The sequence below is a fragment of the Pinus tabuliformis genome, chromosome 9, assembly GCF_031772625.1.
Source record: "Pinus tabuliformis cultivar Carrire ecotype Pingquan chromosome 9, CPIR1, whole genome shotgun sequence".
In the NCBI taxonomy this organism is placed as follows: domain Eukaryota; kingdom Viridiplantae; phylum Streptophyta; class Pinopsida; order Pinales; family Pinaceae; genus Pinus; species Pinus tabuliformis.
The window spans coordinates 1,627,149,160-1,627,293,338 of NC_142307.1; the positions used below are offsets into that span (position 1 = coordinate 1,627,149,160).

The 144,179-nt window shown below is 37.6% G+C and overlaps 1 protein-coding gene across 1 annotated transcript; it reads left to right on the top strand.

The window, feature by feature from the left end:
• Nucleotides 1-21,467: 21,467 nt before the first annotated feature.
• Nucleotides 21,468-103,584, top strand: LOC149155052 (structural maintenance of chromosomes protein 2-1-like). The gene is made up of 21 exons (XM_089443767.1): nucleotides 21,468-21,994; nucleotides 50,753-51,433; nucleotides 52,210-52,353; nucleotides 52,860-53,150; nucleotides 53,249-53,434; nucleotides 53,620-53,784; nucleotides 53,905-53,964; nucleotides 78,263-78,325; nucleotides 81,438-81,529; nucleotides 81,841-81,937; nucleotides 84,250-84,366; nucleotides 84,622-84,840; nucleotides 84,920-85,060; nucleotides 85,214-85,381; nucleotides 85,495-85,679; nucleotides 86,006-86,099; nucleotides 86,188-86,276; nucleotides 86,450-86,675; nucleotides 102,477-102,551; nucleotides 102,823-102,966; nucleotides 103,078-103,584. Exons 1-20 carry the CDS (start codon nucleotides 21,677-21,679, stop codon nucleotides 102,937-102,939), a joined length of 3,528 nt encoding a protein of 1,175 aa, XP_089299893.1. The 5' UTR covers nucleotides 21,468-21,676; the 3' UTR covers nucleotides 102,940-102,966; nucleotides 103,078-103,584.
• Nucleotides 103,585-144,179: the final 40,595 nt, after the last annotated feature.

Here is a 144,179-nt window from a genome sequence, read left to right on the forward strand (position 1 = left end):
TCATAACTCATAGAACAGGCTTTTGGGAGCCAAGCTTTTGGCTAGGCTTAGGCTTAGAGAAGGCTTGGGAGTATTGTGAAGAGCCTTGGCTTCTCCATAGCGTAGAGTGAGTATACTTCTTTGGAGGAGCAGGTGTTCTTGATTGTAATGTTCCACTATTGGGGCTAGTGGTCGTCAATGGTGTATGTATGGATGGAACTTTCACTTATAATAATAATATCAGAGCCAACACACTTTCATGCATATGTTGTTAATGTAGTTGGACTATTATGGTTGCTTTAGCAATGTATGTTGTTTAAATTACACATTTGCTTATGAACTACTTTGTATGCAATTGTACGAATCTTGTTGAATGTGTGTTGTTAGATTAACTCGTCACTTTAATTTGTGGACTATCCTGCATTTTAGTTTGTGATGTCATTTCGCTCGTGTTTCCTTTCAAGTTGTGTACTATTACAGGCTTCTAAGGGGCGCACTTCCTTTTCCCCTCCATGTATTAGAACCTTCATCCATCGCACTTGACTCTTCATAGGTTCACACACTTTCTGTCACTTAAAGTTATCATACTTACTTCTGTGCACTACCGCAATCAAGGCATTACACTACCACCCACTGTTGGGACTCCTACTCCAAATGGTTTGAGGTCTAGTTGGGACTTCATTATGGTGTGATCCCCTGAATGTTGGCGGGTCCAAGACCGTCAACATTTATGGTGCTAGAAGGAGGGCCAGATAACAAGTTGAGCCCTTGAAGTTTGTTTTGAGTTTCTGCACATATTTCATGACTTTTGTCGAAATCATAACCCAAACATGTTTTTCTCACGCTGTTGAATTTGACGTGATGATGGGCATTATAGGTGACTTGTCCATATATAAGTTGAATGGTGAGGATGGAACAACCTTGTTCAGGCAGACAATTGCTTTTGTTGGCTTCTGTGACAGGCATGATGTCCCGTCATATGACATTGTCTATGGGTTGTTCGCTTTCATGTTCGAAGGGAGTGCTTAATAATGGTGTTACACATTACCCGTAGCCTCTATACACTCTTTTGATAACTTGTTTAGAGAATTATGTCTTGCTTTCGTTCTTTATGATCGTGAAACCCTTAATGAAAAAAGTTTAAAATTATGAAAATCACCTAACGAATCTCTTCAAGATTTTCACGATCGTTTTCTTCACCACTGTTATGAATTTCCTGATGATGAAGTTGACTGGGAATTTTTGGAGGGATGATTTCAGTATCTTGTTCACGTTTCTAAGAATCCACATGTGTTAGAATCTTTCGAACCTCTCCCAACATACCTCGGTGTTAGAGCTTCTAAATCTAAGATGGACAAGGTTGTTGTCCCAAGTGACCCTTTGTCCCCTTCTCATCAAACAACTCTAGCTCCACAGGTCGAGGTGGGAGAAGTTGAGAATTCACCTGTTGATCTATCATCATCTCCTCCTAACCCACCTGCTCCAGATTTTTGCGCAGATTTGGACTATAACCTTGCTGGTGGTCATGTGGCCTTATCTCCTCAATCTCCGTCCTTCGATCCCTTTGATCCTCTAGATTTTGGTGTGTTATGTTCATCTGTCTCAGATCTCAAATGTGATGTTCACGAGGATCAAGTTTTGGACGGAGTTGGTGTTGACAACCAACATGCGCTATCATTTTTTATGACTATGTGTGGGAGTTTGAACTAGACTCTGCGGTGAAGGATGACCTCCTTTCATCCGCACCTCATCTGCTTTATCCTGACATCTTCCACGATTCTTCCGTTTCTGTTCCATCTTGTGAAAATTCATTTATGGATGTTTCTATTTCTGATCATTCGTAGAACACGTGGAATGCCAATTTTTCATTTCATTACGGAGAGGACAAATCTGTCTTCCAGATCTTCCAATCTCTCATCTTAACTTTCTAGAAACATAGAGGGTGAAAAATCTCATTTTTCATCATCCCCTCTTTATGATTTGTCAGACCATGAGGATGCCACAGTCCATCATCTTGAACTTTTTGATCATGGCTTTCGTGATCTTTTCATTCATTCATTTGATCACGATTATGATTTGTCTACTATTGATCTTTATAAGCCATCGACCTTTGATGATCCATATCCTAATGAATTGGAAACTCCTCAAGTTGTCGAGGCACTTCATCATGATATGATGGTTATATCAGGTTCTCGTAGCCTTGAGGTTAATTCCACTTCCAATCATAAATCTGTTGAATCTTTCGAGGCTCCTCATCACTCTGTTCTTTACATTGAAAATCAATTTGTAGAAATTCTCACTGTAGATCACCTGATAATGCAATATACTAAAGCAAATACTTGATCTACTTCTACAAACAAACTTGCGGAAGCTTAATCGATTTTGAGCAAGATCAAATAGAACACATATAACAGAGAATGAGAAATCAATCACACATGAACACAGAAGAATACTCTGGGGAAAGCCTCAGCTAAAAACCCCGCTATCTGTATTATCATACAAGTGGAAATATCTCAAGATTACACAAAGCTTTATCTCACGAGCTATCCAGCTCTCAGTACAATCCCTCACTACTTCTCATAGACATAATAGACAACAAATATGCCTTCCTTCAGTCCTCCAAGCCTCCTATTTCCTTGCGCAATTTCTCCTGGGTCCTCAAGCTGCCACCTGTGTAATTACCTCACACACTTCTCACCAAACTTTGAAATAACTGCGCAATCCTGAAGGAAAGAATTCCTTCTGCATGCAAGAGATATCCTCATGGGAATATTCCTGCAACTGATAGTACACTGTCCCATCCTTTGATCTCAACTGGGTCTCTGTCTGAACTAACATGCATGAGTTATTTATGAGAGAATATTCAATTATCTGAAGTACACTAGTTGCATGCATGCATGCATTGACTAACTGAACTCACAATCAGTTCCACAAACTGTTGGAACTAATCTAACTGGACTTAACTCAGTTAACTGAGCTAACTAATTACAACTCAAAGTACAACTCATCTTGATCTCCTTAATTAAGGGATAACTTCCTCAATCAAAGGGATAATTGTTGCATGTCTTCACATAGACTTCATGTTTGATTTTCTCTAACTAATTAACTCAAGATGAATTAATTAATTATTTTACAAACAACTGCTGAGCTCAAATTCGAATTTTAATTCACAATTTTAATTTAGGGACTAATTAAAATTGGAATGTATCCCGAAATGCTATTTATAGCAATGCTATTTTTAGCATTTCTATATTTAGCATTTCTTGTTGCTATTTTCAACACTCCCTCTCAACAAGAAAGGGATTATTTGTCACCCCGATCCTGTCTCTGTGGAACTCGAATTTGCATTTTGACAATGCCTTAGTCAAAATATCTGCATCCTGCTCCTCGGTCGAAACATACTGCAACAACATGATCCTCTTCACCACACAGTCTCAAAGATGATGATACCAGATATCAATGTGCTTGGACCTGTCATGAAATACTGGATTCTTAGAGAGTTTGATACAACTCTGATTATCGCAATATATCACAGTTGGATCCATCCTCTGATCAAACAACCAAACTAGAATTTTCCGCATCCAAATGGCCTCACATGCTACGTGGTTGGCAACCATGTATTCAGCCTCCGCTGAACTAAGTGCAACTGACCTCTGTTTCCTGTTGTACCAAGAAACTGCAGCTGAACCAAGCTTGAAAATTCCTCCTGAAGTTCTCTTCTGATCTGATGGACTCCCTGCCCAATCTGCATCTGTGAAGCCCTGAAGCTTCATTCCCTCTGTCCGACTGTACCATAATCCATATTGAGATGTGCCTTTGAGGTATCTCAACACATGCTTAGTTGCCTTCCAAAACAACTTGGTAGGCTGAACCATAGCTTGACTCAATTGGTTCACCGCAAAGCACAAATCTGGTCATGTGTTAACTAAATACATCAATGAACCCACAAGCTACCGATACACAGTAGCAGCTACTACCTCACCTAAAGTAGCATCCTCCTTCATCCAGTTACCTGCTAGAGGAGTCTTCATGGGCTTGCACTTCTCCATGTGGAATCTCCTGAGTATCTCATTAGCATACTTGCCTTGAGACACAAACACTTTCCCATCCTTATACCACACTTCCATGCCTAGAAAGTAGTGCATGAGACCCATGTCTTTCATCTCAAACTCTCTTGCAAGGTCCTCCTTGCAAGACTTGATCAACTGATCATCACCTGTTAATATTAGATCATCAACATAAATAACAGTGATCAATGGCTTACCTTCTACCATGATGTGGTATAATTTCACATCCGCTTCACTCTTTGTGAAGCCCAACCCGGTGAAATAGTTGTTGACCCTGGTGTTCCAAGCATGAGGTGCTTGCTTCAGCCTGTACAAAACTCTCTTGAGTCAGCACACATGTGACTCACGATAGAAGGTCTCAAATCCTTCTGGCTGCTCTATGTACACCTCTTCCTCAATCTTGCCATTAAGGAACGCCGTCTTCACATCCATCTGATGGATCTTTGAACCCATCTGTGCTGATACTACCAACATCGATCTGATAGATGAGTACCTTGCTATAGGAGAAAAATTCTCATCATAGTCGATCCCCTCGACCTGTGAGAAACCACGGGCAACAAACCTTGCCTTATGTTTATCCACACTACCATCAGCTGCTTGCTTTACCTTGTAAAGCCATCAGGAACTCACCACTGACTTGTTCTCCTTTCCTGGAACAACATCCCAAACACTGTTCCGAACTATGGAGTCATACTCCTCCACCATAGCATCAACTCAAACTAGTTGTTGCACTGCTTCCTCAAAGGAAGATGGTTCGGTCTCTATACATTCCCCAACCAGGGCCATGTAACCAGTGTATCGCTCAGGTGACCCCCTCTATCTGCACCGAGAAGATGGCTGTCCCACATTCTCTCTCACATCCATCAACAATCTGTCAGTGTCCCTTGAGCGTTTCCACCCATCTCTGGAAGACTCTGCATGAGTGGATGTCTCCACTCCTGGATACTCTGCATGCGGCTACTCCGCATAATCTGAGGCTCCTCCTCCTTAGGAATAAAAAATTCCTCCTCTGCATGCAACTTGAGCTCCCTCTCAAGGGAAACTCGCATGGCCTTCTGCTCGTCGAACTTTAGATCTCTGCGTACCACTGTCCTCTGACTGGTAAGCAAGAACACCCGATAGTTGTGGGGTGTATCAGTGTACCCCACAAGTATCCCCAACTCAATTGTTGGCTCTAGCTTCTTCCAAGCATCTTTGGTCACATGGCAAAATACCGATGAGCCAAAGATCTTGAAGTGACTCACATCTGGTCTCTTCCTGGAGAAAGCTTCCTCTGGTGTCTTCATCCCCAGTATGTGATGCAGGCTCCTATTCTACAAGCACACCGTTGTATTGCATGCCTCAGCCCACAAATGAAGTGGTAGGCCTTGGTCATGCAGCATCGCCCGAGCTGCTCCCACAATCGTTCTGTTCTTCCTTTCGGTCACCCCATTCTGCTGTGGGTTATGGGGTGTCGTCAACTCCCGTTTAATTCCTTCTGCTGCACAGAAGTCATTAAACTCTTGAGAGACATACTCTCCACCATTGTCACTTTGCAACGTCATTACCTTCTTTCTTGATTCTTTCTCAACGAAGGCTTTGAACTCACAAAACCTTGAGAAGGTTTAATCCTTCTTTTGCATGAAATAGATCTAGCATCTACGAGAAAAATCATCAATGAAAATAACATAGTACCTTTATTTAGCGGTGGAGGCTGTCGAGAATGGTCCACATACATCTGTATGAACTCGCTCCAAGATTTCTCCAGCTCAACATTTCAATCCTGAAATGAAGATTTTGCATACTTACCCAAGGTACAACCTTTGCGTGTATCCACTTGCTCAAGTTTACCCTTCGGAAGTCCAGTATAAATCTAGAAGTTCGGTAGAAATCTGATGCATGATCTTCAAGGCCCCATGGTGCAAGTGGTCCAATCTTCTATGCCATAGCCTGCCAATATCTTGGCTTTGCACCAACTCTGATTTGGAACTCAATGCAGCATAGTCATCTACCTCCAGCTTGTAGAGATTCTTCACTCGAATCCCAATCCTCTTGGTTTGTCTCGTGCTGATGTGTCTCAGGAATGCCTTTCCTTTACTAAAGACTACATCATAGCCTTTGTCTTCCAACATTGCGATGAATACCAGGTTCTTCTTCAATCCAGGCACATACTTTACATCAGTCAGGGTGAGAGGAGCTCCATGCTCCCTCTGAAACACAACCGTGCCTTCACCTGAAACACGATACTTTCCATCATCGCCCATCTCTATGTGCATCTGGAGGTCCTTCTCCTCCAAGGTACTAAATAAACTCTTGTCATTGGTCATGTGGAATGAGGCTCCACTATCTAGGTACCAAACACAACCCACCATCAATGAAACCATGCATGCGATGAGGGTGAAATCCAATTCGAACTGTGAGGCCAGTGCCTCACCATCTGATCCTTTCGAGGATCCCTTCTTGGATTTCTTCTGTGGACAATTTGTAGCATAATGGCCCACCTCATGACAATTAAAGCATTGAACTTTAGATTTGTCAATCTTCTTCCCACCATGGGAAGAACTTGATTTGGAATGGGAAGCCTTCCCTTTCCCTTTCCTCGCCTTACTCGCTAAGGCTAGATTTTCTTCATCATCATGCTTTGATGAAGAACCATCTCTGGTGCTTCTCCTGATCTCCTCCTGCATCAGATCCGACCACAATGGTTCCCAATCTGACAATTTCTCTCTTCCATTTACTGAGTCTTGGTAGCTATGCTAGCTCTTAGGAAGACCGAGGAGAGCAAGACTCACCATGTCATCATCGACTGTCGTGATTCCTAAACTTCCAAGCTTATCCCTACAGGTGATGAGCTTGTTCAGATATGTAGAGATCATGTCGCCCTTTTCACACTTGATTTTCCGAAGCTTTTCTTTCAGCGCCAACTTCCTCTTATCGCTGTTGTTCTGATATAGATCCTTCAATGTCTTCCACATTGAAAATGGTGTCTCCTTCCCATGGAGACTCAAGACAATGTGGTCTCGAACTCCCTCCAGAAGAATCCTCCTCGCTCTAGCCACACATTTCTTCCATTCCGCCAATTCTTGGGCATTAGCAGCTACTGGCTTGGGGACTTCTTAATCAATGAAGTCCTTCAAACCGTTGTCCTCTAATACTGCTTCCATGCGATCCTTCTAGGCTATATAATTCGAGCTGCCATCCAGGGCATACTCGAGTCTCAAACCATTGAATGCCACTAGTGAACTTTGAGATGTGATAAGAATTCGATTTCTATAATCAAGAACTTCAAACGTCGAACTTCTACCTTCTTTGTATACTGTTCTCCACTTTGATCACCTTTGCTCCAATACCATGTAGAAATTCTCACTGTAGATCACCTAATAATGCAATATACTAAAGCAAAATACTTTATCTACTTCTACAAACAAACTTGCGGAAGCTTAATCGATTTTGAGCAAGATCAAATAGAACACATATAACAAAGAATGAGAAATCAATCACACATGAACACAGAAGAATACTCCGGGGAAAACCTCAGCTAAAAACCCTGCTATCTGTATTATCATACAAGTGGAAATATCTCAGGATTACACAAAGCTTTAGCTCACAAGCTATCCAACTCTCAGTACAATCCCTCACTACTTCTCATAGACATAATAGACAACACATATGCCTTCCTTCAGTCCTCCAAGCCTCCTATTTCCTTGCACAGTTTCTCCTGGGTCCTCAAGCTACCACCTGTGTGTAATTACCTCACACACTGCTCACCAAACTCAGAAATAACTGCGCAATCCTCAAGGAAAGAATTCCTTTTGCATGCAAGAGATATCCTCATGGGAATATTCCTGCAACTGATAGTACATTGTCCCATCCTTTGATCTCAACTGGGTCTCTGTCTGAACTGACATGCATGAGTTATTTATGAGAGAATATTCAGTTATCTGAAGTACACTAGTTGCATGCATGCATGCATTGACTAACTGAACTCACAATCAGTTCCACAAACTGTTGGAACTAATCTAACTAGACTTAACTCAGTTAACTGAGCTAACTAATTACAACTCAAAGTACAACTCATCCTGATCTCCTTAATTAAGAGACAACTTCCTCATAGACTTCATGTTTGATTTTCTTTAACTAATTAATTCAAGATGAATTAATTAATTATTTTACAAATCGCTGCTGAGCTCAAATTCGAATTTTAATTCACAATTTTAATTTAGGAACTAATTAAAATTGGAATGTATCCCGAAATGTTATTTATAGTAATGCTATTTTTAGCATTTCTATATTTAGCATTTCTTGTTGCTATTTTCAACACAATTTATTTCACAGTTTTCGCATCCTCCATCGGAATCACACAATCTTGTTGCTCATGCATTGGAGGAGTCATATGTAGCAAGCACTATCGCAAAATGAAAGTTTTCTTCTTTCTTTATGTTTGCTCATTTTTCAAGTTCAAAGGTGTGTACATGCTTGTCTTCCACGCACAATGTGACAGGACACCATGATACATCCACAGAGTGCCTTTCATGTGCTTTATGTCTTTACTTTTCTGTGGATGCATTCAAGCTTCGAACATATTGGGTTGCATTGTTTTATCTTTCTTGTATGTTGGTTTACTTACATATCTTTCTTGTCGATCATGTTCTCACCTACATGGGCCAACCAATGCACAAATGGCTACATTGGAAGTATCACTTTACATGAGTTGGCCTATGCTTTGCTTAGATTAGGAGTAGGAGTAGTGTTTGTTTTTCTTGTTTATTTCTTGATTTTCTTACTTTTATTTGCTTTGTCTTGCTTCTTTAGTTTGCATGTTTTCTTTTGCATCTGTAGGTTAGTTTCCATAAGAAATCGTGTTTGGCTTCTTAGACAAGCAGGGTGAAATCCAAGAGGAACTTGTACATCTATCAACACTTGGTTATCTGTTTATTCCCTCTCTTTATGTGAATCTCGTGTTTTTTCGAATCGATGATACCTCGAGGGAAAATATGTTCCTTTCAGAGAGAGTCATGGTGGAATCACATCGCTTACACTCTTAACTAGTACTGCCTACTCTAATCAATTTTCTATTTTCGGTTAACCCTTGTCAACTCAGTCAAGTAGAGTAAGGAGAGGGGGAAAACCTTAACAAGTATGTCAGAGGTATATATAAATATCCTTCTCTGAAGGGACAACCTCTTATGCTCTCAATAAGTTGGGATCCCTCTTCCGCCTCATGAAATAAATAAGTGCCTATGCACAGTTCTTTGAAAAATGAAAAAAATAAAATAAAGAGTGAAATAAGAGAAAGGCTTCCTACACAGAGAGGTGAAGCAAGTAACTTCGTCGGGGTACTGTCCAGGCTCGCTAGCAACGGAGCAATGCTTGTGTTCCTGAAGTGACTCCGTCGGGGTGCTGTCCAGGCCTGCTTGCAGTGGAGCAACACCAGAGATGAAACTAAAAACTTTGTCAATATGTTTTACTTGTGCATCCATATACCCCTCATCCCCAATCGAAACAACTCAGTTTGACTTGGCTTGGTATGCACGTTGTCGATAAAGAGAATGGTAGGGACTACATCTTTCACTCAAGCTAAGTGAAGGAGCTATGATAATCGAAGAATTGAAAAATACTTTGGGAAGAGTTAGACTCGCTTTGCACGAGACAAGGTCCATAGAGAGAGCTAGAGTTCTACTAGTGTGTCGCCAACGTTGTAGTGGCTACAACCACCCCCCAAAATTTTGCCTACGCTTTGTTTTTGAAGCCTCCCTTCTAAATCACGGCAGCTCATCTTGCACTAATCCAGGTACTTGTGCTTCAACTAAGCTTTATTATTTCAATCTTGTCTTGTGTTTGCTCACTTACTTCTTTTTATAACCCATAAGTCAATCTCTTGACTTGGTCTTTCGATAGTTTCGGGCTTGCCTTAGAGAACTGCGCAATTCTTGAGGGCAATTGGCCTTTCTCTTGGGAATTACGCAGTCCTAACTACTAGTGAGCCTTGAGGTTAGGAAATAAGTAGTACTGGATGGAAGCCAACCTTGATCTGGGAAATTGCACAGAACATGAGAGGCAACCCAGAGCCACTTAACCCAGAAATTGCCCAATGCATAAGCTAGAGAGTTGCCTAGTTCTCCCCAAATTTGTGCAATCTTTTATGGGCAATGCATAGTAGTTTTTCCCATAAAAGCAAAAAAAGAAAAGAAGAAGAAGAAGCAAAAAGTAAAAAAAATATATCCCTAAAAAATAGGGACCTATTTTAGTAACCCGAAGGAGGCACTTGCGTTATTTTAGAAATTGCTGCCAAGTGTCTCTTTTTCCTTGGTTTTTGGCATGCGCGTCATAAACCCTAACTTGACCAAATTTATTTAATCAACGCTACTATAGCTCATTTGCAAATTCAATCTTGGAGCTCTGGCATTCCCAAGGAGATCAAGGAACATTCAGTGCGATCGTCATCGTTTTTCTGGGTGAGTTTTGCTTTTCTAGTCTTTTGCCATTTTTTTCTGTCACTTTTGTCATTTAGCTTGTGAGAGTGTTGTTTCACTCGTTTCTTTGAACAACTATTGGAATTTTACCTTGTTTTAGATTGTAGAAGTGTTGCTTCAAGTTTTAGATTGCCTTTCCCAAGTGTCGCATGTGTTACCCTGATTTTGCACTAACAGTCGTTGTTGTGACCACTCCCTTCACATGCTTCGTTTTCCTTTAGTTTGATTGATTCCTGCAATTGTTTCACTTGCATGTATCATCACTTAGTCAAATATGCACTCAGCATCGCACCATCCTTTAGATTTGCTTGTTTGCACTCTTCCCATGGGTAGATCTGGGCTTCCATTTCCCGGATCTCACACTTCACTACATGCACTGCGCAATCTAGGAGCTTAAGGCCTCTGCCTTGGCTTCTAGAATTGCATAGAGGTTGTCCTGGACTGGCTCCAATTGCACACTACACAGTTCTAGGAGCCAGCCTCCAAGCTTAGCCAATGAGACTATGCAATGCGCAGTCCTTCCTGGCCTTGGCCCAATACTGAACTACACATTACGCAATTCTAGTCACCAAGCTTCCCGACTGACTATTGGGACTACGCAATGCGCAGTTCTCATAATCAGCCAATGACCTTTATCAGCTAGAATTGTGCAATACCTCCTAGCATGAGCCTGGTTTGCTGCTTGGTCTTGTCTTTAAGTTGCTTTATTTTTAAGATGACATTTACTTGCCATAAGTGTCCTCTCTCTACCACGGGTACAACAATTATTGATCATCTCTCTAGCAGTTATAGTTAACATGGCATCTAAGAGAGCTGCATCAAAGGAAACCGCTCAGAGCAGTACTGGGGAAACAGTTGAATATATATCAGTTGATCTACTAGTTTATGCAGATACTCAGTTGTTCATTGAGAAGGGTACAACATTAACATGGAAACAAATCAAAGATACTTTTGCAGAGGACTTCAAGGAAGACTTAGAGGACTGGCAGGTTTATATTCGTGTCTAACGGTAAGGCTTATACAAGGTTGCATGTAGGTACCCCATCTTCCCACGTGTGAAAATTATCAGCTGGATTTCTTGACACGCAAATGAACAAACTATGACACTGAATAGTGCCAGCAGGATAGGGCTCGCCACCTTTAAGGCCGAGAACTTTCAGCAGATGTATCATTTACCCTAGCCGGTGAAGTGCATGGACTCATTTTTCTATGCCACCCATAACTTTGTGAACACTAAAGATATAGTCAAGTGCTAGGTGAAAGAGTTGTCAAAGTTTAGATAAATAGCTAATCATGTTTACAAGACAAAGTCCCTCAGGAAGGCTTATCAATTCTTGATCATTTTAGCTTGCAGAATATATGGTCAAGAGAACACGGAAACCTTTCCTGAAGGTTGGGTAGTTGTGCTATACCAGTTGGTGAGTGATGGGAATGCATTCAAATGGTCAGATTTGTTGGCTCATTAATTGAAAATCGATGTGACTAATGCTTGAAATCCGCCCAAGAATGAGCAAGCAAGATTTTACATGTTTTCATACTTACTTGATGCAATTTGTGCCTAGAAGCAATTCCTTGACATGAGCTAGACATGGACACCAAAAGAGACTATTGCCAACATCTATTGCAAGTTACTTTTCGATTGCAGCTATCAAGGAGTAATGGCAAAGCCAACTAACCATTTTATCATCACATTGTACAAGCTTATCTTTGACCAGGATTCACTTTGCATGTCCCAAGAAGCAATGGAGGTAATAATACACATTGTAGATTGGTATGCCTTACTAGGTGGCACCTTCATCAGAGTGTTTGGCAGAGAGAAGCCTCTGCATGTTCTACCAAGGTATGCCATTGACAAGTTGATCATGCAAGAAGTCTCATATCACCTCTCCACAGGGTTGTCAGCATGACTGCAGAGAAAGAAGAAAGCGCCATGGCCCGCTCTTTCTTTGCAGACCATATTATACGAGATTAAGAGCTTGAAGGATGCAGATGTCAAGGCCAAGGAGATAGTGAAATTCGAGTTCCGAACCAAAGAATTTAATCAGTATGATCCCCATGGTATTTTCAAGGACCACTGTGCGAGGGTGTATTTTCCATAAATCCACAGGACATTTCACTGGTTAGAGGAGGACCCTTGGAGGTACTGCTATAATGCCTCCAAGCTCCATGAGCCGGTTCGTATAGCAACAACTTGGAAAGTCTTTTTGTAGACAACAGTAACACATGAAGCAACATTAACAACAATAGATAACAATCCAGTGAAGGATAAGGGAAAGAGGAAGATTATCGAGAAGGTAGAGAAAAGTTGCAAGATGAAGGCAGATCATATCATAGCGAAGAAAACTTTGGCAACGGAAGTGAAGAGGGAGCAACGAATAAAGAGAGCAAAGCAAAGGAAGAGAGAAAAACAGAGGCCACAGGAAGCAAAACTTAAGTTGTAGGAGATGAAGAAGAAGTTGAAGGAAGAACATGAGTTGAGGAGGAGAGAAAGGGAATAGAAACAGAAACAGGAGGAAGAATAAAGGCAAGGCGTAGTGACAGAGAAAATTGTTGGGTTGTGTTATATTCTTTCCACGACTAGCCCACATAGTTAACCGGGGGGTCATAGGGGGTTTGAGGGGTGCAGGTAATCCCACTCTATGGGGTCCGGGGCAGCACCCCGGAAAATTTTGGTTTTGGACCCTATGTTAGGTTGGGCAGACCTACCTATGGTTTTGTGCATGATTTTCGCACATGGTTTTGGACATGATGGTTTTCGGTCCATGGTTTTGAACGCGATGGTTTTCGGTCCATGGTATTGGATGCTTCGACATGTATAAATATGTATTGTAACATTGAAAGGAACATAATGAAAAATCAATCTGGTAGTCCCAGTTTTGGGATCAAGGGGAAAATCTATGTGTATATGTGTTTTATGTGTTATGCTCTCGCATTGTTTATTTTCTGTCGTTAGAATTCGTATGCAGGTAAAATCTGTACGGGGTTAAAACCTACACAAACATCGCCCATACAGGTTGATGAGTCGGAGTAATGAGTAGCTGAAGAAGAGGGTGAACAAATGTAGGATCGGGAGCTTGCTTAATAGATTGAGCAACTGATTGAAGTGACAAACATGGAGTTGGAGTAGGAGCCACAAAATAAAGATACCGACCTTATGCCGAGAGCATTAGAGGTCATCTCTCAGTCCCGCCCCCTCATGTGTCAGAACTAACCCCGAGCGAACAAGGAGAAGTTGTTCTCTGTAATGATGATCCGGTCATGGATGTGTACAACCTATCATTTAACGAGTTACATAAGAGGATTATACAGGCATGGAGAAAGCACTTTCCATTTGATCATGCATCACCTGCATTCATCAAGGAAAGGGTGATAGTGGCAAACACTAGGCAACATCCAATCGCCCTTGGCGAAGCTAGCTTGGCCTATGCAAGAGTAACAAGCTCAAATGTTAAGTACTTGATGGCTGAGAATGAACAACTGCCGAAGCTAGCTTGGCCTATGCAAGAGTAACAAGCTCAAATGTTAAGTACTTGATGGCTGAGAATGAACAATTGGCAAAGAACTTGCAGGATTCCAGGCAAGAGGTTAAAGAACTCTAAGCATCATCTTAGAATGGAGTTTCCGCAATGGGGGAGATGAGGAAAGCGATACTCGCTAAAGTATCAACACTTGAGAGTACCATGTGGAAGATCTATGAAGGATTTGTCACCGTGCATAAGGAAATTGTCTGTGTGCATGGCCTACAACAACAGAGCAAATATCTTGTTCAAACTCTCAAGAACATACATGCTGCCAACGCCCATGTGCAAGAGTGGACAATATGGTACAAAGGGGCCCCACTTGACTTAACAAAGAAGATGAAGCCTCAAGCAGAGCTGAAGAAAGCAAAGGTATGAATGTTGATCTAGAACTGCGAGCATCTTGCCCCATTCATCAGCAGCATATAGGCCACATATGCATGGTTACACAACAATTTGGATAAAATGGTGAGAACGCACAAGATCCCATCAGTCGGTTCACTCACCGATGCTAAACCCAAGAACCAAGTCCGGCTAGAGATCGATGAGTACATGGAGTAGCTAAGATGAGAGGCAACTAGGGAAGACTTGGAGCTGAGCCCACTTAACATGTAGAAGTACACTGGTGACCCTGTCATGGTCAACACCATGCTGCACATGCTTCAAAATGAGTTGGATACAGGTTCCAAGACCATATACCCAGATGCCATGGAGGCAAGAGTCTGCTATCATAAAGACACCATCACACATTACCAAGCTTGACATCAATATGTGATAGAGAAGCACCAAGTGGAGGTTGACGAGTTGGTATTTCCCCAAACTTCAGAATCATAATGTTTTGTCTTGTTAGTCTGTCTCTAACCTATTTTGTCTTACATGGGTACATGTGGAAAATGCAATATTATTTGTAAATATGTTGTAAGTGAAATTCCATGTGTCATTAGTGGAATGTGAAAGGTCATCATGTTATGTAATGAGTTAGTTGTAAGGAAGTCAAAGAGTCACAAAGGGGAATGTCAAGGGTCACGCCACCCTTTGTTATAAATAGAACTTCATAACTCATAGAACACGCTTTTGTGGAGCCAAGCTTTTGGCTAGGATTAAGCTTAGAGAAGGCTTGGGAGTATTGTGAAGAGCCTTGGATTCTCCACAACGTAGAGTGAGTATACTTCTTTGGAGGAGCAGGTGTTCTTGTCTGTAATGTTCCACTATTAGGGCTAGTGGTCGTCAATGGTGTATGGATGGATGGAACTTTCACTTATAATAATAATATCAGAGCCAACACGCTTTCATGCATATGTTGTTATTGTAGTTGGACTATTCTGGTTGCTTAAACAATGTACGTTATTTAACTTACACATTTGCTTATTAACTACTTTGTATGCAATTGTACGAATCATGATGAATGTGTGTTGTTGGATTAACTCATTACTTTAATTTGCGGACTATTTTGCATTTTCGCTTGTGATGTCGTTCCACTCATGTGTTCCTTTCAAGTTGCATACTAATACAAGATTCTAAGGGGCACACTTCCTTTGCCCCTCCATGTGTTAGAACCTTCATGCATCACACTTGACTCTTCGCAAGGTCACACACTTGCTCTCACCTAAAGCTATTGTACTTACCTTTGTGTACTACCGCAGGTGAAAGAATTACACTACCACCCACTGCTGGGACTCCTACTCCAAACTATTTGAGGTCTAGTTGGGACTTCATATCAGGGAGATCCCCTGAATATTGGAGGGTCCAACATTGTCAACAAGCTATTACAAAGCTTCTAGAGCGTTTGTCCAACCATGGCTTCCAGGAACCAGTAACTCAACCCAAGCTAAAGGAAACAAGAGAACCAACTAGAAAAACAAAGAAATGAACCCACAACACCATGGTTATCTAGGAAATGGCGAGGCTAGGAAAATCCACTGTCAATCCAGGAAATCCTCCATGTCAATGACAAATCATGACCAATAAACCACATGCATATGCCATGCATGCCAAAACTAGTGAGGAAAACATACATGCAACTCGATACTTGCAAGCAAAATCTGTTGTAGTTGCTAATCCTGATGTCCTCTTGCGATTTCTTGTGCTTCCTTTGCCTTCTTGCTCCAAAATTCAAAGTATGCCATGCTCCTCCAAGAGTGCTCCAAGAAACTCCAAGTGTCTAAGAGTATGAGAGAGAGAGCTCAAAAACTGAACCGAAAAAAAGTTTGTGAACTGATCTTCATAAGCCTTTTTATTAATGAGGCCTCTATTTTCTTCATTTTCCATTATTTTCCTTCATTTTACTCCTCACATGCAACCTATGACCTTTCATCTCCCTTTTCTCCTTCCTTTGCCTTCTTGCTCCAAAATTCAAAGTATGCCACACTCCTCTAAGAGTGCTCCAAGAAACTCTAAGTGTCCAAGAGTATGAGAGAGAGAGCTCAAAAATTGAACTGAAAAAAGTTTGTGAACTGATCCTCATAAGCCTTTTTATTAATGAGGCCTCTGTTTTCTTCATTTTCCATTATTTTCCTTCATTTTACTCCTCACATGCAACCTGTGACCTTTCACCTCCCTTTTCTCCTAATTTCCATTATTCTCATAAATAAATGTGCCAAAATGCCATTTTGCCATTGCATTTGCCAATTTCCTTAGCCATTAATCAATCACCAATGATCCCCATCACTACGTTTTTTTCTCAACATTCAACTCGGGATAAGTGTCCCAATAATCGTGGTTATTATTTTGCCTTTATTAACTTTTATTACATGGAATTTTCACCACGGCTGTTACATTGACTCAATAACCAAAATGAGTTAAAAAATATTTGTGGAAACATTTTTTTAATTTGAAGATCTAATTTTATTTTTAACATTGGACTAAAATCCCAAAATAATGTATACGTTGGTCTCATTTGTCAACATCCAACATTGAAATGGGTTAGAACAATATATATATATATATATATATATTTTAACTACAACGAGAATTTTGTATTATATTCAATTATGCAGCTGGATCATAGTGCATAAATTAGCAAGTACATATTTGAGTTAACGAAATTACATATAAATCCTTGTGATCCAAGAGTACTACAACCTCTTCTAGAGGAACACTATTATGAACATCAAAAGTGTGGGGAGGGGGGCGTTTGTAGGTGTACAACTTAAAAAATTGCCCTAACAAAATACAAAATTTACAAACCATTCCACTGTTGATTGATTATATGATCCTTTACCATTATAAACTTGTTATAATCTTGAACAAGTTCATTTAAGTATGGGCAATTGACATGCTTTGGATTGCTTGAACTAGCAGTGTCATTCGGACTAAGAGTTAAACTATTGGCCTATGCTTGACATTCCTTAATCTACCTGTGCAAAGCATCGACTTCTTCTTCAACTTTAGTTGCTTTAGTTTTCACTCCTTGCAAATCCTCCACCACCTAGGAATTTGATGTAATGTGTACATTGCATTTTAATTTAAGAGTCAGGATGCCCCCCACGGTGGGTGTAAATATGCGAGGTTCTCCACCTCCATCATGACATGACTACTAGTATGATGCCACACAAGGTCAGTGCCACTTAGCATGCATGGAATTGTACAACCAATATATCTCTCAGGTCATTCTAATACTAAAGACAAAGTCATTTGCATTGGGTCATTTTGCGCATATGTCCTCCAAGCTTCAATCCTTGTGATCTCACATTGACTTCACAGCTTCATGACAATGAGTGGGTTGAGCTTGTATCAATATTATCACCACACTATGGTAAATTTACTACCGATCTTGAAATTTTTTTTCATTTCCAAATTTTCTGCCTAATTTTTGGGTTCTTTGTCTCTGTCCTTTCTACATTGCTATCTCAGTCTTGGGAATTTTCTGCAAGCCGACATTAACATCTCTCCATACAAAGATTATGTCAGGGCTTGGAAGTTTCTATCTCTCCCTCTTAGTTATCTTCTTCACCTTTAGGTTTATCTACACATTCAATGCATCTGTTGATATGCTCGAATAGGGGGAGGGTCCATCCCCTTATCTTGCTCTTAGGCTTTGGTTGGCACCCTAACTCTGGTTAGTGAATCGAGCTTTATTCACTAGGTTTCATAGTCATCCACCTCTTATTTTGCCTCTTCCTCTACATTCTCCATTTATTATTCTCATCCTCGGTCAGCTCTCTTTCCGACTCATAGCCCTTTCTTTCCTTTGCCTTTGGTCTCGTGGGACAACGAGTTGACTTCTCCGGTTGGTATTCCTTTCAGTTTCCTTGGCCTCGCCTCCGCATTCTCCTTGGGAATTGTATCTGCTCTGTATCATTGGAAATTGTCCCATGGTCACTCTGTTGTCATAAGACATGGACACTTTGCTAACATAGCCTTCTCAGATGATGAAGATGAAGAGATGTCGGCTCCACTAGACAACTTCCCTTCTAAGTAAGCTTTGTGCAGTGGGACTACATTTTTTATCTATACTTTCTGTAAGTGCATCTTTTTGTTTGTAAATCAAACTTTGTTAGCCGATAATATTCGTCGAAGTTTATATCTTCTTACTTATTTGATAGTCTAGTTAAGTGAGGTCTTTACAACATAAAGAGACTAAATTTATGCAATTGGTCTGGTTTCCCTTAAAGTAGACCAAGAACAACTTATTTTTCCATGTACTATATTTCTAAAGTAATATAAGTGCTAAGCTATAACAAAAAAAGAGTCAGGATGTCCAATTTTAGAGAATTTATCTTCTCCGCAAGCTAGGTTATCACCTTCTTATGGTTGCATCCCATGATTACATTGACATTATGTCCAACAACAATGACTTTCACCAAGTAGAAAATACAACGATTCAAATTTTTGAATAATGTTACGAAAGCAACATATAGCCCACAAAACCTAGCTCTAAATTGTATCAAAAAAGAGCCCCTGGGGCCTCTCAATGAACTCAACGACCAAACCGGTGGAAACATCCCACGTTCACCACAATCCCTCAAGCACCAAATTTATGGGCTAATTGTCGGCTTGCCCGACTAAAAATTTGCTAGGAATGTAATTTCCTACTTGAATATCCCCAAATAAACCAAGGGACATTCCAAATCCAAGAGCCCTTGAGGTCTCTCACAGAAACCAATGTGCAATCAAGTGGAAGCTCACTGAATTCTTCACAATCTCGCCACTAACCAATTACCAAGTTAGTAGTTAGCTCCTTTGACTGATAATTTTCCACAAACAAAATATACCCACAAGAATCTCCCTAATTCGACCAGGGAACACCCCCCCTTAAATACAAAGCACTGTTCCATAATTCCAAATAGGAACAAGAGACTTTTTTCACCCTATGTTTGAGGTTTTTCTCATTCCAAATTACTATCCCCATAATGTAGACACGCAATTTAACAATTAAGTGATCAATTTTATGACTAACCCATGCATTACTTGTTCCACGAAGAGGACGACTCTGTAGAGAAATAAAGCTTGTTGCCTCCTTGCCATTGCAGTGGCATGAGTCTGGGTTGATGGGAAATTGTTCCCTTGTCAACCAAAATTCAGTAATACTTAGGAAAACTTTCCAAGGTTGAAAGAATGCCCAATACTATTGGCTTAGTTGCAAATTTATTACCTCTGTTGCCTGCTATATAGTGAAGGCTGGTAGTGGGATAATCCTGAGCCAACCCTTCACATGAATTCGACATTCGGGAGATCACCAAGCAACATTACTCTTCATAATTACCCATTGTTGGAGAATGATATCAACCTACCTATGCCTTATTTGAAATGAAGGGGACTCTCTACTTTGATGCCAGAGAGGGGTTATTATCTTGTACTACACAATTTGTATAGTAAGTGGGACATAAGTGCTTGGTGTGTTTGCATGCTTACTAATCATTCGGGTTGCTGCGTTGCTCAAAACCCCCCCTATTTTTTTATGTAACAAAATGTTTTTTTGTTCGATTTTTGATTTGTGATGAGAGATTGATTTCAAGTTTAATTAGGAGATTATAAAAGGCCTGAAAAGGCCATTAGCCCTCAACTCCCCCATCCTCAGTTTCTAACCTTCATTAACATAATAATTAGCTTCTCTATTCAAGTCATGAAAAATACAAAAATATGTTATTGAAGGCATTGCTTATGCCACTTATCTTATTCTTTTCATAAAGATCTCTAATGATTTCTCCTTAGGAGTGGATCCCTTGACTAGATGTTGAAGTACGAGTAGAGAATCTCTCAACATCGTGAATGAATGGACTTGATTTTCTTTAACCAATTAAAGGCCTTGGAAGAGATGATAGGATTCCACTTGGTTGTTTGTCAAGTGTCATAAATCCCATGAATACTCCAACAATTTAGTTTCCTTGGGGTCATGAAGCACCCCATGCCCTCCTACCACCCCTAGGTTAAAACAACACATGATAAAAAAAGGTGAATTTATCATTATTATATATATATATTTTGTTTTTTTCAATTCAACATGTAGATAGCAAAGGGAAGCATATTGTTAATGGAATATGAGGTTAAGTTGTAATTAGGGATAATATTTAGTTTAATGTATGAGATTTGTGTTACATGACATTTAAAAACATATGACCATGTTGTTATAATCTCAATGATGATATTAGAAAATACGTTTTTTTTTTCAATTATTATTTATGTTTAAAGTCTTTTAACCTTGAAGTATGGTATTGCTTCTAATTGTCTAACAATTTATCTCATTTAGGCAAATAAACATGTTAACAACCCAAAACTTAGAGGTATTTTGTAAGAGTGGAATTCTACCCTCCTATGGATTGCTAGTGAATTTAGATGATTTCATTTTAATGGACAAGTCTAAATGTTCTATGTTTTTTATGATCATCAATGAAACTTGACAACACAATTATTGACCAAAGCACATTTTATATCACTTAAGTCACATATTTGAATGCATAAGTTGATTCGACATCATCAAGTTTATTCTACCATTAAAATTTACAATTCCAAGAATTCAAACAAAATTTTAAGTAACAACCATTATAAAACATTAAAACATAAAACCTTTATTTTAATGATATAATTACTATCAAAATCTAAAAAAAAAACACAAAAAAATTCATAATCTTAAATATTATGGAGTTTTTCCTATTTTTTTTGTAAGTTTGGTAGGACTACATCTTTAGCATGTCCAATATATCACTCTGAATAAAGTGGGGAAATGAACCAATGACTTCACATTAAGGAGTGTCTTAATAGAGCACCCCATCACCGTCAATCTAAAACCCCATAGACTAATTTTTCCTATATTACATGTATTATTCACTAAAATGAAAAATATTAATATAAACTTCCCCTCCTCACATACTTACTCCGACAAAACCCACACAAAAAGCAATTTATGATTGCCAAAGGCACTGCTTAAAACTCCACATTAATAAAGTGCGAAATATCCTGAAAATTAGCGTCAATTGACACAAACAAATTATCTATTCGTAACGCGACAATTTCCGTCGGGCTCAAAATTCAAAATGTCTATCTCTTCAACTTTTCCCGCCTGAACAGAGAGCAAACAGTGAAAAGCAATGAACCAGAGTTCCATTGCAAATGTAGGTTTGGTATTTACTCAGAAGGAATTCTCTTTGTTACTTCCTGCTAACAAGATACAGGTCAGTGTTTCGAATTGCCGGAGGGTTCCTGAGCTCGCATTTTTACAGCCATGTATGTCAAGGAGATTTGTCTGGAGGGTTTCAAATCCTACGCCACAAGAACGGTGGTGCCAAATTTCGATCCATTTTTCAACGCCATAACGGGGCTGAACGGCTCCGGCAAATCGAACATCTTGGACTCCATCTGCTTCGTGCTGGGAATCACCAATCTGCAGCAGGTGAGGGCGTCGAACTTGCAGGAATTGGTGTACAAGCAGGGCCAGGCCGGCGTTACTAAGGCCACCGTGTCCATTGTCTTCGACAACTCCAATCGAAGCCGCAGCCCCATCGGCTACGAGGACTGCAGCGAGATTACCGTCACTCGACAGGTAATTTATCTTCTCAAAACCTAAAAACTCTGTAATTCCAGAATCTTCGGAACTTCGAAATGGATAACATGAAACGCTTGTTTGGCGCGCAAATTATACGGGAATAATGTCAATGTTAGGATCTTTCATTGAAGTAAAAATTCGGTTTCCGTGTCCCTTCATGCGAGCTAAATGTAAAATGTAGATTTGTTCTGCCAATAAGTGAAAACAAATCAGGGACTAGCAATATCAAAAACATTACAAAATTTGATAGACAGTTAAGGTTAAGGTTAGACTTAGGTCCAAGGGAGAAAGCGAGGCGTTTATATAGTCCCATGTAGGTTCGACTCCTCACGGGAGCTGGACGACGCGCTGCCAGCAAGAGCTCTGTTGAACTGCCCAGGGTAATTAAGGCAGGCGGGGCTGTTGTTTAGTTTAAGCAGCGTGCCACCTTTTGATAGGTGGTCGATGCTCCTCATTGTTGCGTGATAAGGAAGCATTATTTAAGAAAAGAACAAAACAAAATCTATGTCTGAAGATAACATAAACAAAAGGAAACTTATGGCCTTTCCCGATAACTGTCTTAGTTCTGACTTCTGAAGCAGTCCTTACTGTCAAACTGAACGAGGGCAGAATATCCAGTTGTAAAAATTCTTGAAGTAATGCTGCCACTTCTTTATTCTCAACTTATTACCCTGTACACGTTGTCAATCCTCGTCTCCAGGGAGCCCAGTTATAGTGTAATCTCTTACTGAATTGGGGCTGACCTGTTGAACTAATCAAGCTCACAACGAGGATTCTTGCTTCTCTCTCAGTCTGCAGCTTGATCAACTTTCTCATACTTCCACATCTGACGGAACCCTGTCAAAGCTTCCTCAATTCAAAAACTCTTAGCATTATTCGTCAAGAGTTTATTGTCAAGCATCCACCACCTATCAAGAGGTGTGACAGTGTTACACTTGGATGCATGAGGTCAGGTCCAGCTCAACAGACACAATGTAACGGCTTGCTTGCAGGAGTACATCAGCTCTGGAGAGGCAAACCTGCCACTTTTTTGAGGAGTTGAATCCAGGTGTGGGCTCTAATAGTGCACCACTCTCACCAATCCAGTTCATCTATAGTGGTTGGCCTGCCTTAATTTCCCACACCATCTCTTCCAATTTAGATTTGAATATGGGTATCTTCTCCTCTTGTGGAAAATGCTTCCCAAGCCGAGCCAATGCTTCATGAATCTCTTGTTCAAAAATGGTTATTGATGTATCAACATTTTGTCATCCACAAGTTCTTTGGATACAAGCCTTCATGTGGATGATTTCCTACATTCCCTAACAAAATGTTGCTCAAGTTCAACAATGTCTTTGTGCTAGGTTTATCCCCTTTATCGATGAAGGAAAGGTTACCATCGAGACAAATCTCCTTTGACTTTGCAATAGTGGAAGATGAGGTTTTTTTCGTTTGAGGATTCCACCAAAGAATGCTTGATTTTGTGTCCATGACCATTTATGGAATTCCTTTGATTTGATGTGACTCCCTATACTAAAACAAACATAGACTTGCTCTTGCAAAAATCAAAAGTTGTGAGGAATATTTAGGAACACGACAGAGCATGAAGAAATTGATAGACTTTTCTCTCACTTGACCCAAACTTGGTAGTAGGTTGGTAGAAGACATGCAAACGAGTGGCACATTATTGATTCTAGAGGTCATAATCACTGCCACTAGATTTGATTTGCATGGGATTCTATGGTAAATCTTGATAGATATAAGAGAAAATATAGCCCTTATCTTCTGAAATAAATCCTTAAACTTCAAAGATACGAAATGCATTCACACCATAATAAACATGAGAATATAGAAAAAAACCTAACACCATTAATCATTCCTTACAGAAGGAATCATTCTACAAGCCATGCTTTTACAAGAATCAACTTCCAAGTTCCAATATCTCTCAATACAATGATACTTATGTGTATTTATACTTTCTCATGAGTATTCCTAATGCCCTAAGGCAACTATCCTTTATTATAAAAATAGTCTAACTACCTAGTGGACATGTTTTGTTAAATTACCCTTATGAACCCAACAACCTGGCTATTTAATTCCTAACATATTACAGATATATTGAATAAAAACACAACTAGGATCTTAACATAAACATTCATTAGAAGTAAAAATGACAACCAATCCACATCACACATTATACACAAATATTTTGCCCAATCAATAGTTTTTCATTAATATAATATCAGTACCTACTTGAGCTCCCTTTCGAGGAAAATGGCCCTTTGAGGAATTGACAAATATAACTTACCTTGATTTGATCTACATGGTCAAGCTGTATATATGGATCTGATCTACTTGGTTGATCTAGATCTCCTTTGCTGCACCCTTTCACCTTCCTGTGACTTGATACACTTGGATGAAACTCCTTCTCCACCCAATCACTCAAATCTTCTCTCAATTCTTGTGCTCACTTACTGTTCCATGTCTTCTCCTCTCAGGTTTGTTTTTATAATTTCTCATTAAGCTAAATCCCTAACCCTTGTCTCCAAAGTGATGGATGGCTAGGATTAAATTCGAACCCACTTGAGATGAACAGTTGAGATTAAAACACATTCACTAAAGTAAATACTTTTACTTTTCCTTAATTTCTTTAGCTCAATAGCTAACATAATTAATTATGTGCTTTTAATAAGTTTGACTTAGGTTAAATTACCAAAGCAACCTAGTCGGAGACCCAAATCCTACCGCAACAAACTAATATTACTTCTCCTACTTGTTTATTCATGCAAGTTATTTACAATGTTACACTGTATATATGACCTCGGTCTAATGGAGTAGGAATAACCTTGTATAATGGACGTTGCAAAGATTGAAGGATTGGACATTCTCGGCATATCTGTTTTAGCATACAAATCTACCTAGACATATCACAATTGCACAGCTAGTGATCTTGACATACCTGTGAGGATCTCAGTTGAATGGAGTAGCAAAGATCTAGGACAAAGGCACAATGTCAATGGATCTCGCATAGCAGTCTTGGCATCAAGGCCTCGGTGATACTCCTATAGAAGTCTAAACTCTAGACAAAGAACAGCAGTGATAGAACCTCTCTCTCGGCCTAATAAGATTGATGTTAGACGTTGTCTCAATCACATACACACACACACACACATACTACAATTGTGGCACAATAACAAAGCCGCAGAAATGATCATTCTTGGAGGATACAATCCCTGCATAACAAAGCGCCACAATAACCATTACAGTCTCGGAATAAATGAGACAGTAAGGACCTCAATATAGTGAGGAATAGTATCTCATCTCGGTGGATCTATTTCTTAACAGTCAATGTATATATATATATATATATATATATATGTAATGGAAAGATCTTCGGATCCCTCACTATCTTTACATGATCTCATTGTCTCAGTGTAAGAAAGATCACAATGATCCTGCAGTCATGGAATACACTCTCGCATGATCACAATCAACATGATGGTCTAGAGTACAGTGATGAAGGTAGGATAAAACAGCTATCATGGCTGTCATAATGAAGTTCTCAGTGGATCATTAAAAAAATCGAACCTGAAAAAATTCGTTAAAATTCGCCTTCAGGTTCGTTGAGGTTTGTTTAGGTTCGAGTTCGTTCAAGTTTGACTTGAGGTTTGAATTTCAAGTTCGGCGAACCTGAACGAATTTCATTTTTTTTTTTTTTTTTTTTCCAGGTTCGCCGAACCCTGTGACATAGACTATCACTAGCGAACTGACATTGATCTAGGCCCTGGATGGTTGGCCCCACGTTGGCTTTGCGCAACCTCTGCGTCAGTGTTTTAAGAAACGGCCGTTCCGAAACGGAAACGGCCGAGTTGGTCCGATTTGATGCCCTCAGGACTGACTCGGTGGAGGAAACGGTTCGTTTGGCCGAGTCAGCCAACTCGGCCGTTTCCTCCACCGAGTCAGTCCTGAGGGCATAGAATCATGAGTTCATGCCATTTTTTCAAAATATGAATGATATACATAAGTTGGCTGCGGATTTTCAGACCCTGTTCCAATGACAATGTATATGTCCACAAATTGATGAATTACAGATCCAACTTTAGGCTGAAAATATTAGCCTCTATGGCCTTCTCATAGACTTCAGTTTTTGTTTCTTGCTTATATATGTTCGGGTCATCAGCCAGCAGGAATGCCCATGGCATATATAAATGAAGTTTTGTTCCTATCTCAGAAATAAAATTACTGGATCTTTTCCTTGAAAAGAAAATGACTTGGGTTTCTTTTCTTTATATTAGTGCACTGCTATCTTGTATTGTAATTCTAAATTAGTACATACTTAGGAAATAGTCGGTGCCGTTAATTGTCCCTGTTATCATCTTCATTTATATTTATAACAATTAATCTTGTGTGTGCCATAGATAAAGTTATAAACCAGGTAAGTGCATCTCTACTGTAGATGATCTGATGCTTGCAACCATGCATTCTCCTAGAGATCTGTCCTCTCAATTGGATTGCATACATATTACCTAACTCAACTTAGACTGAACTCTGAAGTCAAAATTAGAAAGCTGCTAGAATAAAACTGAACTAATACATGTAAACTTCTAAGGATACCATGCAAACAGTTGAGGACAATTTGTGGAAATAGAACAGTAATCAATCCTACGTATATAATGCATTATAGTGCTCAGTCAACAAGAGAGGAAGTGCATCGTTGCAACTTGCAGTGCACAGCTCGAATTACTGTAATTGAAGTATCGACATCTGTTCATAAGTGTGTGCTGGACTGCCACATATGTGTCTGGGCTGTAGAAGACTATCTAAGGTACAATTTAACAAGTTGCAATTCCTATGCCAACTGTGTTAGGACTCAGGAGAGTATTAATGTAGAGTGAATCCCATCAATGGATATGTTGTCATAGCATGATAGTTGCAGATATCACATAGATAGGAATCAGACATCACATAGATAGGATATCACATAGATAGGAATGGTTTTCTTTAAAATTATGTTTAAAATCTTTAAAATTATGTTTTTTTATAAAAAAAATAAATATTTAATGTATTTTTTACAACGACCGAGTCATTGAAATCGAGCCGACCGAGTCATTACCGTTTCGGAGTCGGAGTCGGAGTCGATCCTCGGCCGAGTCGGAGTCGGAGTTTTAAAACATTGCTCCGCGTCAACCTCTCTGGGGTCTGCGTCACCTCTTCCACGGATCTTCTACTGTCTGGAACTTCCTTCCTCTGGCCCTTCGGTCTCACACCTCGGCTTCTGGCTCTAGAACTCGAGTTCCCAATTGAATCTCAGACTCCCTCTGAAGCTCTACACTGCCTCTTCGTGGCATTGCGTTGCCTCTTCTGGATCTCTCTTTACGTTCTCTGTAATGTACCCCTAGATGAGGAAACTCTCCAACTGAAAAACTATCCTTGCCCCTCACTGCAAGAAACCTCCTTGTTGACTTCTTTGGCAACTGTTGCATTGCTCTCTTGAGAAATCGATCTCTTGATCTCACTCGATGTATCTTTCAAATGCCCATCGAAGTCCTTCTTATAATCTTCTCGTTGAGTAATCAACGACTCAGATTAAATTCTAATAAATGGCTTAGATCATATTGACTTGATCCCCGTAAGAGTGGTATGAGACACTCTTTTATCTAGGACTGACTTCAGGTCAGTAGAAAATGGTATGATACATTCTTGATCACTTCTTATTCTTCATAGTTCAATAGAGCAGAGTAATGAATTGATGGCAGAGATAGTACAGATGGGCAGATGGATTAGCAGATGGAGTTCTCTCTACTTGAGAGAGAGTGTTAAAATTGACAACTAGGGCCAATCTCCACATGGGTCATCTTATTTATGATCGCTGATATTTTTCCTGGATTCCTCCCTCTGAGAGGTGTAGGATTGATCTGGAGATCATCTGATTCCAACATGTACAAATGAAGTTATGAATTTATTTTGATTGTGGACAAATTGTCAAGGTTGGCCAACAAACTTATATAGGCTCAAAAGCCCAACAATCACGTCTATTCATCCTCAACGTTTGCTATAAATACATGATGCCTTAGCCTCATTTGTACACACTTATCTTCACACTTATCTCTCTCTCTCTCCCCTCATTGATTGGGTGCGGATTTTTGTGCCTCTCTCTCTCCACACATTTGAAATTTCATGAGCGAAATTTTAGGGGGCTGAAATTTCAAGAGAGCGAAATTTCAAGAGGTCGAAATTTCAGGAGACTGAATTTTTGGACGGTTTGACCATGTGTTGACCAACATTGTTGACATGTTTGATTGGGTTTTTGGATGAGATATTTTTGTTTGGGCAAGCCGCATTTATGGGCATAGAAATTGAGGTCAAACGTTGAGTGCAGCTAGGGTTGACCGCAAGGTTGGTTGTTTGACCAGGTTTGACTGGACTGTTTTTGGGCTTTTTTGAGGGTTGATTCATCTTGTTGTTAGCAAGCCGGAGTTGACTGAAGTTGACCAAATTGAGGGTCAAATTTGCCCTGTTGACCAATGTTGACTTTTTTTGTTAGGGCTCTTTTACTTAAGGGAGATCAAGACTTAAGGGGAGTCTAGTTTTAGAGGGAGCAACCCTATGGAACCTAGTACGTCAGGGTCTAGGGAGATCAGACTCATTATTGCAGTCGTTGCAGCAGTAGTGCAGAAGCAACAATAGAGCAGTAGCAGTAGTAGTGTGAGAAGATCAGATTTTGCCATGCATGTAGCTATACCTTCATAAGTGAGGTGGGGTGATGTAGAGCTTTAGTCTCAGAGTTGCAAAGAATTGGGAATGGTCCATAGGAGAGCAAGAATAATTGCAGTATACTCATTTCATTGATCAACAACCTTGCTATAGGGGCCCACAATATTCAGTAGCAGAAGGATCAGTGTGAGTTGATGCAGTCAGATGTTGAGGAGCACATAGCAGTGTTGATAGCAGTGCAAGAGGTACAATGCACAATCAACAACAATGCAGTTTTCCCAATAGATAGTTGCAAAGACACAAGTGGTTCAGTATGTTTTGGATTCTTCACAGTTGCAATAGCAACAACAATAGTGAGAAGTAGTGCTACAATACATCTCACAGGAGTTGGATTAGGGTTGTGCAAAGCCCTTTTCTTGGTAAGAGGGAGTGTTAGAAATTGTAGCAAGAAAAATGCTCAATTTTGACTTGTGCCTTAGTATGAGTAAATCAAATTTCCACATCAGCAACATAACTTGGTGGCAGTCAACTTTTGTGACATGACCCGTGTCAAATAGTTAGTTCAATAAATTCGAGTTATAGGCTAGAAGTAGAGTTGTGCATGTAAAGATTACTAAGGACTTAGTAATCTAGTTGAGTTATTGTTAGATGAACTCAATTAACTGAGCTCAAGTAGCTAGTTGAGTCAATTGAAGGTTAGTTGAGTAGTAGAATTGTTTTTAAACTCAGTGATCTCTCAGTTAACTAGTCAATCAGCTAAAAAAAAAAGACACAGTTATATATGGAATTCGAATTGCATTGTTGAGGTCGAGAAAAATGCATATTTGTATACTGTTGAGTGTACAATGCTTTTGCATTGAGGAGGTGATCAATTCGTCAAGCTATTGCACAGGGAAATAGGAATTTCTCCTATTTCTAGGGGCTAATTCCTCCAGGATTGTGCAAGGAAAGAGGGGCTTAGCTGATGCTTGAATTAGCTAAGTGTTGGCCAGAGCAAGTCAAGAAGCAGGAGAAGATGATTTTGCTGTGCAAAGTGTGCTTCATATTCGAAGCAAGTTATTGTAATTGTTTCTCTTTTCATTTGAATTAATGCAAAGTAGCAGAGAGGTTTTTCCCAGTTGGTTTCCCGTAGAAATCATTGTGTACTTGTGGTTTTGCTTGTTGCATGTCATGTTGTTTTGAATTGTGATTTCCATTCCGCATATCAATAGAGTAGAATTTGTGTCTACTGATTTCAGTTAGATTTCTTGAGCAATTGCAATTTCTATCAAATTTCTACAATAGTATCCTTGGAAATGAAAGTTTTGAATTGTGATTTCCATTCCGCAAATCAATAGAGTAGAATTTGTGTCTATTGATTTCAGTTAGATTTCTTGAGCAAATGCAATTTCTATCAAATTTCTACAATAGTATCCTCGAAAGTGAAAGAAAAGATCATAAATTCTTTTTAATAATCTAGACTGATAAGAACATGAGCCTTAGCTATACCATATTAAATATCTTGAAATGCCCTTTTGCCTTCACTTTTCTAGACAAATTTAGCATCTTTCTTCAATAAACTCTATATGGGCTTGACAATTTCTTCCTAATTTGGAATAAATATTCTGAGGGAGTTAATATTCCCAAGGATATATTGAAGGGACATAATGTTATGCAACAATAGGATTCACTAAATAGGCTCAACCCTCTCAGGATATCTTGATCCCATCTTTTGAGATAATGTGACCAAGTTAATTCCCTTCTGTTACTCCAAACACTGACTTGGCAGGATTCAAGGGTATGCCAAATTCTCGACATTTGTCAAAAATTTGTCTAAGGTGATCTATATGAGTGACACCAACCTTTGAAAAAACAGTGAGATCATCTTGATAGATTTCAATAATTTTTCCGATCAATCCCTTAAAAGCATAGTCCATGGTGCTTTGAAATGTAGCGCCAACATTTGTTAACCCGAAAGGCATTATGAGATAATCAAATGTTCCCGAAGGCGTGGTGAAGGTTGTTGATTTGGGGTAGCATCAAATGTGCTCCAGCCATGAAAATTGGTGGAGAGGCTAAAGCACATGAGATCTCCAAGACCCAGAAATGGTTTGGGCAGATTCTACCCGGTTTGTGAGATATTAAAATAATTAATATTTTTAGTGGAGTTCCTAAGTTTAAACTTAGGAAAAATAAAATATTAATGGGTATTAATATAAAACTGGGTTAGAAGGTTCCAAAAGACATGGATCAAGTCAAATCTAATCTTAGCCGTTGAAGGACCAATAGGGAAAGCATAAGAGGAGGCTTGAGGGTCAGTTGGAGAATACACGAGATTGATCAGTCGTTCGATTTACTAGAGCAGGGTTGCTAAGTAAAGTCAAATCAGTGATCAATAGCGAGGAGCAGTGAGTACTGGACAGAGAGGTAGAGATAATGTCGAGAGACCAGCACAGAGGCAGAGAGGCAGAAGCAAAGCCAGAGCAGGCCACGTAGAGTCCAACAGAGACAACACAGAGGCCAGAGGGCTTGCCTTCTATGCAGATGGCAGCAGGAGTGACGCAAAGGGTCCCAGAGGTTGCGCAATGCCTCAGAGCGCTGACACAGAGGGTTCTGACGCTGACGCAGAGGCCAGGAGGGTTGACGCAATGCTTCAGTGTTGCTGGAGAGGGTTTCGTGGAACAGATTTTCTGAATACCTGCTTTCGAATAGAGGGGTATTACTGTTGGTTGTTTTTCTCTGTCCGTTGAGCCAATTTGGCACCCAGTTGTACTCAAAGATATACTGCATAATAATATACCCTCAAAATTGCTGCACTGATTTTCCTGCATTGGGTTTTTCCGGGGAAGTGTTGTCCAAAAATAATGGTGTCACTCGTGTGTTTGTTTTCTTTCAGCTGTTGATCTGTAGATGGTTGAGATTGTATTGTGTTTATTTCGTTATTTATATGTTTTAAATAACTTGTTCATAATTAACAAGTAGAAGAAATAAACCAGAAGAATACAGATTAAATTTCTAATCAATAGAATTAGAAATTTTCAACATGATCATCATAATCATAAGGGTGCCCTCTCTGCCTTTTAATGCCTAGTTGACAATCAATTTTGTTGCTTTATTGGTAGTCCACTTGATGTGGTGAACCATAAAACTCTAGTCTTAGCATGCTAGAGGTTACCTTTCTAATCCATTTGCTTTAGGATTTCAACTCCCACTTTTTAGAGGAGGTTATCCCTTGTAGTAGCTTGATAATAATTTGTGAGTTTCCTTCTATCTGTATTGTATCTAACTTTAGTTTTAGGCAAATTTTGATACCTCCTACGAACCCTCTCCTTTTAGCTTGATTATTTATATTAATCCCTATGCTTTCAATTTACGTTACCATCTTGTCCTTATTGCTATCTCTTATAACCACTTTCTTTGTGTCTTACCTTTGACAAGGTTGCTACACATTCCAAAATGGGACATGTTGAAGTTGTAACTAGAGTCGATCTTCATAATAAAAAATTATGATTGATGTATTGATTATATTGATTATATTTTTTACATTTATTATATTTTTGTCAAAGCATGTTCTTCATGCCAATGTTCCAGCAAGACGAAGGTGCGGGCAGACGCACACGGGGGGCATGTGGGAGTACCCTCAAATTTTAGGGAAAGTTTGGGGGTGTGGGGGGGGAGGGGGCGCATCGGGGTATAGAATTTTTCTTTCATATATATATATATTTGTAAGCTTGGTAGGACTACATCTTCGTCATGTCCAACTTCTCACCCTGATTGGGGGAATAGCACAAGATTTGAACCCAAGAATTCTAGTTTGGTGAGACTTCATTTCCACTGCCATTGTCAATTGACTTACCCCAAGTGGATATATATATATATATATATATATATATATATATATATATAATAATTCAAGTTCATATTCAATAATGAAAGCATAAATAGACTAATAGTAATACATTGAAATTTGATCCACACATAAAATTTAAATTCATAATTGAATTAACTAATGACATACATTGATCCATACTCATCATTCATCCATACCATGAGATTCAATAATAAAATATTCAAATACATTGATCCATATCATTCATTATTCATCATTCTACAATCTACATTGATTTAACACTTAAATTCATCAGTCATCATTCAGGAATCTAAGTTGAAAGCCAAACAAACTTGTGTATTATTATTAGCATTACTATATACTAGATACTGAAGTTTGAACACTAAAATAGTCAATTACTAAATTCAAAATTTATATAACTCAAAGTCTCAAAGTAAAAAATAGTTAAGAGCGAGGAGTCAAGAATTAGTCGGAGGTCATCAATATCTAGTGTCACAACTCAAAAGTTAAAACTAAAAAGTAAAAATGGATAATGAACTCTTAAAATAAAATCAACATTGAGGACTCAATCTCAATGGTTGGTCATCTACATCCATTAGTTACATGAAGTTAACGGGCTTATCAATGGGAATGTAGCGATCTGAGTCAGAGTCACTCGCTTAAGTAACCAACGGAACTCCAACCACACCATTCTGCAACTCATTTGGTCCATCCTCATCATCTATCTGTGAACTATCCTTTGGATCCACATCCCATCGTGTTACCGGTCCCCTCCAACACTCGGGTATCTGCCTATGTGCAAGACGTAGAGAACTGTTCACTACAACTAGCTTCTCTGCTCTCCTAGAGGAAAGTCTATTCCTCTTGATAGAGTGGGTGAAGCATTATATTGACGAATTCCTCTATGCTGTAGAGAAACTAGTAATATGAGACAATAAGCAAATAACAAGTTGTTGGATCTTTGAACATCATCCCCATGCATGGTCCACCAACCAATGGGGTCATCTTAGCCTAAGTTGTTGCGATCTTCCCTTGGATCACGCTTGTTGAAGTGCACTACAACTAGCTTCTCTACTCTCCTAGAGGAAAGTCTATTCCTCTAGATAGAGTGGGTGAAGTATTATATTGACGAATTCCTCTGTGTTGTAGAGAAAATAGCAATATGAGACAATAAGCGAATAACAAGTTGTTGGATCTTGTCTTTGAGGTTTTTGCGAGTTTCATTATTGTTCAGATTATCTTCCGGATACATCGCATAAGGATTCTTTTTCATCGACGTTTCGAACCAGCAACGGTGGTTCATCTTCAGGATGTGAGAGAATATTGAAAGACTGGTCTTATTTTTCCACTTATATATATGGAGATGCTTAGCCGACATATATAATTGACTTATTTATTCTTTTTTCCTTTAGGTTTATGGTTAATAATATTTGTTTTAATTATCTAATTATATAATTCTTTTTTAATTTAATTTTGATTAATTATTTTTTTAATTAATTTAATTTACTTTTAATTAATTATCTCTATTTTAATTAATTAATTAATCAAAATTAAATTAAATTCTTTTAATTATTAATTATTAATTTCAATTGTTGTAATTATATAATTAAAACTAATTATAATAGAGATAATTAATTAAAAGTAAATTAAATTAATTAAAAAAATAATTAATCAAAATTAAATTAAAAAAGAATTATATAATTAGATAATTAAAACAAATATTATTAACCATAAACCTAAAGGAAAAAAGAATAATTAAGTCAATTATATATGTCGGCTAAGCATCTCCATATATATAAGTGGAAAAATAAGACCAGTGTTTCAATATTCTCTCACATCCTGAAGATGAACCACCGTTGCTGGTTCGAAACGTCGATGAAAAAGAATCCTTATGCGATGTATCTGGAAGATAATCTGAACAAGTTGTTGGATCTCTGAACATCATCCCCATGCATGGTCCACCAACCAATGAGGTCATCTTAGCCTAAGTTGTTGCGATCTTCCCTTGCATCATGTTTGTTGAAGGGACCATTGAGACTTGCAAATTGCATCCATTGTCTCTTAATTATTATGAACTATACATCTTTGTAATGGCAACTCGAACGCCCTTTTTGTCCTTTGGATCTTCAGTGGGAAGAATTCTACCAATGCTTGCCACATACCATTTTGGGTTGAATGCATATGCTTTCATGTGCAAAGGTGTATTCTTTCGATCCCACCTACGCTGATTAATGGGTCGAATCTAGGTCGTATAGAACTCTAAGGAAGGATCCTTCTCACGAATGGCCACCCTTGCTTGATCCAACATATTATCAAAAGTCTCATAGATTTCTCCAAGACTAAGAGAAACTGTGTCATTGTAGCGAATGACCTCAACTATATGTTGAAATTTTGATTTTGTATGTTGTTATAATCACTTAAATTCAAAACTTCTTTACGCTACAAAATAAGTTAAGTAATTGTAGATAGAACATAAACTATATAAGCCATATGCACAATTGAAGACAACCAAGAAATCAATGAGATACAAAGAAGTTAGGTCAATGACCAGGGAAAACCCACAACGGGAAAACCCAACCAAATTCCTTTTTTATTAGAAATCAATTGTTTAGCAGGGATACAAAGTTCATTGGTAGAATGAAGAAGTTCACCCAAATCTGAAGATCTTTGATAATAGTAGCTGATGCAAACACTGAATCACTTTGGCTCTCCAAGATTTTCTTTTGCTCTTCAAGAATCCCTCTCTCTCTCAATCTTCCTCTAGACTCCCCAACTCTCTCTTTCTCATGTTCAAATTCTCCTCTCACAAGCACAAGTAAGTCTGTCAAGTGAGGATGAGAGGCACAAATATATAGGAAGAGCAAGGAGGTCGAATTCATGAGGGAGTAACTCCTATGCCTTGAGGAGGAGTTACATATGCCAAAATAGGAGTATAAATTATGTCATAAAGGCGAGGAGTGTAACTTATACATTTAGGAGAGAAGTGTAACTTATGCATTAAAGAGGTGTAAGAGGAATTTTTTTATGATGAGTCATTAAATTTTGTAAGAGAGTGTAAGAGGTGCAAAAGCGCATTAAAGAGAGAGAGGAATGAATCCATTAAGAGAGAGAGAGAGAGTAACATATGCATTAATTGAGGGGAGTTACATATGATATGATTGAGTCTCATGATTGAGAGACTTGAATTTCTTTTTAATAATAATATAATAATATCATAAAGAGGATAATAGTAATAATAATAATAGTATTGATGATTAAGTTAAAAATTAAACAATTGAGATTGATTAAGGACAAGTTAAGTGATTTTCCATCGTATATTTATGATTACGAGTTGATGGAAAGTGATTTATTATTTTTGGAAAGTCATGGTTAATAAGATAGACATGACTTTCTATTTTTAGAAACTCACTTTAGAAAGGTCGGAAATGAAATTTTATTCAAGGAAATTCATCTCATAACTGTCAATTTTCAACACTATAGGACGTAAGATTGACACCAAATAACCACAGTTTGTCCACCAATCATTATCCAATATCTGAATCTTGATTTTCTTTCCTTCCTCTGTCATCGATTTTGCCCATCTGTTTCAATTTGGAGTCACAACCATGGCCCACAACGTTGACTACACCTCCAACATCCTCTCTAATAAAAGAAAATAACTAGCATATCTAGTGTTTGTAGGCTTGAGGAATTCTTTCCTCGCATGAGACTTGTACATGACTATGGAGGTGTGGCGATTGCAAATAAGCATTTGCACATTTCTTGTAGCTGTCACCAAGTTAGATACCCACTCAGTTTTGCCAATGTCTTTCAGTGCATTATTGAGTGCATGCACACAAGGTGGGGTCCAAAAAATATGCTTGTATTTACTTTGAATCATTAATCTTGCTGATCTACACATTGCTGTTGCATTTGTCACATCTTGCACAACATTTGTAGATCCAACCTCCTATATGGAATCACGAAAAAGCTCAAATTGGAAAGATGCATCTTTGTGCTTTCTAGAACAATCAATAGCTCTAAGAAAGAAAAGCCCCTCTGCAAGTAACTATGATGTTGATAAGTGGACGTTTGGCAATATCTGCCCACCCATCCATAACAATAGAATGATCGTCCTTCACCCATGTCTAACTCAGATTTTCCTTTTGCACATTAATGTTTGCCACTTGCCTTTCTAATATCACTATCCTCAACTTATGTTCACCTAGGGGCAGATATGAGGGTTCTGATGCTGCAATTGCCTTGACCATCTCCTTGTAGTAAGTAGAATGACTAACATGGAAAGGAAAGCCGTTGGCAAAAAGAGATTCGCCAATGGCATCATCTATATCATCACTACTCAACTTACTATACATCCCTGCAAGAGTTAGTCCCACTGCATAAGAGCGAAAACTGTCAGTCCCAACATGGGATGGTGGAGGCATATTTATCATTTTTTTTAATATTCTTTTGGAGCTTGTGGCTTCCTCAATATTTTGATGAGCTTGGACCATGACATTTTTGCTTGAGAATGTTACTTTTGCATCTGCTGAAATTTGCATCCTCAAGAGCTTTGATTTTTGCAGTATGGGTAATTTTGTACATATATGAACCCCTTTGCCACTAACACCAAAACATGCATCCTGACCCAACTATAACTCCCAACCCACGAATGGCCACAAATATTGCATGTCCAATGGTGTGTCCCACCTATTTTGTTTCCTGGTTTTGTTGGGTTGAGGGGCCAACCATTTTGGTAACATATAACAAAAGAGATTTGCTCTGATTAAATATCCTCTTTGCATATTGTGCCAATGCCTTGATGGGGTTGCACTGGGAATAACACTAGCTACACTATTGCCAGGGGTTTCATTCACTGTCGAAGGGATTTCAATTCCAAGTGGACTTTCTATTTGAGGATCATATTCAATATCACTGTTAGTGGCACTGTGGCTATTGTCGGGATTAGTCATTTTGCACTTGCAACTTGTTGGGTTTTAATTTATTTTGTAGTTTTTTATTTAGTTTTTATTTTTTGTGCCCTGCAGAAAGGGTTTCAAAAATTTAAATTTTAATGGTTTTGATAATGTAAATTTGAAATGACAAATCTACATTTTGTCATTTTGAAATTACTGTGTAAATTATTTTTCAAGAACTACTAGAATTAAAAGAAATTTACATTTTAAAATTTAATTACACTCTACATAATAGTTGTAGAACTAAAATAAATAAATTACACAATTGAAATTATTGTGTAATTCACATTCGATTCTTCATTCTAGAACATAAAAAAATTAAAATTTAATTTAAAAAACTTTATGACATATGCAGAGCTTACTTGGACGCACAAAGATTGAGAGAGCGATGGTCGTCGGCTACGGTGGCTGCAAGCAAAAAAGGAATTGCATGCTGGAGGTTTGAGGCCCACAAAAATGCTAGAAGTTGGAGTCTGAATACTAATGGAGGTCGATATACCTGCAAGAAGTGGCGGTGAATTCTAGAGGTCCACGACGGCAAGACTAGTGGTGGATTCTGGAGGTTGAGGGCATAAAACAACCTCAAAAATGAATGAGCTCAAGGGCGGACGATGTTGGAAGAGCAAAGCTCGACGACAGAAGAGAAGAGCTCGGCAAGAAAGAAGAGCTCGGCAAGAAAGAAGAGCTCGATTGTGGCGAGGACAAAAGAGAACTTTGTCGATGTCGGGCAAGAAAATTTTGCAAATGAATAGGTAAGTTAACCTAGGTAACTTTTTAATGTTTAGTTTAGTTTTTATTTTTTTATTTTAAGTTTTGTTTTATTTATTTTTTTTTCAAGTTTTTTAATACATAATTTTCCTTTAAAAAATATTTTTATTAATTTTCTATTATATTTATTTATTTATTCGGGGTTATTAGACAAATTCAAGGGGAGACACATTCCCCCTCAAAAGGGGATGCCCAGAAGCACCCGTTTTGAGGGGGGATGCCCAAAAGCACCACTTTTGGGGAGTTGTGTCCCCCACACGCGGAAACACAACCCCTTGTGTCTCTCCACGACTCCCCAAAAAGGGTGCGTGGGGAATCACACCCCCAAACGTCCCCCCATCCTAGGTGCGTGGGGTGCGAGGGGTGCGTGCACCTGATCTCGGGGGACACATCCTTGTGGAACATTGCTTCATGCTTAGAGAGTAAAAAAGAGTCAATTTTTTTTTTATTATGAGTCAAACGAAAAATGTATTTGAGTCATGCCCCATTTGGACATTTGTAAGAAAAAGGAATTTGAATTTAATGTTGAGTCATTAGTCCACAAAATGACCAAGTCAACCCTCCTTGTAAAAGTTGGCGTAGCCCTCCAAGAGGCACCTATTCGACCCTCTTGGACAACTATATATAAGAAACAAGTCTAGCGCCTTTGGAGCACATTCACACATCAACACAACAAGCATTTTTGAATCAACCAAATAAGAGAAGAAGCTCAGTCAAAGAAGAGAGAAAGACAAGTCAAAACAGAGAATCTAGCATCATTGACCGAATCTTTGACTTCTACCAGCTCACACTTGTGGAGGGCAAATTTCTGTAGAAAGAGGCCAAGCTTTTCTGAGTTTATTGCAAGGCCAAAATTCGGTCCTAATTGCAAGTCCGAAATTTTGAAGTTTGACCAATTTTGAGCAGTTTGACCAAGCGTTGACTTTGATTTTGGAGGTGCCTTGGAAGAGGGTTGGACTTGGTATCTTGGTCGTAGTTTTGTCTTGGTCTTGGTCTTGGATATCTCATTTCTTATCTAATTCTGTAAGAGAAAGATTGTTGGGGGTTCCCCTTGCGGGTTTTGCCTTGGCTAGCAACCTAATTTTGGTGTCTTTTGTCTCTTTGTGATCTCTATATTTTCCTAGAAGATTTAACATTTGTATAATTGACTTGATGAAGAAGACATTAGAAGTATTAAGAAGACATCTAACATTCACAAGTAATTATCAAGTAGAGAAATTAGGTGTTAGACCTCACTACACTTGGTTTCTCAAGAGCACATTGAAATAATTATGTCGTATTTGTTTATCTCTATTGAGTAGATATGCTGAAGCAAATCTATGTAGATAAAATAAGTCAATTTGATTTTGCATTTCAGGGAATATGATGATCTAATTTACTGATTATTCATTATAGTTTTTTCCCAAATTTACTCTTTCTGTTAAGTTTAGGTATGTTCTATGCTAGAGCAATTTATTTCAATTTTAAAGTAAACTGCAGATAGAACATAAATATAAATCGCAGAAGACAAGCCAAGACAAGAGGACCCAAGATGTGGCGCTAGCTAGGGACAAACCCCAATGTGGGGAAACCCTTGATCAATTCTTCTTATATGTTCTTCAATAGTTCAGCAGAAAGAGAGATAGTACATTTACAACAGAAGTCAACACTTTGACTTATCTAGATAAGAGCATAAATCATCTCCTAGGATGATGATAGATGAGATCAGTTGAAGACATGCTACTTCAACTGATTCTCCAAGGTAACTCCCTCACCTATCACAGTGCTGCATCTTGTCATCATGCTGTACCATGTTGCACCCATCATCACAATGCTGGACCTCATGCTGTTGCTGTCCCAGTGTTTAGCACTGCTGTACATAGTGCCACTGTTGCACCATGCTTACTGTTGTCCTAATGTACTTGCTGCACTGTACTTGTTACACTAAACTTAATGCTGACCATGCTTTACCATGTTGCTGCTGTCCATGATTCTTCATGCTTGTAGCTGTTCCATATTGCAGTTGTCCCATGTACTATTCTGCTGTCCCATAATATGTCCAGCAACACTGAGTTATAGAGTCTACACCAACATGCCCAAATAGTCTACAATTAGGCCATGTTGTCACCTACAACAATGTGGTATTATGACAACAATTAAAGTGATTGCAACTAGGTCTCTTTGGGCAGTGAACAAGAGTTTTACAAGACTGATAATGGACATCACTTAACAGTGGATTGGGGTTGCCTTCAAATTGTATATAAAGCTTATATTCCATTGTTGATCAGCCCTCCCTTTGTTGCGGATTATGGTTGCACTTTACAGCCATCAAACTGACTCAAAACATAAAAGATTCATTCCAAGATGTGTGCACTAGCTCACTGTTCTAGGGTAATTAGGTTGCTGCAATTCTGGACCGGTTAGGGCAATTTTGGACTGGTTAGGGCAACCAACCACAGTGCTTAACAACACGCAAGCTAACCCAAAATTGCTTCCTCTTGCTACCACTGTCCTTAAATAGGATGCTGCCCTCCATGTTGCTCCTTGAGGGCAGTTCCAAGCCCAACGTATGGACTTGTCGCCCTAAAATAGTTGTTTCTCCCTCCAGCAAACCCTCATTGCCTCGGTCTCCAAGAACAGTCACTCTGTCCTCTAAACGGACCCTTGAAATAACCCTCAAATGACCTCGCTGTCCAGACTTCTTCTTACTGCGGCTAGGGCTTGCTTTAGCTCTAGTTAAGGGCTTTTTCCACCTTTCCTCTTGTGACAGATGTGGCCTTTCCTTGCTACGGAATTATGGCCTTGTTTTTGACAGCGAATAGGGCCTCTTGACAACGGATAGATGACCTTAGATTAGGTCTCTCTGGATTGCGTTTTAGGCTTCCTTTAGACAACGGATTAGGGCTCCTTTTGGCTCCGAATTGGAGCTCCCTTTGACTGTGGCTAGGGCATGTATACCTGTGGCTAGGGCTCTTGCAAGACTTCTCCTTAGGGCTGCGTAGAAGGCATCTTGACTAGCTGCATAGAACCCTTTCTTCACCACGTTAAAATCTCCTCCATGATAACGTTGGGATCTAGGGCATCCTCTAGGGCAGCATATCCTCTTTAGATCTCTCCTCCCACCAAAACCCAAAGACAAGTGGAGAGGAAGAGATCACCAAGAGGGTGTGTGTACAAATGATTTTCAAGGCACCTCTATTTATACTAAAACGTTGAGCACAAGTGGGGTTTATTTGGTTGTTGGCCGACCTTGACGAATTGTCCCATAACATACATAAATTCATATCTCCACGAATACTTATCGGAATCGGATGATCTTTAGATCAATCCTACACCTCTCGATGAGAGGGATCCAAGAAAAATATTAGCTGCCATTAATAAGATGACCCACATGGAGTTTGGCCCTAGTTGTTAATTTTAACACTCCCTCTCAACTAGGGAGAACTCCATCTGCTGATCCATCTGTCCTACTGTACTATCTCTGCCATCAATGCCCTTAACTGCTTTGCTCTACTCTGTTGAACCATGAAGAAGAAGAATTGATCGAGAATGTCTCATACCATTCTTTATTGACTCGAAGTCAGTTTTATATGAGGAGAGTGTCATACCACTCTTACTGACCCGAAGTCAGTTTTATTGATCCCAGATCAATATCACAAGAGAGTGTCTCAAACCGCTCATATTGATCTCAGATCAATTTCATTGATCCTAGATCAATGGAGGTCATCCTAGCATAGGGAGTACTGTAGATACAACGATGCGTCCATTGATAGTACTACTATGGTCCCTAATCCCATTTCCCTTCTCATTGATCAGATGAGAGGTACTTCCCATGAGTCCCAGACTGCGTGGGTAGGATGCCTTGACAGGAGAACTAATCATCTTGTCCACAGGAGAACGAATCATCATGTCCCACAGTTGCCACAGGAGAACTAATCATCTTGGCCCACAGGAGTACTAATCATCCTGTTCCATAGTCGCCACAGGGTATCACAGGGGAAGGATGAACCTGTCACTAGGGGAGGGTGAATCGCTCTGTGGCTGTTGTCACTCCAAGAAGTACCCTGCGCCCCTTGGAGCTCCCAGAGCTCAATGTGTGCATCATACATGACCCTCATAAGAGGGTCTCTGAACGACACCAAGTCGTTCTCAGAAAGTCAAGAATTTGATCTTTCTTCAGGGCTTTGACAAAATGTCTGCGACCTGTACATTAGTCTCAATTTGATGGAGCCTCCTCACTCATCGACTTACCATATCCCAGATAAGGTAGTATCTGATGTCTATCTGCTGGAGCAATCATCGATTATGGGATTCCTCAACAATCGAATCCCCCCTAGTTGTCACAGAGGATCACGGTGGTATTCATCATATGTACAAACAACTCACTGAAGAGCTTCCAGAACTAGGTAGCTTCATATGAGATCATACTCGTAGCTATGTATTCGGTCTCGACGGTGCTTATAGTAATCGACTTCTGCTTCTTGCTCATCCATGATATCGAAACAGAACCCAAAGAGAACCAGCACTGAGAAGTGCTCTTGTGATCCTCCACACTACCTGCCTAGTCAGCATTCGAATAATCATGCAGCTCCACATTTCTGACAGTGTATCTCAATTCATGAGAGATTGTGCCCTGAAGATATCTCAGAAGATTCTTGGTACCAATCCAACAAGGCTCAACCATATACGAGCTCATCATGCTAACTGCAAAACATATGTCCGGACGGAAGTTCACCAAGAACATCAATGCGAATGAGTTTATGAAACTCAGAGGCATTTCCCAAATCTGGTCCGGCATCATCACCATATAACTTCTGAAAGTTAAGATCCTCGAGGTAGTCATGGGCTTGCAGTTTACCATTCCAAATATGGAATCCAACTCCCTCTTACTTCTGCAAATGAGAGGGTTTGCACCTGTCAGAAAGAGGTCGTCCTCAGAAGGTGCCGGTATGAGAGGTCTATCATCCACAACCTTCAAGCAAAGGTTTGGATCGACTTCACTCCTAGTGAATCTCAGCTTCATTAGACAACTATCAATCCTCTCGTACTATGCCCGGGGTGTTTTGTTTCAAGCCATAGAGGGCTTTCTTCCAACTGCATACATGAGATTCCCGATCATGAATCTCAAACCCCTCAGGTTGTTCCAAACTTGTGGACCTGCTATATGAGGGGAATGGTCCCCTTGTAAGATTTTCCTTCGGTACATCTCAGACATGTACCTTCATGCTCATTTTCAATTCAAGCGTCCTAGTCACCATCTAACTCACATCGGGTAGCGCCCCATAATAAGTAGACCTCCGGTGCTATAGACGAGATGTGAGAATTGACATGGTCCCCAATGGACCATCTTGCAACTTGATACAAACGCCAACCCTGAACTCAAAAACATCTTTGAAAATTCTATTTTCAAATACGTACCTTTCCATCAATGAATGCCACCCTGAAACCTTTGACTTCCATTGCTGAAATGGACACCTGGTTTTTCTTGTGATTAGGTACATAAAAGAGATTCTGCAAATGAATTGAGTTACCCTCATTCAATTGAGGGGTAATATTTCCTACACCCTTTTCGGGATAGGTGGCATCGACTCCAAGTATAATCCCACGACTGTTTCCATCTCTTACCATATTCGAGCGAGCACCCTTCTATTCGATGAAGTGTCTTGAAGCACTATAATCCAATGTTGCACTAATCGTTATAGGGATATTATCGGCGCGGGGAAAAAATCGGGAAAAATCGTAACATACAAAAATATTCATTTTTTTTGCAATTTTTTTAATATCTAAAGCATCTACAACATAAAATAAATACATTGACACATAAATATGATAAAAGAACTAATATATAAGATGTTTAATATCATTTCTAGTGCCACATCAGACATAACAATGACTCATGTCCTGAATAGTAAGTCTTGACTCATGACTCCCAACTTAGCCTCAAAATATCAACAAAAAATATAATAATGTATCTCATATCATGAGTCATAATGTCATATACAATGAAATAAACCAAATAACTAAAGTCTAATACTACTGATTTCCTTTGCCCCTCTAGATGTAGATGTCGGTGGAGTTGGCAGTGGACTCTGCTATGCTTTAGAAGCTGAAGAAGTAGGAGCTACAGGAGGTAGACCACGTCCTCTACTTGTGACAGGGGTAGCTTGCGTCACCTCCTCGTCATTTTTTTTTTGTTTATTTTGTTTTTATATGTTTTATGTTTATTGGTTTGTAGTTTCTCTCTATTTTCGGAGTGTCCGAATGGCAGGGACACATCATTTGATGATGATAACAATCATTCCACGGACATCTTCAATGATCAGAGGAATTACAGGTAATGCAGGTCATCGAGGAAATGGTCGACTCTTCAGAGAAAGCAAGGAACCCCAGGTATGGAGAATCAAATGTTGTTTCTGATAAGATAAATTTATCTTGTATTAGCCCTCTCCTTCAGATTCTGTGGGAATCTGGCTTATTGATTATAGCAATGTTGCACTAATCGCCAAAAAATCGGATAAAATTGTTTTATCGCGATTTTTTCAAAAAGAAGATAAAATCAGGCGATTTTTTCCAAGATTTTTTCCCAAAAAATCGGCAAAAAAAAACCCTCGATTTTATCTTCTTTTTGAAAAAATCACGATAAAACGATTTTATCGCGGTGTTTTGGCGATTACTGCTATAATCAATAAGCCAAATTCCCACAGAATCTGAAGGAGAGGGCTAATACAAGATAACTTTATCTTATCAGAAACAACATTTGATTCTCCATACCTGGGGTTCCTTGCTTTCTCTGAAGAGTCGACCATTTCCTTGATGACCTGCATTACCTGTAATTCCTTTGATCATTGAAGATGTCTGTGGAATTATTGTTATCATCATCAAGTGATGTGTCTCTGCCATTCGGACACTCCGCATAATGGCCGAACAAGTCATCTGCCTTTCTTTCCACCCTTAGATCCAGACTTCCCAATGGAGTGATCATTAGGTAAACCATGATAAGCTTCCACTGCACTACTCTGATAATGCTCTCTGCTTTGATTTCACCCTAGGTGAATTTGAAGAGGGATGAGGAATCCATTGATCCTTTTGTCCTTTCCCAACTGTCTTCGGTGATTGCTCTTTCACTCTTGCTTGGGCATTGTCTTCACCTCTGCTTTGATTCCATGTTAAGTTTAGGTATGTTCTATGCTAGAGCAATTTATTTCAATTTTAAAGTAAAGTGCAGATATAACATAGATATAAATCGCAGAAGACAAGCCATGACAAGAGGACCCAAGATGTGGCGCTAGCCAGGGACAAACCCCAATGTGGGGAAACCCTTGATCAATTCTTCTTATATGTTCTTCAATAGTTCAACAGAGAGAGAGATAGTACATTTACAACAGAAGTCAACACTTTGACTTATCTAGATATGATATTATGAACATAGATCATCTCCTAGGATGATGATACATGAGATCAGTTGAAGACATGCTGCTTCAACTGATTCTCCAAGGTGACTCCTTCACCTATCATAGTGCTGCATCTCGTCATCATGCTCCACCTCAACGTGTTGCACCATGCTGCACCCATCATCACAATGCTGGACCTCATGCTGCTGCTGTCCCAGTGTTTAGCACTACTGTACATAGTGCCACTGTTGCACCATGCTTACTACTGTCCCAATGTACTTGTTGCATTGTACTTGCTGTTGTCCATGCTTTACCATGCTGTTGTCGTCCATGATTCTTCATGATTGCAACTGTTCCATGTTGCAGCTATCCTAGTGTTGCAGTTGTCCCATGTACTATGCCGCTGTCCCATAATATGTCCAACAAAACTGAGTTATAGAGTCTACACCAACATGCCCAAATAGTCTACAATTAGGCCATGCTGTCACCTACACCAATGTGGTATTATGACAATAGTTAAAGTGACTGCAACTAGGTCTCTTTGGGCAGTGAATAAGAGTCTTTACAAGACTGATAATAGACATCCCTTAACAGCAGATTGGGGTTGCCTTCAAACTGTATATAAAGCTTATATTCCATTGCTAAACAACCCTCCCTTTGCTGCGGATTATGGCTGCACTTTACAACCATCAAACTGACACAACACATATAAGATTCATTCCAAGATGTGTGCACTAGCTCACTGTTCTAGGGTAATTATGCTGCTGCAATTTTGGATTGGTTAGGGCAACCAACCACGGTCCTTAACAACCCGCAAGCTAACCCAAAATTGCTTCCTCTTGCTGCGACTGTACTTAAATAGGATGCTGCCCTCCTTGTTGCTCCTTGAGGGCAGTTCCAAGCCCAACGTATGGACTTGTCGCACTAAAATAGTTGTTGCACCCTCCAACAAACCCTTCTTGCCTTGACCTCCAAGAACAGTCACTCTGTCCTCTAAACTGACCCCTGAAATAGCCCTCACATGACCTCGCTGTCCAGACTTCTTCTTGCTGCGGCTAGGGCTTGCTTTAGCTGTAGTTAAGGGCTTCTTCTACCTTTCTTCTTGTGGCAGATGTGGCCTTTCCTTGCTACGGAATTATGGCCTCCTTTTTGATAGCGAATAGGGCCTCTTGACAACGAATCGATGACCTTAGATTAGGTCTCTCTAGACTGCGTTTTATGCCTCCTTTAGACAGCAGATTAGGGCTCCTTTTGGCTGCAAATTGGAGCTCTCTTTAAATGCGGCTAGGGCTCCTCCAAGACTCCTTCTTTAGGGTTGCGTAGAAGGCATCTTGACTAGCTGCGTAGAACCCTTTCTTCACTGCGTTAAAATCTCCTCCATGATAGCGTTGGGATCTAGGGCATCCTCTATGGCAACATATCCTCTTTGGATTTCTGATTTCTCCTGCCACCAAAACCAAAAGACAAGTGGATAGGAAGAGATCACCAAGAGGGTGTGTGTACAAATGAATTCAAGGCATCTCTATTTATACTAAAATGTTGAGCACAAGAGGGGTTTATTTGGTTGCTGGCAGACCTTGACGAATTGTCCCATAGCACAAATAAATTCATATCTCCATGAATACTTATCGAAATCAGATGATCTTTAGATCAATCCTACACCTCTCGATGAGAGGGATCCAAGAAAAATATCAGCTGCCATTAATAAGATGACCCACATGGAGTTTGGCCCTATTTGCCAATTTTAACACTTTACAACTTAGCTTCAATACATTAATTCAGTTTCAGTTTCATATGTGCATTTGGGCTTCTATGTACCATAGTTTTAAAACCAGGTCGGTTTGAATCGGATTCAACCTGGTTGACTGAGCCATACCCTTGCTCGGGTCGGCTCGGTAGAAAAGACGGTTAGGCGGCTGGTCCATTACCGAGCTGGTCGCCGACTCAGCCAGTTCAGTAACGGATTGGCCGACTTGGCCGAGCTTGTCTTAAACTGGCCGGCCTGGGCCGTAGGGAAAAAGGGCAGCAAAATGGACTTCAAAGTGAGTTTTTTCTTGGTTTTTTTGTTTTTGTTTTTGTAAGTGCCTCCACCCCTCCCCCAAGCCAATAAAAGTGACCCAACTCCCTCACATTTCCTGACAATTATCTCATTGCATTTGTGTGAGCATTTGTGAGGTGTTTGTGAAGAGTTGGAGTTGGTTTTCTCACTACTGCTAGTGCTACTACTTTTATAGTTGTAATTGGAGATCTTGATGAAGAGGAGGAGCCATGGGTTTCCTCATCTGACTCTGATTCAGAGTCTGAGCCAGATGATGTTAGCTTCTCTAGCAATAATGACTAGTGATGTTTTGTTGTAGAGACCATTTAGAGCCTCCTTGGTTATGTGTTTTTGTTCCGATTTGTATATATTACATGTATTGGACAATGCACTAGGTGCCATTTTGATATAATAGATATATTCATGAGCATGCTTTGACCATATGTTGTCTTCTCTCTATATTCTAATGCTTCAAGTTTGGAAACATGAATGAAAATCTTTAAAAATATGTTTTTTCGTAAAAAATAAATATTTAATATATTTTTTTCAAAGGTCAAGTCACTGAAATCAATTAGGCTGAGTCGATACCAAGTCGGAGATGACCCTCGGTCGGTTTCAAATACGAGTCCAAGTTTTAAAACTATGCTATGTACAGGCCTATATCAACACCAAATTCTGTTAAATGTTTTCATTTGGATTAAATCAGAGAAATTGCACTTAAAATTTTAAGAGTATTATTTTCTTCAAGAAGATCAAAATAAATACATACTGGTGAAATTAAGTATGACTAAATAGAATTACTTGACAAATTCCCATGGGATGTGGTAGCTAAAACATATAAAAGGTATCTACATCAATATTGGGAGGTCGTTGTATTACAGAAAGGTTGGCGCACTGTTATCAATTGTGATTTTATGTAAGGTTACGAGGTTCAACTAGATCTGGCTTAAGTTTTACTGGGCCCTTGACTGATTTGTAAACTACCATGGATATTCCATCAGAAAAGTTCGTCACAACAAATCTTGTGTTATGCTGAAATCTTTTATTATGTAGGTTTATTTCCTTAGATCTCAGTGTTTTTATGGTATCTAGAGGAACTCACAACTAGGCTGGTCTCGTACTCGCGTGACACGGGCGATTCCAATTGCTACCACTATAACCTCTAGGTTATGTATGCCTCTTCCAAAAGCACATGTGAATTGGAGGTTTTTTAACTTCGAACCTCCTCACATATAACACTTGATTTTCATGGCCATTGCCAATTGAGGTGGCCCGCTTGGGGCTTTAGATTTCAGATTTATTATCACTAGCTTATTGCTCAAATTTATGAAAATAATTGAAATCTAAAAATAAAAGAACAAGCAAATGAACATACCATCCACAAATGAACACAACTTGTATGTTAGGAAAATTGAAATAAGAGAAAACTTGGCTAGTAGGTGAAGCCTATGCTTTGAGGTGGACCCCTTGGGGCTTTAGATTACGGATTTATTATCTCTAGTTTTTTACTCAAATTTATGAAAATAATTGAAATCGAAAAATAAAAGAACAAGCAAATGAACACACCATCCACAAACGAACACAACTTGTATGTTAGGAAAATTGAAATGAGAGAAAACCTGGCTAGTAGGTGAAACCTATGCTTTGCTCTCTTTCTTCAGGTATGAACATGCAACTACAAAGTAAGGGGCACTCACTATTGAGTTTCCTTTCACACCGTGGACTGAATGATTGCTATATAATCTTCTTCCTCATTTGTCATGCTCTCAATTCCCACTCATAGATGCTTTTCTCAACTATGGAACAAGTACAATGCTAAGAGAATGGAATCCTCTATTCTCCTAGTGGCCCAATATTTAACATAGTCTAATTGTCATCCAACACATGGCTAGCCCTATGTATGTGACTAATTTGGGCTGACATGGCATCCACTTCGAACCATGGTGGTCAACTTGTGGGAGGCATAACTTCTCTATATAATCTTCGATTGACGTGATTTTGGCGCTGTTGGAAAGGTCTTGGTGTGTAGAATAATGTCAAAGGGTTTGGAGCTAAGCTTGCAATGTTTTGACCCAAAAAATGTCATTTGACGCCTCAAAATGGTGCTGGAAGATTTCAGATCCCAAATTTCCAAACTAAGGCCTGACACTAAAATGGGCCTTGTGAGCCAATTTGTCCAAATTTTCCTCCCATAAAGGACCAAAATAGATGACAAATTATATAATGATCCATTCTAGTTCAATAACCTCTGACCAACTGAACTAGTTTGGACCGAACTTCCAAACCTTTTCTTATAAAGTACAAGAAAAAATCAACCTCAAAATTTAGATTTAAAAACAGAAAATTATGTTTTGTTTGTTTGGTTAAATTTGAGGTCTTTCCCATCAATGGTGGAAATTTCACCATGGAGGGATAAATTCTTGGCTAAGTTGGTGTGATGGGGGGAATATAATCCATCAAGGTCACTCATAGATTGCACCTGGCCCCATTCATAAGATATAGTTTTTGTGGAGACAATCAGCCCACAAGGGGTAAAGCATATTAGAACCGGGAATTGAACCTGGGTGGGAAGATAACAATCCCTCACTTTAGTCTTTATTCATCCAAGATAAATCTCATTAGCAAATGTTGCTCTATTTTTCTGTGATTATTAGAATTTTTGAGTAATGTGTATACTTTTAAGTATTAGTTTGTATTTCCAAAACAATTTCTAAACCTTACAAATGTTTTTTTTGAAATCCCAAACTTTTCAGAGCTTCCGACTCTCCAGAATCTACCAAATTTTGAACTTGGTAACTATGATTTTAATTGTAACCATTTCTAGGTTTTGAACCCAAGTCTCCAGCAATATTTGTTACTAAAGTCTCTAAAAGTTTCTGTGATCTGATAAACCTTGGATGCATTTTCATTGGATGTTACAATATTTGTCACGAAAGTCCTTTATTATTTATATGGCCTTATAGAGCTTTGAGCACATTTATTTTGAATGCTATGTGTGTGCCTTACATTTGTGCATGGTGAAATATATTTCTACTCTGTCTAGATTTGGCAAACTCTGATGTTCTTGTACATTGTATGACTTGATCCTCGCTGTTCTTGCAGATTGTTGTTGGCGGCAGAAATAAGTACTTAATTAATGGCCATCTTGCACAGCCGTCGCGTGTCCAGAACCTTTTCCATTCTGTCCAGCTTAATGTAAACAATCCACATTTTCTCATTATGCAAGGGCGCATTACTAAAGTTCTCAACATGAAGCCTCCTGAGATATTGTCCATGCTTGAGGAGGCAGCAGGGACACGGATGTATGAAATGAAGAAGGAAGCTGCTCTAAAAACACTTGAAAAGAAGCAGACCAAAGTAAACGAGATAGATAATGTCTTGGCTCAAGAGATTCTACCTGCTCTGGAGAAGTTGAGGAAAGAACGGGCTCAGTATATGCAATGGGCCAATGGTAATGCTGAACTTGATCGACTTAAGAGGTTTTGTATTGCTTATGAATTTGTGCAAGCGGAGAAAGTCAAAGAAGCTGCTATGAGTGGAGTTGAGCAAATGAAATCAAAGATTCTAGAACTTAAGAGCAATATGGAACAACTACAAATAGAAATAGATGAGAAGGAAAAATCAATTTCAGATTTAACTGCAGAAAAAGAGAAGCAAATGGGTGGAGAATTAAAAGTTCTTTCTGAAAAGGTGGACAAACTCTCTAATGTCCTTGTTAAAGAAACTTCTGCACTGACTAATCAGAAAGAAACTCTCAAGGCTGAGCAGAAAGCTGCCACAAAGGTAACAGACGAAACACTCCTTTGATATTTGATTGATGATGGGCTGAAAATTTACACCCATTCAGTTCTAACTGGCCAAGAGGACCTGCTCTTTTTGTATTTATTATTATTTGTGAGGAACAAGTGGAAAAACTGTATTACTTGCAAATCACGTACACAAAAAGTAGAGATAGTTATCCATAAAACAGTCCCACAAAATCTGTTTAGTCTAACCCTAGCACCGTTAATCCTTTATGCTTTTAACAGAACAATCACAAAGGACGGATATATATATGTCCCCAGTAAAATGGTCACAAAGGCCCACTAAAGAGATTTCCAATAAATGTTTAATGACAGACCCATCAAAACTGAAAACCAGGGTTCTTATAAGCACAAGACTAGAAGGCATTAACTTATCTTTGTAAATCAGATTCACCGGTCAACTATTCTATAATCTGATTATGAGATCCCATATTGTTTGACTTTGATACGTAGTCACACATAGTACACTAGATATCTTTTAATTTGATCACTGAATACTACCTTTCTCTTTTTCATTTATGGGAAGATTACTGTTTCTGATTTCTCCTATTTTTCTTTACAAGTAACCTGAGGGAAATAGCTCCTGTTCAGGCTTATCCTGTATTTTGGTTTTCTTGTGGATATGCTATATATATTTCCCTGTCTTCTTTCTCGTTAATTTGTTACAGACTTATCTGCCTTTCTATTTTCCCAGATTTTGTTAGGTAGAGAATGTTGCAATGTTGTTAATGTGACTGTTTTTCTTCTTTTACATAGCTGCATAAAAACATTCAAGACATTGAAAACTCTATCAAAGAAAGAGATGCTGCTGTTCAAAGGGCTGATGATGGAGCAGCTGATCTGAAGAAGAAAGTGGAGGATCTTACAAAGACCTTAGAAGACTATGAGAAGGAATACCAGGTATAAATATCATAGAACTTTTTCAATAACCGAGGGTGTTTGTGTGTTAAATATCCAGTCCTTGCAGAGAAACGTATTCATTTATTAAAAGAACCAATATCCTTTTTCGTTCATTTGCAACTCACCAGAACTGAGGTTGAATATTGAATTAAACTCTTCTCCAATTTTTAAAGAATGTCTATGAGTTATGTACTCCCTGAAAAGGGAGGGGAGATAAGGTCAATCATGGAACACCCAACATGTAATAAACCTGTGAGCATTATACTTCAAGTAGGCGATTCTTTTCCAGCTCTTTTTTTCTCTCTTTTGAGAAGAAAGAAACCAATTAAAACAACAAAAACATAGACGGCATATGTTTGTGTGCATGTGTATCTATGTAAACACAGCTCTATCTAGAAAACTGTGTATGTACAATTTGCACGTGCACCTGTGCATGCAGATGTAAATACATGTTTCACATTCTGTTCATGGCTAGAAATTGAGTTTATGATATTTCTTGCTTACAGGGAGTACTAGCAGGGAAAAGCAGTGGAGATGAGGAAAAATGCCTTGATGATCAACTTGTAGATGCAAAAGCTGCAGTTGGTAGTGCTGAAACTGAAGCCAAACAACTGAAGACAAAAATTAATCACTTGGAAAAAGAATTAAAAGATAAGAAGAAGCAATTACTATCAATGCAACAAGAGGCAGTTGCAGTTGAGAAGGAGCTAGAATCTAAAAAAAAAGAAGTTGAGAAAATAAAGGCAGCATTAGAAGGTGTTGGTTATGAAGAAGGACGAATGGAAGTATTAGAACAGGTAGTTTAAACTTCAATTATTTATTGTTTTCTATGAAAGAGTAGATGCTTATTTTTTTTTTCTTTTGCAGAAAACTAATGTTATAATATAACTTTCAGGAACGTATGCAAGAATCAGAGGCAGTGAAGAAGTTGAAGGCTGATGTCAGGAGTCTCTCAGCCCAATTAGGAAATGTTCAATTTACATACAACGATCCTTCCAAAAATTTTGATAGGTCAAAGGTCAAAGGGGTCGTGGCACAACTTATACAAGTGAAAGACAACTCAGCAATGACTGCCTTGGAGGTTTTGTAGTTTCACAGTTTGAAAATTCTGTTCTCTACTTTTGAAGTTTTGTTCTTGAAAGCCATTGGTAACTACACATGCAAAATAATTTGAAGGAAAAGAAATTCTATTGGGCCTGAAAATAGTATGTTGCATGTCTCATTTTTTGCTAATAGTATGCAACTTAGTCACGTATATTGTTCTAGGTTGCTGCAGGAGGAAAACTGTTTAATGTTGTAGTGGACACAGAGCAAACAGGAAAGCTACTACTTGAAAAAGGTGGTCTTCGGAGAAGGGTAACAATTATTCCTTTGAACAAAATTGAAGCCCGCACCATTCCTGCCAAAACTCAACAAGCTGCAGCTAAATTGGTATGTGACTATTGTTATGCCCAAAGAACTAATTGACTTTAAACTAGTTTACTATTAAGTCTAGTTACTAAATGTTTAGCCTATAGTTGCCTCACGTATTTCTGGTTGTGGGCCATGCAGGTGGGTCCAGGAAATGCAAGATTGGCACTCTCTTTGGTTGGATATCAAGAGGAGATTGAAGTATGCCCTGACCTTTCAATGAAATTTAGAAAGATTTAAACTCATCAGCTCTTCTTTTTCTCTCTAATTCCCTTTCTTATTTTCCCAAACAATATTAAATGGACCTGCAGGTACATGATCTTTATGAGATGCTTAAGATTTTTGGTGTATGTACAATTTTTCTAAAGATTGCTATTCAAAACGAGGCAAAGTAGAAATGGGCCCCTAAAATAAGTCACGCTTTGAAAATATAGAAAAAGACATTTCTAACCAAAAGCTGATTGATTAACAATTTTTATGGTATTTAAGATAAGATAATTTTATCTATGTTCCACCAAGAGTTGGAGACAAGGGGACGCGGGTACCCACACACCCCCCTGTGCGTCTCCTCTCAACCGCGTACCCCTGCCCCAGATATAACAAAAACATAAATACATTGATCCATGCATAATTGAATTAAATAATTGTTAAAAATGTAGCGAGTAGGGTCTTCTGGCTTGTGCCATAGCCAGTGAAGACCTTAATTTGTCCTTCTCCTAGTTTGAGTGTGAGCTCATAGGATAGACTTCAGTTGTGGTGAGTTAATTTCTAGTTTATGGGAATAATCATCACAACTTCATGCATTATGTTGGAGCTTCAGTTAAGTGGAAGTTTTCATCAATTTAAATACAGGATTGGTTGGCAGATCGAGTTCAGTTAGCACAAGTTGGGTCTTCAGTGTCAATTGAAGGAAGGGCGAGTTATAACTCTAGTGATGAGTGGAGAGAACTAGTTCGACTTATTTAACGTGTCAATCACAACTCAAGTTCTAAATTTGTACTTGCCTAATTTAGCATGGATCAAATCTACAAAGGAAGGATGAAGGCACAAGTAAATCAATATTGTTTTGTGCACGGAGGATTGTCACAAGACAAAGCTCACGAGTTAGTGTGAGAGAGGCTTGATTGTGGAGCGCAAGAATTATGTCCTAAAGAATAGTAGCACAAGTGCGCTAGGATTTAGGAGCTGATTGGTTGTGTGCAAAAAGGAGTTGGGGTCCTAAAAAGGAGGAGCTCAAGTGCGCTAAGAAATAGGGCCCAAAAGTGCACTAGGAAATAGGAGATCAACACAAGGGATAAGGAGGCCATGGAGGAGTAAAATTGAGGCAAGACGACAGAGTTTGTAGAGCAAGTCAAGGAGGCAGTGGAAGGATCAATTGTGTGCAAGAACCAAGATCAAGATGTGATCAAGGAAGGGCAAGATCAATTGTATTAGTTGAGTTTGTGTGAGAAGCAGAACACTTTCTCAAAAGAGACATAGTGCTTTGTAATAGATTCAATTGTTGCAAGGACAATCAATAAAATAACCACATCAAGCAAGTGGGATTTCCCTGTTGGGTTTTCTGAGAAAAAGTGTGTCAATTTGTGCTTGTTTTTTGATCTCTGTGTTTTTATTCCACTGCATATGAATTGATAAGAGACTTCGTATCTTGTTGAAATTAAACTAGTTTTAGTTTTTAGTTATTTATCTAAGTAGTTGCAAAGTTTCGTGGGAAGTTAACAATAATGAAATGCATTGATCCATACTCATCATTCATACTGATATATACATCATTCATCCATACACGATGAGATTCAATAATGAAATACATTGATCCATATTCATCATTCATTGTTCATCATTCTAGAATATACATTGATTTAAAATTTAAATTCATGTTTCATCACTCTAGATTCTAAATTTATGTAAAATTCAAAATCATCATTCATCATTCTAGAATCAAATTAGTACTAAGCAAAATAGAGTATAATAGATATTGAAGTTTGAACTGTAATTGTAAATTGATATAACTCAAACTCAAAAATGGTAAAGAGAGACGAGTCAAAGAATCATTCTATGGTCATCAATATCCAAAGTCAAGACTCGAAAGTTAAAACTGAAAAGTTAAAAATGGACATTGAGCATTAAACAAGCGTCATGGGGGATGAGAGGCAATAGTTAATTCAGAAGTCATATAACGTCGTTGGGTAAGTCGAGTAGAGGATAGCCTAGTAAGTTGAAGTTAGGGATTGCAAATTAGTTTAAGTTTTGATATTTGTTACGTGTTTTTCTTTTTAGTTCTAAATTTATTTATTTATTTTTGTTTTTTAAATTGCAAGGGTTATTAGACAATTAATCGCTTCCTCCCTGAAAAGGGGTGCTTCTAGGCTTGGTGCTCTTGATTGAATGCTAGTTCCAAAGCCTCATACATGATAGAATCCAATGGAAACATTGCAATCCCCCCAATATTGAAATCATGAGAACCTTAAGTTTGGATTCTTAGTGGGATCTAAAATTCTATTTTTCATATGAAATCCGATCAGGTCAAAACCATCCTCAAACATCTTGAGTCAATCAATGGTAATGTTAAAATTTAAGTAAACGGGCGCAAATGAAAGATAAAGGAAAATGTCACTTTTACTTAGGAATTTAACATTATCATTGATTATATAGCATTAGTAGGGCCCTATGGTTGAATATTAAACTTCCCCACTTATAAATTATTGTTTTCAAGCAAAATTAAGGGGGGGCGCGTAGCCTTTTTTGAAGGAAGGCTCCCACAAGCACCCCTTTTGGGGAAACTTGCCCCCTACACTGGGGAAATGTTTCCTTGTGTCTCTTCCTATATCTCCCCAAAAGGAGGATATGGGCAAATCTTTCCCTAGGTGTCCCCTCGTCCCATGTGCGTGAGAAGCATGAGGTGTGTGCACCCGTCCCTAGGGGAATCATACTCATGGAACATTGGAAAAAAGTTCAATTTTGTGTCACATCATCATGGTCAAACCCTTTAAATATGGTCAAATTTGAGCATTTCCAAAACCACACAAGATAAAGTTTTTATGAAACGTGGGTTTTCTTCCTCTCGTTGAGTAGATCACTTTGGAGGTGGTGCATGCCCAAAACAATGGAATGCCCTAAGGGACATGCCGAGAAAACCGATGTGCCCCCATTGACAAGCTTTGACCAGCCATAACTCTTCAATTGTTGCTCGAATTTGAAAATTGCTATGAGGCATGTCTTTGTCTCTGAGCTCTTCCATTTGAGACTAGGTTGAATTTTTGACCACCAGGTCCACTTTCCATTGGGAATCATGAAGTGCCTTGGGAAATGTGAAAATTGTTCAAGAGACTAGTATGCTCTAGGAGCTGTATGTCAGAGATCACCTCTACAAAGACAAGGCTCCCATAGAACCATGAGTCCTCATGAAAATCCTCCCATCGTTCTCCAGTTTGATTAGGGATGAGATCACCAAGATGAAGCTCTCAAGCGACAAGGCATGGCCTGACCAATAATAATGAACACTGACTTAATAGACAAGACACCAGGTCTTGGATGACTAATACATGGCCTCACATGGTGTTTTACAAGGCTTTGACTTGTGACCTTGGGCTTACAATGGTGATAAATGATGTGCCTGAAAAAATTTATGTGCACCCACTGATGGAGGGGTAACAAGGCTCTAATATTGATCTCTACAATTATAGGATGACGATGTAGGCCACAACTTTTCTAAACTCTATGCTATTGTCCTCCATTTGAAGTTCTCTAGGGAGATTGAAAGCTGACAACTTAGAGCTAGAGGATAGACTAGATTTTGACGTAAGCACCAAATCATTGATCGCTTCCTTACACTTTGGGCCATCATTAAGGAGGTATGGCATCACTCTTCGAAAGTTTATTGTTGCTTTATGAACTTTCGAAAGGCATTTTATTCCACCCACTAGGAGGCTTTGTTTCATAGACTTAGAAGCATTGGTATCTTGAAAACCTTATTGATTGCCATCATGTGCCTATACAAGTTGGTCCTTGCATCCCTACACATAGCTCGCAAGGCATCAAATTTTATCGGAAGGCCCCTTGTCCTCGATATTGTTGGGGATCTACATTGATGAGTTGTGGCCCTTCTTGCATGAACGCATCCAGGATAGAGATGGGTAATTTCTCCACTAGGTCTTGATTTCAATCATGCTTTTCATTGATATTGTAATCCTTTAACCTCATCCCTTGAATGGTTGTAGGGTGTTGAGAATTCAATAGGGCAATGAATATGTTAATTCTCTTTAACTTGATAACTGTGTGTGACCTTTTTTCTTATTAGCTTTGTTCCTTATTATTATAATGCGAGATACATCAAACAACTACCAAAACAATAAGAACAATGACATAGTATATAGGCTGCAAGCCAGGGCCAAGACACCTCCTCTTGAAAGGAAAACCCTTAAATCTCTTCTCTTCTTATAGATCCTTGAATTGACGAATACCAAGACCTTGTGACTCAGAAAAATACCTGCCAAGATCAATATCAACCACTAACTAGGCCTCCTGTTGCAAGAGCTTCAACATCTTACTGCAGATCCGAAATTTAGTCTCCTCGAAAACTGTTGTTGCCACACTAGAAAACTTCGATTGTCTTCTTAGAGCCTTCCTCTTCCCTTCGCTTGCTTTTCCTTGAGACTTAGGGCTAGAGAGATACCCTAAGTGACCTTCACTTGACTTCTTTTCTCTCTTCCTTCCAAGATCGATCCAGAGATGACCCTTGTGCAGAAACCCTATCTTTGTCTTGCATGTGGGAGAGTGAACTAGCCAAGCACTTCGACTTCCTTTGACCTTTTCTTCGTCCTCTCCTTCGACCTCTTCTCTCCTTCGACCTCTTCTTCATCCTATCCTTTGCATAGAATGAGAGATGGGTGAGTGATCCTTTGGAGGACGAGTTCCTCTCTTTATATAGGCCTCTTTAACGGGTAGACATGGCTCTTTACTCAGGCCGACTTGACAACTTCTAGACCAACTTGATCTTGGAGGGTATTTCGACACTTTAAAGACAAAAATAAATATTCTTTACAAGATACAATGTGCCCAATGGGGTCTTCAATATATGACAATGACTCTTAGACCTAGGACAAACCCTAGAAGCACTCAATGGGTGCTTGATGTATAAAATAAAAGACCTTGAGCATGAAACCCATGCTCCAATAATAATAATTTCTTTTCATTTTATAATTTACAAGAATACATTTCATACTTATGAAGACTGAACCTAGTTACACATTTTTCAACATAGGGGAAACTTAATACCTTGGCCTTGTTTTGTGACGTTTATGATGCCACTAGTCTCACTATCCCCAAATTTGCTAGCTCATGGTGTTAACAGGAATGGTCCATAGGACCCCTCGCTATTGTCAACACTTTCCTTGTTACAACTTGAGGTGATGAACAAAACCAAGTGGCGATGGTGGAGGACATAACCTTCAATTGTTTGTGAAAAGGTTTTGTGTATTGGCTTGTTTGTTGATGAGACTGCCCACAGCCCTGTCAAAACACTTGCATGCTTTCAACGCTTCCCTATTTGGCCGATGGTAGTGGTCGATGACAATTGTTGGGAAAGATTTATGTCTGTCGACTTTGTTAAATGACGAGATTGATTCGCTGCTCGTTGGCACTTTGCCTCCTTCAACACTTTTCTGATAGGGTAGTGGCGACAAATAAACGACAATTGTTGTAGAATACCTTATGTTGGGATCGTTGTGTTGAAATTCTGATGTTCTATACTGTAACAATCACTTATCACAAAATTCTTTATGTTGCAATATTAGATAAACAATTGTAGATAGAACATAAATCAAATGCACAACAAAAGATAACCAAGAACAGAATGAGACACAAAGAATTTAGGTCCAATGACCAGGGCAAGACCCATGAGGTGAAAACCCAACCAGATCCTTCTTCTATTGGAAATCAATGGTTCAACAAAGATACATAATACGATGAGAGATGAAGAGTATGAGTAAGTACACCCAAAACTGAACAAGATGTAGCATAAAGATTATTGGTTGTAGCAACTGATGCACACACTGAATCAACCTTCCCTTCAACTTAATCAACACTGAAACACCGAAGCACTGAATCAACATTGGCTTACCAAGTTCTGCTCTTACTCTCCAAGTCTCTCTCTCACAATATTCTTCAGTTGTCTCCAACTCTCTCTCAAGTTCGAATTCTTCTTTCACAATGCATAAGTAGTGAGGGGAGAAAGAATGAGGCATGTATATATAAGATCAACGAATCCATGCCATAAAGGAGGAGTAACTCGCGTGCGAAGAGGGAGAGTAACATATTTAGGAAATGTAACTCATGCCATTAAGAAGGTACACATGCCTTTGTAATGTATGCCATTAATAAGGAGAGTGTAACATATGCATTAAAAAGTGCATAGATGAATCTTTCATGACATGCTTTAATGAAAGCATAAGAGAGTGTAAGAGAATTAATGAGAGTGTAAGAGAACATTATTGAGAGTCATGATTGAGTGACTTGAATTTCTTTTTAGTAATAATATGATAGTATCATAAGATAATAATAATAATAATATTAATGATAATATTGATGATTAAGTAGACATTGAACTATTAGGATTGATTGATGATCAGAAGGGATTTTCCGTCAACAATAGTTGAATACCAATTGATGCAAGGTTATTTACTATTTTGGAAAGTCATACTTGAGACATTCTAGTTTTTAGAAATTTTGCTTTTAGACTATATTTTTAGAAATTCAAATTTTAGACTTTATATCATTAGACTTTTTATTTTTAGAAATTATATTTTAAGACTTTCTATTTTTAGAGATTCATCCCTATGCTACTAAATTTTCAACACACTAGTTAACAGAAGCACTGAAACTTATCGGATTGGACTAGCAACAATGTTTTGGCTAGTGTTTGTGCTATCCTTGATGGTCAATAGACAAAGAAAAAGATAGAAAAAGGTTTTGTATGTTAATGTGACTGCCTGACAGTTGTGGGATCAGATTGATAATGATTCTTTAGCGCTAAACCTTTATTAACTCCGGTGGCCAATGGCGGATAGATAGAAAACATTGGTGATCATACTTTCGTTGCCATTAACTCACAAAATGTTGGAAAAGGAAACAATTGTTTAAGTGTTTGTTCACTGAGACTTTCCTCTGCGACTCGAATGTTGTTGCTTCGCTTTTGCCTTGTCAACTTACAATTGGAAGCTGATTTGGGTGCTCGACATAAAAAGCACGAATACACAAAGTCTTAAACACTAAGGGACAATAATTTGAATATTATTTATAGAATAGAGAGAAATTAATAGTTACACAATTCTGCTCAGTATTCCTCCATAAGACAAAATGATTCCCTCAGCCACCCTCCTCTAATCTAATCCCTTAATTACATATGAAAACTCTATTCATTGAGTTTTTGTACACTCCAACATACTCAATTTGTTTCTAAATTATCTAACAAATCCCTAATTTAGCTAATTTATCCCCTTTTAATAGAAACCAATTGACACTCATCTACCTTCCTAACAATTTAGGTTCCTTCTAGACCCTAACCAAAATATTCCAAATTAAATGACTTAGGGAGCCCAACTTTGCTTGGTAAACAAATTAGGGAATCAACTCTTCTAGTAAATGAGTTTTTGACCCAAGATGTCAAAAATGGTCTTAGCTCAGAGATGCTCCTGCACCACTTTGTTAGTTGACGATCAACTTGGATAAAACCAAGGTCGTAATCTTCAACAAGTCGAACATGATGTTGTAATCTTCAACAAGTCAAACAAGATCCTTTTTGGTCACCATTTTTTTTTCTAGAGGAGAGGAGATTGAGGTCACTAGCACATATACTTATTTCAGGGTACAATTCACAAGACCTCGCTTTAGTTTGTAGCTTGAACTTCAACCTCGTGTCACCAAGGGCTATAGATGCTTTGCCCTTCTTGAGAGGTAGTGTTTTCGAAATCATTTTGAGGACATATCTTCCAACATGTCACTCATGGACACCCTTTTCTGGCACACACTTTTATATGGTTTTGAGGTTTGGGGACTTAGTTTAATTAAGTTTGATTGGTCTTCAACATAGAGAGTACAAATCATCCTCCTTCGCCATATCATCAAATACAACAAGACAATCTCTTGGCCTATTGTCTGTGCAATTTTAGCCCCTAAGGGTGTATATTGTTGATTTGCAGGAACTCTTTGTTGAAGTTTTCTCTTTAGACAACTTATTCATGCTCTCATTCAATTAATTAGTGGCTCAACCATGATGTATTTGATGACTTCCTCACCTTTTAGCTGGTAAATGTAATGATGTTCGTATGGATATTGTGATGTAGGCATGTTTATTTATTTATTTATTTTTTTGTTAATCTGCTTAGAGGAATAAACAACTTGGTAGGTCTCGTACTTGCATCACACGTGGTCGATTCCAACTGCTATCGCTATGACCCTTAGGTGCCTACGTATGCCTCTTTCGTAGGCATAGATGAATCATGGGGATTTGAACCTCGAACCTCCTCGCACATGACACTTCATTTTCACGGCCATCACTAATTGAGTTGCCACTAGGGGAAAATGAGGTAGTGATGTAGACATGTTTAATTGGATTGTATTATGGCTTTTGGTGGGTGGTGATGATGGTGCTTACCATAATAGGATCTAACAACACACCATAATCCTCCATTTTATTATTTTCTTGCCATATAATGTGTGACATGATTTTGTCATATAAGTGTGTCACTCTTGTAGTCAGGTTGTGTTACTAGGTGACTTGCTAATGTAGTGGTTCATATCCCCTTTGTACACAACGATATCCACCTTATCCCATTATCTCCATTTCATTTGTGAAAGTGAGTTGCTCCTCTTCATGCTTGGATTGTCAAAGGCTATTCCTAAAAGGTCTATATGAAAATGAAAACATGAAAGAAAAGCCTAATTGAATAAAGGAAGGGCCCATGATTGTCTATAGGTTATCTAAAGTGGCAAAGAGGTGAAGAGCATTGCTAAATAATAAATGAAGCTCGCATCAATACCACCTCATTATTATTAGGCTTTCCCCTAGTTTTTCGCTTGTCTAAAGAATATCTAAATAAAAGGATGTGTTCATTGAACTCAACACTTGAATAAATGGAAAAAGGCGATAATTAAATGATGTTGAAGAATGGAAACTCAACGCTCCAAGCTCTCTCTTAGAAGGCTCTTGGAAAGGAATTCCTAGCTCCAAAGTTAGTCATATAGTGCGAGACGTATGCATCTATTAGCCTTGAGGGTCATGCCATCAAGGATCCCCATTTCATTTCCTTTCCACAACTATTTACCAATACATCATACGTTTGTCTAGCTTCCTCAAAAGCATAACTTGTTCTAACATTTGATTACATGTTGTTTGTGATTGTCTTTCATAGTATACTTGTGCAAATTAAAACACTAATCTTTATTATGTTGTGTTGGGAGAAATTATTAGGCTTGCACAAAGATGTTCATATTAACCATTCCAAAGAAAGATTCCAATGTTCAATTGCAAATAAGATTGCCAGATCTTCTACCTACTTTGGATACTTAAACTTTGTTGAGAAATCAATAGGTTAGAAAATTAAGGTTGATTTCTATTACTTGATAATCGGCTGTGAATAGTTGTTGGCTTCTTATTTCTTTTATTATGTTCTCTTCATCAAACAATTACAAAACATATAAAACTTGAAGATCACAAGGGACAAAGAACACAAAGATGTAGGGTCCAAGCCAGGGCAAAACCCCACAAGGGGGAAAACCGAAACAACTTATTTTCTTATATAATTAGATCAAAGTGAGATATCTAAGACCTAAAAACTAAGAGCCAATCTTGCCACAAGACCCAAGTCAAACCTCCTTCAAACCTTCACCAACCAAGTCAAATTCAACAAAATCAACATTGGCCTACGCTCTTCAAATATGGTCAAACTCTGAAATTTCAGCCTAGTAGTAGTTCTGAAATATTCGGCCCCTACAACAGTCTAGAAATTTCACCTGTGTGGAAAAATTAGGGCAGAAAAACACAAAATTTCTCCCCTTTGACCTTTGCTCTATCTCCTTTCACTTTTGCTCTTCTTCCCTTGACTTTTAGTTTTTTGGTTCTCTCTTTCTTGGGATATCAATCAATGAGATGTGTTGTTGCACAGAATGTTTAGTCATCGCAACAACGACTCAGATCGGGGGCTGTCCCCCTGATCCCCATTCTCTCTGTTTAAGCTGTCTCTGTACATCGGGCTAAGGGGGTTAGACCTTACAGAAATTTAATAACGAAGAACGAGTTGGGAACCAACTAGTTCGGGAGACAAAGTGAAATGACCAAGTACTTGATTAAGATTTAGCAAGACTTATAGGATTTGATTAAATTTAAATGATTGATACCAGTGCTTTATGGAGTCAACGATCTTGCTAGGGAAATTAAGACCAAGTAATTGATTAATAACTGCTGCTGAGATGAATGACTATCTTATATGAAATGCAGATCCTAAAACTAATGTGAGATGCAGAAATATTTGGTCACTTTTAGTTAAATGCCTATCTAAGTTTAAACCCTTCGATCCTTTTTATATTGAGCCTGATTTCATAGTAATTGGCAGAGAGAAGATAAGGTGAAGCACACTAAGGTGTGATTAACGATACCTCTCCATCAAAATCTAACATACCCGGTGCCTCTGACGCTGCAGAAAGTTGTGGCTCTGACGACTACAAGGTCCCCGTTTTAAGTATTATTAAAAGCACGCTTCTCAAGTAAAGATGGATGGGTACCTATCTCTCTATTGATCAAGCTTATGCTTGGAAGTAAATTTTAGTTATGCAAAACTAAATTAATATGCAAATGCGCGATATGATGAGATGAATCTAGATTCAAGGATTAGAAACACTTATGCTGCAAAAGGCACCCTAATCACCAAAATGAAATTTTCACTTCACTAGACAAAGACTTAAAGATAAACCCCTTAAAATATCACAATTAAACCACAAGTTTATTTCAAATCTTTTTAATACAATTATAGCTCAAAGAGAACAAAAACTTCTTTACAATTTAATATCAATACCAACAGATGCTCAAAGAACACTCAGCTTAGGAAACAAAAGATATGCAATTTATCACAATTGCACGACAGAGTACTTTGATACTTGAAATATTCGCAAAATATTTAACATGCAATAAACATTGAATGATTCAAGTAATTAGATTATACTTGGAGCTAATTTAAAACAATGAGCAATCTAAATAGATGTTCAAAACATAAGAAAATGCTCAAAATAACTTTAGCGTGCAAAAGATTCTAGCAATTAAATTTCAAAAAATTTAAATACCATGAAGAACTATGAAATTTAGATGCTACAATTAGAATGATTTTTCTTTAGTGACCCAAATCTAGAAAAAAATGTCGTTTTCTTGTAGTCAATCTTAGAGACGATTTAAAAAAATTATCTAAGCGTGTTTGACTATAGAGAAATAAAAATGTCAATACCACAAAAAATTCCCTTTAAATTTTACCCATAACACAAAAAGACACTAAGAAGGAACTTTAGATTAAAAATTTAATTATTGCTTACGCAAATTTTTAATGTGTTAAGTTTTATGAGGTAAATTTAATGTGGCAAATGATTAATTAAGTTTTTTAATGTGACAAAAATAAAAAATCAGAAAGCTTTAATAAATTAAATTTTTAATGGGCCAAAGGCCACATAAAAATTTTAGCGTGAGAGCACAAAGTTCTCTTTTGATTTAATTCTTTAGAAATATTAAAGTCACAAATAAAAACTAGAAATGGAATTAAATTTTTATTTTTCGTTTTTATTTTAAACAAAATCAAAATGTCATAAAAAATATCAAAACGAAAAAAGGAAAAGCAAAAATGAAATTCGAAATAAAAAAAGAAATATTAAAGTCACAAATTAAAATCAATTTTTTTTTTAGTTTAATTTTTTGAGTTTCTATTTGAAAAAAAGTTAACACAAAAAATAGAAATGCAAACCAAAAATAAAATGTGGGAATCAAACACAAAAGAAAATCGAATTATATAAAAAAAAACCTAACCTAAATGAAAAGAAAAGAAAAGAAAGTAAGAGTAAGAAATCAAATTGTTTTGTTTGGTGTAAGTTGAAGAGGAAGGACATAGACAACGTATGGAGTTCGAGGGCAGAGGAGTTTTGGAAACGAAAAGCGAGGGCAGGGGGGATGGAGTTGCGCGGATGAAAGCGAAGGAGTAACAATTACAGGTTGACGACGAAGAGCAAACGATAATGGTAGCAAAGAGGAGAAAGGAAGTGTGAGTAGCGATGAGGGATAAAGGAGGGAGTGATGATTGCGAGTTTTACAGGAAGAGAGAACACATAAGTCGAGGGAGGATAATGAGCTAGAGCTGTGGTAGATCAACAATTAGCACGCAGATGAAGGGATTCAGAGGCGAAGGGAAAAAGGTGGAGGGTTCATGTAGATGGAGGAACTCGAGCTCGGATTTCGCAGATGATGAACACAAAAAGGAGAAAACGAAAAACAATTTCGAAAATTTTCCAGAGAAGGGAAAATTACAGCAAAAAAGAGAGGCTCAATAAGGCATCATACATGAGTAAAAGTGGTAGCATAAGAACCCCAAAATAAACCCAGATTTTTTTTATTTATTAAAGTGATATATTTTTTTGCTTCAAACTTGTCCTCAAAACACCGGTAAAACCCTCAGATCTAGATTTTGAAACCCTCAGACATAAAATAATTTGGAATAATGCCCTTGCAAAATGATATTGAGGCCAGTTCTTACCCTCTAGGGCCTAGATCTGGCTTCAAATATAACTTTTTCCTTGAGATATGCACTTGCAAAAATGAAAACAAAACACCTTGAACCCAGATATACAGAAATAAATAAAACCCTAAAAACCCAAGTCAGAAAACATTTTTTTTTGCTTGCAGATCTATGCACAAAGATGGTAGATCTATCAGATCTGAAGAGTATGAGTCCAACTTCGCTCGTAGATACGATAATCCAAGGCTCTCAATAGCTAGATCTATCAAATTTCCACAAAATATTTAAAAATTAAGTTTCGAAAATTTTGGAGAGGTACTAGCCCAGAAACACCATGCAAGATAAATAATTTAAACTTAAGTTCCGAAGCTTATGTGAAGTAGGCTCTTCAAAAAATATACACTGAGAGTTGGCTGGTTCAACCGAAAACTATCGTTAAACGCTCAATGAAAACTTGAAAGGTCTCTTGCAAACGCTAGATCAACCATCAAACCAAGTAGAGAAATAGAACAACAATGAAATTCTGAAGAAATAGAGATATCTGCTACTTCGATCAAAATTAAGAATGTTACCCTAGATCCAACAAACTGAATAAGATACTTGTATTCAGATTATTCTAAAAGAACTATTGATTGATAGTTTTCACATAACATTTAGCAGAAATTAAAACAATGTTACCATAAATTTGTGAAGAAGAATACCACAACATGTTGAAACCTCAAAGACTTTTGCATTAATTCTAAAATGTATACAAGAGAGCATGAGAGCTTAGTACACGTTTCAGAGATCGGATGAAAAAACATATTAACACTAACCTCTAATTTATAGGTAAAATCTCCAACAACTAGTTGGCTTGATCTCTGTCAAATTAATCTCGATCGTTTATAAAGATTTAACTAATATTTAATCATCACCGTCAAAATTATTTAATTTTTGAGGAAAAATCGAATTTAACATTTAATTGATTTTTAATTAACTCAAAATTAATTATTTTGAGTTAATTTCCCAAAAAAATTGACTTTGGCTTAACCACCAAGGCCCAAGGGTCCAAAATTTCTTGATTTCCTCGATATTCCCTTCGTTGGGGACCTCCAAAAATTAACTTCTTTAAACCCACGAATTTCACCTTTCGAGAAATTAATTTTACCTATGACACAAAATTAATTAAATTTCTGGCTTATGATTTAATTTAATTTTTCCAGAAAATTTAATTAACTTACTGATGAGGGGATCAATAATATTTCAAACCCTCTAATATTTAACCATGGTGTCTAACTATGAGGGACCATGCACTAAATATTTTTTACATCAAGATTTTACAATACATAAAGGGGGAATACCTGTTCGTTATAGACCCTCAACTTTTACTCACTTCTGCGACACAAAAATATGATCCAGTAGATCAAGTAATCTACAATACAATAATCTAGCCAATTAGCTAGGATTATTCGCAAATGACTTTTACAAAGACTTGATAAAAAACATTAGGACTCACTTAATATCTTGTTGACAACATCCACCCTAGCTTTGGGGTGAGGTTGGAGGGAAAAACTCCATCGATCATTTGTGTCTAGAAACACAGATGAATTAGTGAGACAAAAACCTCCTAAGCTAGAAATTGTCGTCAAAATATTATGCTTACCTAGGTTGTTACATACATGATGGTCTTACTAAGATCATTTACATTATAATCATGCAGAATGGGTTTACATCTTTAACAAAATTGTCGACTGATGATGAAATCTGAAAGGCGAGAACACTTAAACATGATAGATCCCTGTTATGAAAAAAGGGGTGTATTGCTATGGGGTCCTTGACACAGAGTGGTCAACAAGATGAATTGGTGCTCATATGAGGTCGAATTGCTCTCTATATATACACAACCGTGAGGTCGAATAGGTGCCTTTCGGGGCTGACTTGTCTAGGAGGGCTGACTTGGTCTTATGGAGGACAAAATTACTCTTTTGACTCATTTTTGTTCTCTTACAAATATTCCAAATGGGACTTTGACACATGACAAATTTTGTTTTTCACTCAATAAACCCTAGAAGCATGGAGAACATGCTTTGACTAGAAAATAATAATACTAATCTTTTTTTTTTCTTTTTCTTCTTTTTGTTTCTACATGAAATACATATTGATACAAGGGAAATGATAATTATGAAGACCTAACCTAGCTACATTTTTCAACACTCCCTGTTAACTAGGGAGGTATTCATAATGACCCAACAGGATATTAGGATACTCTCAAATTGAAATATTCTCATAAGAAGATTTTAGATTAGTAAGCATCTTCATCATCATAACCAACATTGTCAAACATAGGAATGCGTTGAATAACAAGCTTTATCTCTCCACTAGATCAAAGCACAATGCCGAGAGGCATAAATTTGGGCACTGCCACCGCCTCTCTCGAGGCACGTACCCCACCCGGATGTTCACCAAGTTTTCCCTCACATGACTATTCTTATGTTGGATACCCTATCCTCGAAGAATATCGGTCCTCAAGACTACTCTTATCTTGGATACCTTATCCTCGAAGAGTATCGGTCCCCGGGATTACTCTTATCTTGGATACTATTCCTTAAGGAGTATCGATCCTTGATGCTTATCAAATCCTCCATTCTCCCAACCAGTGCTTGCACTAGGCTTATGACTATTAGTCCTGGCCATAGTGCACGACTTATGGAGAATACGATGTCCATCATCACTCCCTCTCAACCAGGCAGGTAGTCATCACTCCCTCTCAAACATGGAGAAACAACAAGCCTAAGCTTGTCTCATTGGCTACATGTTCTTTCGTGGAGATTTGTTTGTAGCTGTTGGGATCCTTATTTGCATCACGTTATAACGAGTTTCGACCTTCCTAGATCTTCAACAATCAATCAAGTAATTCATCAAATATATTATGGAGCCAAACTTCTTCATGGTTGATTGCACAAGCCTTTCTTCGAAATAAGATTTTTCTCATGTTTTTCCAAGACATTATATTAACTTCTATACATCAATAATATCTCTATCAACTCAATTAATGCATTTTTGAATTGAACCAATCAGCTATTGGTACAACAATATCATAACTCTTCAACTTCCTGCAAAACCAATTATAACTCCCTCTTTTTGGCCAAGGTGTGTGGATTTCTTTAGAATCCATATCAAATCTGTCATGTTGTCAAGTGATCAACAAATTGTCTCGTGACTTCTTGTATCAATTTGTTGCCTTCTCTGCCTTCCAATATATATTCTTCTTGGAAGCCATGCCATATCCCAACCAATATTGATGTCGTTCCTTATTATCAGAGTTTGTAAAACAATTGATGCTGCTCCAAATTGTAAGATCCCTCAAGTTTTTATCTATATCGCATCGGCTTTGGGGATGGGGGGATGTCGGGAATGAGGGAATGAGTTTCTGGGACGGCTAGAGCGCACCCTCAAATTTTCAGGGGACAGTAGGTTGGGGACGACAATTTTATATATTTAAATTTTTTAAAAATAATAAATATTTAAAAAAAACATAATATGCATATGCCATAAACATGAATGGTAACTTGATAAGTAGAACACATTGAAATAAACACTACCTAGTTAAGAAATCTATTCATCTTAGTAATTATAAAATATAAATGTAAAACCAAAAAGATAACACTTAAAAGTTGGAAAATCTTGAATTGTCTAAAAACTTAGTAGATGATGATTATATATTCGAAGTAAAAGCATAGATAATAGTTCCGAATTCAAAATAATACATATTGTGAGTGCCAAATGGAAAATGCATCATAACAAGTTAAGTACACAAAATGCCAATGAAGTCCCTGACTCAATGGCCATACTATCATGAAGGCTAAAGCTATTCGTAAATTCAGATCCTCTGCATTAATGTTGTCCAAAAATGCTTGAGCCTCACTTCCTTCTCTGTCATCATCATCAATGCCTTGCAACTGCAAGTCAATGCCATCTAATGGTACATTTACCAATCCTCCCTGGAGAGATGGATCATCCACCTCATCATCAATATGGGAAGGATCCTCAGGATCCACATCCCATCGTGCTGCTGGTCCCTGTAAATACTCTGGTGTTTTCCTTGTAAGAAGACGAAGACTGCTATGCACATAAACTAGTTTTTCCGCTCTCTTAGAGGTAAGCCTATTCCTCTTAATAGAGTGGATAAAACTATATGTGGACCAGTTCCTTTTTGTAGCTGAGGAACTAGCAACCTGAGATAGTAAACACATAGCTAGTGTGCATATTTCTGGAGTTTGGTCCCCATACATCCTCCACCATCCACTAGGACTTCTCTGTGCCATACCCATCAAATCTTTCTTTGTAGAAATAGTGAAACTAGGGCTATTGAGCATTGCAAAGTCAAGAAATTGTTCTCGAATTATGGTTGCTTGCTCCTCTGTATACATCTTTTGTATGGCATCAATAAATCCTAGTTTCACTTCAGGATCATCTATTGGTGCAACTCTGCCTTCCCTTTCCACATACCACTTTGGATTAAGTGCATAAGCAACCATATGAAGAGGTGTGTTCATCCTGTTCCATCTCTTCTCTATCAACTTTTGGATTTCATTAAAAGATTCCAAAGAGGGGTCCCTTTGACGTATAATGGACTTGACACGTCCAATCATGTTGTCAATTGACTCATATATTTCCCCAAGGTTAGGGGAATCTGAATCTGCATACCTTATGAGCTCCACTATTGGATATGTGAAAGAGACAATGTATTTCACATCAAGCCACCATTCCTCATTCAAAAGTATTTGTCTTATCTTCTTTCCCTGATTTGTTTTGGATTCCCCCCATGTAGACTACTCTGAACTGATAACAATGGCCTTTAAGGCTTGTTGCACCTCTAGCATATGATCAAGAAGAATAAAATAGGTGGCATAACTTGTATCTGCTGGTTTCAAGAACTGTTTTTTGCATAAATCCTATAAATAGCTAGAGAGGCATGGTGGTTTCAAATAAACATTTGTGCCTCTCTTGCATCCAAAATAATGTGAGTGATCCAAGAAAATTTTCCAATGTCTTTGAGTGCATTATTCAAAGCATGCACACAACAAGGAGTCCAAAATAGATGCTTATACCTGTTTTGAATCATTAACCCCGCAGACCTACAAACTGGTGCAACATCTGTGATAACTTGAACTACATTTGTAGGACCAATCTCTTCAATTGCATCCTTCAACTTTCTAGTACAATCAATTGCCCTTAAGAAATAGGGCCCACTTGGAGAGGTGACAATGATGTTCAACAAAGGCCTTTGTTGAATATTTGTCCAACCATCCATGACAACTGAACATCCATAAAAACCCCATGATTTCCTAAGGCCTTCCATCAACCCTTGCATCTTTGAGACCCATCTATCTAGCAAAGTTGTCCTCATTTTATTATAGCCAGGGGTTTGAAATGATGGGCCAGCAACAATGAATTTCCTCATCATCTCTTTGTAGAGAGAACGGGTGGCATTAAATGAATTTCCATTAGCAAAGAAAAATTCAGCCACTGCATCATCTTTCTCATCCTTGCGTTGTGTATTGAACATCTCTATGACAACAACTTTCCTACTTGTCATAGTGTTACAAGGACCCTGAATTGAATCAAGTTCATCATTGTCATTGACTGCTCCTTGAGAGAACTCCATTGAACCGAGAACTCTTGGTTTTTTAAAAATGGCAGATCTGTCCTCCTCTATCTCTTCAATAATAGTCCCACCTATGGCAATCATGTGAAGTCTTGTCATTTCAACTCTTTTCTCCAATGAGCAAGTGCATATTTTAACTCCATCCCTTGTAATAGCCAATAAATGATGGTAAACTCTAGTGTAGCTTCCATTAAATACATGGTTGCAAAGTTTGCATAACCACTGCTGTGAACCACCACTATTTTTCTTCTTGTTTTGGGTGATTTTCTTGACATATTGCAGCAATGGTTTCTTCACATTGATGGCACTGTACGCTGAGTCTTCAGTTGGATCGGGCATTGTATTTGGAGGTGACCTCATTTCAGATTGAGGAGATGGAGAAGAAGAGATATCCATCTGAAAATTCAAAAGAATTTGTAAGATTAAGATTCAAACAATTGGAATTCATGATTTCAAGAAAAATAAAAGATGCTTCTATTCAAACTCTAAAAAGTTATTTTCTATTTGTTGTGTGTGTAAAGTGAGAGGCTCATGCTGTCTTTTTGGGTGTGTGTAATCAGAGTTGAACAGGGGTGTTTTCCCTATGAGAAACAGAGCTGAAACATGGCATTTTAGTTTGTGAGAAAGCAGAGCTGAAACAGGGCTTTTTACTGTGTTAGAATTTAACATCTTATTGAGCCATATTATTGTAGCAGAAGTGGACCAAGCTGCCACTCATTATCCATCTCTGTCTATGAAGGAGGAAGGGACCGAACCCTTGAAATATCTAGTAATTTTTGGTACCAGCCACCAGTTAAGAGGGGATCGAGGTGCTGAACCAAGAAGCCACTGTTTCAGATCTGAAACATTAGGCCCTAGACCTGTAGCAGCTCAAGTACATGAGGCTGAAATATATATTTGGTATTCCAGATTTGGAACATCATCCCATACACCTGAAGCAGCTCAAGGAATAAGAGGCTGCACCTGTAGCAACTTATTTAGAGAAGGTTGAGTGGTATTGTGGCTATAGCAACTGATTTAGAGCGGTCGAATCTGGATGTATCTCTAAAGTGTACATCGTAACCATCACAGTGATCATTGAGTTGAATTCATGAGAACTGCCAGCATTTAAAGTTTAAAGTTTAAACCTAGTTCAGCTGATCAAGTGTTATCTAAATTGATTGTTTAAATTATCACAACAAAAATTTCTTGGATAACAAAACCGAGAAATTAATCTCTATATAAATCATAAATGCCAAATGGCAAATGCTGTGAGTTGACATACCTGTGTGTTGTTGAAGATGGAACCACGACTATGCTACTGCGTTGTTGAATATGGAAGCACGACTTTGTTGCTGCACTGTTGAAGAATCGAAGAACCACGAATACGCTACTGGCAACTGCGCTATTGAAGAAGGAATGGGGAACCACTTAGTGCCAACCGCAACCACAATGCTATACACTGTGAACCGCAACCGTTGAGTAAAAAACTTAAAAAGGTATGTTGTCGTCGCTCAAAGAAATAAGGAAACAAAGGAAATCCGAAATGTTATGCCGCGTAGGGTTTAGATGGCGTCTTAGGATTTATATATAGCACGAAATATTTTAATGTTTGTTTATCAACTGGTCAAATGTCCTTGATTTTTTCGAGGTATGGCAGAAACTTATCAAAAAAGTCCCCGATTTGAGTGAGGGATAGATTGGGAATGCCTTAAAAGTCCCCAAGTCCCCAATGGGGTCCCCTGTTATTTTGGAACATTTCCTAGGCGTTTTTAAGTCCCCGAAACGTGGAGACGCAAGCGACGAAGGGTTTTTTGGGGGGGACGGGTTCCCGTGCAACATAGGTTTTTATCCGCTTCTAGCTCCCTTTGAAGTCATAATTACTTCCTTCTCTAACTTTATATTCTTAAAGAAACAATGACTAGTAAAAAATGCTGCCAATGATTTGTTCTTTGCTGCCATGTGTGAAAATATCCATCTTTACTTTCCTTTCCAAGTACAATTCTGAATCATGTTCTTTTCTTCAACTTCGTCTGAAGGTGGAATTAGGGTTTGTGTTGGTTTTGTTCTATTCTCTTGTGAATGTCAACAATATTAAGGATTAGATTAGATGCTCTAATTCAACAAATGACATCTCACTTCCTCATCAAGAGAGTCTTTAGGTGTCTCCATAAACTTCAGTCAAATAGTCTTGGTTGATGTCTCGAAAAACTGTAGGAAAAATTTAAAAGTTTAGGAAAGGTAAGGATGTCGAAACTTGATTTGACCTTTTGGAAATTGACCTAAATTGAAGATCCAATGTTGCTAATGAAGATTCTCTTGTATCCTTGGAATTAGTCTTGTTTCTTTTATAGATTTAGAAAGTGAGAGTGTAAAACTTGTCTTGTGAGTTGCACATGAATTTGTTTCATATGTGTTAGTTAGAAGGGAAAGGTTGAAATAGTTCACATATAGCGAATCAATGATTATTATGAAACTAATATTAATGTTTCTTATTCAATTTTTGGGCTTGTGTGGGTCTTGTTGTTTCTGCCTGGCAAACACACCTAAGTTAGTGAGAAAAAACTCCTAACCCCACAATGTGTGGCTTGGTTTCAAAACTAAGAGATGGGGATGTCACCTATTCTCAACTCTCTCCGTCAAAGCTCTCTCCTAGGTAAGCTAAGGAGGGTGGTCCCTAATGAAAAGTTAGATGAAAATGATACGAATTTTTGGGAGATCCTAAATTCAATTGGACTACTTCAAGATTATGAGCAAGTTCAACAAGTATGATGAACAATACAAGATATGGAATGAAAGATATTCTTAATGATCATCAACACATTCAAAAGATAAACATGTAAAACCAATGCCTTAATAATTGCTTCAAAATAATAAACACTTGCTCAAATGAAATAAAACAAGTAATCTTGTAAAACAAATCAATGTTAGATTAAGAAATATTAACTTGCAACATATAAACTGCAAAGAGATGCCTTAAGCCAAGATACTATCCTTCATGTTTCAAAAACTTGTAAAATAGAAATTTAAATAACTTGCAAAATGAAATGAAATAAACCAAAACTTTTCTTGCAAAAAGAAAGATATTGTACTTGCTCAAAGAAGATTCTTCAACAATGAAAATGATAACTTCAATAGATGTTCACCATAACAAGTACATGATATAAACTTGCAAGTAAGAAAACTTTAGAAATAAAATGAGTTAGGATGAGATGCACCTAATTTTTTTTGAAGACTCCACCCCTGAGGATATGTCAGAGGCTTTATGTACCATCAGAGTTCATATATCATCAAAGTTTTTAACTCTATTTTTTCTTTTTATCTTCTTCTCATGTTGTACTCAGATTCCACGAGCCCTGTGGGGATGATGTAACGTGATGCTAGTGTGATGTGTTGAGTCATGTAACAAGCTTAGGTAACTTGGGACTTGGTCATCAAGTGAGTTTACTCTGTGAGGTTATTTTTTTAGTTGGTTAATTATTATGTGCTTTTGAGGACTTAATAATTAATTGAGTTTTTTCCTCCAAGCATAGCCCCAAAATCGGAGTGCAGCTTGATGACGAGACCTTGCGTGAGTCCTAGTGTCTAGAGTCATTGTGTATTACCATACTAGATCACTCATAAAATTTTGTGGAATTTGAATAGGTTAGGGGTCAATTTTTATTTTTAATTTTTTAAATTTCCTGCAGGGCGAAAATTTGAATAAATTCTGAATGTAAAATGTAATAAGTGATGTCTAGAGAAGTTATATGGGATATGTGTGCTCAAAATTACACCTCTCACCCGCAACTTTCTACTATGACAGAATTTGAGGGAAAAATAAGTTATACACCATCAAAACCCACTTTTCCTAATCTTGTGGAATGAGTGGTAATAAATTATCCCAAGAATTAAATAAATTGGAGAAAATAAATAGCCACACATGCTAAATGATGTGGAAGTGAGTGGAAAATCATCAAGGAGTTAAAGAGTGACATGGACTCCACCATGGACCAAGAATCGAGGAGAAACATGTGACAATTAATGTTTTAAAACTCCGACTCCGACTCCGACTTGGCCGAGGGTCGACTCCGACTTCGACTCAGTATCGACTCGGCCGGCTCGATTTCAATGACTCGGTCGTTGTAAAAAATACATTAAATCTTTATTTATTTATTTAGTTTTTATAAAAAAACATAATTTAAAAGATTTTCATTCATGTTTCCAAACACATAGCATTAGCTTTGCTCAACATGTAAACCCTAGCATCTTGTTATCAATGCTCAAATACTGCTATCAACAATTCTGCTGTTTTGCCTCCTCATCTCAACCTGTAGAACAAACCCTACTCAAAGTTCAAACCCTAGCTGTAGCATAATACACCTTCACTGTCATATCCTTCAATGCAAACTTCAAGACAATCTAAGTATCCAACCATTGTTGATGTATCCTTAGATGTGCAATCAGCTACCAAGTTGCTATAGTCAGAAAATTTCAACAGTCTAATTAGATACACCAAGGTGACTGTCATATAACAAGGTGGCCATCATATATGGGGTTACTGTTATCACTATCAAGTCAAAGGGATAAGCCATTCATTGCTGTCATATCATTTCAAGATTACATAGAGATGACTGTCATATACTAGGTCACTGCTATATGTCTAGGGCACTATCATATCAAGAGCACTGCCATATATCAAGGTGACTGCCATTACATTTCATTGTCAAGTCTAATCACACAATACTGTCATACTTGTCATTACATATCATACAAATTACTGCCAAGATTATTGTCATATGACAAGGTTGCTGCTGTATCACAAGATTTATGTTACATACAAGATTACTGCCCTATGTATCATTGTCAAGCCAAGTCATGGATGACTAATCTACTACTAAGTTTCAAGGACACTCAATCATGTGTCAAGATCATTGCTATGTCAACAAGGTCAATGCCATATCAATTTGTATGATGTATCATACCTTAAACGAGAAACATGTCTGTCATACCTCAACCTTTGCATTACAGTCAGTGCCCAAGCATCACTTCCATGGATCACTGACCATACATCATAACCATGCATCACTTTTATATTGCTGTCAAGCAATATTGTCATAAACATATGTCATAAATATCACTTTTATACTGCTGTCTCCAACCCGGCCGAGTAGGCTCAGACTCGGCCGAGTCGGCTGGGTTATTACCGAGCCGGCTGAGTTGTTAGACAACTTGGCCGGCTCGGTAATAACCCGGCTGGACGAACTGGTTCACAGGCCAAGTCGACCCGGTGAGGCCTTGACTTGGACCAACTCGGCCGAGTCGGTTCCGAGCCGGCCGAATCTTAAAACAGTGCTCTCTATTCTCTCTCTCTCTCTCTCTATATATATATATATATATATACATATATATATCGATTATATGTCCATTGTGTTTAGCTCAGGTGGTTGGGAGGAATGATTGTTATCCTCTCCACCCAAGTTCAATTCCTGGAAGTGACGTGTTGAGCTCTTAATGAGGATATTTTTGTGATGGCCTTGAACCTTGTGTGGACAATCCTTGAAATGAGGGAAAGTATCCATCCAGTGGGTTTCCCTGGGATATGTATTTCTACTTTTTTCTTTTTGTTTTTGGTATTCATAAATGGTTTTGATTCATATCTAAAGGTTATCTGTTTTTGGTTTATGTTTTTCTCTGATATATATATGTATATATATGTATATATATATAGAGAGAGAGAGAGAGATCTGGATCCTAACTTTTCAAACAATCCTAGGGCTCCTTATCCAGATCTGTTTCTGTTTACTGTGGATACCATCCTTGAAATGAGGGAAAGTATCCATCCAGTGGGTTTCCCTGGGATATGTATTTCTACTTTTTTTCTTTTTGTTTTTGGTATTCATAAATGGTTTTGATTCATATCTAAAGGTTATCTGTTTTTGGTTTATGTTTTTCTCTGATATATATATATAGATCTGGATCCTAACTTTTCAAACAATCCTATGGCTCCTTATCCAGATCTGTTTCTGTTTCCATGCAACTTAGAATTTTAATGTTCTACTTCCAATTGTTTAGCTATTCATATGGTCGTGCTTTAGTTGTCTCTGACCTTTTACATTTTTGAATTTTGCAGGCAGCTATGGCCTTTGTATTTGGTAGTACCTTTGTTTGTAGCAGTATGGACTCGGCAAAAGAGGTAACACTAGATTGTGGTTGCTTAATGTTAGTGTGATCTTAATAGGTTGGTGTTCAAAGCGCTCTAATTTATAATAGTTTCTGAATGGACAATCTGTGGAATCTGCAAAGCTTCTTTAAAGAGGTATTAACTTCATAATTATGTATCATTAACCCTGAGAATCCTTCACACGATAGTCTGGCCATTAAAAAAAAGATGGCCATGTTTGATTCCGATCTCCTCTTTACATGTTCTTTTTATGTCAGGCATGTTGTACCTGTCAATTATTCAGTATTTGGACACATCAGTTGTGTTAAAAGGTTCATCTATTGAAGGATGCAAGGTTTTGTGAGCTGTTTTCATTCATATACAACTATGTATCTCCTAAGCTAATAATGTATTAAGAATTTAATTCATAATTCACTTAAAACGTTATCTTGGATTCATTATTATCATCTTGCCAACGGCCTCCTGGATCTCCTGTAAAAGAATTTCGAAATCCTTGTTCTGCAATGAGGATGCCACTAGCAAAAGCCTCAAACAAAACTTTTAAATTGTGGATAAAACTACAATACCAGTGCTGTTCCAAAAAAGAAGAAGTGAATTTTGGCTGGAAACGAGAGAAAGATAAGGTGTGTTGCCTAAAACCACAATACCAGTGCTGTTCCAAAAAAGCAGAAGTGAATTTTGGTGGGAAATGAGAGAAAGATAAGGTGTGTTGCCTAAAACCACAATACCAGTGCGGTTCCAAAAAAGCAGAAGTGAATTTTGGTGGGAAATGAGAGGAAGATAAGGTGCGTTGCCTAAAACCAAAATACCAGTGCTGTTCCAAAAAAGCAGAAGTGAATTTTGGCAGGAAAGGAGAGAAAGATAAGGTGTGTTGCATTGGAAGAGCACCTATCTGCAAAATATGTCTCAAATTTGCTGGAATAACTTAAAAAACACAAAAAGAGTTTCTGGTGGTTGAGAGGATTGAGAACACTAGACATCTGCTTCTGTCCCAAAAAGGGGTGCTGAAAACCTTGAAACAGCGCTGAAAATAGCCCTTGTCGGGTAAGGAAGTGTTAAATTTTTAATACCAGATCTAATTTATTTATACCTCAACAATTCTGTTATACCCTGAAATTATTTACTCAATAAACTGTGAAAACTGCTGGAAACTAAAATAATTGGTATTTTAATTTTCAGAAATTAAAATGCAGCGGAAATAAAATAAGTAAATCAATTGCACAACAGCAGAAAAAATATGCCCAACACAATCTTTCTTCACTTTAAATTACTCATGAAAATTAGGGTCCAGACCCTCAGAGAATATACAGAAAAATTATAACTGTTGGAACTTGGAAATCAGCCATTCTGGAAAATTGACTTCAAGGAATTCAACCCTCCTGGAACATGGCCCTGGAAAATCAGCCTCCTCTACCAGCTAACTTGGTCCCTCTTTCTCCCTTTGTACAGTCCCTGCACACTAGAGAAAAATCGGCCCTAGGATAATTAGGCTTACCTCTGGAACTTGGCCCTCCTCTTTAGTAATTCAGCCTCTCTCTCCTAGACTCAGCCTCCCTGAAATTTTATCCAAAAATTCCCCTGCTGCAACCATTTTTCCTTTTCTTCCTTCTGGGAGTCTCTCACTCCTTGAGAAAATCACTCTTTCAAAAATAGCACTATAATGTGTCTTCAATGCTTCTTCCTCTCCCATAGGTTCACTTAACTTTCTTCATGGGCCAAATCCCTAACCTCCAAAGTGATTGAGGGCTATGATTAAATCTCAACTTTCTTTGATCAACGGTGGAGATTATGTCTAAGTGACTTCAATAATTAATTATTTATCCTTAGAAAAACATTAGCCCAAAGTAAACATCAATTAAATAATTAATCAATATACTTTTTGCTAAGTTAAAACCTAGAAATGAGACCATATTAGTGGCTGCTATTGAATAACCACCTAAAGAGGACTTCTCCTGCATGCAAGGCACCAGCCTATGCACAAGACCTTCCGAAGCTATAAAATCAATGGGAAGAGACACACTGACTCTGAGACCATGTTGAGATTATAAGGAGATCATACATCTACGATGAGCACTTTAGCAAACCGTAATAGAACCAGGAGAACACCTCAGATTTATAACAGCACCTAATGCTGATCATGGTAGTGCACTCGGAAAGATTAATTGAGATTAATAGAGCAAACTAACATAACAAGATGGATTACTGCATAACCCAAACATATAAGTGCTCAAGAGGTGCACTATAGAGAAGAGATATGGCGACTGTAGGCAAAAGAATCAATTGGTAATGATTCCAAGATGATACAAAAGACTGATAAGTTGTTTATTTATACACAACTTTAAGAGTTTGGTGTGCCTTCCCCCATCAGGGGGTTAGGGACCGACATAAATGCCTAGGTTGGTCTTAGACCCCTAGAATAATGTAAAATAATGTTGACTAAGTTGTTTATTAGACCTTAACTTAATAATACAATAATAAGGGTGCTTGGACATAATGTCAGGTAACCACAAGTGAGGATCACTGTCGTTTTCAACAGTTTGCAGTGATCCCTTCACATGTTTTATTTTTCATAGTTGGAAAAAATCTCTTACAAAAACTCACATGGTATAATTCAACCGGCAGAGCAATTTCCAAGTGAAATTCTTGGATTTTTGAAATTGACTGAAAGACAAGATGTAATTACCATGGGAAAGAATTACTTCATGTGCTATATCATCAAAGTCACTTATATAACTCTTGGCAATTTTGTGCCTATTGCAGAGAACTAAAAGTAATGTGTTTTGCCATATTTTGGTTTGAACACATCTAAATCAGAATAAGCAAACATATAAATTCAAGCAACTTATACTTGCTTTGAGGCCTTACGTACTAGAAATGGCTACTTAAGTTCATTAATTCATCTGGAGAAAGGCAATAGCATCTGGTTAAACTATCTGATACATTGATTTACCTTCTGAATAAACCCTTCTTCAATGTTTATGGTTTGCAATTGATTGATGTGCTAAATGTTAATTGTTTCAAATCCCTGCTATTTATAGAACTAGTATGCTATCATGTATACTGCAAAGTTTGTGAAGAGCTAAAGAAATTGACAATCTACTCATCTTTGATATCTTTGACACAGGTTGCTTTTCATAGAGAGATAAGATGTCCTAGTGTAACCCTTGAAGGTGACATTTTTCAGCCAAGTGGTCTTCTTACAGGAGGAAGTCGCAAGTAAGTGCATTTTTGGGTCATTTTATTTCTACTCATTTTTGGTAATACTTTCATGTTTGTGCTTTCCTTCCAACATTGGTTATTTGATTAAATATGGGGTTCCTCAGGGATTTTTACTTCATTAGATGGTTAAAACTTAAAATTCAGGCTATGCCAGATTATTCCTTGACACATTGACTTCTTTTAGATTACTCATTTTTTGAAGCTTCACATTTCAAGTAAAGTATTGGATATGGATAATAGCCAAGCCAATGTGTTTCTGTACATTTTATCATGTTGAATGTTGACAAGTACTGTTTCTGCTCATGTAGGGGAGGTGGGGAGTTGTTAAGGCGACTTCATGCATTGTCAGAAGCAGAGTCCAAGCTTGCTTTTCATCAAGATCGTCTAGGAAAAATTGAATCAGAGGTGCATGTCATCTAGTGATATCCTTTTTCAATTTATTATGCGAATGTGTTACAACAAAATCAAGCACTCCTAAAAGTGTAAATTCCTACGCACATGTGTTAGCTTAACTAAGGAAGGCTGCCGCTGTTACCTCAGTAGCTCTTAATCTCTCTTTAGGTTCACTCCTCTTGAACCCAAGAGGGTATCCTTTAGTAAGATTGCTAAGGCTGTGGAGTGGAGGCTGTAGGTGATGTTTGAAGAGTAAGCAATAGCAAAATAAAGGTTGTCATATATAGGGAAAAATGAATGGTGTGAGAACAAAAAAGGTGATGGAAAAGACCAAGACTAGTGCCTACCAAATCTTGGGCAAATGAGTCAAGGAGGTATGGTTCTAAGAGGGTGAATGCATGAATGTGTAAGCAAACAAGGGCTGTGTAATTAAACTTGGAGAGCTAAGGGTGTTATTGTAAAAGAAAGCTATGAAGGTGATGTTATATTTCTTCAAGCAATACCTTAGTTTGTTGGATGCAAGATTAAATAACAACAAAGCACCTAATGCGATTTAATCCACACATTGCATTATCCAAATGGTAGATACTCCATTACAAGGCCCCAATAATTGGTTATAAGGGTTTCCTACAACAATAAACAACTTGTGAAAAAATTACAAACATAAAGCCTCACACAAAGTTGAGTCAATATTACAAATATTTCACTAAGCTTGTCGTTATGATGTACATTACTACATGTAACCCAAGGGGAGAGCTTCTCAATCCCCAAATTCCCAACCATCATCTTATGAAGGGAAAACCTCTTAATGTAGAGCGATGCTTTTCTCTCTTGAAATAAAATACAATATTTGCTAGTTCATTCCATGAAATTCAAACATTAATAAATATTGGAGTAGTTAGATTTTATCCTCAATCAGTGGTTGACCATGTCAAGGGAATATGTGGCCTCTATACTCCCCAAGAAATCTTGTCCCATCCAAAAATATGAATGCATAAGCAACAATTTTCTAAGAGAGAGTGTGCCTCGCTAAAAATAGGCCTATTGACAGAGTAAAGATGCTACAAGGTCCACATCTAATGTACCATCCAAGAAGCTTGCTTAAATACAATAATATATTCCTTGACATATGAGAGTGTGCTCAAGGTCCACCTAGAAAACCTTATTCGAGGTACGCTCTCCAAGATGTACGAGTGAAGGAATAGTAAATATTCTCCCTAGAGTGCTCCATAACTACCATCTTAAAATAGAAATGTGTTCCATAAGATGCATAAAATAGTGTGCAACCACTAACATGTGTGAATCCCAATGTAGGGTGCTCCAAGCAGCTATATTGATAATTGTGCAAGATGCCAAGTAGATGAAGTGCTCTACAAGAAAAGCTAGTCAAAGGTCTTCAAATTTTCCCCAAAATAGAAGGAATCCAAATGGGCTCTTTCTCCAATGTGCAACCACCTTAATAAATAAATAAATCAGGTCCAATGTGGTTACAACTCCTTAACATGTGTGCGAGTGAAGGGGTCCACTCCATCAAAAGTGTTGTACCACACGACATAAAGTTGTACTCCTAGCAAAGTCCCCACCATGGTACAAAGATAACCTTAAAACATAAGCCCTACCTAGGGTGCACCAGCACCAAGAGATAAATACATCAATAATACAGCATTAAGCTTGATAGAGGCTAGATCACCAAGGAAAACACATGTACCATGCCGCCCCCTCCTCCATTACAACACACACATACAGAGATAAACTTGGGAAATAAGACATTAACAAAGGTTTTAACATCATCAAATGTACATCCCCACTAGGTGATGTCTAATATCACCTAGGAAAATCCCACCAAGGAAAAGTGTATGACTGCACAATATCAAAATCATAGGAAAAAGAGACATAAGAAAGGTGCTAAGTTTATAAGGCTTTTATAGACTTGTGATTTAAGAAATCAGCGGAGAAGAGAAGAAGTTTAATAAAGAATGCTGGATACAAAGCAATTAACCAAGCATTGATTCAATGAGTTCTGAAAACTTTCCTTCAAAGAAAGATCTGAGATCAAAATGTCTTATGCATCGAACACATTACATCTTGCCCGTCGTTCTCTACCTTGTGCTATAGAATTTGGTTCAAAACAAAAGTGATCTTGCATTAGGGCTTCCTTTAATTCCCTTTGGTTGCAAATGCATAAAATGGGCCATATTTGATTAACTCTAACCTATATCTCTGATGGATATTAATGCATTTCATTTCTTTCTTGTGCTGTTTGTATTGTCTAAAATTCTACATAAAAATGTCTTTACTGGATATTATTTGAACTTTTGATGCAGATTGCAAGCTTGCTGCCCTTGCACAAAAAGTTTACACATTTGAAATCTCAGCTAGAGCTAAAATCCTATGATTTGTCACTTTTTGTTAACCGAGCAGAGCAGAATGAGCATCATAAGGTGTGTCTCCTACTCCTTTTTTTACTTTTCATTTTCCTTTAAAGGATAAGAAGAGATTCTGGAATATGTTTAAAAGTTAAAACCCATTTATATCCAAAACATGCAATCAGTAACCAGAATGACAAGGATTTTGTGGTCAATTGTTTGTGTTTAATTTCGTTTTGTCCTTTTACATTTGTAGTGGCCTTAAATGTTCTTTTTTTTGATTGTTTAAACCATTTAATAATCTCATGTTATTGCATTCCTGTGATGTAGTTAAGCGAATTAGTAGTGGCAATGGAGCAGGAGCTTGAAGAAGCAAAGACGGAGGCAAAAACTAAAGAGGAGCTTCACAGAAGTTGTGTTTCTAAAGTTTCAGCTCTTGAAAAGGCAATTAAAGAACACAGTCGAGATCGTGAAAGTAAACTTGCGAGTTTAGATAAAAAAATAAAGTCTGTGAAGCAACAAATGGCATCGGCTTCAAAGGAGCTTAAGGTAACCTAGGGATTTATTAGAATCACTTCTTATATTATAATGGTCTTTCATGTTATCAACTTGTTTATTTGGATGACAGGGTCATGAAGGTGAAAAAGAGAGGTTAGTCATGGAAAAGGAAGCAGTTATTCAGGAAAAGGCATCACTTGAAGCTCAGTTAGTCTCATCTGAATCTCAAATTAAAGTCCTTGCAGATGAGGTAGAGAAGCTAGTTGGTAAGGTATGTTGTGGGATCTCTCTAACTTGTGGAAAATTAATTAACTGTAATTAACCATGGCTTTAACAATCTTGTAGAGTTTGACTTTGCTACTGTTGTGCAAAGGTAATGCGGTGTCTAGTTACAACAATTGAAGTGACCATGTTCTATGTCCAGGTTGACCTCATGAGGAAAGACTATGATCAAGCTCAAGAAGAGCTCAACGTGAATCGTGCAAAGATCAAAGAATGTGATTCTCAAATCAACTCTCTTGCAAAATTGCAACACAAGCTTCAGCAGAAATTGAGTGATGGAAATATAGAAGGAAAGAAATTGGATAATGAGGTATTCCTTGTCAAGTAGTCTAGAAGAGATAGAACATATCTGTAATCACCATATGGTGTTTTTGGGGCATGATAATATAAAATTCTAAGTGGTCAAATATGCTGTGTATGCAGATCAAGCGTCTGGAGTTGGAACAGAAGGAGTGTTCTTCAAAAGTAGACAGGTTACTTGAGAAGCATGAATGGATTGCGACGGAAAAACAATTATTTGGAAAGGGAGGGACTGACTATGATTTTTCAGCTCGTGATCCAAGAAAAGCAAGAGATGAATTTGAGGGACTACAGGCTGAACAATCAAAGTATACATAAATCAGATGTCTTTTTGCCTTGCATTGAGTTCTGCTAACACATATTGTTGGCTACTAGGAAATATTTGAAAAGACCCGACATTTTGCCTTTGTCATCAATGTGGTTTCTTAGAGTACAAATTTTCATTTCTATGTTGGCCATTTCCATACTGTTTTGTTCACTGTTTGACTCTCCAGCATTACCTTTTATTGGATACTTGATTGGCATAAATTGGTCTTAATAGTTAACTTTTATTAGAGGAAGTAGTCTGTCATTTTGTTTTCTTAGCATTAACAATATATATTTTAATGGTTGACCCTTAATTTGTTGGCTGAAGTCTGGAGAAGAGGGTCAATAAGAAGGTGATGACAATGTTTGAAAAAGCAGAGGATGAATACAAGGATCTCCTGTCCAAAAAGAGCATCATTGAGGTTTGAACTAGCTTTTACATTGTTTTCATGTTTATTTTGCAACCAATGGTATTGAAAGGTGTACTTAAACTTGTGTTATTTTAAACAGAATGACAAATCAAAGATCCACAAAGTAATTGCAGAGCTTGATGAAAAGAAGAAAGAGACTCTGAAAGTGACATGGGTGAAAGTGAACAAGTAAGTAATTAGCTAGTTTTAAAAGTTATTTGCTTTCCAAGCAGAAAATATTCCTGCAGTGAGCTTGGGCTTTTATGAATTTTCAAGTAAAGTTTGGCCATAAGCAACAGTTTCTTTGTGAAACATGGAATTTTTTGATTCTTCTAATTGTCTAATAAGAATTTTGGCTGTAGGGACTTTGGATCTATTTTTTCTACCCTCTTGCCGGGAACAATGGCAAAACTAGAACCTCCAGAAGGTTGTGACTTTTTAGATGGGCTTGAGGTTCGAGTTGCATTTGGAAGTGTATGGAAGCAGTCTTTGTCAGAGTTGAGTGGGGGACAACGCTCTCTTCTAGCTCTATCCCTTATTTTGGCATTGTTACTTTTCAAGCCTGCTCCTCTGTACATTCTTGATGAGGTAATTACAACCTTGCATATCCAAATTATCTCGCAAATATTTTTCTTATAGTGAAAACTTTTGCAGTTGAATATATTTATGATAGCCATTCTCGTTTTATTGTATGCTGTATTTTTGTGCCAATGTAATTTGAGTGATCTTGAGTAATCTAGTGGCAGCTAGATTATCTGATTTCTCTTATTTTGTGAACTGCTTGTGATGTAATTTTGCTTATCTTGATTAGATTCTTTTTCAACTTGTATTATTGTGTTCTTTTCATCAAACAACTACCAAACCATAAAGAACAATAAGGCGAAAGGACACAAGATATCGGTGATCAGCCAGGGCCAAAACCTATCCAGTTGAGAGGAAAACCCACAAGAATTCTTCTCTTCTTATAAAATATTCAATTGACGAATCCAAGACCTATGACCCTTGACCAAGACCCTTCAAGACTGAGTCAACCTTCCTTCTTGATTTGCACAACTTCCAACAACAAACTTCGACTTTCCAACAACTTCTTCAGCAACTTCGACCCGTAGCAACAATTTCTACGACTTCGACCTAGTAGATTCACAACTTCAACCTTGATGCAACTTCACAACTTCGACCTTGCAGCTTCACAACTTCGACCTAAAAGCAACTTTACAGCTTTGACCTTGCAGCTTCACAACTTCGACCTAGAAGCTTCAAAATTTTGAGCTAACATCTTCAAAATTTCGACCTAGAAGCTTCAGAATTTCGTTTTGCCCAAAAACTATAGAAACCCTAACACAAGAGAGAGGGAGAAGCCCAAAACTTCGCTCTTGCTCTTCTTCCTTTTCGTCCTTTTTCCAACTTCTATCTTAGGAGATCGAACTTGCTTGAGACTATGTCCAAATGAGGTTGAGTTCCTTCTTATTTATAGGCTTTTGAGGGGTACAAATTGCTATCTTTAGGCCAACTTGGTCTTTGCACCATGACGAGGTCTTGGAGCGCCTTTTGAATTTCTTTTGACTCAAATAAATTTTCTTTACAATATGTAACATGCCCAAAAGGGCCTTTCATACATGACAATGACTTAATTGACTTGTAGACTCAATGAAAAGCCCCAGAAGCACTCAATGGGTGCTTGACCTAAAAATAAATCTCGCTTGAGCATGAAAACCATGCCTCAAGATTAACAGTAATAAATTTATTTTTCTCTTTTGATTAAATACATAAAATGATGATTACATATGTCATTATGAAGATTGAACCTAGTTACATATTTCAACACTCCCTCTTAACTAGGTAGGTATTCATAATCCATACAAGGTACTTGGACATTTTCAATTTGAAGAATTCTAATAAGAAGAGTCGGATTGGTAACCCATCTATTTACCATCATATCATCCATCATTGTCACATAGCAAGGCCTTGATTAATAGCTTTATCTCTCCACAAGATCAGAGCACAATGCTAGCAAGACTAAATAAATAAAGAAAAAAGAGAAAAAAATATTTTTATCTTTGCGAATAAGCACACACATTTAAACTCTGCTAATTGTATTTTTTATTTTTATTTTGGCAATTATGTATTTTTCAAAATAAAATATTGTAAAATAATATTTTGACTTGATTATCGCCGAAGACATAATTTGTTTGCAGCATCCAACAGTCACGATACCATGCACCTTGATTGACATCGACAGATGAATTGTGGGACCCCTCGTATTCATAAAAGTTAATGGAGCGGGTCGGGGGGGGGGGGGGTCCTTAAAATGGTTTTCCCAATCCCGCTTTGTATACGTGTCCACTCCTAAAGAATTGCGAGACTCCCTCTACTCGAAACCATATACCGCCACCATCCCACAAACGCTTATATCCTCCTTCGCTACTATTTCCGCCATTCCTACTCTCCGCTAGCCTTCCACCATATCTACTCTTAGTTATCTTTCCCGCCAAACTTGCTAGGCGACCATTGTCACATTTATTACTCCCGCCAACGTTCAAAACATTTAATCCTTGGCGCAAATAGCGGTTAATTCAAAAGAAAACTATTATGAACAAAATAACAAAGCCATTACCTTGCCAAAATGAATTGTTTACCTTCTACCTGCAACCAAAGCTTCCAGAACGTTCTTGTGGCGAATTCTAGCGACCAACGACTATCAATCACCACTACTATCAGGTAAATTCTCAATTGTTCTCAGTGATTTTGATTATTTCCCAAATGGCCAGCCATAAAGGAAAATCCAAAGTGTCTGTAGAGAATGCCCTTCTACTCTTGTGATTAATTTAGATGAATTAACTCTTGTTGACACCCATTTCAAGATTACTGAAACCAACTGTGAATTTGATTTGTATGAGCTTCACAATTGGACACTCCAATAGTATGAGGATGCTTGTGACGAATTCTCCTTCTGGAAATCATTGCTTCCTTAGTTTTGTTTCCCTCAGACACACCATTTCCCAGAGTTTGTCACCTGGTGTGGAGCCCGATACCTTCCAAGTCAGAGAGTTATAGTTGCTCAAAATAATGAGACTCTTTTCTCCATAACCTCTGAATCGATTTGTCAAGCCTTGCAATTAAAACCTCAGGACTCCCTTCACCCTTTTTCTACTGATGCCCTTATGGAGATTTACCAGAAGCTTTCTTTCTCACAAAGAGCTCATATTTTTGAGTCATTCCTACCAAAGAATTCTGAATTACCTAGGACAAACCCACCTTATCCCTCTGCAATGTTTCCTAAGATGTCTAGGCAGGTAATTTCCATGGTTTCTTGTTTGTTAGGATATCCAAATGATCAGTGGGTAGATGAGGTTATCTTAGGGTTCTTATTAGTGTTTTCATCCAACAAGATGTTGATTTTTGGTAGCATCAGATGTGCTCTAAGCCCCTCCAATTTTGCAGGGAGGCTTGGGCACAGGTATTCCAAGGAACCTAGAAAGGGTTTTGGGAAATTCTACCCTGAAGTGATTTTATTAAAATAATTAATATTTTTAATGGGGTTCCTAAGTCTAAACTTAGGAAAATTAAAATATTAATGGGCATTAATCTAATCAGGGGTGGAACTTCTAGAAAAAGCCACGGATCACGTCAAAACGATCTGAGCCTTTGATTAAGATTTAATCTAGGCCGTTGGTAGTCCAACAGGAAGATATAAGAAGGGGCTTGAGGGTCATTTGGGAAACACACAAAGAGATAGAAAAAATTGATTTTCTGAAGTGAGAAGTTCTTAGGAGGAAAAAAGATTAAGGAGATCTCTTGCAGTTAAGGGTCAGGGATAACAACTTTCGGAGAGAGATATTCTTAGCTGGAGATACATCAACAAAGAGAGGCAGCGAGTGATCCAGAAGCCTTGATGCAACGGTTGACGTAGGGCCAAAAGGGCCACATAGAACCAGCGCAGAGTGAGAGAAAGGAGTTCGAAATCTGCAGAGGAATTTGATTTTCAGAAGCCGAGAGCCGGGGTGTGAGATCGGGAGGTAGAAATCGAATTTCCTAGGTAGCAGATCGACTAGCCAGAGAAGTGATGCAACACCTAGAGAGCTTGACGTTGGGCTAAAGAAGACATTGCATAGAGGCAACTAGAAAAGTGGGGGGGGGGTGCGCACAATGAGTTTGGGGCTGTATCAACCAGGATCTCTTGTGATTGTGTGAGGTAAAACTCACAAAGTTTTTGCTAGTTTTTCTCTTTGTAACTGAATAACCTTGTGAGGTATTTAGTGATGTATTCAGATTTTGGTACTGCTTAATAATAATAAACCCTCAAAGCTGCTGCACCAGTTTTCGCGCATTGGGTTTTTCCGGGGACTTTTGTCCAAAAATAACTGTGTCCTATGTGTTTGTATTTTCTTGCTCAGTTTTTATGTTTCAGAATCATATTTAATTTGGTGTAGGTTGCTTCAGTAATTTGCTTCGATTTTTCATGAAGAAATTTGAAGTAAGTTTGTAACGTAATTTACAATCTAGGAGAAGTAGATTCAGCTGGTTGCAGTAGGATTCTTGAGATTGTTAGATCTAGGAATTTTCACACAAGAAACCCTCAATTATGTTCAATTACAGTGAATTTTTGTAAGATGTAATTCATGATAAGTTCCTAAAGTTCAGTGCTGAAGGATCGTTCAAGCACCAATCGATTTTGGTTTACTTGTTTTTGTATTATCAATCAGAAAGGTTCAAGTTTCCTCTACAGAAATTGGATGTTGAAGGAACACAACAATCAATAATTCATTGGACTTCATTAGTGAGGAAATTTTTTGAAGATTTCTCTTTCAGTGACTTTGTCAATCAATTTTTTGCATATGGCAATTTGTTTGTTAAGTGGTGATGCAGTTCCTAGGGTTTCTACAAAGATTAAAAGGATTCTACACCTAAGTGAGCGAGGAATTTTTTTGAAGATTTCTCTTTCAGTGACTTTGTCAATCAATTTTTTGCATATGGCAATTTGTTTGTTAAGTGGTGATGCAGTTCCTAGGGTTTCTACAAAGATTAAAAGGATTCTACACCTAAGTGAGCAGTCTAAAGTTGGAGATTGGTATCTATACCAATTTTTTTTAGAGATTAGAATCTATAATGGTGAGCTGCCACCTTACACTACCAATTTTCCTCGCCATGAGGGTTTTTGCATTGGAATATATCAAACAAATAATGAATATGGATGGTACTCATTTTGTTTCTAGGAAGCAAAAAAATCATTTTAAACTGAAGGCATAGTTTGGCCCATTCATAGTCAATACTAGAGCTGCAGAAAAGGAAGTTAATGATTTGATAAAGCAAATGAAATTTAAATTAAGTTTCAGCTGGTCATATGATCCATTGGGAGTAATATCATCCACGAGAGTTGAACAGGAGTCTGCACCATATGTGCACATTGCAAAGCTTGAAATTGAACAATATGCTAACTTTGAGGAGTGGGAGGAGAACACATTGCAGGAGGTTGAAGAACAAGTTTCCAGTTATACATTGGAAACTGGTGGGCTGAATGAAAAAAGGATTGAAAAGGCTGAGAGAGAGCATATCCCCAGTAGGTTCAGAGTTCCAGAAAGAGACATTCAAGGTGTTTAAGAGAAGAAAGTCCATCAATGTTGAAGAAGAGTCATCAAAAGTCCAAACTTTTGAAGAGCCTACCACAATCACACTTTTAGGAGAGCTTGTATTTTCATTACAACAAACAGAAGAAGCCATCATAGATTCTTCTTCTTCTCCTTCTTCTTTAGGACAATAGAGTATTTTTGCAAAATTTATAGAGATGAAAAAGAAAAATGAGGCATTGAAGACTTCAACATATGCAAAGTTCTGGAAGCAATCTTCCACAACTCAGACCAAGTTACTATCTGCTTTAGATAGTGAAAAAGGACAGTTCCAACTAGCATTTTTGGAACCAAAGGTCCCTGTCCCTAGAAGTGCTGATGATTATAAAACCTTTGTATTTTCATTTGATACTAAACAAATACATCCTATAGATCAAATTGATCTCCACAAACAAGCAGGAGAAATGATCTATACATCATTGACAAGTTCTGCCATGGCAACATCCAAGCTACAAGCATCCCTAAACAACATTCACTCTCAGCTGAAGCTAGAAAAGATGTCTTCTCTAGCTAAAGATACCAAGATTAAGGGGCTAGAAGATCTGGTTTTAAAGTTAGGATTGAATCCTAAAGATGTAAAAGCAACTGAAGAAATAATAAAAAGCCGAGACATTTAGGCACTAAGGAAACTGCTGAAGTTACCAACAACTGAACACCCCCAAGCACAGGGAGTGGGACAATTCGAAAAAGAAAAGGAAAACATGCTTCATATGGTTTGTGAAACAAAATGTGCAGATCCAACAAATGGAGGTAAAGATGTAGAAATTAATCAAGGAAAGAGAACTCCAAATCAACACTGGAGCAGGGATATCTGCAACAACAACAGTATCAACAACAGAGACAGAGTCTACTAGTCAGAACTTAACAAAACAATTGTCAAAAGCTATGGGAGACCTATCATGAAGGACATGAAGATTGAGAAGCTAAGAGCTCAATTAGAGAAAGCCCAAGACAATAAAATAAAGGTTGACAATGCATACCTTGCTGAAAAAAACCTTTAGATTAACTAAACAATTAGAGAAATACATGAATGTGTCAGCCACTACTCTGACCTTGACAGATGCTAGGTAGAAAATCTAGGTAGATATCAATTCAATTTTTGTTGTTGTTGTTGTTATGTTTTCAGAATTATGGACTTAAATAGAAATTATATTTGAACAAGAACTTGTTAATAAAGAAAATGAAGCCATAACACAGATCAAAGAAGAATTGGAGCACAAGCCTGGAGAGGCTACTAGAATTATAAAATTCCTAAATTCCAAAACTAAAGAAGAGCTAGAAGAATTAGGGATCGAGGACAGAACTGAAACAATCCTCGTAGTCAGGAGAGTTCAAACAAAGAAAAATCTCATGTTACCACTGGAGAACAAGTGCCAAAGTCTGAAAGCTCAAATAAATAAATTTCACAAAAAGTATCTATTTTTCTTAGTAGAGGTCTTCCTTCTTCGGCAAATCAAAATACTTCGCTCATTTCACAAGAAAGCTACCAGTAGAGATTGTACAAGATAGAAAAGGATACTTCCAAATTTGCTAAGGTGAAAGGAATGATCAATGGAAAAGCTTTCTTAGAAGGTCTGCAAGATGATTTATTCATTGAGCATGAAATTCACCACCTCTTCCTAACTAAACCTACATTTGAGAAATATACTGAAGTGGGTGAAACTTATAGAAAAGTCATTAAGTTTTCATGGCCTAGTGAAGAGGAATGGGATAAATTCCTTGAGCTTATCAAATAGGAAAGGCAAAGTTCTCAGAAGCAGTTGCAGTAGAAAAGGGAGCAAAATGTAGGATTTAAGCAACCAGTTGCAGTGAAAGGAGCAGAAAGCAAGATAACATGGGCATAAAGCATAGAATTCAGTTTGAAGCATCAATCATCAAACAATGCCCTTGAATAGTGTGCTGATTAGTCAAAATCAATTCAGAAAGTCTATTTTTATGTTCTATTTTTGTAAAAATCCAATTAACTTTGGATAATATTGTATTTTGCAAAAGAATTATATTAGATTTAGATATTTTTGAATTACACTCTATAAGTATTTTGTAATTCGAAGTAAGAAGGGTTGAACCCTTGTGATGATCACTATTGTACTACTTTGTGTTCATGTGAGTCTTTCTAGTTTATTCATTTATGTTTTTCATCATATATTCAAGGTAACATAGGAGTTAGGGTAAGGCTAAGTTAAGTATTAACTTCCCTGAAAGTCTGCCGCAAAGTTATCATCTTTATGGAGATTAATTAATTAAATAGTTTGTTTAAAGTTGTTCCTCTACATCGTTAAAATGTTGCCTTCTGTCATCACTTGAATATATTATGTTGCGATGTAGAATTTTTCTCCGCACATCAACTGTATTTAGTTAATTAAGTATTCAATATGAATGTTTGATTATTAAATATCTTCTCATTTTGCACTTTCAAAATCAGTTAAAGATTTTATACTGTTATCATTCAAAATCAACCCTTTGAACTTCTCAGAAATATTTGGATTTTACAAAGTGTTAAAGGTTTAATGCACTGGTCATCCAACTCAATGAAAACTCTCACTTAGATGCTTTGGCACAGTTCTCCAACCTAGTACTGTCTACAAAGATACAATAGATACAATCATCATTGTCTCTCAAGTCACATACCCCACCTGAGTGTTCACAAAGTATGTCCTTCCAGTACTATTCTTATTTTGGATTCCCTGTCCTCAAAGATTATTAGTGCTTTGCAACTACTCTTATCTTGGATGCCCTACCTCATCCTCAGAGAGTATCAGATGCCAGATGCTTACCCAATACTCAACTATTTCTTCCCAAAGTGAAGACAAGAATGATATGTACCCATTCCTATAAAGGAATGTACTCATTCCTATAAAAAGGAATGTACCCATCCCTCTATCCAGGGACTTGTCCAAGCTCTTTCTTAACTAGGGACTTGTTTCCAACTTTCTGCTCTAGGTGGAGATCATGGGACTATCAGTTGCTTGTGGGGCTCCTTCTTTTGATGTCATGAAGTTCATATTTAACATTATGGAGTCTTCATCTTTTGGGACTTCTTCATAGGGCATCAACCATCGATCACTTTCCTTCATGAGCCACATCGGTCATGTCATTCTTCTCTTTGTCGGAAAGTGATCCTCTAGTCCCCGTTTGGTTTTTTCCTCATACAACTACCTCTTTCAAGTCATGTTTCCTCCAGGATCTTTCATCTAACCACATGAGTGCCAGTTGTAGGTGACATCTGCAACTCTCTTTTCAGTAGCCTTGTATCAACCCATCTAGATGTTGTTCAAAAATAAAAAAAATGAACATCAAATCAAAGTTACCTTTTGTGATGGCCTTTCATCATGACATCTTGCTTGCCTGCAACATCTTGCACATTCATAAACACATCTCCAAGACTTCATATGTCAAGGGTCTCCTTTCTTTACATACCTTATCACAGTCTTTTTCTCTATAGAGATATCATGATCAATTCTTCTAGTCGTTGGATGTTGATTTCCTGTGACCGTAGTTGCTTCTTTCACGATGTCTTCTTTCTTTCTTCACATATTGCTTGCCATGAACTTTCTATACATAATTCCTTCATCTTTGTCAACTATCTCATATTCCATATGAGGACATATTATGTTGATTTCCAATAATCAATATGTGAATCATGCCTTCATGCATCTTTTCAAAAGAAGAGATCCTTGATCATGCTCACGAGGAAGAACATTTACCCATGCGATCTACAACTATATGATGACATGACTTAATCTATCAAATATATACATACTCCTTTTCTTCTTTAGATCATCTAGACTTCCTTCAACAACTTCCTTTTCTTGATTGTCAGTACTTCAACCATCTCGACATGCTGCATTCCTTTGTTACCATACCAACATCTTTTTAGACAATGTATTCCACACAAGGTGGAATGATCAACGAGACACTTGCTTCTTCCAAGTAGAGGTGAACCTTCTAGTGAAGATTCCAACGAAGGATCTTGATTATCCTCATCTGTAAATGCTCCTTTCTTGTGATGATGATGTATGTTGAATTCCTTCTATCATGCTAGATGACTGTCTTTCAATCATATGTACTATATATGATTTCAATAAGGGTTCCAAGAGCTACTTCCTTTATATGATAACTGCTACATCTCTGTGGACTTCTACTTCAACTATTATTTCAAGCTTCTCTAATGATGTCATGAGCTTTTGCTTCAACAATATGCTGCTAGTATGATGCCATCTTCTACTAAGATGCATCTTGTCATAATACTTCTCATCTTGATTGCCATGGTGGAGATCTTTTCACCTCCTACTTCTTGCTATGCATTGGAGAAACCCTAATAGTGAAGATCTATCCCTTTGGATTTCTTCTCATCAGGTTCTTCCACTTCTTTGGTGATATGAGCTTCATTTCTTTCTTTCCTCTTATTGTCCTTCTTGAACTTCATGCAGTCTCTCTTGTAGTACCCATATTCTTGACAACCATAGCATTGGATTTTTGACATATTATTCTTCTTTTTATGAGAACCAAATTTCCCAAACTTTCCTTTTTTCTTATTCATGGCACTAAATGCTTGAACTTGTTCATCTGGTTCCACATCGCTCTTTGCTTTCAACTTGGTTTCTTCAATTTTACACAATGAGCAAAGTTCATTGAATGGGTAGCTTCCTTCTTTCCAAAGATGCTAGGTGTGAAGTTGCCCCATTCCTCTGGAAGTGCATTGAGCACTATTGTGGTCATTTCTTTATCAGACATTATTTCTCCCAGCTCTTGTAGTTGGTCTCTTATTTCTGATACCTTCATAAAATATAGGTTTATTCCATCTTCCTTTGAGATCTTCATTTTGTATAGTTGATTCCTCAAATATATCACTTCTCCTGCAGTACTGACAGAGAACAATTCTATTAACTTGTCATATATGTTTTTTGATGTCTCCAACTTTGATATATAAGGTATGAGGGGATCCATGATGGATTCAATGATAATCCTTTGAGCCCTTACTTCCCCTTTCATACACTTTGCTAGAGCTTGAACTTCTTTCTTTGGAGGCTTAGTAATTGATCCTTTAACATGTTCAACGACTTCATTTTCTATGAGGATCAAATCTGTCCTCTTCTTCCAGGCAAAAAAGTTTGATGACCTAGTCAATTTGTTGCTTTCCTTGCAAAATGAAGTCATTTTAATAGTAGATTCAATCATAAATATACAGGTACTTATTTGTCAGGTGAAGATGCTCCTTGATGACAATATCCTCAACTTGATGCCTTCTTGATGTTGGTGATGATGTTGATAATAGAAGATGTCTTCCTTCAAAAGTGATCCTTCAAAGAAAGGGAGATCACCTTGATTCCTTGATGATGACAAGAACACCTCTTCTTGCTTCCCTTGAATGTAGAGACTTCGAGATGCTTCAAAGTGTAGTCCTTCTAGGTAGGGTCCTTGAGATCTTCTTTGATGATGATGTGCAAGCTTCCCAACAATGCTTCAAGTGAGAAACCCTTCTTTTGATAAGCTAGGGTTTTGAGGTCTTCTTTGCTTGTACTCGATCCTTGTGAATGTCTTCTTGATGGTATGATGTCAATGTTTTGATCTTTCTTGATACTCCTTTTGATAGTCCTTCTAGTGCTTCGGCCTTTGAGTGTCCTTCTTTTAGCTGCCTTTCCTTGTCTTGTCACCTTAGCTCTGATACCATGTTGAGAAATCTAGGGGCAGCTAGATTATGTGATTTCTCTTACTTTGATAACTGCTTGTGATGTATTTTTGCTTATCTTGATTAGATTCTTTTTCACCTTAATTATTATTATGTTCTTTTCATTAAACAACTACCGAACCATAAAGAACAATAAAACAAAAGGACACAAGATATAAGTGATCCACTAGGGCCAAAACTTCTTTAGTTGAGAGGAAAACCCACAAGAATTCTTCTCTTCTTATAGAATCTTCAATTGATGAATTCCAAGACCTATGACCCTTGACCAAGACCCTCCAAGACCAAGTCAACCTTCCTTCTTGATTTGCAAAACTTCCAACAACAAACTTAGATCTTCTAGCAACTTCTTTAGCAACTTTGACCTCTAGCAACAATTTCTTGAGCTAGTAGATTCACAATTTCGACCTTGATGCTGTTTCACAACTTTGACCTTGCATCTTCATAGCTTAGACCTAGAAGCAACTTCACAACTTCGACCTTGAAGCTTCACAACTTCGACCTAGAAGCTTCAGAATTTCGACTTAGCAGCGTCAGAATTTGATCTTGCCCAAAAATTGTAGAAACCCTAACACAAGAGAGAGAGAGAGAGAGAGAGAGAGAGAGAGAGAGAGAGACCCAAAACTTCAATCTTGCTCTTCTTCTTCCTTTTCGTCCTTTTTCCAGCTTCTATCTTAAGAGATCGAGCTTACTTGAGAGTATGTCCAAATGAGGCCAGTTCCTTCTTATTTATAGGCTTTTGAGGGGTACGAATTGTTATCTTTAAACCGACTTGTTCCTTCATGTAGGCTGACTTGATCTTTGCACCATGACGAGGCCTTGGAGGGTTGTTTGAATTTCTTTTGACTGAAATAAATTTTCTTTAGAATATGTAACATGCCAAAAAGGTCTTTCATACATGATAATGACTCAGTTGACTTGTAGACTCAATGACAAGCCCTAGAAGCATTCAATGGGTGCTTGACCTAAAAATAAATCTTCCTTGAGCATGAAACCCATGCCTCAAGAATAATAATAACAAATTTAATTTTCTCTTTTCATTAGATACATAAAATCACGATTACATATGTCACTATGAAGATCGAACCTAGTTACATATTTCAACAAGTGAGACACATCAATCAGGGCAAAGAAAGGAAGTAGAGAGCAGGAGTTGCAAATGATGAAGGAATATGAGCTTAATAGCCATGAAAAGGGAGGAAGCTGAACGAAAGGGTTAAGAGAGAGAAACTCATAAGCACTGAAAATGAAAAATAAAATAAAGTAAAGAAGCTAAAATAGGAAAGAAATGTTCATGAAGAAATTTAGAAAATAAAAACATGAAGCTGAAAGAAAAATATTGGAAATAAAAATAAAAATTAGGAGTAAAGGATTTTGAAGAAAATAAAACAAAAAAAGGAATAAAATAATAAAAATTAGATTTATAAAATAAATAAATAGATAAAAAGGTAAACGGGTAAAACCAAAACGTGTAAGAAAATACCAAAGGTAAATAAAGAAAAAAAGTAATTAAATGAGAAGAAAGGAATTGAAAATGGAAGAGTTACAAAGACACCAAGGTAAAGGAGGAGATAGAAGACAGAAAAGTCACAAACGGAGAAAGGAAACAAGAAAGGAGGATTGATGTTAGAGGACAAAGAGAAAATACTTTACTTTTTGTGCTTATTTGTGCATTTATAAATAATATTTCCTTTTCTAAATAACAATGTTTCTTAAAAATAATTGTTATTATCTATAATTTATTTTCGTTTTATTTCGAAGTGCTACACTGTTTTGTTACATCCAAATGGTAACATTAACATATTTTGTTTGTAAATATTGACTATTATAATTGATAAGAAGAGAGCAGATCATGGCAAGCATAGCACTTTGATATATTTTTTTTCTTCAGTTTTTTAGTCTAAAGAAATGGTTAAGTTGTATTAATATAAAATACGAAATGGTTAAGTTGTATTAATATAAAATACGGTGCAGCTATATTATACTGGCGCAGAAAAAATTGCACTTCAGCATAGATTTTCGAATTTTTCTTGCGGGTCCAAAATACCTCCCAATACAATATTTCTGCAGGAGATTCTATTATATCACCTACAGGTGTACTGTAAAACAAATTGACCACCTAGATATATACAGTATTCATGCACACTTGCTTTTGTTAGACTGACTGACATCCGAAATGGACCTGAACAAGCAAATGGTCGTTAGACTCAATATCTGCAAGCCAATTTGGCGATTTATTAAGGTTAGATAAACAAGTAAGAAAATGCAAATGTAAAATTGAATAAGACAAAAAAGGAAAAAATGAAAATTAATTAAAAAAGAAAACTCAAATAGGAGAAAAACGAGTGAGGAATGGGAAATGAAAGGTCATGCCTGTTGGCCTTCCCATTACCATTTCTTTCTATTTATGTTTGCAATTTCACTATCATAGGGTCTTTTCGGCCACAAGGAGATGGGGAAGTACAAATAACCATTAGCTGCATTGTAGCCGGATATTGCTGGAAAAAAAACACTGAGCAACCTTTGAATGCTGGTCTTCCCGTTTAGGTTTCAAGGGTAAAATGTCTGAGTTCATTGTGTGTTTGATTTTATTTACAGTGAGGATTCTCTTAAATGTGTTTAAGAGGCCCTTAACTCATAATCACATGACACATGTAATATGATTTTTTTTTGTTCTTAATTTATCAATTTAATTAAAAGGAAAGAAAGATGATGCTATTTTTGAGATAAATTTCAATTTTTGTTTTGTGAATACTACTAAGAATATTTTAAAATATTTTATAACTGTGAAATTTGTACAATTGACCTAATAATTATTAATAATTAAATTAAATTCTGGAAGTCCTATGCTAAAATAAACATCCCTATTAACAAAAATATGATATTTATTTTAATTAAATATTAATTAATATTTAATTTAAATTTAAATTTCATTTAAAAAATAAATATAAACTTAATTTAATACTTTAAACGTTAAACTTTGTCATGTCCGTTAGAATATAATTAAGTGAGAAGAACAACACTCGACACAACCATTTAAATTAAACTTAATTATTATTATTATCTTGTTTCTTGCGTCTTGATAAACAAATCTCCAAGAAAAATCATACCAAATACTGTAACGGAGCTTTACCTCTTATCATTTAGATTTCTACATTGAGTATTCCTATCCCTTGGTTTGCAAGAGTCTTACTATCCCTTGAGCATTTTTGTAGAAGTGTGGGGATGCAAGTCAATATCAGCAAAACGAAAGTAGTGGTTTTCTCTAAGAAGAGAAAACATAACCAACATAAGTTCTACTTTGAAGGCAACATTTGTGGAAGAAGTTGCAGATTACAAATATCTTGGAATTGACATCAACAAAAATCTAAGCTTGAATGGTTGTAGGAAAAAAAGAACTTTGTGGGGTTGGAAAGCATTTTATGCTTTTCAAAATAGGTGTAGAGAGGCAGAATTATGGGATTGGAAAACCACTCAAACTCTTTTTGGGCTTCTAGTGATTCTGGTGATTCTCTATGGTTGTGAACTATGGGTCAGCAGTACATCCGACATGCAGTGGAGACAAATTGAGAAAATTTAGAAGCATTTGATTACAAACAAATTCAAGATTAAAAGTGCAGTTCCTTATGCTATATTGTTAAGTGAAACAGGGACTGCTCCTATTGAAGCAATTGCTATGGTGCGAGTCATAAGGTATTTAAAAAAAATTGAGCAAATGGAAGAGCGTAGATGGCCTAAGGTTGTCTTTAATGACAGATTGTGCAAGAGAAAAAATACTTGGATGCAGCAAAATAACAAATGGTTTAGTAAATGGGGTATTTGCTTGAACGCGTGTCCCATAAACAACAAAGAGATAAAAGCTTTTGTTATGGAAAAGTTCCACAAGTGTACTTGGGATAAGGAGATAGGAAGAAAGAAAAAGAACTGTATTGAAGTGTTTAATTCCAATCATAGTCATCAACCAAAAGCATACATAGAGGCCAATATCTCTTGGAGGGCCAAAATTCTTATTGCTCAATTAAGTACTAATTCTCATCAACTCTGTTGTGAAACAAGGTGCTGGAAAAGGCCAAAAGAAGTGTGGGAGGAAAGAGTATTCATTTTTTGTTTTTCCAGAAAAGTGGATACATAAAAAACATTTCATTTTATAATGTGAGGCCTTCAAAGTCAACAATGAAAATTATGCAGATATGCTGGCAGCTAGCTCTTGGGATAATTTTTTTAGCGAGGGGTTTGTTGAGAAGCTGGGAGCATTTATTTTGAAGCTTCACAAAAAAGGGCCGAATACATCAAGCAGATGTAGAAGCAATCTGTCCCATAGGCTATCTTTTCTCGTGGATGTTAAAATAATTTTTTCTTCTTCTTCCTCTTCCTAATAGAGATATATGTATTGCTCCCTTTCAAAAAAGACGGGCTAAAAACACGGTTTGATGTTTGACCGTAGCATAAGTCAATTGTGATTTGAATTTGTTACTTGTTGCTTCGAGGTTTAAAGATGCAGATTTTGAGTGTTTTTGTTGCAGAGAAGCAAGTTTGATCACAAATTTGAAGCCTTTTGATATGGATATTTGAGGAATAAGCTTAACCTGAGAGTCTTTAGGAATACCCCTCCACTAGTCTAGGAGCGACAAAGAGAATATTCTAAGTAGTAGTATTGTTACTAACCGATCACTTAACAACTCCCTTCAGAGTTAGTGGGAAACTTGGAGAAGGAAAATCTTGAGTGATGAGCCCCTACGGTAAGGTCTTATTTTGAAGTGTGAAAAGCTTTCTATTATTTTTGGGGTTACTGATGTACTTTGGCACTGGATCTCGTAGAAATATGTGAGAGGTTCTAGGTATTCGTAGAATACGTTTTATTTTTATTTTTTTATTATTTGATGTTTTAGCTTGTGCTGCTCTGACCTCAATTCTCATGCTTTTTCTTTGTTTGTGTTTCGCTGTACTGCTTTGACCTCATTTCTGATGTCTGGTTAATAATTGCTGCATGATCTACAGATAGGTTGAATTGGTAAACCCTGTGCACTGTATCCAAATATGAATCCTGAAACGATTCCTATAACTGTTTCCCTTCTGCAGGTTGATGCTGCTCTTGACCTCAGTCATACACAAAATATTGGAAGGATGATAAAAGCTCATTTCCCACATTCACAGGTATCAGCATTTCTTATAAACGTTAGTTGCAATTCATGTTATTGTTTTTCTTTCATCTTTTCTTTTTGCTGGTAGTCTCGGTGTTGATCTTGGTTGTATTTCAAAATTCAGACGAGTCTCTGGAATGGAAATAGGCACGAATTTTTTCCACTCCGCAAATTCTTTCCCTAGTTACCGGAAATGTTATCTTAGATGAGGAAAACATCTCTATTAATTTTTTACATGAATACTGTCTTTAATGCGGCTCACTTGTGATGTTTTCAATGGACAGTTTATTGTTGTTTCGCTAAAGGAAGGCATGTTTAACAATGCCAATGTAATATTCCGGACAAAGTTCGTGGATGGAGTGTCTACTGTAACAAGAACGGTGCCGGCAAAACAAAAATAAGAAGGATTCAGACGGCAGCTCTGAGCGGTATGTTCAACCGTATAACTTTTGACAGCAACTTGGTCAATTTTCCTGCAAATATTAGATCGCAGGAATTTGTGTTTATTAATTTTCCATTGCCTAAAATTATTAATGCAGGAGGCCATTGAAGGAGAATAAAGTGATAGAGATCAAACAAGTGCTTATAAACTATTAATCGAATCGAATCTCCACCTGCTTGAACAGAAGTTCAAGTGTTATTTCCCATGGGTTGTTTCATTAGGGATATCGTTGCTTGCATTACTCGTCTGAAAGAAATGATAGAAGATACTATTCCTTCTCGGAGGTCTATTGTAAAGGTCTTAGATTTACATGCATTGTGCTATATGTATTTGGCAATACAGTTTGTCAGTTTGTATATGATACACGAAAGTTCATTTGTTATTGAGAATAATCATATATCATATAGAATCTGGCTAGAAATATATCTTCGTTTCTGCGGTTTGTTTGTCATAACGTCAAGTACAAACTTGTAGATGTTAACATCTTCCGCAGTTGCTAAGAAAGTTTGAGTTCTTTGCTCACCAAAACATAACTTATTATTTACCATGTATAAATGTGAAAATATTGAAAAATTACAGAGTCGGCCATTATTTTGTGATTGTACTTGCATCTTCAAATCAAGTCTCCTCGTCGTATCTATACATTAAAGATTTATTACTGTCAGTAGTCATGCAGAGAGTGAGGCCTGGCCTTATTTTCTGCAGTAGGCTACAAACTGGGAAGAAAATTAATGGAGTTATTCCTGTCTATGATTAGGCTAGGCCATGTATCTTGGTCTTTCTCTGTTTTTCAGTACGATTTTCAGATGCTTATTATATCTATTTTCTATTATCGCAGCCTTCTATATTACTTTTCTTTACGGTAAAAATTATAAAATCCTGTTCATGGCCAAAGTTGATGATTTGCTAAAATTCTGTTTTTTCTGAAACAACGATTACGAACTGTTTAAACCAGCCTTGCTGTTGTCCTTTACCATGATTGGGAATTTCAAATTAGTTTTATGAAGAACACCAGTACAAAAACTGGGTCATTTTGACGGAAGTAATTCCCTTCTTTTTCCTGGCTAGCTACCAAAACTGAAATTAAAGCCTTGAATCAAACAGAAGATGATCTGCTGAACTCTAGTAGAAATGGGATTTGTTTTATCTTCAATGAAAATTCAGAAAATTGGGTGCCATATTTCTTGTTGCTGCTGTGCCCATATCTGAGAACACTAAATGACATCAAATAATGTAACTGGTGGTTTTTAAATGGCCTTTTACTTCTGTTGCAATATTTTACATTTATGGACACCGGTGTTTAAAAAAAAGTTATCATGTCATTGAATTTTCGTTCCAGTACATGTGCGGAGATGGTACAACATTTCAACAGATGAAACAATGAATTTCATATATATATATATATATATATATATATATTTTTTTTTTTCCGTTTTTTGGTCGTCTCAAATTATCTCTTATATGAGAAACCACACATAATTCCCGAAGATTGACTTTTAGTTCGTTATTGATTGATACGCATGATCTCTTTCAAATTCTTAAGAGGCTTCATCAGGAAAACACATCTTTGAGACTCTTTTGATGAATCTATTTTCAGTGCATGCTCTATAAAATGTTATACGGATTTCTTAATTTTCATTCCTCTACCATTATTGTTGAGAACTTGTGATTGGGCACACTCAGGATTGTCATTCGGTTTGATCTACTTGTAAACATATAGTGCCATAAAATAAATATAATCGAACGCACCGATTCAGTAAAAGAAAAACATGTTGTGAATGTCAAGAAATATATCCTTTTTTTTTTCAAAAGAAAAAAGCAGGATGTAATTATATTAGTCAAGAAATATATCCTTATTTATTGCAGGACAAAAGCAATTACAAACCCTTTTTTTATATGCGATAAAATATTTTAAATTGTAGGATCGAAGGTTTGTCTCAAGTTAAACATCGTTTTTGCTGTTCACACCTGGAAATTGATGGTTTTTTTTGCTATCAAATATGTTCATTTTGTTCCATTAATACATTTAACATATTTAAAAAAATTATATTTATATATATGATATTTTTGTTTATCTTGTTTCAGAATTGAATATTTTTTGTAAAAGTTATGACATAATCTTTTATATATCTTGTATCACTTATAAGCGTGTATCAATTTTATGATTTGAATAATGGAAGCATAATTTTAGTACGATATTTTGTGAATTAATGGTAAGCCTCGTCTCTTTTGGTAAATAAAATTATATCATCACATTGTAGAAAGTGCTAGGCCTATATATAGCTTTTGATCTCACTTTTCTGATCATAGAAGTCAAGGCTGTAATGTGTATAAAGATTTTTCAAAAACAAGATGGGGCAATCAGAATTCAGCTTCAAGTTCATAATATCAAAATGTAGATTTGCAATAAAGTCTTAGCTTTCTTTTTATAAAGAAGATCCATCTCTTAACTTGTCTTCTCCTTTTGTTTTTTTTCAAATGTTCCTCGTAGTTTATATTATTAGAATTTTTGTTCGTTGTAAAAACGAAACTATCTGTTTGCAACCTGTTCATTTCCCTGTATTGAAAGTACTCAGAAATGATGAATGAAAGTATCATACTAGAGGTTTGTTAGTGGCTACAAAACATGACACACCCCCACCCAGCGTTCCACGTCGTGTGTCAATTGTGTTGGATACGCGGAGATTGCCATCCAACTGTTGGCCAATCATGGTGGTTTGTAGGTGTGTCCAATGAGTGTTTGACACTTGGAATAATGTTTGTTCTGATGTGATTGACTGCCAGATTTCTAAAATAATGTTAAAACAATTTCAAAAGCTGTGTGCGTATGTGCTTTTAGATGTCAAATAATGTTTCATGCAGTGTTATGCTAATTTTTTTTTACATCTTGATATTTAACATTTGGTTTCTCTAATTGTAAGATTTTTACAGTACTTTTTGCAATATTAATCTTAGTGCGAAAATATCTTTAAACCCTGCAACAAAATAGAAACAAACAAACAGATAAGTAGTGTGAAATTCAAAGAAAAACCCACTTTAACTGATTTTAATTCAAATTAACCGTCTAAGACTCAAACCAACTAACTAGGCTCATCTTAATTGATCCCGAATAAAATTTACCAGCTTGACTCAATCCAACCAACTTTGCTCAAACGTTACAATGACTGCACCTAAAATTAAATGGGCCAGCTAAGCTCAAATGAATGAACTTAGCACATTTTGGCTCAGGGTTTCTAGCTTGACTTATCCTAGTTATCTTAGCTCATCGTGGTTCAAGCACATTGTCTAGTTTTATTTTGCCTCAACAATATTGATTTCAACTTAATTTTTCTATCCTTCTTTATTTTTAGCATCTTGACTTAACTTGTCTATAGCATCTTGACTTAACTTGTCTAGGCTAGCTCATTTCTCATTTTCATCCAAAATTAATGGAAACAATGATCAATGCATTGAAATATAAATCCAAAAAACCCATATTTTTTTCATGCTTCAAATACATGTCCAAACCAAGAATAATTGAGTGAATCAAGAATTTAAGCATCTCTCACATGACTAATGCTTCAAATGCCAAGTGAACAGTTCACCAAAATAATAGTTATGATAATTTCACAAGTCAAGGTTGATGAAGCCAAGAACTCTCAATTGACCTTCTAAATGAATAAGTGCAACTTAATAAGTGGCTTAACCCAGGGATCTATACATGACCAAGAGAATGTTGGGCTGCTCACCAACTTAATGGTCCTCACAACAAATTAAACAAGTGTTGCTCCATTAAAGAACACCCCACATAGGCAACAATCAATGTTATCAGAACTGGATTGGAATTGTTGGAACTGGCCAATATGATTGGTTTGGGCGCACAACCAGTTCGGTTAGGGCTTTGAAACCAGAATAGGCCAGTTCGATATCGAACCAGCTTATTTCACCAAATCGTCTAGTTCATGACTTGTTCTATGCGGTCTGTACCTCCATGGGCTAGTGTAAAAAAATTGCCACCTTTTTAATTTTTTTTTTAGTTGGGTTTCCCACTTCTAATTCTCCCCTAGGCCAGTTTATTGCTATGCAATTGATGGTAATGTTGAATTCTTAAAGTTAAAGTGACATTTTTTTTTATTTTCCATTTTCATAATTTTACTTAAATATTGTGTTAGTTCCAGTCTTCGCAGCCTGTCACCAAGGATCAACATGAGCTCTTACTATGTTTGGTTTTGTTAGATGTTTTGCACATGATGTTCAGCACAAAACATGTCACAAGTGTGTCCATCAGAAGAAACTCTGAAACATTTTTCCAATGGTATATCACCTTCCATAACCGGTTTCTAGATTAGAAGATATGATCGAAATGAATGAGTGATTCTTGGTTATGCATGTTTTGAGCTCAGTGGCTGTGCACAATGACAAGTTTAGTACAAAATCAGTTTTTGAAAGAATGGTAAGGAATTTTTCAAAAGTGAAAGAGGTTTTTGTTCATCACATACCAAATAACAAAAACCTCCTTCAGTTTATGCACAGGTGCTACTATGTGGGAGATATACAGTGATATTTGGAGCCTACATTTAAAGAAAGCAAAATTTTCATATTTTTTTACTGTTTTAGTTATTTTAGTGCGGGGCCATTTTACAGCAGATGGAAAGTAATTTTGAAAAACCCAAGGAGGTTTTTGTTAACCACGAGCCATATAACAAAAACCTCTTTCAGTTTATTCACAGGTGTCATGGATTGGGATATGTGACTGGATCTTTACAACTCATTTTCACAGATTTAATTTTTTTATGATTTTCTATTTTAGAGATGATTTTGTGGAACAGATTGCGAGCAACTGGAAATGAATTTCCCAAATTTGAGAGAGGTTTTTCTCCATAATGACCTTATCTACAAAAACCTCTTTCAGTTTTGTAACAGGTGTTATGGTTTAGGAGATACGAGTTCATCTTCAACACCTATTTTCAGAAATTCAGCCCAAGTTTAATGTAACTGATTCTATTTTGAAGAAAATGGTTGAGCTCAATCCCTTAGTACAAGGATGAGCAAATGTATATATTTTATGAATTTCATAGTGTAGGGGTTGGATTTTGGTAGAAGGTTGGACTTTTGAGAAAGCCTTGAGCTTCATTGTACACTCATATCAGCATTTTGGCTAAAGAATTGAGACCAAGATTTGCAGCACTCTTTGGGATCCATGTGGCAATTTGTCTTGGTACAGTGCTTTCTTTTGCATTTGTGAATTTACTTTATGTGTTATGTGTAACATTATCTATCTTGTTTCTTCCTAACTAAATCAAACAAGAGTGAAAGTAGAATCCATTGAAATTGCAGTGCTCTACTTGAGGTTTGCTTTATTTTTTGATGTTTTCAGCTGTTTGGAGAGGATCCATGGCTTTTCTTGCCCTCTTCAACTCTTCGCCTGTCTAATCCCTCCATCTCATTCGATTTGAAGTGCCAAAATCAATTGCCTACTTTGCCCCATTGAGATCTCTGCAAGACTGAGCCTCATTCCCTGCACCCAAAATCTCCCTTTTCATAAGAACCAACAAACACATCATTTTATTTAATCAAACCCTTTGCACATATACCTAGCTTAAGATCAGTGGTTAAATCAGTCATCTCAAGCCTTTAGTGATCATATCTTGCTGAGATTGACCCGGAGAGAGCCCTCTCCCGACCTGGTAGGGCTAGCTACCAGGTTAAGCATGGTTTGATGTTGGTTCTGGATCCTACCTTTCTCAGCCTGAGGTAGATTTAGGCTCTAACATATTTAACATTACCATGAAATGACTCAAGATGTTTGAGAGTAGTTCCAACCTTATTGGATTTCATATGGAAAAAGTAGAATTTTAGATTTTTATCAAAATCAAGCAGAGTTAATAATTTTCAGGATTTTAGGATTGAGTGGATTGCAAAGTTGACATTGGATTTTGTCGTGTATGAGGGTATGAAACTAGTATTTAATAAGAAACACCAAGTCCTCTATGTACTTTGATGTTAGTTGTATTGGTTGTTGAACTCCTTTATCATAACTCTACTAAAAATGTATCGATCATTGAATCATAATCTAGATATGATATGCTACTTTTTTCTATCTTATTTTAATGCTTAGAGGGTTATATTGATAACAAAGATCCCAATATAGGTAACAATTTCGATGATATGTAGGCATTTATTGTAACAAGATTTTTTTTGGATGCTAGAGGCCATCTAAAGCCTATTTGTTGTTGTATCTTCAGTTTAGAGATGGACTACACTCGATGCTATTTTGGTTATGTGCACACTTACATGTTATATAAATGAGAAATTTCGCTTATTTGTGTATAAATGGTTTGGATTCATATGGATGAACATGTATATATACATTTTTCTTTTTCTTTTGAATATTTTATGTATTTTTGGTCTAGTTTTTTTTACTGGTTTTTGGGCCACAAGGTTTTCCGGTGCGATCACCAGTTCGGTTATAATAACATTGGCAACAATGGTTCGAAACACCAAGTATGTCCCTACATTCAAAAATGGTATAGCGAAGACAAATGAGTGAGAGTAAAAGTTGGCTCCTGTTGGGTGTGTGTTATATTCTTCCCATGCGTCATGGGATCCCGAGCCAAGAATAGTTGGGCAGACCCAAGGATGGGGGGCAGATCCAAAGGTGGTGAGCGAACCTACCCATGGTTTAGCACATGGTTTTCGTACATGGTTTTTGGGCATGATGGTTTTTTCCGATGGTATTTGTAGATTCGATCAAGGGAACTACAATTATGTTCCAATCCAGGGTTAAGTGGATTGAGGTTTATGAATGCTTCAACATGTAGATATATGTATTGTAACATTAAAAGAAATATAGTGAAAAAACAATCTAGTATTTTCGGTTTTGGGATTCAGGGGAAAATCTTTGTGTATATTTTTTTTATGTTCTCGCCATTGTATATTTTTCTGTTTTAAGTATTCATTTGTAGGTAATTTCTGTACAGGGTTAAAACCTACATCTCCCATGATGCAAACATTTACATTCACCTAGATTTGTATTGTTGGCATCCTTGATGGCACAATACTTCATCTACCATCAATGCATCCATCTATTGAGCTAATGCACCATCTTGTACACTTTGTTATCATCATTGTATAACATATAAGTTATTTTTTCCAAATCATCTTTCTTGTCATTGTTTTAGTCCATATTAGAGACCATCCTTTTAGCTTTGTTTTATAGCACTAGCATCTCCATGCATTTGAATTTGTCTTGCAAATCTTGGAGTAACTTATGTTGAAGTTATATCGAGAGGAGATGGGGTGTGAATCAATATAAGATATTTTATTATTTTTAAAATTTTAAATGAGCATTAATCAATCGTTCATTAACTTCAAAACACTAAATGCATATAAACTCAAATCATGGTACATAGATTTTAATGTGGAAACCCTTGCGGGTGAAAACCATAAAAACTTATCTTTATAAATGTTTGTAGGCACCAACCTATTATTACAAAGCTTATAGGCACCAACCTATTGGAGACACCAATCTCAACGTAGACTCACCAAGATATCGTGTGGGCACCAACCTATTGGAAACACAAACTCCTTGCCTAAGCACCAACTTAGCAAAACTTGTATAGGCACTATCTTAAGGTCTTCATACACAATACTTCTAATTTTACCTCTATGCTTCATACTTCATGTATTTCACAACATCATCACACCCTTAACTTTAATGCTCCAACGTGTTAATTTTCTTGTCAATCGAGCATCTGACAATTCATTAACCCAACAAATTGCAGATCTAGTGAATGAAAGCATATCTAAGTTCTTAACTTAATCAGCGATGCCTCTCTCAATATATTGTATTGTTGTATGTTGTGTCTTCCTCTTCTCCTTAGTCTTGCTTTTATAGTTTTACATAAGCTAAATCCCTAACCTTAATCTCCAAAGTGATTGATGGACAATATGAGATCTCGACTCACTTGAAATCAAGGGATGAGATTAATAAACAATCATTAAAGTAATTTACTTTACTTTTTCTAAGTTTATTTTAGCTCAATTAGTGAATATAAGAATTATTTGTTTTTCTAACTCAAAATTAACGTTAGGTTACAAAAAGAACTTTTACATAAGCTAAACCCCTAACCTTAATCTCCAAAGTGATTGATGGACAATATTAGATCTCGACTCACTTGAAATCAAGGGATGAGATTAATAAACAATCATTAAAGTAATTCACTTTACTTTTTCTAAGTTTATTTTAGTGCAATTAGTGAATATAAGAATTATTTGTTTTTCTAACTCAAAACTAACGTTAAGTTACAAAAAGAACTTGCTCACACTTGAGCAAGTGCTTAATATTTGTGGCCAATTTTTGCATGCCTAGACACTTAGGCTTGTGCATAAGTACCTGCTAAAGCTACAAACAACAATACTCCCTCTTAGTGAGGGATGTAATTCTGGCTTGTGGAACTAGCTTCAATCTTGGAATTGCATTCATAGCCAGGGTTGCTCCCTCACGTTTGCATTCTTGTCGACCCTTGCCTGCACCATTTTGTCCTTTCACGACCTATTCTTTGTGCCACAACCCTTGCTACATTTGCTACGTTGCCCCTCGTGTAGTTTGTCACTTGCACCCGACTATGTTGTGCCTTGCTCCTTCTGTGCCTTGACCCTGTCGGTTCGCTCGCTTGTGGGTTGTGGATTGGTGGGTTTAACGGTTCACTAAGGGTGGCTGTTCTGCTCCACTTTTTATTTATTTTCAAAATTTAAACATAAACACATCCTTTTTTTTTTTTTTTTTCTGGTTCTTTATATTTAATAAATTTATTCATTTTATTGTTCTCTTTTGTCTTTGCCACAAACGTCTTCGCTTGTAGCACCTTAACAATATTTTTGTATGCCATTTCGTCTGTGTACAACTCAGTCTGTGCAACTCAATGACTTGTTTTTATTTATTTATTTATTTATTTGATTTTATTTCCGCTGCTTTTGTGCCATACGAGGTATGACTACAATCTTAGCCTTTAAAAATATTTGTGCCTCATACGATCGTTAGCTAAACTTGGCTCTGGTAATTCCTTTACGAAGTTGACTTATTGCATGATTTAGAGTTCAATTTTCACATTTTCGTGCTCTCATACCATGTTAAACATTACCTAGATAAATTAATTGAAAGCGATAAATTTACCAACAATAAAGCGCGCACACACACACACATAAACATAATGTTTATCCTAGAAAAAATCCCAATTAGGAAAAAAAATCAACTAACAAAATAGTCTATTAGTTCCTTGGCAAAAAACTAGCAGAGCTAGCCAAGTGAGCCTTCATTGTTCACATTTATGGCACATTACATTGAAGCTCAAAGACGATAGCATTCCATTCAATTTTGAAACTATAGCACCAGAGATGATAACATTCCATTCAATCTTGAAACTATAGCAGGAGAAACAAGAGAGACACATGTTACACTTAAAGCCTCCCACTTCGATTCCATTTTTTATTAACCACAAAATGGATGAGATACAATACCTTTCACCCTTGGGTCTGACCTCATTCTGACTCAAAACGCTGCTCAGTATGACATAATAATGTGCCTTTATGACCTTATAGTCTCACCCATCAATGTCCTTTGGCAATAAAGAATGCATGCTTTCTCAATAATTGCATCTCTGGAGAGGGAATCAAAAGAATCAATTGAATAAAGGTAATGCTCCTAGCTTCCTCAATCAAGAAATCTATCCATTAGTCAGGGTTCAATGCGAATTGTCGGATGAGGTAAACAAAAACAGAGGGAGAACCAGAAGCAGAGCTGACAATATTCTCCTACGTGGGAGTCGAATCCTTTTATGCAAGTGCGGAGGGCTTCTTGAGGAAACTAGAAGGTGGGTTTAAGGGTTTGAAATAACAGGGTCCAAAACTCGCTCGCAAGTCAGTGCAATGGTAAGTCTACATTCCTTGTCTTGAACACCTTTGTATCACCTTCTAAATATGGCATATTAAATATTCTTCAAGTTGCAAACTGTAGAAATTCCTTGTAGATTCAAACTGCTAATTGTAATTTACTAAAACAAAATACTTGAATCTACTCTACCAACTACGGAAACAATTAACAATCACGAAATAACAAAGCATACAAGAGAAATAATTCAATCAACACATTACACAATGACTTCTTGGGGAAAGCCAAGCCTAAAACCCTTGCTATCTGTATATTGCATTAGTTAGACAATATGAGAAGATTACAATGCTTTACTCAAGCCCGAGAAACCTCTGCTCTATCTCTATTTGTCTCACAACTTCCTAGAAAACCCTACGCCAATAATTATCCAATTTTCTACTTGACCAAGTCCCTATTTCCTTGCGCTGTTTCCTTGGGAATTAGCCCCTATTAATTAGGAAAATTCCTCAATTGGAATTGCACAATCCATCGCAGGCCTTCCTCTGACTGCATGCACCACTTGTATAATATGGATGATTATACAACTGATAGTACATTGCCCTTCAACTCCAATCTCAACTGGGTAACTCTCAGATCTGACATGCATGAGTTATTTATGAGCGAATCATCAATTAACTAGTTGAACACATGAAGCAACACCCCACTGTTTTACCTTCTCATAGTTCCTCCACTAATTGGAACTAGTTTAATTTAATTTAACTTAGTTAAACTGAATTAATTAATTACAACTCAAAATAAACTCAACCAGGGCTCCTATAAAGTAGGACACATTCTACATGACTCAAGTTAGACCCTCAAATCGAATTCACTGAGCCAACTAATTCAAATTAACTTAGTTAACTCATACACGTTGTCTTGTGACGTGGGATTACAATTTTATTTCTAATTTAATTCAAGGACAAAAATAAATCAAGATTTTTCTTGTTGAATTTTCAACACCCCCTCTCAACAAGAAAGGGATTATCAGATACCCCTGTCCCGCCTTTATGTAACTCTAATTTCCCTGTTGATAGTGCCTTAGTCAAGATGTTTGCATCTTGTTCTTCTGTACGAATGTACTCCATCAACATGATTCTCCTCCGCACACAATCTCGTAGATGGTGATACTGAATGTCAAAATGCTTGGAATGATCATGAAAAACTGGATTCTAAGAGAGTTTGATACAACTCCGATTGTCACAGTAAATCACTGTAGGATCCATCTATAGACCAAATAACCCAACGAGGATCTTTCTCATCCGGATAGCCTCACAAGCTGCTTGACTAGCAGCCATGTACTTTGCTTCTGCCAAACTGAGTGCAACTGATCCCTGCTTCCAGTTGTACCAAGAATCTACTGCTGACCCAATACTGAAGATTCCCCCTGATGTGCTCTTCCTGTCTAATGGACTCCCTGCCTAATTTGCATCTGTGAAGCCTTGAAGCTTCACTCCCTTTGTCCGTTTTTACCAAAGACCAAACTGAGTGGTGCCTCTAAGGTATCTCAATAAATGTTTAGCTACTTTCCAATATAGTTTGGTTGGCTTAACTATTGCTTGACTAAGCTAATTAACTGCAAAGCATATGTCTGATCGTGTGTTCAACAAATACATAAGTGAACCCACAAGTTGCTTGTAAATAGTAGCCTCCACTACTTCACGTGAAGTAGCATCTTCCTTCCTCCAATTCCTTGCTAGAGGAGTCTCCATTGGTTCGCTGCTCTCCATGTGGAACTTCTTCAATATCTCTTTAGCATACTTGCCCTAAGAGATAAACAATTCCTCATATCCTTGCCATATTTCCATACCATTGAAATAACGCATGAGCCCTAGGTCCTTCAGCGCAAATTTTCTTGCAAGATCCTCTTTGCAAGATTTGACCAACTTCTCATCACATGTTAGAATTAAATCATCGACGTATAATTACTATAATCAATAATCTACCTTCAATTGCAATATGGTAAAGGTTTGCATCTGCTTCACTTTTGGTGAAGCCCAACCTGGTGAAATAACTATCGATCTTTGTGTACCAAGCACGAGGTGCTTGTTTCAATCCATACAACGCTTGCTTGAGTTTGCACACATTTGACTCTCTGTTGAAGCTCTCAAATCCTTCTAGCTGCTCAATTTACACCTCTTCCTCAATCACTCCATTGAGGAATGTTGTCTTCACATCCATGTGATGTATCTTCCATCCCATTTGGGCTAAAAGTGCTAGAATAGATCTGATTTTAGAGTACCTTGCTATTGGAGAAAAGGTCTCCTCGTAATCAATTCCCTCCACCTGAGGGAAACCTTTGGACACAAATCTGGCCTTGTGTTTCTCAACACTCCCATCTTCTGCTTGCTTTACCTTGTAAAGCCATATGGAACTCATCACTAACTTGTCTGCTGGTCTTGGGACCACTTCCCAAACACTGTTTCTAATAATGGAGTCATACTCCTCTACCATGGCATCAACCCATACTGGTTTCTGCATTGCTTCCTCGAATGAGGATGGATCAATCTCTACACTCTCGCTCATCAGAGCCATGTAGCCAGTGTACCGATCTGGTGACCTCCTCTGCCTGCGCTGTGATGTGGGTGCTCCCATATTCTCTATAGCATCATGCATCAATCTGTCAACTTCTTTGGTGCGCTTCCTTCCATCTATGGATGTCTCTGCATGAGTGGGTGCTTCCACTATCTTCTCCTCTCCATGTGGCTGCTCCACATCATGTTGAGGTTCTTCCTTTGGAGCTAAAAGCTCCTCATATGCGTGTAACTGAAGCTACCTCTCAAGGGAACATCTCATGACCTTCTCTTCATCAAAATTCACATCTCTACGAACAATTGTCATCCTGTGAGATGGTAGGTACACCCGATAGTTGCAAGGTGTATCAGTGTACCCCACAAATATGCCCAACTCAGTTGTTGGCTCTAGATTTTTCCTTGCATTCTTGGTAACATGATAACAAATTGATGAACCAAAGATCCCAAAGTGTGCCACATCTGGTTTCTTACCTGAAAAATCTTCTTCTGGTGTACTCATCTTGAGAATCTGATGAGAACTCATTTTCTCCACATATACAACTGTGTTGCATGGTTCATCCCGCAAGTGCAACGGTAGGTCCATATCATGTAACATTGCCTATGCAACTCCCACAATACTTATGTTCTTCCTTTCATCCATCCCATTATTCTGTGGGTTATGGGGTGCTATTAACTCTTGTCAAATGACTTCTGATGGACAAAATTTCTTGAATTCATTTGATACATTTTCTCCATCATTATCTCTCCTGAGAGCCTTCACTTTCCTGTTAATGTCTTTCTCAGCAAATGCTTTAAGTTCACAAAATTTAGAGAACGTGTGATCTTTCTTCTGCATGAAGAAAATCTAGAACTTATGTGAGAAATCATCTACAAATATAAGATAATACCTGTGCTTGGCCGTGGAGGCTGTCGATAACGAACCACACACATATGAGTGAACTTTTTCAAGGATCACTTGAGGTCGACTATCCTTATCATGAAAGGTGTTTTGGTGTACTTCCCCAATGTACACCCTTTGCATGTATCTTTCTTCTCTAGTGCAACCTTGGGAAGTCTTGTAGAAATATGCTATATGATCTTCAAAGCTCCGTGATGTAAGTGGCTCAATATTCTATGCCATAATTCACTGATGTCTCGGCTTTGCACCTTCTCTGATTTTGTGCTCAATGTTGCACAATATTTTATATCCAATTTATAGATGTTCTTCACCCGAACCCCGATCTGTTGTGTGACAAAGGAAAGCCTTTCCTTTACTAAATATCACATCGTAGTCATGGTCTTCCAACATAGTAATTGAAACAAATTCTTCTTCAGACCCAAAACATGCATGACATCTTTTAATGTGAGAGGAGAACCATACTCCCTCTGAAAAGTAATAGTATAGATGCTGGTCACGATATACCTTCCATCATCTCCCATCTTGATGTGCATGAGGAGGTCCTTCTCCTCCAAGTCACTAAAAATTTCTTTGTTTCCTGTCATATGGAATGAGGCTCCACTATCTAGATACCACACACTACCCATCACCGATGTCACCATGCATGTAATGAGGGTGAAATCTAACTCGAATTGTGAAGCAAGGCTTCACCTGTCGCTCCTCCTGAGGGCTTCTTGCTGGCCTTTTTGTGTGGACACCTTGTGGCATAGTGTCCCAACTCATGACAGTGAAAGCATTTAATCTTTGACAAGTCCTTTTTGTCACCCTAACTATAATCTCCTTTGGATTGGAATATCTTTCCTTTCCAGCTATAAGGCACAATTATCCTCATCATCATGCTTGGATGAGGTTCCATCTATGGTGCTCAGCCTTATCTCTTCTTACACCAAGTTGGACAACGAACGGTCCCACTTTGGTAGATGCTCCCTCCCATTAACCAAATCCTGGTAGTTGTGCCAACCCCTGGGAAGGCCTAGAAGTTCTAGGCTGACTAGATCATCTTCAACAACTGTAATACCAACTCTCCCAAGATCATCTCAACATTGGGTGAACCTGCTCAAGTATTTTTGTATTGTGTCACCCTTATCCATCTTGATCTTCCAAAGCTTGTCCTTCAATGGCATCTTCCTGTGGTCAACTACTGTTCTGAAACAAGTCGATCAAGGCTTTCCATATTGCATATGGTGTATCCTTCCAATGGCTTTTGAGACAATATGATCTCGAAGTCCTTTTAGTATGATCCTTCTCACATTTGCAACACATTTCTTCCACTCTTCAAGATCTTGAGCATCTGTTGTTGGAGGCTTATGAATATCTTTTTCTATGAATTCCTTCAGCCCGTTGTCTTCCAACACTGTCTCCATCCTGTTCTTCCAAGTAAAATAATTCGAACTACCCTCAAGGGCATATTCGAGTCTCAATCTATAGTACAACATGCTGATGGCTTTGAATAATGATCTTGCAAATTCGATTTCACTTGCAAAGACAAGCTCATATTCTCCTCTTCTAGTGCGATTTCTGCTTTGAAGACTACCTAGAGCATAACAATAATGTATTATATGGTTTGGAAATCAACATGTATTCCTATGAAGATCCTTTTGCAACATTTTTGAGGTCAGTTAGAGGGCTCATGCTTTGCAATTTCATCAAGATTCAATTTGATTTCAAGTTTTCATGGGAGTTTCCTTTCAGTGGTTCTCTCTTCTTGCTCATAAACAAACACTTGCAGAGAATTCAAATAGTAGCGAGAATGCTTATATGGTTGCATTGGCTGTTCCATTTCACCTGATCAAGTGATGAATGGATCAGTTAGAGTAGGTTTTGTTGAATAAGATCAACATTATGAGCATCTTTTTCAGTGTCAATTTCCAGTAGAGTTTGCAGTTGACGGTGTACAGTTTAACTTTCTACAAGTGTGAAGTAGAGAATCACTGGAGTTCGGAGCTCGAAGTGAAGGCCATGGAGCTTCAATGATTTTCTGCCATTTTCAAAGTTCAGTTGTTAGTTAAGTAAGTCAGTATTGAGTCATTTTTTAGTCAGTTTTCAGTTTGTCACAAGTCAGTTTATGTCATTTGAGTTGTCAGCATTTACTCATGCATTTCAGTTTGATTTTTTTTTGACCGTATTGGCCCATATGGATAGGCACTTGGTCTATGGTGTTCTTGACACCTCCAAGGAGCTTCCATCCCCAAATAAGGCCAATGTTAGAGTTAGTATTTGCATATTGCCATCAGTGATAAAAAATCCTTTTTTTATATCATACTAGTGTCCCATGTTGAAATTTTTATCATTCCACCTAGGTCATCATGTAAAAATTTACTCACTGATGGTAGCCCAAGTTCAAACTCCAAAGCCCCTCTTAGAAAATCAATATTTGCTGGCCCACCTTCATGTCTCTTGTTGAGCATACATTCATTTTAAAGGCTCATGTCATCATGTCTTATGTCAGTCAAGTCCACTTGGAGCCTGGTCATTCAAGGCCCCATTAGGTCATTAGGGTTTCCAAAGTTCCAATAAAACTCCATTCCATTGCATAAGACCAACAAGTAAAGGGTGATCAAATAACATCTCTTCACCATGTGAAGATGATCTATAAAGAGAAATGTTTATTTCACCATGTAATTTTGAGTTCAAATGTAATATTTTTAATTTTCATATTGTAGTTTTATGTTATTCAAATACAACAAGTACAAGGTTCCCAAGCTATTAGCTCAGTGTTTCGAAGATGCTAAACCATAAAAACATCAATTTTTCAAAGGAAATAGTCAAGTGAAAGGGTAGAGTTTCAAAGGGTTAAGTGAATGCTAAAGGGAGTTGTCTTTTCCCAAGGGTGTCCAAATCATCATTTTCCACGAGCACTAAATCCTAATTTCCTCTCCCATAGAGCTAGGGTTGTTTGTAGAATCAGAGACATATGAGCAGAGGAGGCCTAAGGGAGGTCATTTAAAAAATTATGAGGCCATTCCAGCTCATAAACACCACGTCTCCATCATTTCTCAAAGAGTCATTCCAAGGGACAAATCATTTGCCACACATTGGGCCAATTTTGCTTCAAAGTATGTTTCCAACCAAACAAAAATGAATTTTACAAAAGTGAGAGAGGTTTTTGCCCATAATAGGCTAAGGATGAACAACCTCCTTCAATTTTTACACAGGTCTCATGGTTTCGGAGAAATGTCAGAAATACAGTTGCTACAAGAGAGTTGCTGCACTTCTAGAGTGACCTTGGTAAAATAAAATTTTCTCCTAGCTGGAGTGTCCAAATGACTTGCTTGATGAGTCAAATGATAACTAGACAGAAAGTGATTTCCAATGAGCTATAATGAGCTCCATTTGGAATTGATTAAGACCTCCAAAAGTTTCATGCAAGAGAACATTTCATTTTTGCACCCTCATTGTGCACTTTTTGACTAGTCTTGGGAGGAATAAACTTTTGGAGGGTCAAATCAAGTCCATTTTGGAAACTAGACAGGACAATAGTTCCAATAAACTATCCTGGGCTCAATTTGGACACTGGGAAGGCTGTCCAAATCAACCTCCAAGTTGGAGGGCGCGTTATGAACTTGAAGGGTGCGTTTGACCATATTGCTGCATGTTTGCCCAGAAACTTCCAGAGGTAGCCCACAGAGCACAACATCCTCTCCAAACTTCAAAATGTGTCACCAACATGCTCCAGCACCACAAGTAGGTTGAAATCACATCACTCCTCTCCTCCACAATTGATTTATATGGTGTTTCATTGTGTTTTGGTGTCTTACTAAATTCAAAACCCTAGTAACATAATCCCATCCCTAAATTCCATTTCCTAGCTTCCCACTACCATTCCTACATTTCAAAACTACCCCTTTCCACCTCCCTCATATCACACATCCCCATTTCCATCTCCTCAATTTCCTCACACCATTCCATACTCTCTACACCTACATTCCATTTCATCACCTCCCTAGGGTTTGACTCCAAAAACTCAAAGCTGCAAAAGAGAAGATTGAAGCCTTGACCAAGCAAGAGGAGAAAAGGAGGCTAGACATTCTTGCTGAGGCATCACTCCATGCCTCAAACACATGATCAGCTGTCATCCCACCAATTTTGACAAGTTTTGAAGCAAATTTTGTAACTTGTGAATTACTGTGTTTTTTGAGGCATTTTTAGCACAGTCAAAAGGTCAAACGCGCAACACCTAGGGTGTTGCACTCTTTTTTGGGGCATCTGATGAGAAAAATGTCAACATATTTGGATTCAGAGTGATGAGGACATGCACCCAGTTCATTTTCTAAGAATTTGAAGACAAATATGTCAGCCAAAAAGGTCAAAAACCACCAAAAAACCACCTTTCTGCCTCATTTCTGGCTTGGGCACTGTGCGTTTACCAGTCTTGGGAGATTGATTTTTTGACAAGGAAAATGAGCTCCAAATGGAAAACTGAAGACATATATGGAAAGTAGACTTGAAGGGCTTTCTAATGAGTTATCTTGGAGCAAATGTGGACATCGGGAAGTCACCCAAAAGCAGTCCTGAACTTGGAGGGCGCATTTGACACTGAAAGGGCGCGTTTGACAAAGAGAGGGCGCATTTGACAATCTTCTCCAATTTTCACTGTTTATCTCCAAATTGATTTTCACCTATGGGAAATTAATGTTTTACTGATGTAATAGATGATGTAATTATTATGTTTTTTGCTATTATCTAGGATAAATACATTAGTTAAATGGCCTACATGACTTGTAATGAATCAATTTGCTTAAGTTAGGGATGAGTCACTTTGACCACCCTATACTCTAGCTATTAGTTCAGTCTTTCTTGCAACTGCTCCTCCTCTCATGGATTCGACCCCTGAGACTAGGATGAGTTGGTTTGAGGCCTATATTATGTATTTTCTTAGTCATTTTATAGGTTGGACTCTCTTGGATGTTGTAATAGCTTTCAGACTTTGGCATGGAATATATTGGATGAAGTTGCAGCTATTTTGGTGGGATTCCTGTGGCATGGTATTTTGATCTTGTTTCTTCTTTAGTTTCATATGTGTGAATGTTTTGTTCCTTTCATGATCCATTTCACTCTAATTATGTTTGATTTTCAAGGTGTGATAAGCAGAATTCATCTTTGTATGCTATGTTTTGGGAAAATCATCATATATTGTTTCATTTCTTCAGTTTAAAAATAATTCATGACCCTCATGCTCTTTTTAGCATCTCACTAGTCTAAACCATCTCATCACTATACTATGAAGTTTAAGGTAGCTTGCCTACCTTGCCCCATTAGCTTTCTGCAATTCTGATTCACTTTTCCCTGACCTAGTTCATTCTCTAACCTAATTAACTCATCCTTGTGACTACCCAACCAAATCAAATTAAACAACCTCTGCACATCATATCTAGCCTAAAACCATAATCTATCTAGTCCTCTTGGCTATGATCCTTTGGAGAGAGCCCTCTCTTGCTTGGTAGGGCTAGCTACCAAGTCAAAAGATTGGTCTGTGGTTACCTCCGCTGGACTCTTTCTCAGCCTTGGAGATTCGGAGGAGTGATAACACTACCCTCAAGGGCATATTCGAGTCTCAATCCGTAGAACGACATGTTGTTGGCTTTGAACAATGATCTTGCAAATTCGATTTCAATTGCAAAGACAAAATCATATTCTCCTCTTCTAGTGTGATTTTTGCTTTGATACCATGTATAAATTCCTTGTAGATTCAAACTGCTAATTATAATTTACTAAAACAAAACACTTGAATCTACTCTACTAACTGCGGAAACAATTAACAATCGTGAAATCACAAAGCATACAAGAGAAAGTATTCAATCAACACATTACACAATTATTTCTTGGGGAAAGCCACAACTAAAAACCCTTGCTATTTGTATATTCCATTATTAAGAAAATATGAGAAGATTACAATGCTTTTCTCATGCCAAAGCAACCCCTGCACTATCTTTATCTGTATCACAACTTTCTAGACAAGCCTAGGCCAATACTCAACCAATTTTCTTCTTACCCAAGTCCCAATTTCCTTGTGTTGTTTCCTTGGGAATTAACCCCTATTAATTAGGGAAATTCCTCAATTAGAATTGCACAATCTATCATAGGCCTTCCTCTGACTGCATGCACCACTTGTACAATTTGGACGATTATACAACTGATAGTACATTGTCCTTGAACTCCAATCTCAATTGGGTAACTCTCAGATATGACATGCATGAGTTATTTATGAGTGAATCATCAGTTAACTGGTTGAACACATGAAGCAACACCCCACTATCTGACCTCCTACTAGTTCCTCCACTAGTTGGAACTAGTTTAGCTGACTTTAACTTAGTTAAATTGAATTAATAAATTACAACTCAGAATAAACTCAACTAGGGATCCTATAAAGCGTGAGACACTATGCATGACTCAAGTTAGACTCTCAACTTGAAATTAACTGAGCCAACTAAGTCAAATTAACTTAGTTAACTCTTACAAGTTGTCTTTTGATGTGGAATTACAATTTTATTGCTAATTTAATTCAAGGACAAAATTAAATTAGGATTTTTCTTGTTTCATTTTCAACACAAACAAATATAAGAAAACTATGACAAGCGAACTACTAACAACACCTAAAATTAGCGATTTTTTGTTTGAAGACTTGTCTGAGTGATTGATCCGTCTACTTGATGGTATGATCTGCTTCAGTGGTGCATTAGCCTCCATATTAGCTGGTGATTGCAACCCTCCTAAACAACCATTCCTATGCTCATATACTGTAGTATAATAGGGTAATTTTAGTATCAACCTAGGGTAATTCTGCCTTAGGGTTTTTTGTAGAAATTTAATTTTATCTTTTAATTGTTTAAATGTTCTTACCCATTACACATTAAAAAATTATGTGTCCATTACAATAAACCAACAATCAATATGCCATCAAAGAACAAATAAAAAAGGGGTCTTCTACATGATATTGAAGTGCTCTACATTTTGGTTTCCCACTAAATTATTTTGCGAATTTTTCAACAACAAATAGGATACTTTTGGTTGATGGCATCATTATTGTAATTATGGATCCACAATTTTGATCATGTTTCTTTACAAAGGATCCAAGGATTATTGACTAGAGGAACCACCCTAAGGGTTGAAAATCTAGGGTTTTCACATTCTTCACATTGTTTAGGGCTCCCTTGGAGAGTCCACTTCAAGAATTTGATATAGAGAATTTCTTTGCAACTAGATTTTTTGGATCATCAACATACTTAAAGAATATTTTCTAGTGGCATCATAAAAATGTCATTTTCTCTAGATTTATTAACATAACTATGAATATTTTCTAGTACATTCACAAATTTGTTGTGACCATGAAGCCCAATTTCGAGACCATCTATTTTCCAGAGTTCAAAACCTTTCTTCAGATAAGTTTTTCCTTGTGCTTTTCAATTGATCTTAGATCTAATCCATTTTTTTCTGATGCACATCCAAAGGTTCACATTGCTTATGAAGCCTATCAATTTCAGATGAGATATGTCATCTTTGGCCCCACCATATTTGGATATATTCCTTATGTTTCAGAAGTCCACAAGATTTGTCTCAATAATTTTTATAAATGATTTTATGGATGACCCTAAAAAATCAAGATAATTCAAATGATGTACTATTTTTAAAAGCATCATTTCAAAGAAAAAATAGCCAACAAGATGTCCTCCTACAACTACCATGCCAACCCTACAACATATGAAGTATGTCACATGTCTGTCCATAAAAATGCTCACACGCTGCTACATATTTGACCACAAAACCATACATAAAGGACCACTTTCCAATCCTCAATAGGGATGAATTTTGGCCTATTCATCTAGCCTCAGACTTCGCATTATCAAAAGTGACATGTGCCTCAGACTACACATTCTTTTCACAAAAGTTGTAGCCTCAGAAAAATTCACATGGTTGCACTGTTCCATAGAGATGATAGCCTCAAAAAACTCGCATGGTTCCACAAAATCTTTGCACTATTCCACAGAACTTTGTATGCCATAAAACTTCACATTTGTTGAGCCACAAAGATAATTTTAGATGATCTGAAAATTGTGTCGTGGAAGAGAGATAATATGCTCTATTTATAGTTGTTTGTTCACGCGAAAAGTTGTGTCCTTATTTGAAGCCCACTTGATCCAGGTGGATATTGGTGGCCACCCGTCTATTCCACTTGGACCCCCACTGTTTTTTATTTTCAGTTTCCTTAATTGTAGCACAACTTACTATTTTTGGCAGTTTTTTGGATCCTAAACTTCCGGAGCATTTTGAGAGACTAAAATATATTTTTTGGGAAAAAGGAGAGACCAAAAAAATTCCAATCTAGTTCACTCGTTTGTTTGTTTTTGTTTGTTTGTTTGTTTGTTTTTTTGTTTTTTTTGTTTTGTTTGTTTGTTTGTTTGTTTGTTTTGTTTGTTTTTGTTTGTTTGTTTGTTTTTGTTTGTTTGTTTTGTTTTGTTTTTTTTGTTTTGTTTTTGTTTTTGTCTTCAAAACGAGGTATTATGATAGCCAAACAAAGATCGTATCCCAAAGTTACGACCCCGAGAAGTTGACGTTCCAACTTACCCCAACGAGGCCCACAAGATTTTGGCGCTTCATCTCTTAGGGTTAGGTTTTTGGATGTTTAGGTTTCCTATTATTTCTCAATGATAAAAAGGCCATCGAGCCTCATTGTGACACAATTCAAAGGCATGCAGCTGCCACATATCTTCTCACAGATAAGCTACCATCGCCTGAGCTAGTTTATTTCCATTCTACTTGTAACAATTTTTTAGTACTTTATTATTAATGAATTGAAGTTTTGTTTTCATTGTATCTCTATGTCTCTATTCATATCTATATCTCATTTTGTTGCTTCATAAATTTGGATCAGTGGTATCATAGCAGTGTGCTCTTTCTTCATTTTTCTGTGCATGTCCCCAACGAGGTCATGGTATAAGGAGTTAGGGCTCAAACTAGTTAAACCTTTGTAAGAACAGCCTCACCGACGTCGACGACCTCCCATGGTAGAAAAAAAGAAAGATGAGGGAGCAAGGGATTCTTTCAAAATAATGCTTGAAGAATCCCTCGAGTGACAAAGGAACACAATGATGGATAACTTTACCTAGATCCTTTGGCAGTTGCCCACATGCAATGCATCTTCATCTAGTAGCCACTCTGGAGGCACCACTCCCTTTAAGGTACGAGTTAAATTTAACATTATTGTATTTGAAGGCCAGATAGATAAGGAGGTCATAGATGAATGGTTACATCTATTGGAAGGATATTTCTCAGTTTATGAATTTTCCAATAGAGAAAATATTACCTTTCCACTCCTTAAAGTCGCTCCCCACATCAAGCACTGGTGGGAAACCTACTGTGAGCAGCAGGATGAGAGGGAACCCTCACTGTTTTTAGCTGCACCCAAATAGAATTCTTTTCGAGATGCCTTCAAGAAACAATATTACCCTGTCGGGAGCTATGAAGACAAGTACATACAATGAACTACGCGGTGACAACAAAAGGATCAATATGTGCATGAGATGACGAATATTTTCTATACCCTACGCACAAATTTGGGTATCAAATATTCTGAGAAACATCTGGTGCTCAAGTACTATGGTTGTTTGCACAAATAAATTCAGGAGAAAATGGAGTTCCTGGACATCTCCTCGCTTGGTGCAATATATTAATATGCTGCCAGGATTGAGTACAAGTTCAAGCAGAAGAAGCGAGACTTTGGATCTGCAAACCTAAAGAAGAACAAAGGCACCCCCAAACCACAAATAAAAGGGAAAAGCCAGGCCGTGATCCCTTAGGACAACTTCGCGATGCCTTAGGCCAAGAATAATAGGAAGGCGAAGAAGGACACTGACAAGTGGTGTGAGTTCCAGAAAACTACCACTCACAACAAAAATGAATGTCGTGCAAAGCAATCATTGGTGGTCGTGCTAAAAGACTCAAAGACAGATGCATGCTCTGATTATGAGCATGAAAGCGAAAAGGAAATCGACAAAGGGAAGCAAATCATTGATGCAATACCCATTGCACGGTAGCCACCACCAAGCTCAAAAAGGCAGAACCTAAGGATCCAGTGGAGGGGGACTGCCTCTTCCACTCACAGATGTGGGTAAAGGGTTCGTTGGTGCAATTAATCATTGATAGTGAGAGCCAGAAGAACCTGATCTCGACCGAGGTCGTTAAGAGATTGAAGCTGCCAACAATGCTACACCCCCAACTGTACACCATCGAGTGGCTCCAGCAATGTCAATATCTCTGTGTCAACCAACAGTGTCGATTGCCTTATAGCATTAAGACCTTTGCAGATGAGGTATTGTGTGATGTTTCTCCTCTAGAAGTCTGTGATGTTTTATTATGTCAACCATACCTATGGAAGCATCATGTTGTATATGAATCCAAACCTCTCTTTGTTATTATTTCTTTGGGTCAGAAATGGTACAGGACACCAGAGGTGGCGCTACTTATCGCCTTTTCTTATCTATGTTAAACAATGCAGTAAGATCATTTCCCAGGCTGATAAATTTTTATTCCTCATGATCTGCCCTCAAAACAAGAAGAATATTGTGTCCACATCCATAGCCTCCAGGTAGGGCTCCTCTGCACGACAACATCATATGAGCAAGGTTTTGGAGGAGTACAGGGACATCTTCACATCACCCATAGGGGTGCCCCTACACTGTCAAGTCAAGCACTCCATTGATCTGACCCCGGGCACATCGCTATCCACTAGACCGATCTACCAATGCTTTGTTATGGAGAATGATGAAATCAAGAGGTAGATTCAGGAGTTTTTGCATGAAAGGCACATCAGGCCAAGTTCATCACCCTGTGGAAGCCAAATCATGTTGGTACAAAAGAAGGACAGAACCTAGACACTTTGTATTGACTCTTGGGCGCTGAATAATATCATTGTTCGGAACATATATCCAATCCCACAGATCGATGACCTTCTAGACCAACTCAAGGGGGACAAATATTTCAAAAAGATTGACATGAAGTCTGGTTATCACCAAGTACCAATCGAACCCTCTGATGTGTGGAAGGCTGCCTTCAAATCCAAGGAGGGCCTTTTTGAATGGATGGTTATGCCTTCTGGGTTGATGAATGCCCCCACAACCTTCATGAGGCTAATGGACAAAATATTGCAGCTCTTCACCAACTCATTCGTGGTAGTATATTTGGATGACATCTTGATCTTTAGCCAGAGTTGGGAAGAGCACCTACACCATATTTGACAGGTCCTCCAAACCCCGCGACAACACAAATTGTGTGCCAATTTGGAGAAATGAACTTTTGGTATGACCTAGGTTCAATATATAGGTTACATAATTTATGAGAAGGGTGTGCATGTGGACCTAGCCATGATACAAGTTATTCGGGATTAGCCAACTCCAATCACTTTATTAGACCTCCGCAACTTTCTGGGTCTTCCAATTTCTATCGCAGGTTCGTGTTGGGATTCTCTCATATCACTTAGCCTTTGAATCAAGTCACCAAGGGCAGAGCAAAAGAAAAGTTATTTGGTCTGAATCCCAACAAAAGGCGTTTTCCAAGTTGAAGTATCACCTCTACTCTACACCATTGTTTAGATTGCCAGACCTTCAACAATGATTTGAAATTGAGATAAATGCCTCTGACTATGCTATTGGTGCAGTTCTTACCCAACAAGGGCATCTGGTGGCATATCATAATGAGACACTTTCATATACTATATGAAAGTATCCCATCTATGAGAAAGAGATGTATTCCATTGTGCAAGCATTCTAATAATGGAATCATTACATTATGGGGAAGGAAACGGTCATCCACATAGACCACCGACTACCTGCAGTTCACACAGACATAAGGAAAGTTATAGAATGATCACCATCAGAAATGGTCCACATATCTGCAACAGTTCCATTTGAACATTAAGTATAAGAAGAGAAGCACCAATAATGTTGCAGACTGCCTCAGCCGACCACCAGTTATGGCGCTGACCACCGTGCTCGACTCTTGTGGACACGACACTTTGGGAGGACCACATATTTACAAAAGTGATCTAGAATTTGGCACCACATGTCATATGCTCCTAGAAGGCAAACAAGTTCTAAACTTTCACCTCTATGACACATTGTTATGCAACCTGGGACACCTATGTGTTCCTTGAAGTGAGCATGCCAAGATTATTTGGGAGGTGCACTATAGTTGGGCCGCTAGACATTTTGGGGTAGAGAAAATAGTGGCAGTGCTACAAAAGTATCATTAGGGGAATTTTGAGGTCTAAAATGGGCCTCCTAAGAAAAATGTACAAATAAAATAAAATTTATAAGGACCAATAGGATTCAAGATGATGATGTCAACCATGGGGGATGATTCACCATTTTTGGATTAAAAAAGTAAAACGATTAAAAAAATAATAAAACTACTTTTTCAACTCGTGTTTTCAACTTATCTCCCTAAGGTTTACTCAAATTTAGAGTGGGAGTTCTCATTGGATGAAAAATTTAAATTTCTCATCCAAGGAGTACCCATGTTGCATACTTTTGATGGACCCTGCTACAAGAAAAATGAGAAATACATGAAAAAACATGATTGCAATAAAATTTTTCATGTATTTTTCATTTTTCGTGTAGAAGGGTCCATCAAAAGTATGCAACATGGGTACTCCTTGGATGATGAATCAAATTTTGCATTCAAAGAGTGTTTCTTCTCAAAATTTGAGTAAACCCATAAGGAGATAAGTTGAAAATACATGTTGAAAAAATAGTTTTTTCTTTCTTCCCTCTAAAATTTGATGATGTAATCTAATGTTATTTTATTATTTCCATTATTATTTTATAATTTATTTAGGACGCCCATTTTAAACCTCAAAATTCCCCTAATATTTTATTGGCCAAACCTTTGACATGATTTTGGGGAGTACATCAGATCTCGCACTGCCTGTGCCATTTCCAAACCGACAATCAAGAAGCAAGGCCTGTATAATCCTCTGCATACTCCTAGCCGACCTTGGGAGTCCATCTCCATGGATTACATGTCAGAATTTCCTTCTACCAAGCATGACAACGACTATGTTTTCGTGTTCGTAGACATATTTTCTAAGATGGCTATTCTTGCGGCTTGCAAGAAGAGTATCACAGTAGAAGCCACTGCCAAATTCATTTTTGAACGGGTATGGATATCTCAAATAAGGAAAATAGGTTCCTAATTACATTCTGGTCAAGCCTCTGGTCATTGTTGGATACCAAGCTCACAAATTCCACGACCTTCCACCCCCAAAATGATGGCCAAACAAAGGTCGTCAATAGGATGATCATGCACATCCTGTGAATGTACAACTCGAAGCATCCATGCACATGGGATAAAATACTCCCCTATGTCCAACACAACTACAATAGAGCTCTCCACAACTCAACTGACCATAACCCCTTTTAGTTGGGATTGGGATTCCAGTCACTATGTCCCATTGATGTTGCCATACCACTTGTAGCTACTCAATCAGATTCAAGTCATGCCCATTCTAGAGATGATATAGCTACCAACTTCATTGAACACATTCAACACATTTTCCAAGAAGTCCATGACATTTTGGACATAGAAAATGATAAGTACAAACAACGTCATGATCAACATCGGGTGCCACACAAGTTCTAGATGGCAACAAAGTTTGGTTACATTTGTAGGAGTGCTTCATTGTGGCCTACTGCAAGCTTCACCCACTCCGACATGGGACTTACACCATCATTAAGGCTACGTGAGAAAATGATTTTGAGCTAAACATTCCCCCATTCCTTCACATGCACCCAATGTTTAATGTGGATTGCCTTCAACCATACTTTCCACCATTACTGGACACATCAGACATTGATAACAACTCACGCCAACAGAGTTAAGCCTAGATTGCATGGAACATGCCAGCACTGATTGGTTCATGGACACACAGATCAAGAAAACTCACCAACAGAAGATCCAACTGTATCGAGTTGTCAAAGCTGGCCAACTCTTGCACTAAGGCAAGTGGCTCACCAGGGACCAAGTTCAGCATAAGTTTCCCCATCTCGTGGAAGCACTCAACGTATTGGGGACCATTGTTTCTTAAAGGGGAAGGAATGATCTAGGTGGATATTAGTGGCCACCTTCCTTTTCCACTTCGATCCCCACTATTGTGTCTTTTCAATTTCCTTAATTGTAGCACAACTGATTGTTTTTGTAGTTTTTTGGGTCCTAAACTTCTGGAGTAGTTTTGAGGGACTAAAAGATGTTTTTTGGGAAAAAACGGAGAGACCGTAAAATTGCTAAGCTAGTTTTCTAGAATGTTTTCGGCTTCCTTTTCAAGATATTCCAAATGAGGTATTATGATATCCAAACGAAGATTTTATGCCAAAGTTAAGACCCCGGGAAGTTGATGTTTCTACCTACTTGTTGAGGCCTCAGAAATCTGTGGCAACTACAAAGGGGGATAACCACCTGGTCTGGACCATAGAGCAACTCCTTTTCCGTTTGGGATAGTGTTTCTATTTGGGATAGTGGCTTTGAATGGATATGATGGGACAAATTTCCCAATGTTTTGGGTTTATATGATTCGTGGGATTTTCCTAATGATTTGCAAGAGAATGACTAGAAATTAACACAACTTTATTCTAAGATGCAAAACTTTGAAGTAAATCTATTTTAATCTAACCTAGGGTATTGTTGGTTTTATGCGATATAAAAAGATGTCTATGTAATCCTTGATGATATAGATCAATTGCAGACTATATAGAGTTAATATATTGTAAGATAATTCCTTCGAAAAAATAGTTAATCAAAATAATTGTGAAAAACATATTGCATATTTTAATGATCATATATAAAACAAGACAGTATCGATTTTGATATTTTACAATAGTGCAATTGATACCTCAAATAGAGATGACAAATTTCATACATAAATCATGAAAGATAAACTTATCACTAATACTAGAACAAGGATTTAGCAAAGATGATAATAGTACCATATGTGTACCTTTCTGCTCATTTGACTAGTGAGAATAGGCCATAATCAATCTTCTACCAATAAGCATCCCAACGAATACAATAGTGCATCAAAAGTGATCAACAAAAAGCTATTTGATTGAAAAGACCATGTTCCATGATTCCATCAAGACATCTACAAACTTACGATAGCGCATTCTTTGTAAATGTTCTTAATGAAATTATGGACCCTTCTCTAAATGCATGAGAAGGCTTTAAATACTATTCTTAATTAACTAAAAATAAACTATACAAAATATCTATGAGGAGGTTTCAAACAACCTTCCTTGTTCCTAGTATCCAACTTTCCAAATATAAAACTGCTCAAAAATGACGCAGGTCTTCATTGATTAATCACTGTTGCCAGCTTTGCCTCTCAGCTCACAAATATCAGACATTGGCCTCACTTGTGGTGGCATCCTGAATTGTGTTCTCAACTGCCCTGCAAATATAGCATCATGTAAAGGTGGCAACATTCTCTGTACTGAATCCAAGGAGCAATTCAAGGTCATGATCTGACTGTGTGGTTTGACCAAAAGTTTCCATACTGCTTCCCAGTCGATTTTTAACAGCCTCTCAATTGTTTCCTTCTGTAGCTGACTCTTATTCTTCCAATTCTCGTCTAATTTTTTAAGATCAGGAAGTGTTTTTGGATCACCCTCCTTTATGAGGTTGGAGGTGTGCAACATGTGATTTATTGTTTTGACAATGCTCTTTGAAATACCTGATGCTCTAGCTATTGCTAGTTTGGCCTATTTCACCTGTGAGTCCCAATCAGTGAATAGAATATCCTTATGCCTTTCATTGATCTTCGGGAGACTTGACCTTTTCCCTTCATCTGAATCCTGCCATTCAATATAATCAGAGATCTTAGAATTGAGTTCATTGAACTCAATTCTTTGATCAATAATGATGTTTGTTAATTGTTCACTAGTATTCAGAGGTGGAATGATATTTGATATGTGTTGGAGGAAGAGTTGATTTTGCTTTGTCAGTAAAGTATTTAGTGTCAAAGCCTCATTAATAAATTCCTATGCAGTAGGAATATCCTTATACTTTGCTAGGTCACAGTTTAACTCCAGGATCTGTTTGTTTTTAGCAGATAAGTAATTTTCATGACTTACCTTCAATAGTTCCATATCCTATTGTAGCTTATGCAACTGTTCCTCTGCTGGATGGTTTACGCTCGCTCTTTCTTCATCTAACTGTCGCAATAATCATGCGAACTGGTCATCCTTTTCTTTAATCAAAACAGAGACTTCGGTTGCTTTGTCGATTGTTGCTATAGCATAGGCTCCAACAAATTGAGATAGCCGAGTCAAATGTTCAGTCAGATTTATTTGTGTGTCCTTCCATAGGACATCCATAAATTCATGTTATGAGGGAGTTTCAGTTCTCCTCCTCTTCCTCTATATTTTCACAACAACTTTATGAAGAGAGCTATAAAAGACATCTAGAGGGGGGATCTTTGTTAAATTCAAGACAATTTCAGTAGTTGGATCTGCAAGGATTACCTCTGTATCTTGGGAACTTGTTTTTGTACCTTCAGTGGTCACTACTGCTATTTTCCCTGGAGGGGTCTAAAATCTTGTAGTTTCTTGTGTTGATGACACCTTAGGGGTATCTTGTAGTTTTTCGTTGAATGCATCCCACAACTTTTCCAATTCATCTGTTTCTGCTTCCTGCTCCCGTGACGTGCTTGAATTATTTTGCTTCCAAGACTTGGTTTCAATTATATGATCAGTAATCCAAAATTTTTGTGGGAGGTATTCTAACCTCTATCCTATAAACTCCTGGAAACTTTTGAACTTCTTTGGGTTGAACTTTGTCTTGGCTGCATTCAGAATCTGCTCAAAGTCCTCGACAGATTCCAGTAAATCTTCAAACTCATCAACTGCATGAGTTACAAGTCTGATCTTAACTGAAAGGGTGAATTTGTTTGCTATATGCTATGGATCAAAAGGCCTAGCCGGTAGAACAGGAAGCTTTAATGACTGCATATTCTGATACTCTTTATATGCATGACCATATTTAAGAAGGGTAAATGACCCACACTGAAGGGGAAAATTTGGCCATAAAGATTTCTTTGTTTCCCTCAATGTTTTTGTAAGGCCATTTCCTGCAGTTTGGTATGCTACTTCTCTTGCCAGTGATTTATCTGATACATACATGGGGATGACATGTGGGAAAGCTTGGCTACCAAATATCCTGATATAAGAGAAGGATTCTTCAAGAAGATACCTTTCGATTGCTTGGAGGTCTGTGATAGCTTCTTTTGTGAATCTCAGACATCTTCTATTAAAAACTAACTGATGTAAGGGAAGAACAAGTCCCTGGCATAATTGGTGAAAATGTGGAATATAGTATTGTTCCCACATTTGCTTATAACTTAGGAAGATAGGAGTAAGATCATTGGTAGTCCATTTCCAACCCATGGTTGGAAAATGGTTATAGAAACAAACAACATCAAAGATATAAGCAGACATGAAGAATTGGGGAACTGCTCTAGAGGAGACAACTCTAGTTTGGTGATATTCAATAATCGCATAGGCCAAATTCTTAGACAGAATGGTTGCCCAATTCATAATGTGAGAATTAACACAAGCCTCAATTAACATAACCCAATTGTTCGAGAATTTAGAATTGTCAGGGAGGCCATACAATCTACATAGCATAGAGGTTGCAAAATTATAAGGATTGGCCAAAGAAGCAATGGGGTACATACCTGCTTTATCTTGTTTGAATTTATTATCTCTTCTCCTCCATTCCTGTATCATTTGGAATGGGTCTTCGTTTTCCTTTACAAACTTTGCAACAAACTGCTTGTCGTAGACGTCCTGGGCATTGGGTAGCTTGTACATTTGTTGTAAATATTCGGCTCTGAAAGAACCCAAGACTGTATTTTTAGTTGTCTTGATAAGTCTGTCTTTGACTTCTGTATTCTCTACTATCCATCTTATCATATTTGTGTATGGCAAGAGTCTAGCCCTTGCTGCTATTTGGTGAAGGAAAGAGCACGCAACGTCTCTAAATTGCACTCCTGATGGTTCTGTGCTGTCAGCAGTTGGCCGAATGTCTGTTACTTTAGGGTTTTCATTCTCTAGCGTAGTATAGATAGTCTGCCATGTAGTGGCACCTCCATCTGCAGTGCATACTGTATCTGTAAAGACGGATGACATCTCTGTGCTTTCAGTTTCTGCGATAGACTGCTTGGTATGCTTTTGCATCACCTTTCAAATGGACATCATTTGAGTGGAGTTCCTATTAAAACCAACAACAATTAATTGTTGTGTAAAATAAAAGATTTGATGAAATGACTGAACTTTGTGAGAAAAGATCCGAGAACGAGTTCAACATTAATCAACCATAACGAACACCATGATTACATGCATAGGGATGATAACCGTATTAACTCATTCTGACCTAACTTGTGTCCGACTCAAAAACACTTATTAAACATCTGTCAAATCCGTCGCATCAGATATTTAAGCTATGGCGCAAATGAAACTTTTTTTGATGGATCTTGCGATCTGCGATATGTGATATCGCAAAATCGCAAGATCGCAATATTGGGATATCGCAATATCGGGGTTTTGATAGGTAACATTTAAGTTGTTGACATAATATCCTCCAATGTATGATATGCGATCAGGATGTCGCATACAAAGTTTAATCGCAAGTTGCATATCGGTATTTTTTGAATGTGCTTAACTTTGCTACTAAGGAATCATGCGATTTGCGATGAAGACTTTAATATGTTGTGAAAGGGTCTTTGAAAAGTGACAATTTTCTAAAAGTTGGCATTTTATTCACAAAGAGGGAAAAAATTGAATTTAGAAAGGGTCCCTATTTGTATTATACATAATAAAAATGGGGGGGGGTTGTTGCATAACACAACAATTGGCAATTCACTTGGGAGAACCAACTATCTCTGATTAGTTTTTTTGACATTTCTCAAACTTTCAAAATAAGAAAAGTTATGGAAAAATAAGAATTTGTATGATTCATAAATTAAACAGTGTCTCTATGGAATATAAAGTATTCACCTATCTCACTTCTTTTCTTACTCGACCCTTTAGGTGATAAAACATGAATGTCTACACCAATCAATACTTAGATTTATAAAGATAAAGTAGGCATTCTCTTAAAATTGGCTTTATAGATTTTTACTCATTTATCATAGATAGAGCCTTTGTTGCCAACAGGCATTCATGGCCTCAATAGGGTTATCTTTTAACCAACAATGGTTCATAGTCCCATCTGAAATTGATTCCTAATTTCACAATTTAATCAAAATTTTATTCAACTTCCTTTTACTTGGAACTTGTCTCTTTTTATGGTGCTTTTTTCTTTAAATATCCTTAAAAGCCATTGTCCAGGCTTGGTAACCTGATGGTAACAATGTCATTCATTGGTTGTAATTTAAACTGAACAAGCTGGATCATGATGAGACCCCTTGTCTTTTGATTGTTTTAATCAAGAGCTATTACCCTGTTATGATATGCAGTCTTTGTTGGCATTATGATTCAAGTGTTGTCCTTGATGGCAACTCACTCAGAGGATGGTACAGATGCTCAGAGGTTGGTACAGGTGATGGCAACTTAATCAGAAGACAGATCTCAGTACAGCATGCCAAGGAAGCTCATACACGCCGTTTCGTTAAGCCCAAGTCGCGTGTACACGCTAGTTATATTCATAAAAAGCGCGTGTATGTGGAAAGGTTCCTTTGGTCCATGGTGGTTAGTCCTTGGAAGTTGTGCCTATGGTTTCGGACCATTGTGTCTCGACGGGCGTGTCGATCCCTAGTTTTGAAGTTGATGGTATTGTGTTACTATGGTTTTGGCTCTTGGTATTTAGCTAGGCCTAAGACTATATAAGGAGAAGAAGATCATTAGGCAAAATCATCTTTCGACAAGGGCTTGAATATCTAAGAGTGAAAGAGATCTGATTTGCAGGTGCTGGGTTGCTTGATCTAAGCCAAGGAGAGATCACATTGGTTGATGGAAGACTAGATCTAAGGATAGATCGGGATCTAATGGTTTGAAATGCACTATCATGATATGGTTGATTATGCTTATTTCTAGATCTGGATATTGTCGCAATGCTATGTTCTGGGTCTAACTAATGTCTGGTACAGCTGCAAATTGAGAAAGTTTATTTTTAGATCTGTACGCAGGTTGGATTCGGTAAAAGAGCGTGTATACGCGGGTTTGGCTCCTTGAAGTAGCGTATATCTTTTGAAGCTTGTTTTTGGGTTTACAGTGAGGTCTGACAGTTATTGCAGAGTTCTGTAGTCTGCTCTGTGTTCTGATAACTGGTGATTGACAGGGTTCAGTGGTTCAGTGATTCAGAGTTTGGTTGTTTTATGCTTCAATGATCTGTTGTGGAAATTGAATGAATTGTGGTCTTCAGATTGTAATGTTGTGCTTCAGGAATATTCAAGTCTGAAAATGTATGAAAGGTGATACCTGAAGAAAAGAAGATTGTAGGTCAGCACCTACGTACTAGTATCTTGGCTAGTACAAGAACAAAGGGGGTTGGAGCTCCCTTCCAAGGAAGTTTGGAGAACGAGAGAAGGTTGTAGCCTTCTGCAGGTTGTAGCCTGCGTACTGGTATAAGGCTGCACCAGTACAAAAGATTGTAAACTGAAGTTTCTTAAAGAAAGATAGAGATAACTTGCAGCAGGTGGTTTTCACCCACATTGGGTTTCCACCTTATATCTTGGTGTTCATGTGTGTGGCTTTTGATCCGTTCTGTTATACTGCATCTGCTTACTGTTAATGTGCTGAATAATGTCCTGATGAACTTAACTGAAGAATAAGCTAACTAAGTTATGAGTTTTCTGCTTATACGCTGTTTTATTTAGTCACAGTAGCGTGTACACGCTGTTTTACTTAACTGAAGTAGCGTATATGTTTCTGAGCATTGAAAAGGTTTGATTGATCTGATAATACTGATTCACCCCCCCTCTCAGTATTATTTCCAACAATTGGTATCAGAGCAGGTCCTTCAGGAAGCTTGATCGCTTGAAGGTAGATCATTCATCATGAGCAACTACGAGAAAGAAGCATCAATCAGGCCACCGGTTTTTGATGGAACAAATTTCAATTATTGGAAGGTAAGAGTTACTGCATATCTTCAATCTCTTGGTACAGAAGTTTGGAACATTGTAGAAACAGGCTATGCTTTTCCTTCAGCTACTCCTACAGATCCAGCTGAGAAAAAGACATATGAAACAAATGCAAAAGCAGTCAGTACTCTATTAGGAAGTATATCCCAAACAGAATTCATGAAGGTCATGCACTTCAAATCAGCAAAAGAGATATGGGACAAAATGATCACTAGCTATGAAGGAGATGAACAGGTAAAGGAAGCTAAACTTCAAACTCTCAGGATTCAATATGAGACTCTCAAGATGTATAATGATGAAAGTGTGGCAAATTATTTTCTTCGGGTAGATGAGATTGTTAATTGTATGAAAAATTTGGGTGAAGAAATAAAAGAGACTATAGTAGTTTCAAAAGATTCTAAGATCATTATCCCCCAAGTTTGAATCTAAAGTATCTGCAATAGAAGAAAAGGAAAATCTCAAAGTTCTCACTATGTCTCAGTTACATGGAATTCTAACTGCTTATGAAATGAGAAAGGGAGGTCCATCAGACAGAAGGGAAGCTGCTTTTAAGGCATCAGGAAAAGAAGATTACTATGAAGCAAGCCATGTTCCAGAAGAAGAGGAAGAAGAATCAAATTTTGTCAGAAATCTTCAAAGGGGTGCTGGAAGGTTCAGAGGTAAGCTACCTTTCAAATGCTTTGCTTGTGGAAGAGTAGGTCATTATGCTGCAAAATGTCCTAATAAAGATAAAGGAAAAGAACCTGCTAGATGGAATAAGAAACAAAGTGCAAATAAGAAAAGCTACTACACCCATGAAGATAGTGATGGCTTATCAAACAGTGATGAAGATGAACAAGGTAATAAATATAAGCTATTAATGGCATTTGAAGATGATGATTATGAGGATGCTGTAGATGTGGATAATCTCTATAATGAAATTACTAGACTCAAGAGATGCATAGAAGAAAAGAGTGTGATCATTGATACTTTGCAATTTCAAATTGATGAAAAGGAAAAACATCTTGAAAAACTAGAAGGTGAAATTGTTGGTCTCAGAAAAGAAATTGAGAAAACAAAAGCTATTAATCTTAAGTTTGTCAAAGGATCTGAAACTTTGGATGAGATTATCAATGTGCAGCGGTCTCCTCTAAACAAGACAGGTTTGGGCTATAATGGAGAAACCTCTAAAGCATCCACCTCAAAAAGTTATCTTGATGCAGCAAGAAGAAATGAGCAGAAGAACAATGAAGATAATCAGGTAAAGCAGGGACGAATTACAAACAGAAACTATCAGGGACAATCCTTCTTAAGGGTGAACAAAAGCTACAACCAACCACAGGTAAAATCTTCTCAGTTTGGCACAAGAATAGATGAAAATAGAAATTACAATCAGTTGGCTGGTAGATTCAATAACCGCAGAAGCTTCTTCAATGGACAATGCTTTTCTTGCCATAACTTTGGTCACAAAGCAGCTCAATGTGTTGCATATAAAACAATCATGACTAGGGAAGCTCAAAAACAAAGAAGTATGACAGGGATTACAAAGAGGACCTATAACAACTTTTCGGTTCTTGAAAATGAAGTTGAATGTTCTATTTGCAATAATTTTGGTCATAAAGAATCTGAATGCAGGAGCAGGTTTCAGGAGAAAAAGGAACAAGCCACGAGCACCAAAAAATGGAGAATAAAAGAACCTCAGACAGAAAGATGTGGGATAGCGTTTTATGCAGAAGGACAGGAAAATCTATGGTACATTGACAGTGGATGTTCGAAACATATGACAGGTGATAAAGAAAAACTTGAATCTTATTCTACTTTAGAAAAGGGAAAAAAAGTTTCTTTTGGAAATGATACTCCTGCAACTATAAAAGGAAAAGGTATTGCTCCTTTGAAAGAAAAGGTCAAGGCTGGAAATGTTTTGTATGTTGATGGATTGAAGCATAATCTTCTAAGTGTCAGTCAGATGTGTGATCAAAAAACCGAGGTTATTTTCAGATCGAATGGATGTCTTGTTCGTGATCTTGATACAGGTAAAACAGTTCTCAAAGGCAAAAGAACTCCAAATAATCTGTACATATTTGAAGAAGGACAACAACAATGCTATCTTAGCAAGGATGAAGAGCACTGGTTATGGCATCGAAGGTTGGGACATCTAAGCTTCTCACAAATAAGAAAAGCATGCAAATATCAGGCAGTTCGCGATCTTCCAGATATCAAAATTCCAGACAACACCATATGCAAATCTTGTCAGTTTGGAAAGCAAACCAGAACTAACTTTCCAGAAAAGGAAGGATCAGCTAGCTTGCCTCTTGAGCTAGTCCATACAGATGTATGTGGTCCATTTAGGAAAAGGACACCTCGAGGAGAAGAATATCTGATATTATTCATTGATGATTTCTCAAGGTTTGTTTGGTTAGGGCTTATGAAGCACAAAGATGAAGCATTCGAAAAATTCAAATCCTTCAAAGCATTGGCTGAAAATGAATCAGGACACAAAATTAAGTGCCTCAGATCTGACAGAGGTGGGGAGTTCACATCAAATGAATTTTTCGATTTCTGCGATGAACATGGGATAAGAAGAGAATTCTCTACAGCTAGAACTCCTCAGCAAAATGGGGTTGTGGAAAGAATGAACAGAACTATCCAACAAATGGCTCGTGCTATGCTCGATGAATCAGGTACTCCTGCAACCTTCTGGGGTGAAGCTGCACATGCTGCTGTTATCATTCTTAACAAAACAAATGTCCGAGTAAACAGCACTCAAACACCTCATGAGCTTTGGAGTGGTAAAACTCCTTCCGTGAAGCATTTCAAAATCTTTGGGAGCAAATGTTATATTAAGAATACTGATGAGCAACTTGGCAAACTTGAACCTAGAGCAGATGAGGGCATTCTTCTTGGTTATTCTCCACATAGCAAAGCATACAAGTGCTACAATAAAAGACTTGGCAGAATTGTTGACAGTATTGATATAGTGGTTGATGAGAAGGGATATATTCCTAGGCAAGTTCATCATGAAGACATTGAAGAAGATGAAGGTTACTCTCAAAGGCGAAATGATGAACCTCAAGAAGAAGAAGAATCTCAAGAAGAACCAGAGGAGCAGACAAGAATAGAAGAGAAGACTCCATCCAGATATGTCCAAAAGAATCATCCAGAAACTCAGATTGTGGGGCAGAAAGAAGCAGGAGTACAAACAAGAAGGACACTTGCAGAAGCTTCAAGCTACTTGGCTCTACTCTCCTCCATTGAACCACAAAATGTGAAAGAAGCATGCAAAGATGAATGTTGGGTCAAAGCAATGGATGAAGAACTTGAGCAAATCGAAAGGAACAACACTTGGGAATTAGTTCCTAGACCAAAAGATAAGAATGTAATAGGAACAAAATGGGTCTTCAAGAATAAGTTAAATGAAAATGGAGAAGTAATTAGAAACAAGGCCAGACTTGTTTGTAAAGGGTATGCACAGCAAGAAGGAATAGATTTTGAAGAGACCTTTGCTCCTGTGGCAAGACTAGAGGCCATCCGAATGTTCCTTGCTCTCTCAAGCTTTCAAAACTTCAAGGTATTTCAAATGGACGTGAAATCAGCCTTCCTGAATGGAGACTTAGAAGAAGAAGTATATATTGAGCAGCCAGATGGGTTCATTCTTGGAAATGATCCAAACCTTGTATGCAGATTGAAAAAGGCACTCTATGGGCTCAAACAAGCTCCAAGGGCTTGGTACTATCGGTTGGACAAATATCTTCACCAACAAGGCTTTTCAAAAGGATCAGCAGATAGCAATCTCTATATAAAAGTTGAAAATAACAAATTGCTAATTCTTGTTGTTTATGTAGATGATATTATTTTTGGCAGCAATGAAGAGACCATGAGTCAAAACTTTGCCTTGGTTATGCAGAAAGAATTCGAAATGTCACTTCTTGGAGAATTGACATATTTTCTTGGATTGCAAATCCAACAAAATGAAGGAGGTATCTTCTTGTCTCAAACCAAATACCTCAAGCAGATCTTGAAGAAGTATGGCATGGAAGAGTCAAAGCCAGTATGTACACCCATGGTTACAGGATGCAGCCTCAGTGCAAATGATGAATCAGCAGCAGTTCACCAACCCACTTATAGATCCATGATTGGGAGTTTGCTTTATTTGACAGGTACTCGACCAGATATTACACATGCAGTAGGAATGGTTGGAAGATTTCAAGCCAACCCAAAGGAAACTCATCTTCAGGCAGTCAAAAGAATCTTCAAATATCTTCAAGGGACCCAAAACTATGGCTTATGGTATCCTAGAAATACTGATCTCACTCTTCATGCTTACACAGATGCAGATTGGGCTGGAAGTGTGGATGATAGGAAAAGCACAAGTGGAGGTGCTTTCTTCATGGGTTCCAGATTAGTATCTTGGTTCAGCAAGAAACAAAGTTCGATTGCCTTATCTACAGCTGAAGCAGAATATGTGGCTGCAGCATCTTGTTGCACACAACTTCTTTGGATGATGCAGACCTTGCAGGACTTTCAAATCACTTGCACTCCACCTGTCTCTATCTTATGTGATAATACAAGTGCAATCAGCATTTCAAAGAATCCTGTCATGCACTCAAAGACCAAGCACATACCAATCAAGTACCATTTTCTTCGGGAACAAGTGCTTGAGCAGAAGGTCAAGTTGGAGTATGTTCCTTCTAAGGAGCAAGTTGCTGATATTCTCACAAAACCACTGCCCAGGGAAACTTTTGAATATCTCAGACAAAAGCTGGGAGTAGTTGATGCTTCATCCTGTTGTTGAAGTTTGTTTGTTCTACAGAAAAGTTGGTATACGCAGGTTACGGAAGGGATATGAGCGTATACACGCGGTTTCATGGTGGGTAAGTCGCGTGTATGCTGGACGCTTGTTGCAGAAAGAATATCCGCGTACATACGCTGTTTTATAGAGGATAAAATGCGTATATGAAGTTCTGAACAGCAAGGGAAAACTCTGAAGTTCTGAACAGCAATAGGTATGTCAGAATTCTTCAGGCACAGTTTCAGGGAGTGCAACAGGCACAGGTTCAGGGGGAGCAGCTCAAAAGTCTCATAAAGCATTGTTGGCATTCAGATGTTTTGGTTGTTGGTTTCAGGAGAAGGAGCTCAGAAAGAAATTCTGGTTGCTGATCTAACAAGATGTTTATCAGATGCTGCTGGTGTCTTTCCTAAGTCTTGGTCTAGATCTGTTGTCTCTATGTCATGTATCTCTCTTGTCCTATCTCTTTTATGGTGTCAAGGTCATGTAACGGCCTATGTTGGTTTCCCCACTATGCCTGGGATGAATGCTGTAATATAATGGGTTGTTTCTGATATGTCCCCTCTTGGTAGGGAGTATGGATGTATGTATTGAGTCTTTTGGTGATAGGAAGGTCCCTTATGGTGTATAAATCTTGGTTCTTGTCAGCACAGCCAAGCAGAGGTATCAGCATGTCCTCAGGGGGAGCACAGCCCTTTGCCCTTGATGTCAAAGGGGGAGAGTGACTTGGTGTGGTGGTTGCCATCAAGTCCAAAGGGGGAGATTGTTGGCATTATGATTCAAGTGTTGTCCTTGATGGCAACTCACTCAGAGGATGGTACAGATGCTCAGAGGTTGGTACAGGTGATGGCAACTTAATCAGAAGACAGATCTCAGTACAGCATGCCAAGGAAGCTCATACACGCCGTTTCGTTAAGCCCAAGTCGCGTGTACACGCTAGTTATATTCATAAAAAGCGCGTGTATGTGGAAAGGTTCCTTTGGTCCATGGTGGTTAGTCCTTGGAAGTTGTGCCTATGGTTTCGGACCATTGTGTCTCGACGGGCGTGTCGATCCCTAGTTTTGAAGTTGATGGTATTGTGTTACTATGGTTTTGGCTCTTGGTATTTAGCTAGGCCTAAGACTATATAAGGAGAAGAAGATCATTAGGCAAAATCATCTTTCGACAAGGGCTTGAATATCTAAGAGTGAAAGAGATCTGATTTGCAGGTGCTGGGTTGCTTGATCTAAGCCAAGGAGAGATCACATTGGTTGATGGAAGACTAGATCTAAGGATAGATCGGGATCTAATGGTTTGAAATGCACTATCATGATACGGTTGATTATGCTTATTTCTAGATCTGGATATTGTCGCAATGCTATGTTCTGGGTCTAACTAATGTCTGGTACAGCTGCAAATTGAGAAAGTTTATTTTTAGATCTGTACGCAGGTTGGATTCGGTAAAAGAGCGTGTATACGCGGGTTTGGCTCCTTGAAGTAGCGTATATCTTTTGAAGCTTGTTTTTGGGTTTACAGTGAGGTCTGACAGTTATTGCAGAGTTCTGTAGTCTGCTCTGTGTTCTGATAATTGGTGATTGACAGGGTTCAGTGGTTCAGTGATTCAGAGTTTGGTTGTTTTATGCTTCAATGATCTGTTGTGGAAATTGAATGAATTGTGGTCTTCAGATTGTAATGTTGTGCTTCAGGAATATTCAAGTCTGAAAATGTATGAAAGGTGATACCTGAAGAAAAGAAGATTGTAGGTCAGCACCTATGTACTAGTATCTTGGCTAGTACAAGAACAAAGGGGGTTGGAGCTCCCTTCCAAGGAAGTTTGGAGAACGAGAGAAGGTTGTAGCCTTCTGCAGGTTGTAGCCTGCGTACTGGTATAAGGCTGCACCAGTACAAAAGATTGTAAACTGAAGTTTCTTAAAGAAGGATAGAGATAACTTGCAGCAG

What these genes read in the sequence shown, in the direction of transcription:
- LOC149155052 (XM_089443767.1), top strand. Translation starts at nt 21,677, where the DNA reads ATGTATGTCAAGGAGATTTGTCTGGAGGGTTTCAAATCCTACGCCACA. An exon ending in AACAAGCTGCAGCTAAATTG is followed by an intron (nt 53,785 to 53,904) that starts GTATGTGACTAT and finishes TGGGCCATGCAG; the next exon opens with GTGGGTCCAGGAAATGCAAG. An exon ending in GATATCAAGAGGAGATTGAA is followed by an intron (nt 53,965 to 78,262) that starts GTATGCCCTGAC and finishes TGAATTTTGCAG; the next exon opens with GCAGCTATGGCCTTTGTATT.